This window comes from Sorex fumeus, unplaced genomic scaffold, assembly GCF_029834395.1.
Source record: "Sorex fumeus unplaced genomic scaffold, SorFum_2.1 ptg000019l, whole genome shotgun sequence".
Taxonomy (NCBI): Eukaryota; Metazoa; Chordata; class Mammalia; order Eulipotyphla; family Soricidae; genus Sorex; species Sorex fumeus.
Window position 1 is genome coordinate 41,001,611 of NW_026606076.1, and position 121,896 is coordinate 41,123,506.

The 121,896-nt window shown below is 54.4% G+C and overlaps 5 protein-coding genes across 5 annotated transcripts; 2 read left to right on the top strand and 3 right to left on the bottom strand.

Moving 5' to 3' along the window:
- Positions 1–25,793: 25,793 nt before the first annotated feature.
- TSPAN17 (tetraspanin 17) lies at positions 25,794–37,885 on the bottom strand. The gene is made up of 8 exons (XM_056113131.1): positions 37,524–37,885; positions 34,831–34,881; positions 34,395–34,541; positions 32,402–32,572; positions 30,533–30,658; positions 28,598–28,645; positions 27,575–27,753; positions 25,794–26,416 (listed from the first exon to the last, which is right to left on the bottom strand). Exons 1-8 carry the CDS (start codon positions 37,608–37,610, stop codon positions 26,380–26,382), a joined length of 846 nt encoding a protein of 281 aa, XP_055969106.1. The 5' UTR covers positions 37,611–37,885; the 3' UTR covers positions 25,794–26,379.
- A 1,794-nt stretch (positions 37,886–39,679) lies between these two features.
- Positions 39,680–42,871, bottom strand: EIF4E1B (eukaryotic translation initiation factor 4E family member 1B). Its single transcript, XM_056113043.1, has 6 exons — positions 42,606–42,871; positions 42,107–42,202; positions 41,186–41,249; positions 40,620–40,733; positions 40,385–40,524; positions 39,680–39,907 (listed from the first exon to the last, which is right to left on the bottom strand). The coding sequence occupies exons 1-6, from the start codon at positions 42,869–42,871 to the stop codon at positions 39,793–39,795; spliced, it is 795 nt and encodes a 264-aa protein (XP_055969018.1). The 3' UTR covers positions 39,680–39,792.
- Positions 42,872–46,968: 4,097 nt separating this feature from the next.
- Positions 46,969–57,913, top strand: SNCB (synuclein beta). The gene is made up of 6 exons (XM_056113140.1): positions 46,969–47,312; positions 47,957–48,086; positions 52,684–52,725; positions 52,928–53,046; positions 57,200–57,289; positions 57,757–57,913. The coding sequence occupies exons 2-6, from the start codon at positions 47,966–47,968 to the stop codon at positions 57,787–57,789; spliced, it is 405 nt and encodes a 134-aa protein (XP_055969115.1). The 5' UTR covers positions 46,969–47,312; positions 47,957–47,965; the 3' UTR covers positions 57,790–57,913.
- Positions 57,914–73,452: 15,539 nt separating this feature from the next.
- Positions 73,453–90,857, top strand: GPRIN1 (G protein regulated inducer of neurite outgrowth 1). Its single transcript, XM_056113044.1, is given in 3 exon segments — positions 73,453–73,626; positions 88,257–90,722; positions 90,724–90,857. Coding segments are annotated over 2 exon segments (2,421 nt in total). The 5' UTR covers positions 73,453–73,626; positions 88,257–88,406; the 3' UTR covers positions 90,829–90,857.
- A 1,112-nt stretch (positions 90,858–91,969) lies between these two features.
- On the bottom strand, positions 91,970–121,506 carry CDHR2 (cadherin related family member 2). Its single transcript, XM_056113045.1, has 31 exons — positions 121,470–121,506; positions 119,334–119,473; positions 119,147–119,194; positions 118,384–118,479; positions 117,207–117,296; positions 115,611–115,736; positions 115,376–115,525; positions 115,160–115,235; positions 114,943–115,061; positions 114,449–114,682; positions 112,851–113,006; positions 112,606–112,764; positions 112,371–112,432; positions 110,087–110,310; positions 108,098–108,115; positions 106,414–106,652; positions 104,746–104,815; positions 103,675–104,289; positions 101,158–101,229; positions 100,012–100,061; positions 98,813–98,964; positions 98,592–98,700; positions 98,412–98,500; positions 97,452–97,520; positions 97,270–97,347; positions 97,085–97,145; positions 96,858–96,982; positions 95,353–95,466; positions 95,180–95,260; positions 93,939–94,002; positions 91,970–92,113 (listed from the first exon to the last, which is right to left on the bottom strand). Exons 1-31 carry the CDS (start codon positions 121,504–121,506, stop codon positions 91,970–91,972), a joined length of 3,867 nt encoding a protein of 1,288 aa, XP_055969020.1.
- Positions 121,507–121,896: the final 390 nt, after the last annotated feature.

Genomic DNA, 121,896 nt, shown 5'->3' on the forward strand with positions numbered 1-121,896 from the left:
CTGTGAGCTTCGGGAGGGAGAACGAGATGCAAAAAGACGCTTGAGCTGCTGCTGAGCACAAAAGAATCGTGGAGGTGGGAGAAGGTGGCGCTAAGGACTGGAATACCCTCTTAGCTTACAGGCGCTCGAATCCCAGCAGCTGAGAGTGACCTCTAGGCTCAGGATGGAAAGGGCGCACACTTTCCTCGCGGGGCTCACTTGATCAATGGTGGGCACTCAGCAGCCTCATTGGGGCCGTGAAGCCACTTTTGCAAAGCAGGTGCTGACTCGTATATACCTTAATATATATATTGTGATTGGTATATACCATTGTGATTGTTTCCTTTTTTTTTCTTTTTGGGTCACACCCAGCGATGCTCAGGGGTTACTCCTGGCTCTGCACTCAGGAGTTACTCCTGGTGGTGCTCGGAGGACCATATGGGATGCTGGGAATCAAACCCAGGTTGGCTGTGTGCAAGGCAAGTGCCCTACCGCTGTGCATTGCTCCAGCCTCTGTGATTGGGGTTTTTTAAAGGTTTTTTTATTTGTTTGCTTGTTTGAGGGCCACACCCGGTGATGCTCAGGGATTTCTCCTGGCTCTGCACTCAGGTATCCTTCCTGGCAGTGCTTGGGAGCCCCTATAGGATGTCGGGGATCGAACCCGGCTTGGTGACATGAGAGGCAGTTGCTCCCCCCCCCCCATTGTCCCATCACTACGCCCTGGAAGAGATTGCTTTTTTTTTTTTCAGGAGATGGCTGAATAAAAGTTGGGTCATCCCTGGAGGTGCTCAGGGCTGCTCACTCCAGGCATGGGTTCAAGGACTAGATGGGATGCCGAGAATCGAATCCCAGGTCAGCCACCAGCAAGGCAAGCACCTAATCTCTCCAGTCCTGGAGGAAGCTATTGCTCAGTCTTCAAGTTTTGTGACCGGATCGGACACCCAGGGAGAAGCCTGAAAGATGTGAGGGCGAGGGGGTAGGGGGAGGATTTACATCACCACAATCAGTGAAAGTTACACGCGGATAGACCTGCCTGGGAAAATAACCAAGCACACTCTGTAAGAATCTCACCTCAGGGCTGGAGTGATAGCACAGCGGGTAGGGGGTTTGCCTTGCACGCGGCCGACCCAGGTTCGATTCCCAGCATCCCATATGGTCCCTTGAGCACCGCCAGAAGTAATTCCTGGAGTGCACAGCCAGGAGTAACCCCCGTGCATCTCCGGATGTGGCCCAAAAAGCAAAATAAATAAATAAATAAAAGGAATCTCACCTCCTCTGAGGCTCCAACCCTAGGGGAAAGTTGAAATACTGCCTGCATCCATTTCCTGGGGTGCAAGGATGACCCCACCATTGCCAACCTCCCTCTGACTAGCCCCCCATGGTTCACCTCTGCAGAGGCAGAAGAGAACGCCTCCCCCCGGGCCAGCCATCCCTCCTGTCCCTTGGCCCTATATTTGGGAAGAACACAGTGGCTGTAAGAGAGTCAGAGAAGAGGCCTTAAAAATCGAGAATGGTGGGACCAGAGTAATTGCACAGCGGGGAAGGCATTTACCTCGCACGCAGCCAACCTGGGTTCGATCTCCGGCTTCCCACAGGGTCCCCTGAACATTGCCAGGAGTGATCCCTGAGTGCAGAGCCAGGACTAAGCCCTGAGCATCGCTGAGTGTGGCCCCCCTGAACTAAAATAATAACAATAATTATTATTAAAGGCTGTGTTTGGCATATAGAATACATCACGGGGAGCTTGCCAGGCTTTGCCGTGCGGGCGAGATACTCTCAGTATGCCAAACACAGTAACAAGTCTCACAATGTTACTGGGCCCGCTCGAGCAAATCGATGAACAACAGGAGGACCGTGACTGATTATTAAAGGCGGGGATGGAGTGTTAGGACAGTGGGGAGGGTGTTTGCCTTGTATGCAGCCAATTCAAGTTTCATCACCGGCACCCCGTAGGGCCCTCCAAGCAAGGAGGTGAACTCAGAGCCAGGAGGAAAGAAACTCCGAGCATCTCTGGGTGTAGCACCCAAACTAAAATAATAATAATAATAATAATAATAATTTTAAAAGTTGGGGTTGGAACAATAGCACTTGCCTTTCATGCAGCCAATTCCGGTTCAATTCCCGTGACCCCTGAGCTCAGAGCCAGGAGGAAGCCCTGAGCATCGCCAGGTGTGGCCCCAAACACAAAACTAAACTGTGGAAGAGAAAAAAAATTGTCTTCTGAAGTCCGGTTAAAGGGTAGTGATGGAGGGGCTGGAGAGATAGCACAGAGGGTAGGGCGTTTGCCTTGCATGCGGTCGACCGGGGTTCGATTCCCAGCATCTCTTAGGGTCCCCGAGCACCGCCAGGAGTAACTCCTGAGTGCAGAGGGTGTGACTCCCCCAAAAAAAGGGTAGTGATGGAGTTGGGGGTGGTGACAAAGCCTCTTCTTTCCCCCAGAGCGATTGAGTGGGGCTGGTCACCCCCATCACGAAGAAGGTGCCCCCCCAAACGGAAGGGCTGGGCGGCAGGGGGAGGGGGGCCTCGCTCTAGCCCCTCTCACCCCCGCCCCCCGCCAGGGAGCCTCGGGAGCCGCGGCCGCTCCTGCTGTTTACACTTTTATCGTCTGCAATGAAAGAGCATGATGTGTGCTGCGCAGTATTGATTGTGCCTTTTAGATTTTTATGTCATTGTGGAAAGCGGCAATTATGCCCGCCTGCTCTGGAGGGAGCAAACGGCCCCCCGGGGAAGACAGCGCCACAGGGGGGGAGTGGGCTGCTGCAGCCTGCGAATGGGGCAGGAATCCCACCTAGTGGAGCCCGTCAACATTTATTAAGCACCTACGGTGTACGAGGTATAGGCATCATTCTCCCACTGTTGAGAACCCTTTCATGACTTTTTCTTTTATCTTTTTTTTTTTGGAGGAGGGGATCACATCCGATGGTGCTCAGGGTTCACTCCTAGCTCTGCGCTTCGGGATCACTCCTGGTGGGGCTCATAGGGGACCCTATGGGGTCCTGAGGATCGAACCCAGGTCAGCTGCATTTAAGGCCAGCAGCCAGCCTAGTGTATAATCACTTTGGCTACTTTTCCCTAAATGTTTGTTTGGGGGCCACACCCAGTGGTGCTCAGGGGCTGCTCCCAGCTGCAGCAGGGTTGGGAGGACTTAGCTCTCAGCACTGGTGAAGGAATTGGGCCCAGGGCTTCCGCCTACAAAATCTATGCTCATGGGGCCCAAGCGATAGTACAGCGGGTAGGACAAATGTCCTACCTTGCATGCGGCCAATCCGGGTGCGATCCCCGGCATCCCATATGGTCTCCCAGCACTGCCAGGAGTGACTCCTGAGTGCAGAGCCAGGAGTAACCCCTGAGCACTGCTGGGTGTGGTCCCCCCAAAAAAGCAAAAAAAAAATCTATGCTCAGGGTCCGGAGCTATAGCACAGGAAGGATGTTCGCCTTGCTTGTGGCTGACCTGGGTTCGATTGCTGGCCCTCCATAGGGTCCCCTAAGCCTGTCAGGAAGTGACCCAGAGTCAGCAGGAAGCCCTTAGCATTTCTGGGAGTGACTATAAAGCAAAACAAAAAAGAGCTTATGCTCCCAGTGGGGCCAGAGAGATAGCACAGTGGGTAGGGTGTTTGCCTCGCACATGGCTGACCCAGCTGACCCGGGGAACCGGGTTTGATTCCTCTGCCCCTCTCAGAGAGCCCGGCAAGCTACCGAAAGTATCACACCCGCACAGCAAAGCCTGGCAAGCTCACCGTGACATATTCGATATGCCAAACACAGTAGCAATGAGTCTCACAATGGAGACGTTACTGGTGCCCGCTCGAGCAAAATCGATGAACAACGGGAGGGCAGTGCTATGCTATACAGTGCTATGCTCCCAGTGGTTGAGCTGTCTCTTAGGTTCAACTCTGCCGCATGCAAGGCAAGCACCGACCCTCTGCATGATCTCTGCCCCCTACTTTGCTTTTTCCTTTGCCAAAAAAAAAAAATGCGTAAGTTCTGCAACTACTGTGCGGTGAGTCCATCTGTCCTGGCAAAACATAAAAGCAAAAAAGAGCAGGGACCATATCTCTTACTTTGCCGCCAACACCTAGGAGAACTCCTGGCACCTGACCTGAATGCCAATAAATATTATTCCTGCTCGGTACCCAGAGAGGAAACAGAGAGATAGAGAATTATTCATTAGAGCTGGGCTGGACTGTAAGGAACAGGCACCTGATCACTGCCCAGAGTGGCTGCCTGCTGGCACGATCCAGCTCACGGCTCAAAGCTCAGGTATCGCCTCATGGGCCGAGGAACCGCTGCTTTCCTGTGGGAAGAATGACTCTGAGCTCCAATCACCAGGTAGGGCTGCTATTGTACTCTTCTCCTCCTCCTTCTCCTCCTCCTCCTTCTCCTCCTCCTCCTTCTCCTCCTTCTCCTCCTCCTCCTTCTCCTCCTCCTTCTCCTCCTCCTCCTTCTCCTCCTCCTCCTTCTCCTCCTTCTCCTCCTCCTCCTCCTCCTCCTCCTCCTCCTCCTCCTCCTTCTCCTCCTCCTCCTCCTCCTTCTCCTCCTCCTCCTTCTCCTCCTCCTCCTCCTCCTCCTCCTTCTCCTCCTCCTCCTTCTCCTCCTCCTTCTCCTCCTCCTCCTTCTCCTCCTCCTCCTTCTCCTCCTCCTCCTCCTCCTCCTCCTCCTCCTCCTTCTCCTCCTCCTCCTTCTCCTCCTCCTCCTTCTCCTCCTCCTTCTCCTCCTCCTCCTCCTCCTCCTTCTCCTCCTCCTCCTTCTCCTCCTCCTCCTTCTCCTCCTCCTTCTCCTCCTCCTCCTTCTCCTCCTCCTCCTTCTCCTCCTCCTCCTCCTCCTCCTTCTCCTCCTCCTCCTTCTCCTCCTCCTCCTTCTCCTCCTCCTTCTCCTCCTTCTCCTCCTCCTCCTCCTTCTCCTTCTCCTCCTCCTCCTTCTCCTCCTTCTCCTCCTCCTTCTCCTTCTCCTTCTCCTCCTCCTCCTTCTCCTCCTTCTCCTTCTCCTCCTTCTCCTCCTTCTCCTCCTCCTCCTTCTCCTCCTCCTCCTTCTCCTCCTCCTCCTCCTCCTCCTTCTCCTCCTTCTCCTCCTCCTCCTTCTCCTCCTCCTCCTCCTCCTCCTCCTCCTTCTCCTCCTTCTCCTCCTCCTCCTCCTCCTTCTCCTCCTCCTCCTCCTCCTCCTCCTCCTTCTCCTCCTTCTCCTCCTCCTCCTTCTCCTCCTCCTCCTTCTCCTCCTCCTCCTCCTCCTCCTTCTCCTCCTCCTCCTTCTCCTCCTCCTCCTCCTCCTCCTCCTCCTTCTCCTCCTTCTCCTCCTCCTCCTTCTCTTCCTCCTCCTCCTTCTCCTCCTCCTCCTCCTTCTCCTTCTCCTCCTCCTCCTCCTCCTCCTTCTCCTCCTTCTCCTCTTCCTCCTTCTCCTCCTTCTTCTCCTTCTTCTCATTCTCCTTCTCTTCCTTCTTCTCCTTCTTCTCCTCCTTCTCCTTCTTCTCCTTCTCCTCCTCCTCCTTCTCCTTCTTCTCCTCCTTCTTCTCCTCCTTCTCCTTCTTCTCCTCCTTCTCTTACTCCTTCTCCTTCTTCTCCTTCTCTTTCTCCTTCTTCTCCTTCTCCTTCTCCTCCTTCTCTTCCTCCTTCTTCTCCTTCTCCTCCTCCTTCTCCTTCTTCTCCTTCTCATTTTCCTTCACTTTTTCCTCCTTCTTCTTCTCCTCCTCCTTCTCCTCCTCCTTCTCCTCCTTCTTCTCCTTCTCCTCCTTCTCCTTCTTCTCCTTCTCCTTCTTTTCTTCTACTCCTTCTCCTTCTCCTCCTTCTCCTTCTCTTTCTTCTCCTTTTCCTTCTCTTTCTTCCCCTTCTCCTTCTTCTCCTTCTCCTTCTTATTCTCTTCCTCCTTCTCCTTCATCTTTTTCACTCTCTTCTCCTTCTCCTCCTCCTTTTTCTCCTTCTTCTCCTTCTGCTCCTCCTTTTTCTTATGTTCTCCTCATTTATCTCATCCTCCTCCTCTTATCCTTCTTCTCTTCCTCCTCCTTCTTCCCCTTCTTCTGCTCCTCCATATCCTTCCTCTCCTTCTTTTTTTTGTCTTTCTTTTTTTTGTGCTGCTCAGGTTCAGACTCAATCTCATGCATGCCAGCCATGCACTTTCCCCTGATGAAGCTGTTCCTCTTACCTTCTTCCTCATTGTCACACAGTGGCTGCTACTGCTCCGGCCATCACTTGATAGTCAGAGCTGGAAGATGAGAAAGTAAAAATTCCCATCTGGATGTGTCTGTCTTCTTTAACCATTAGGAAACATTATGATTTGCAGAAGTGCCCCTCACCAGGATTTTATTGCCAGTGTGTGGACCACATTGGCATCGCTTGCTCTAGATCCCGGGAAACAGCTCTGAGCTAGAGGAAGGCATAAGAGAGAAGGATTGGCAGAAGGTCTTGTGAACTGGCCACAGAAATGGCCACGGGGAGGAGAGGAGAAGAAGAAGGAGCTCATGGCCATGGCTATAGACAGTAGATTTGGGGCAAGAGAGATGCTTCATGAGTCAAGCCTGGGCTTTGCATGTAGGAGACCCAATTTCCATCCCTGTCACCCATGGCCCCTGAGTACTGCCAAGAGTCACCCCCAAGCACAGAGCAGAGAGCCAGGATTAACTTGCAGAACACTACCAGGTGAGGACTCAAAACCTGATAACAAGAATCAATACGGTGGGAGCAATCGTCCAGCGGGGAGTCCTTTGTCTTCCATGTGACCAATCCGGGTTCTATCTCTAGCTTCCCACAGGATCTCCTGAGTCCTACCAGGCATTCTCTCTAAGCACAGAGCCAGGAGTAACCCCTGAGCATCGCCAGGTGTGGCAGCAAAACAAAAAAGAAAGTAAGCGGGAGAGGCCAGAGTGATGATATAGCTGTAGGGTGTTTGCCTTGCACAAGGCCAACCAGGGCTCAATCTCTGGCATCCCATAGGATCCCCTGAGCCCTGCCAGAGGAAATCCCTGAGCACAGAGCCAGGAGTCAGCCCTGCGTGCTGCGGGGCTTGATCAGGGCTCAGACATGCTCGGGTCTTTGAACTCCTGCTCTGGGCTGCTCTGGGGGAAACCCCCGCCCAGCCACTAGGAAAGGCTGAGAAATTGCTCTTGGTAAGAACTAGATCTCTGAGTCCAGAGCGACAGCACAGCGGGTAGGGCGTTTGCCTTACACTCGACCAACCCAGGTTCGATTCCCAGCATCCCATATGGTCCCCTGAGCACCACCAGGAGTCATTCCTGAGTTCAGAGCCAGGAGGAACCCCTGTGCATCGCCGGGTGTGACGATCCCCCCGCCAAAAGAATTGGATCCCTGTGGGGGCATTTGGTACGAAGATCTTTTTTTTCTTTTGAGGTCACACCTGGAGATGCTCAGGGGTTACTCCTTGCTCTGCACTCAGGAATCACTCCTGGCAGTGCTTGGAGTACCGTATGGGATGCCGGGGATCGAACCTGGGTCTGCTGCGTGCAAGGCAAATGTCCTACCTGCTGGACTATCGCTCCAGGCTCCTGGCAGGAGAATCTTGACACTTTCCAGATACCCAGATGCCATCTGGATGATACAGCTGAGGGGGGCGCGGTGGGGTGGTGTGTGGCTGGAGGCCAGGGGGATCTTCCTACAGAACAATCAGGGACTTGGGGGACAGAAATGGAAAGGGGCCCATTGTGGCCCAGGAGGCAATAGTGAGGTTCCACCTTTTTTTTGGGGGGGTGGAAGTGCTCAGGGCTGACTCCTGACTCCGTGCTCATGGATCACTCCTGGCGGGGCACAGGGACCCTACGGGATGCCGGGGATCGAACCCGGGTCTGCTGCATGCAAGACCAACCCCCTCCCCCACTGTGCTCTTACTGTGGTGCCTTTTGTTCCTTTTCAGCTCCTTTCTCCCCCCCTTGCAGTTGAGAAAAAGCCGTGAGGAGAAAAAGGGATGGAAAGGCAAGATTGATCGCGTCGTTCCGCCTTTGAGGAGACAGGGGGGAGGTGGGAAATCAAATTATTGGACAGGGGCCTCTTAAAGAGCTGCGGCTTTAATTTATTTTCTTATTTTTTGTCAATAGCTGTTGTTTTTCCCCCCTCAACAAGGGCTGTCCTTTAGAAATGCATTTGGCTGGGGTGAAAATAATCACCACGATACTCGGTACCTGGTGCTCTGCCTTTCCCCTCGGAAATGTGCTTCGAGCCAGGCGGGCGGCGGGGAGGGAATTGTGAATACAGATCACTCCCGGTTGGATAGGAGAGACAGAGACCCCCGGTCCCTACTGGGGGTGACAGGAAGGGGTGGGGCACAACCCAGACACTCTGGTCCCACTGGGAGTCTGCGTGCCCCTCTGGGGCTGGGAGAAGTGGGTATTAGTATTCATCTATTTCATTTTTTTCTTTTTGGGTCATACCCGGTGATGCACAGGGGTTACTCCTGGCTCATGCACTCAGGAATGACTCCTGGCGGTGCTCGGAGGACCATATGGGATGCTGGGATTTGAAACCGGGTCGGCCTCATGCAAGGCAAATGCCCTACCAGCTGTGCTGTCTCCAGCCCCTATTTAAATTATTTTGAATTTGGGGTCACACCAGTGATGCTCAGGGCTCACTCCTGGCTCTGCGCTCAGGGATCACTCCTGGCAAGGGACCCTACAGCGTTGCTGGGGATTGAACCTGGGTTAGCCTAGTGCTCCCGTAGTGCTCCCCATTGTCCTATCGCTCCGGCCCCAAAGCACAAATATTTCTACTTCCTGGTTCTGGAACCAGGAACTTCAGGATCCAGGTGCTGTGCCAGGTTGTTTGCTTTCAGAGGCTGCTTTTATTTATTTTTTATTTTTTTCTCACACTGGGGCTGGAGCAATAGCACAGCGGGTAGGGCGTTTGCCTTGCACGCGGCCGACCCGGGTTCGATTCCCAGCATCCCATATGATCCCCAGAGCACCACCAGGAGTATTTCCTGAGTGAAGAGCCAGGAGCAACTCCTGTGCATCGCTGGGTGTGACACCCCAAAAAAAAACAAAAAAAATTTTTTTCTCACACACCCAGTGGTGCTCATGAGTTACTCCTGCCTCTGCACTCAGGAATCACTCCTGGCGGTGCTCAGGGGACCCTATGGGATGCTGGGGATTGAACTTAGGTCAGCTGCATGCAAGGCAAATGCCCTACCCACGGTACTGTCCCTTCAGCCTGGTATCTCTTCTTCTAAGGACATAAGTCCCACAGCATCAGGACCCATAAAGACTCTGTCTCCAAAGGCTCTGAGGGCTGCAGTGCAGGTCTGGCTCTCTCCGGGTTCTGGGTTTGATCCCTGGCCCTGCAGAGCCTCCTGAGCACCACTGGTAGCTCCCAGCACCACCAAGGAAGGCTAGCGAGGTCATGTCATAGGTTGTGAGGGTTTGGAAAGTGAGGGGTGTCCTGCAGAATTTCTGGCCAGATCTGGAGGCCCAGAGCAATGAGTCTGGCTGTGGGAGGCTTCTGATGAGCTCTGCTCTCCCCAGGGGGACCCCTTAAAGCCACCCCCATGCCTTCCCCACTGTGTCCTGCAAGAAAAACCCCTGCTGTCTGCAGAAAACTAGGCTCACTGGGTAGAGAAATAGTCCAGCGGGGAGGGCATTTTCCTTGCACATGGCTGACCTGGGTTCAACCCCCAGAACCCAACAGGGTACCCAGAGCCCACACGAGTGATCCCTGAGCAGTCAGGAGTTAAGTCCTGAGCACCACTGGGTGTGGTTCAGGAAAGAAAGAAAGAAAGAAAGAAAGAAATAAAGAAAGAAAGAAAGAAAGAAAGAAAGAAAGAAAGAGAAAAATGGAGGGAGTTATGGGAGAGAAACTGGGGACACCGGTATCGGGAAAGGTACCCTGGTGGAGGGATGGGTGTTGGAACACTATGACTGAAACCGAATCATGAACAGCTTTGTAAGGGTCTATCTCACAGTGATTTGATAATAAACTCTTTAAAAAAAAAGAGGAAAGGAAAGAAGGAAGGAGAAAGAAAGAAAGAAAGAAAGAAAGAAAGAAGTTGAATAGAAAGGAGTAAAAGAAGAAAGAAGGGGAGAAAGAGAGAAAGAAAGACAGGGGCTGGAGCGATCACACAGTGGAGTGGACGTTTGTCTTGCACACGGCCAACCCGCGTTCAATTCCCAGCATCCCATATGGTCCCCTGAGCACCGCCAGGAGTTAAGTGCAGAGCCAGGAGTAACCCTTGTGCATCACCCGGGTGTGACCCAAAAAGAAAAAAAAGAAAAGCAAGCAAGCAAGAGAGAAGTGGAATAGCACAGCGGGAAGGGCGCTTGCCTGAACCCACCAGGATTGATTCCTGAGCCAGAAGTACGCCCTGAGCAACTCAGGCTGTGGCCCAAAAATTAAAAAAAAAATGTTAACAACAACCGGAGGGGCCGGAGCAGTTGGTAGGGCACTTGGTTGCACGCAGCCGAGCGGGTTCGATCCCCAGCACGGCCTATGGCGAGCGCTTAGAGACCAGCTGTCAGTCGGCCAAGGGTTTCTTCGGGGCCCCAGGATTCTTTCATTGCTTTAATTCTGGGCCCGCGGTCCACACCTGGCAGTGCTCAGGGGCTCACGGGTGGGTCCCGAGCCTCCCACATGCAGACGCTGCAGCATTGGCGCCAGTTCCCAGTCGGGAGACTGTCAAGAGGACGCCAAGTTCCCAGCAGAACCCCAGAGTGTTTCAGCTGCATCCTTGGAACGCCCCGCGACTTCTGAGAGAGCAATTGTCACTGCCAATGGCCTTTCTCAGGCCAGCTTGAACCAGCGCCCGGGTTGGCAAGAGCTTGATTAGTCACAGCCCTGCCTGAATCTTTACCCCGGGACTTAGGGGTCGGGGGTTCGAAGACGCTGGCCAGGGGCTGCAATGGAGCAGGAACCCGAAGTCCCAGCTGGTTTCCGGAGGAGAGAGCTGCTGCTCCAGGCCTGCCCAGCCGAGGCAGATGCCACGAGCCGCTGGCAGAATGTCTGGGTGAGTGGTTCGAGCCTCAGTTGCCCCCAGACTCCTCCAGAGTGATGCCTGAGTGCAGACCAAGGAGGAAGTATTGAGCACCACGGGGTGTGGAACCCTAAAGCCAACCTCTCACCACCCCAAAGAATCCTCATCCCAGGGCTGGAGCGATAGTACAGCGAGTAGGGCATTTGCCTTGCACGCGGCCGACCCGGGTTCAATTCCCAGCATCCCATATGGTCCCCTGAGCACCTCCAGGAGTAATTCCTGAGTTCATGAGCCAGGAGTAACCCCTGAGCATCGCCGGGTGTGACCCAAAAAGCAAAAAAAAAAAAGAAAAAAAAGAAATTCTCCTCCCTTCCTCCCTCCCTTCCTTCCTCCCTCCCTTCCTTCCTTCCTTCCTTCCTTCCGTGCATAGGATTGTTTGTTTTTGGATTTTGGAGACACCCAGGGCAATGCTCAGGGCTGACTCTTGGTCCTGCACTCAGGAATTACTCCCGGTCATTCTTGGGGAACCCTACGAGATGCCGGGTATTGAATCTGGGCCAGCTGTAAGAGAAAGGCCCTCCCCATTGGACTAGTGCTCCCGACCTCATTGACCTTTTGGAGAAAAAAAAAAGTAATACCTCCCCTCAGGAACCTCACCAGCACTTCCAAATCTGTTCACCCCTCATCTGCCCTCTAGCCTGACCTAAGCACCCTTGGGGTCCAAAGAACCCCAAACAACGCAAGCAAAAGTCATTGAAAGTCGGGGCTGGAGTGATAGCACAGTGGGTAGGGCGTTTGCCTTGCACACGGCTGACCCAGGTTCAATTCCCAGCATCCCATATGGTCCCCCAAACACCGTGAGGAGTAACTCCTGAGTGCATGAGCCAGGAATAACCCTTGTGCAATGCTGACCCAAAAAGCAAAAAAAAAAAAAAAAAAAAAGCATTGAAAGTCACCTAAGAACAGGCTGGGAGTGGGGCTAGGATCCTGGCAGGGGGCTAAAACACAGGCTGGCTGGTGGCAGAAGGGAGTGACAAGTGAATTTGCAGACAGCAGCGCTCATGAGCTCTGCTTGCACCTTGCAGGCAGCTGCAAGATATAGAGCTATTTAAAGGGGGGGGTGTTCTGGGGGGCAGACTAATGCCATCTCTTTTCAGGTACCTAAATGCATTCTTTAAAAAAAACAAGGTGGGGGACGGTCACCTCCATCGTGGTTTTCTCAGGGGGGAGGGGAGGTGGGGGCAGCTGCGGTTGGTCACAGTCTCTTTACCTGGAATGTTCTAATTGTTTCCAACGGAGAACAGAGCCTTGTATGACACGTGTAATTTATTATAACTGAAGCAAGACAAAGAATCACAGCGCCGGGACTCCAGGCCCCGGGAGTCAGCCTTCTCCTGGTGCCCTGCCCAACCCCTCTCTGCCTTGTCCCCCCACCCCCAAACTGGCCTGGACTCCTCCACCCACCCTCCACCCCCCACCCCACCCCCTAGGACCAAAGCATCAAGCTATTAGATCTTTTTTTTTTAGGATGCTCCATCCATACGCATGCAGCACCGGGGACTTTCTTATTCCCTTCTAGAGGTAACTGTCTGTCGCCAATAATAGTCTTTTTTCGATTTCATTTCCTCCAGCTCCTGCCCGCCCCTCCAAGCGCCCACTTACCGCCCCCTCCCTGATGCTCCCCCAACCCCCAAGTCGGTGGTGTGTGTGTGGGGGGATGGCGGGGGAGGGAAGAAGGGGGAAAAAAACTACATTTTTTGCCTTTACTATGATGTATGTGATCCCATAAAATAGTGAAACAGATATGAAAGGTTGAGAGAAGGTAGATAAATGGCCCCTATTATTCTACCAATCAAATGAAATACCTCTCCACGTCCTCATTTGAATGATAATATAACTTAGAGAGACTGGGGCTTGCCGTTGTCATTGCTGGCTGCCGTTCCAGCCCCAAGCCATGGGCCAAGGTAACCTTGGGGTGTCCTCTGCAGCCAGCAGAGGAAGCCTGCAACCCCCACACTGCCCCTCTCCCCTCCTGCTACCCCCCCACCCAGATCACTCATCAGCCTGCCCAACCCCCAGCTCCCTTTAAGTCCCCCAGACCAAAAGCAGGACCCCAGATTATTATTTTTTAAACTTTTTTTTTTTTTTGCTTTTTGGGTCACACCCAGTGATGCACAGGGGTGAGTCCTGGCTCTTCTTTCAGGAATTACTCCTGGCGGTGTTCAGGGGACCATATGGGATGCTGGGAATTGAACCCGGGTCGGCCACATGCAAGGCAAACACCTACCCTGTGTTATCACTCCAGCCTCTATATTTTTTATATTGGGTCTTTGGGGCTAGAGCATTAGTTGCTGAAGCAGAGAAGGTACTTGCTTTGCTTGTGACCAACCGGGTTTGATCCCCAGCATCCCCTGAACTCCACCAAGAGTGCTCCCTGAGTGTAGCAGAGCCAGGAATAAGCCCTGAGCACTGTCGGGTGTTATCCCCAAACAAATAAACAAACAAGCAAGCAAAAAGCCTGCCTCCTGCCCTGCATACCTGTTCTATTCAGTATTCTTTTTTTTTTTTTTTGCTTTTTTGGTCACACCCAGCAATGCTCAAGGGTTACTTCTGACTCTGCACTCAGGAATTACTCCTGGCAGTGCTCAGGGGGACCATATGGGATGCTGGGAATTGAACCCAGGTCAGCCATGTGCAAGGCAAATGCCCTCCCCGCTGTGCTATTGTTCCAGCCCCTGGTCAGCATTCTTGATCTCCTTCAGAGAAACCCCTCAATACCCCACCTGGGTATTCCCACCGGTCCTACTTTGCAAAACTCTCTGGGGACTGAGCGATAGGACAGTGGGGAGGGCGCTTGCCTTGTGTGTGGCTGACCAGGTTTCGATCCCTGGCCTCCCATAGAGTCCCCCCCAAGTGGCATCAGGAGCGAGTCCTGAGTACAGAGCCGAGAATCAGCCCTGAGCATTGCCAGGGGTGGCTCAGAAACAAACAAAAAGGCTCTCTGTCTGTCTCTGTCCTGTTTCTCTCCCCATCTCAGTCATATATGCATTGATCCACAATGAATTCTGAATTCCAGAAGGCGGAGGAAGGGGGGTAGGGCTGTGTGGGATTGTCTTGGCAGCCACTGCCTCATGGCTGCCAGAGAACTGAGTTTCATGTTTCATTTATTCCACGTGTCTGTTCCCCGCCCCCCCGCCTGGGTTCCCACGCTGGGTCGGGACCATAACAGTTGGGGCGCCCTTTCCTGAGGAAAGTCAGTGGTTAGATGTGGGGTGCAGCCCACCAGTTCCCAGGAGCCTGGCTGTACCAGAGCATCACACATGGACACTCTACTTGGGGCTGGGGTGGAGGTTGGGTCCTCTCACAAGTGCCCCGTCTGGGGCAGCGTTGAGTTCTCTGTTCCCGTAATCCTCCATCCCCCAGTCGTGAACTTCATACAATCCCCAGCATGGGCCGATGTGACAGATCATTCATCAGAGGACCTTGTGCCCAGGTGGGTACTGTTCCGCGGTCAGCAGCCTGTGACCCCTTGCAGAGATTTCGGACCCTCTACAGAATTTTTCACTCTTTGCAAACACAACCAAGGTCAATTTCTGTCCGACGATGCACTGTGGGAGGTTCAATGCCCTGAACTGGCCTCACGGGCATTGGGATTAGCTCTGGCGTCTTATTTAACTGTGACATCTGTTTGTGGTTCTCCGAATTCGGGCAGGTGCCCAGAGGAAGGAGCCCAGTTTTGCCAGAACCTTGGACAGCGTTCGTCACGGCTCTCTCCAGGACCACGGACAGCGCCTTCTCGTGGGTGCTCTTTCAGCTACGTAAGGCTGGAGAGGTACTATACCGGGTAGGGAGCTGTCCCTTAACTCTGGCTGACCTGGGTTCAAGCCCCAACACCTCGCCCCTCTGAGTATTTCCAGAGTGATTCCAGAGCACAAAGCTAGGAGTAATTAAGCCTTTGAGTCCAGCACCTAAGACACTGCCCATCTTTGGGGCTGGAGCGATAGCACAGCGAGTAGGGCGTTTGCCTGGCATGCGGCCGACCCAGGTTTGATTTCCAGCCTTCCATATGGTCCCCTGAGCACTGCCAGGAGTAATTTCTGAGTGCAGAGCCAGGAGTAACCCCTGTGCATCGCCAGGCATGACCCAAAAAGAAAAAAAAAAAGACACTGCCCATCTTTATTTACTGTGGTTTGAGGGCTGTACTTGGAGAGAATAGACTTGGAATAATCCAAAGGCTGAGCACAGGCTTTGCATGTAAGAGGCCTGGTTTAAGAGGCCCAGAACCACGTGGTCCCCTGAGCACTGCTGGGTGTGATTCCTGAGTTCTGATTCATTAGTCCCAGAGCGCTATTTGGTGTAACCCAATGCCTCTTTAAGGGGGGGGGGGCTGAACTGATAGCACTGCAGGTAGTGTGGTTTCCTTGCACCCGGCCAATCCAGGTTTGATTCCCAGCATCCCATATGGTCCCCTGAGCACCGCCAGAAGTAATTCCTGAGTGCAGAGCCAGGAGTAACCCCTGTGCATTGCTGGGTGTGATGCAAAAGAGAGAGAGAGAGAGAGAGAGAGAGAGAGAGAGAGAGAGAGAGAGAGAGAGACAGAGAGAGAGAGATGGGGGGGAGAGGAGTACAGTGAGATAGTATAAAGGGAAGGTGCTGGCCTTGCATACATCCATGCAAGTTTGATCCCTGGCATCTCAAATGACCCCTCAAATCCCATCAGAAATGATCCCTGAGTGCAGAGCCAGAAGTAAGCCCTGAGCATCACCAATTGTGCTCCAAACCCCAAAGAAAAAAAGAAGGAAGAGGGGAGGGACTGGAGAGTCAAGGGCTTGAAATGATTTTCCAGCTGAAAACACACAATGACAGATGCAAGATTCTCCCCTCTGCCTCCCAGCACGGAACTAACCCTGAATCCCACCCCACCCGCCGCTGGAGGGCTGAGTGCCACTTGGAGCAAGAGCTGGGAGCCCCCTGGCCCCTAATGTGCAAGATGATTTTGCTTTGAGGAGTGATAGTAAGGACTCCATGGACATGGAATTTGACTCGCCCTTAAGAAATTACTGGCAGGGGTTGAAGCCATAGCACAGCAGGGAGGGCGTTTACCCGGTTTCAATTCCCAGCATCCCATAGGGTCCTTCGAGCACCGCCAGGAGTAATTCCTGAGTGCAGACCAGGAGTACCCTGTGCATCACTGGGTGGACCCACAAAACAAACAAAAAATAAAATACTGGCAGTGGAAATAAAAGTGTATGTCCTCACAAAGACATATGTGGGAAAGGTCAAAGAAGCTTATTCACAATCTCACCGTAACAGGCAATCCAAACACCCCTTTAAGCAGTGAATGAATAAGAAAGCAGGTAGTAGGCTGGAATGCGGCTCCAAGGGTACAGCACATGCCTTGCATGTTCAAGGTCCTGAATTTGATCCCCAGTACTGTATGAACCCCAAGTGGAAGAGGAGGAAGAAGGAGGAGGAGGAGAAATAAGAATGAGGAGGAGGAGGAAAGAGGGAGAAGGAGAAGAAAGAGGGGACTGGAGCGATAGCACAGCAGGTAGGATTGCCTTGCACATGGCCAACCCAGGTGGCCTTGCACATGGCCAACCCAGGTTCGATTCCCAGCATCCCTGAGCACTTCTAGGAGTGCATGAGCCAGGAGTATTCCCTGTGTATCGTTGGGTGTGACCCAAAAAACAAAAGAAAAAAAGAAGTAGGAGTCAGAGGAGAGGAGGAGGGAAGAGGAAGAAGAGGGAGGAGAAGGAGGAGGAAGAGAAGGAGGAGAAAGAGGGAGAAGGAGGAGGAGGGATGAGAAGAAGGAGGAAAAGAGGAGCAGGAAAAAGAAAGAGGAGGGGGAAGAGGACGGAAGTAGAAGAAGAAGGAGGAAAAGAGAAGAGAAGAGGAGGAGGAGGATGGAGGGGGAGGGGAGAGGTAGAAGAAAAAGAATGTTTGGCAGGGAAATGGCTATATATATTGTGTGTGCACTTTGCACATGGAAATCTTGGGTACTATCCCTGGCACCACATGACCCTCCCCTCAGAATCACCAAGTATGACCCCCCAGAATATATTGGAGAATACACTGAATTTTTCTTCAATTTTTTGTTTGGTTTTGGGGCCACACCCGGCAGTGTTCAGGACTTACTGGTTCTGCCACACTCAGGGCTCACTGCCGTCAGTGCTCAGGAACTCTGCAGGTGGTGGGGCTCCTACCCAGGTAAGTGGCATGCAAGGCAGGCGCCCTCTCCACCATACTATCTCTCCAACCCTAGATTTTTTCCACTTCAATTTATTAAACTCTAGTTCAATATCTGTTTCACTGGAAACAAAGGTGGAACTGGGTCTTCTCTCTTCCTTGTTAATCTGTATTTCTTAATTATTTTCTTGTGTTATTGCACTGGTTCAAACTATACAAGGGTGCTGAAGAGTCACATGAATAGTATCTCTGTGCTGCTACTGATGTTTCAGTATAAGATCTCAAGTTTGCTCTGTGTGTCCTTAGTCTCAATGTCCTTTATCAAGTTTTGCGAACCCCTCATCTTGGGGCTGGAGCAACAGTACAATGGGTAGGGCACTTGCCTTGCATGTGACTGAACTGATTTTGATGCCTGGAATCCCATAGGTTCCCCCAAGCCTGGCAGGAGTAATAACTGAATGCAGAGCCAAGAGTAAGCCCTGAGAATTGCCGAATGTGATCCCCAAACAAAAGAAACAGGGGCTGGAGTGATAGCACAGCCAGTAGGGCATTTGCCTTTCATGTGGCCAACCCAGGCTCAATTCCCAGCATCCCATATGGTCCCTCGAGCACCACCAGGAGTAATTCCTGAGTGCATGAGCCAGGAGGAACCCCTGTGCATTGCTGGGTGTGACCCAAAAAGAAAAAAATCCTTCTTATTTCTAGTTGCTAACGTTGTGAATTTTTAAACCATTAAATGTTTTTCCTAGATTTTCTAGATCATATTTTACTAGACTCAGGTTCTGAGCAACAGTACAGCAGGTAGGGCTCTTGCCTTGTATGTGGCTGACCCTGGTTCAATCCCTACCATCCCATATGATCACACACACACACACACACACACACACACACCACCACCACCACCACCACCACCACCACCACCACCATCACCATGAGTGATTCCATAGTGCAGAGCCAGGAGTAGGCCGTGAACATCACTGGGTGTGGCCCCCAAAAAATAAGAAAAAGAAACAAATATATTTTACTAGGCACTGCCATCCAAAATTATCCTACATAGGCTTTATTTTTCAGTTTGTTGTTGGGTAGTCACACCTGGCAATCCTCAGGGCTCACTGCTGGTGCTGTGCTTAGCGATACTCCTGGTGGTGTTCAGGGTCACTATGGGGTATCAGAAATCCAAACCAGGTGGGATGCATGCAAAGCAAGTGCCTTCTTTGCTGTACCATCATTCCAGACCAGCCACTTAGAACTTTTTTGGGAGGAGGGGAATCACACCCAGTGATGCTCAGAGCTTACTCCTGACTCTGCACTCAGGGATCACTCCTGGCAGGGTTCAGGGGACCCTATGGGATGCTGGGGATCAAACCCAGGTGGGTCTTGTACAAGGCAAATGCCCTCCCTGCTTTTTGCTCCTGTTCCCCCACTTGGAACTTTATAATAGCGGCTAGATGGAAGCCCAGGAGAGGACCAGGGTAAGTTAGGAGAAAAGAAGGAACATTCCAGTAGGACCTTCAAGGACATGAAGAAACTGAGCTCGTACTATCCAGAGGTGGCACTGAGGGTTTGGGAGCAAGAGAGGAGCCCTAATCCAGCGGGGAGGACATTTGCCTTGCACCCAGCTGACCCAGCTTCAATCCCTGGCATCCCATAGGGTCCCCTGAGCACTCCAGAAGTGATCCCTGAGTGCAGAGCCAGAAGTCAGCCCTGAGCATTGCCAAAAGCAAACAATCTAAGCACGGAGACAAAGGTGCAAACCTGCCTCCAGGGACTGGGAAATACCTTAAGCAATCCTTCCAGAACCCCTCTGCTCATCTGCAAATCCTGCTCCCTAGAATCTCCATCCCCACTCCTGCGACCCCCTAAGTTGAGCATTCAACAGTGGAGCCAGCGCATAGGGCAAAAATCGAGAGAACAGTCGAGATTCTCCTTGGAAATTGCTTAAATTGCCCATAATAAACATATGTGGGTTTTATGTCTAAAACTCGAAGAATTTTTGAGTGTTGCGTTGCGACTGCGTGTTGGCGGGTTTCCAGCTGCGGTCTGTACCCAGAGCTGGGTGGTGGGTGCTCATCCGAGCAAGGGCTGACTGGGGGCGAGGGTGCCTGCTGCAAACTCCAGCCGGATGTCACGACACTTCGGCAGGGACCAGAATGACCCAGGAGACCTGTAGGACTCCTGGTAGGGTCTAGATACCCCCAAGACCTCCACCCCTCAATCCCCAAGACCCGTATGTATATGTATTGGTGGGGAGCACCCCAAAGCCAGCAGACTGGGCAGAACCTGAGTCTAGGGTCCATGTGTGGCCAAAACCACCTCAGCAAAGGGGTCCTGGCAACTGGCTTTGACCCCGATCCCCCATCCCATCCCCCCCACACCAGGGCCCTTTATTTATTGCTCTTGGTTTTGGTGTTGGTGCTCAGGGCTTCCTCATGACTGTGACCTCAGGGAACACTCCTGACTGGCTCAGGGGACCCTGCGGGGGTGCCAGGGATCGAACCCGGGTCGGTTGCGTTCAAAGCAAGCAACCTACTAGCTATTTCTCTGCTCATCACCTTCTCCAACCCCACTCGCCCATTCTCCTCCTTCACATGTCCAGCCTTTGCTAGAAGCCACTTTGAGCATCTTTCATCACTTATTACCCATTTTTAATTATTTCTGGCTGTGGGGCTGGGGTGATGGGGGGGCGGGGAGGAGCACTCAGCAGTAGTGCGCATGTGTCGCCTGTGTAGCGCGCATGCGTGTTTTGTGCATGGCTCTGTACAGAGTTCCAAGGCACCCCCCCCCTATAGCCTAACCTTGGCTCCCAGAAAGGAATCAGTGACTTTAGTATTTCTTTCCCAAATTCCTGACTATTTTCACCGAATCGTAAAAAAAAAAAAAAAACCTTAATTGTCTTGGTCATCATGCAGTGACCAGGGCTTGGCATCCAATGACAGGGGATGAAATATTATCAGTGAGATGGACCCTGGTTTCTGATTGGTCTCCGGGGGCCCATCCCTCCCTTCTTCTCCCTTTTCCTGACCAATCAGGAACTATCCCCATCTTTCCTTGGACCTCCGGTGCTCAGAGCCTTTCTGAGACTTTCCCACACCAGGAGGCTGAATCCCAGAGTTCCCCAACCCTTCCCCACGCCACCCCCCATCCCCTGCCCCAGGGCTGGAGTTTGGGTCACACCTGGCCTGCTCACTGCATCTCTCTCCCCCACCGCCTCTCCGGGCAGGGCCCTCTGAGGAGCGTCCCTCGGCGGCGCTGCCCGACCCATTCATTCCCATTAGCCGCTGTCCACGCTGGGCCGCAGAGAGATCAATTATCAGCGCTGGCCACTGAACCGTGCTAATGAGGATGTAGGTTTGCCAGCAGGTGGTGTAGGGGGAGGGACGGGGCTGAGGGGGCCATTGCCGCTGCCTCCCGAAGGCCTGCGAGGCCACGATCACCCCGCAGGAATCAAGATTTAGCTCAAGCTGGTGGAGGGAGCCCAGGAAATGGCCCGGCTGTGGATTGGGGTCTTCTGCAGGGCGGGGTGGCATTGCTGAGTCTGGCCACTAAGGCTCCCCCATCCTCGCACCCCTCCGACTTTCTCAGGCCTTCCCCTCCGCTGAGAAGGCCCTAAGACCTGAGCAACAGTATAGCGGGGAAGGTGTTTGCTCAGAGCTGACTCTTGGCTCTGCGCTCAGGGATCACTCCTGGCAGTGCTCAGGAGACCCTTTGGGTACTGAGGATTGAACCCCGGCCTGCCAGGTGTAAGGCAAGTAACCTCCTCACTGTACTATTGCTCCGATCCTGGGAGACCCAACTTTGATCTCTTGTACCAGAGGGTTCCCCCAAGTGCTGAATGATTTTCCCCCCCATGAGCACTGGGTTCAGGAGAGCACTGGACCCTGAACACTGCTGAATGTGGCCCCAGGCCCCCACTAAAAATGCTTATGTTGGAGCCAGAGCTATAGTACAACAGGTACGGCATTTGCCTGGCATATGGCCAACCCAGAGTCCATCCCCAGCATCCCAAAGGGTCCCCCAATTCCCTCCAGAACTGGTCCTTAAGCTCAGATTCAGGACTAAGCCCTGAGCATCTTGCTGGGGGTAACCCCCCCCCCAAACAGCAACAGTAAAATGTTGATGCTTTTGTTTTTCTTTTTGGGTCACACCCAGCGATGCACAAAAATTACTCCCGGCGGTGCTTGGGGGATCATATGGGATGCTGGGAATCGAACCCAGATTGGCCGCATGCAAGGCAAATGCCCTACCTGCTGTGCTATCACTCCAGCCCTGAATGTTGATGCTCTTTAACCCAACAACTCACTGGCTGTTCTTGTTTGTTTATTCTCTAGGGGTGCCACCCCAGTGGTGCAGAGGTGGGGCAGGAAGCCAGGCAATGCCAAGGATTGAACTCGCATGCACAGATTAAGCATCTGTGGGCACACGCTCCAGCCCTTCCCACCATCTCCCCAGTTCCCAGTCGCCAACCTCAATCCTTGGAGAAATGATCAGGTACATGGACTTCCTGAAAAGTTAGTTTTGGTCTTGGGGCCACACCCGACGATGCTCAGGGCTGACTCCTGAATCTGAGCTCAGGAATCACTTCTGGTGGGATTCAGGGAACCCTATGGCGTGCTGGGGATCGAACCCAGGTCAGCCACATACAAGGCCAGCTTCTTCCCTGCTGTACTATCTGTTCAACCTTGCCTGCAAGCCTGTGTTCATCTGGGAAGATCAAGAAAGCCGAGGAGACCATCTCTCTCTCTCTCTCTCTCTCTCTCTCTCTCTCTCTCTCTCACACACACACACACACTTCCCCACCCTCTCAGGTCTGCCGAGCGAGCGCCTTCTCTGAGCTGTGTGGGGGCAGCAAATTCATTTCCATAAATAAAATGCTAAGAGAAGCACTCAGCCCATATTAAGTATAAGTTCTCGCTATTAATATGGGTTTGCTGTTGTTGAAAAGACGGCATGATCGGCAAGGACTGAGATGTAATTATCTCCCGGCGACAAATACAGACAGAAGCGGGGAGGTAAAGATGCTGGCACCACCCCCCTCCCGGGCCTGCTCGCATTGTTCCTTGCCATCTCCTTGGGAGCGTACCGGCCCTCCCTGGGGGAAGAAGGGACGGAGACCAGCCCAGAGCGACAGAGATGGGGCTCTAAGGCACCCTTTCCTATGATCTGCAGGGTTGAACTGCGCACGCACACACAGGCCAATAAATCCATTGAGGCTGGAGCCTGAGCCCTAGCATAGCAGGGAGGGCATTTGCTTTGCATGCGGCTGAGCCAGGTTCGATTCCTGGCACCCCATATAAGTCCCCTGAGCCCCATCAGGAGTGATCCCTGAGTGCAGAGCCAGGAGGAAGCCCTGGGCTCAGCTAGGGTGCCCCAACACCCCCACCCCTCAAAAATTCCATCGTGGTGGCATGGGAAGATCTGTATTTCCCACCCACCAGACTTGAAGTCCCCTTAGGGATGACAGGAAGTGTGTGGGACCCCCTCCCCACCCAATCCCATTCTTTTTTTTTTTTTTTTTTTTTTTTGCTTTTAGGGTCACATCCCGCATTGCACAGAGGTTACTCCTGGCTCATGCACTCAGGAATTACTCCTGGCGATGCTCAGGGGGACCATATGGGATGCTGGGAATTGAACCCGGGTCGTCCGTGTGCAAGGCAAACTCCCTACCTGCTGTGCTATCCCTCCAGCCCCCCAAACCCCATTCTTGGAATTTCTGCAAAAGCCTTGGACACAGAGGGACCGGTACATGTGACATGTGGGTTGAATTCCACCTGTGCCTTCTGCCAGGTATGCAGATTCCCAGGGGTCTAGTGGAATACCCACCCCCGCCCCCAGGGGAGGAAGATCTGGAGAGCCCAATCCAGAGAGATGATTCCCCACTGGGAAGTAAGATGTGGCATTCAGCTGGGGTGCTGAGTAGGGCTGCATGTGCTGTTTGCGTGTGTCTGTGGAGCCGCTGTACAGACAGGGGTGGGGGGGACACATGGCCCCCACTTCGGGCTAGACAAGGAGTCTAGCTAGAGCTTTGGACGGCCTTCAGTCCTAGCCCGGCACCTCCCTGCCCAGAGCACGGCGCCAGCGCCGCACGAGTTGCACTTTGCCGCCACCTGGTGGTCACCGGGAGAGTTTCCGTCCGGAACCTGGGCCGCCTTAGCCTCATGACAAAGCCCAAAGATCAAGGGGCATAAAGCGCTGGTTTTACTCGCGGCTGACCTGGATTAGATTCCGAGCATCCCATATGGACCAGGGGTAATTCCTGAGTAATTCCGGATACTGCCACCAGAAGTAATTCCTGAGGGCAGAGCCAGGTGTGGCCCAAAAGGGAAATTAAAAAAAATTGACATCCTGAGCTCTCCAGATCTCTTTCTTTCTTTTTTTCTTTGCTCTTTGGGTCACACCCGGAGATACACAGGGGTTACTCCTGGCTTTGCACTCAGAAATTACTCCTGGCGGTGCTTGGGGTACTATATAGGAGGCTGGGAATCGAACCTGGGTCGGCCACACGGTCACGGTCATGGTCCTCCCATTGTTCATCAATTTGCTCGAGCGGGCCCAGTAACGTCTCCATTGGAGACTTTGTTGTTACTGTGTTTGGCATATCGAATACGTCGCGGGTAGCTTGCCAGGCTCTGCCGTGCGGGCGAGATACTCTCGGTAGCTTGCCGGGCTCTCCGAGAGGGGCGGGGGAATCGAACTCGGGTCGGCCATGTTGGCTGCGTGCAAGCAAACGCCCTACCCGCTGTGCTATCGCTCCAGCCCCTCCAGATCTTTCTGGTGACCCACTGGAGTAATCTTACATCACCAGAGGGCGCCCTAGGGTTTGGGGTGGAGTGCTGAGAAGCCCTGAGGCTCGGGTCAGGTGCAGAAGGAAGCTCTAAGCCAGACACTGCCCGTCCCCGTCAACACCAGTCACCACCAGTGTGCAGACTCTGTGAAGAGAAGAGAGGGTGGGTGGTTAAGTGGATGAACGTGTGGCTGGGTAAGTGGAGTAGATCTCTGAGTAAACGTGGGTGGATGATTGTTAGCATGGGTAGATGAGGAGGGGAGCGGGTGGATATATGAGTGGATGAATGAATGAATCAGGGGATAGATGGATGGGGGGTGGATAATTCATAAGATGGTATTTCGGAGGATGATTTGGTAGACTGCATGCAGGAATCACTCCTGTGGTGTTCAAGGAGGCTGGGAATCGGTCCCAGGTGAGCCGTGTGCAAGGCAAATGCATTAGCTGAGCTCTCTCCCCCGCACGTTACAGACACAGATGCTCATCTGTCTGCTGCTGGTCGCACTACAGCTGCCGGGATCCTGCCCTTTCCTCTGCTGTCCCTTGCTGGAGATCCACTCCACTGATTCACCCACCTAACCTCACCCTCCCATCTATTCACAGAGTCTGCACACTGGTGGCAGCCAACCAGGGCTCAATCCCCAGCACCCCACTGGTTGTCCCCCAAATCCCAGAAGTAGTGATCCCTAAGCACTGAGCAGGAATAAACCCTGAGCACTGCTGGGTGTGCCCACCACCCCCGGAAAAATAAAATCTAGGTGGCTCTTCTCTGCGTGTGTGCTAACCACTGAGCAACTGGGTCTTCTCCAGACTTGACAGTTGATCTGCATCCCCGCTCCACCAGCAGCCGTCGGCGAATGCCACCCACCACTGTCAGAGGGGGCTCTGCACTTTGCCACAGTTCCTACCGTGCCCTAATGCCTCCCCGGGCCAGTTGCCATTCCCTTCCAGTGTATTCCAGTGTTTCTCTCATTGCTTTTTCTCTTGGGGAAAAGGCAAAGTTGCACCCACAAAATATGAGGATTTTTATCAAGGTTCCACCTGGTTTCTGAAGGTCACTGATTTTTCTTTTGCTTCTTGAGTCACAACCAGCGATGCACAGGGGTTATTCCTGACTCATGCACTCAGGAATTACTCCTGGCGGTGCTCAGGGGACCCTATGGAATGCTGGGAATCGAACCCAGGTTGGCCACATGCAAGGCGAACGCCCTACCCGCTGTGCTATCGCTCCAGCCCGATTTTTTCTTTCTTTCTTTTTAGCTTTTTGGGTCACACCCAGAAATGCTCAAGGGTCACTCCTGGCTCTGCAACCAGGAATCACTACTGACGGTGCTTGGGAGACCCTATGGGATGTAGAGGATCGAACCCGGGTCGAATGCGTGCAAGGTAAACTCCCTACCTGCTGTGTTATCACTCCAGCCCCTGAGTTTGACGTTTTCAGGCGCAGAGGGCGACTCAAGGAGGGCAGGGCAGTGCAGGGCAGGATAGGGCAGGGCACAGCAGGACGGGGCAGTGACCCTCACCTACATACAGCCTCTCTGCCTTGCCCCCAGCAAGGACTCAGCCTCGGAGCTAACCAAGCTAATCGGCTCCTTTTGGGCTGGAGCGATAGCACAGCGGGTAGGGCATTCGCCTTACAAGCGGCCAACATGGCCGACCTGAGTTCGATTCCTCCGCCCCTCTCGGAGAGCCCGGCAAGCTACCGAGAGTATTCGATATGCCAGACACAGTAACAACAAAGGCTCCAATGGAGACGTTACTGGGCCCGCTCGAGCAAATCGACGATCAACGGGAGGGCCTTTACCTTACCTTTACCTTCTCTGTAATCAGTAAACGCCAAGGCACGCACCATTATCGTGAGCTCCACTTTATTGTAGCGAGTATAAACCAGTCCCCAGGCGGCACGTCGGGGACCCCAGGATATTGTTTGTCCTTCAGTTCCAGAGTCCCCGCCCCCCCCCCCAACCGCTAGGAAGCAGGGAAGAGGCGGAGCGAGGCGGCCAATGCTGGGCTGGCGCGCCCTCTGCCGGCCACGAGGCCGCTCTGCAGTCGACGATGCCACTTAACGAACCTGAGCCCCAGGAACCAGCTGCCCCAGGACCCCAAAACTGGGCGCAGCCCACCCCGCCTGGGGATGCCACGCCGCACAGTTCTCGCTCCCCGCTTCCCAAGCCCTTCCTGACTTTGATCCTACCCCTCAGCCACTTTCCTGGGCACTGTCAGCTCCCCCATGGGGTGAACCCCTGCTCCCAGACTAGGTGGGGGGGGGGGGGCGGGAATAACCCTGCAGAAGTGGAGGGGCGGGGGGGGAGACCAACTCCCAGCCTCGGCGGCGTCAGGCAGGGCACTTGGGTGACGGGAAGAGTTGGGTGGGGGGCCCTCAGAATTCTGACAGGAAGCACGAGTCCCTGGAGACACCGGGGTCACCAGGGTGAGGCTGTGGCCACGTGGCTGTCCTTCCGTGGCCGCTGTCACGTGGGCCATGCTCGGAGGCGGGGCTGTCCCCCGACGGTTTGCCAAAGTCAGCTTTGGTTTTATTTGAGAAGCTTGTAGCCGTCTTCCTGTTTGATCCTGCAAGGCAAGCAAGGGAGAGAAGGTTCTAGAACCCGTTTCAGAGAAAACCTCCCCCTCCACCCCACGAGTATACACACACACACACACACATACAAACACGGATTTCTCCAAGCAGGGTCAAGGTCACAGGGTCAGAGTCCAAGAACCCAGAAGCTGTGGGAGGCACCCCCGTGTCCAGGGATCTGTGACCCAGTCAGAGGGAGGGGACATGGGCAGATCCCATCCAGGAAAGCCCCGGCACCCAAGAAAGGCTGAGCTTATGGGGTCTGAGCGATAGCACAGCAGGAAGGGTGTTTGTCTTGCACTGACTGACCCAGGTTCAATCCCCGGCATCCCGTAGGGTCCCCTGAGCACCACCAGGAGTCAGCCCTGAGTGCAGAGACAGAAGTCAGCCCTGAGCATGGCTGGGTGTGACCCAACAATCAAAACAAGACAGTCAAAAGGAGGGCCAGGAGGACTGACCCATAGGCAGAAGCTTGCCACAAGGAGTGGGGGAGGGTGGTGAGGACAGAAGGGACATCAACGATGACAACGATAGTGGGAAATGATCACTCTGGACAAGAACTGAGTGCTGAGAGGAGGAAAAGGATAAGCTTTTTGCATTTGTACCTGTAATGCAAACCATAAGGTCCAAAAGGGGGGAAAGAGAGAGAGAGAGAGACAGAGAGAGAGTCTGCCATAAAGGCACACTGGTGTTTGGTGGGAGGGAAACTGAGGACATTGATACTGGAAAATGTGCACGGGTGAAGGGACAGTGTGGTGTGTTGGAACGTTTTATGACTGACACCCAGTCATGAACAAACAAGCAAAACCTGGGGCCCGAGTGATGATGCAGCGCGGAGGGCTCTCGCCTTGCACGCGGTCGACCCAGGTTCGATCCCCGGCATCCCATAGGGTCCCCCGAGCACCGCCAGGAGTGATCCCTGAGTGCAGAGCCAGGAGTCAGCCTTCAGCACTGCCAGGTGTGGCCCCCAAACCAAAACGACAACAAAAAAAACTGAAAAGGCTGAACTAGTGTTTTATTTGGGGGGGGGTGTCCATCCTGCACTGTCACCCTCCCTGAGCACCAGGAGAGACTTCTGTGGGCTCATATCCTAGGGGAGACCCCCCCCAACAATAGCCCACGTGTGTGTGTGGCAGGGGTGGGGTGCTCACCAGCTGGCCTTCACTGCCTTGATGTCGCTCACGAGGTTCTGGGCCAGGCAGATGCCGAAGATCTGGAGCAGCGCGATGCCCACGAAGACTCCGGCCACCACCACCAGGTTGTCCTGCAGCCACTTCTCGAACTGGCCCACGCAGCCTTTGGTGTGGATGGAGCCCTGCTGCTCCAGCTCCTGGGGGCCCCAGGTATGGGTGCACTGGGTGGGGGGGTGAGGGTGCAAGGGGCCCTGCCCGCCCCTCACCCCACCCTCCACTCCCAGGGCAACCCACTAGAGCTCCAGCTCCTGCTCCTGTCTCAGGCCACACGCCCCCTCCTCCAAGAAGCCCTCCCTGACCACTCTACCCTGATCCCAGCCATCACCTCCCTCTTTCCCCTTTGCATAATCGACTCCTTTCTGGGCTTAGCTGGGATGCTCTGCCCTCTTCCGAGTACTCCGGGACTTCCCGGCCCCATTCTCATATTTTCCCTTTGCATAATCAACTCTTTCCTTGGTGGTTGCGGGGGACGCACCAGGCAGTGCTCAGGGCAGATTCCTGGCTCTGCGCTCAAGGGTCACTTCTGGCCATGCTCAGGGGACACATGGGGTGCCAGGGCTGGAACCCGGGTCAGCCACGTGCAAGGCATGTGCCTTACCTGCTGTCCTATCGCTTTAGCTCTGGATAACCACGTCTTTCTGTCTCGGTCCAAAGGCCCCCTCCTCCAAGAAGCCTTCCCTAACTGCCCAACTCTGCTCCCTTCCATGACCAACACTCAGTTTATTACTCCTGCACCCTTCGCTGGACATGGAGGGAATCCCGTACTGTGAGTCACCCCACGAATGCTCCATCAAAAGTTGGATGAACAAAGGCCAGGAAAGGGAGTACCCCTACCCCCGCTTCCGGTCTGGCAGGACCAAGCCCTGCACATCTGGGAGGGCTTTCGAGGGACTCATCCTCACCGCCCCACTGTCCCCTACTGAATCTCTGGGTCCATGAGCGGGGAGTCTGTCCCATCCTGTCCCCTGCCCCCAGACTCACCAGTTTGAGCCGGATGTCGTAGCCACACTGGGTGTTGAGAACATCCTCCTGCAGACAAACGGATCCGTGAGCGACTCCCAAGGAGGGCCCCCCACAGGCTGCACCCCCACACCCCACCCAGCTCTACACCCCTCCTCCCAGCTCTATGCCCTTCGGCTCTTCATTGGAGCCAAGGGAATAGGTTGGATCAAAGATTCTGCCACGCCCACAGCAACCCAGGCCACGCCCATAGCAACCAAGGCCACACCCACAGCGACCCAGGGCTGGCTGGTGGCAGCGCGTGGGAGGCCCTAGGTTTGATCCCAAATGCAAGGTAAAGGTAAAGGCCCTCCCGTTGATCGTCGATTTGCTCGAGCGGGCCCAGTAACGTCTCCATTGGAGACTTTGTTGTTACTGTGTCTGGCATATCGAATACTCTCGGTAGCTTGCCGGGCTCTCCGAGAGGGGCGGAGGAATCGAACTCGGGTCGGCCATGTTGGCCACTTGTAAGGCGGATGCCCTACCTGCTGTGCTATCGCTCCAGCCCTTGCAAATGCAAAAACAACAAAAAAGAAAAATCAGGGGCCCGAGTTATAGGACAGCAGAGCAGGTGTGTGTCCCATATGGTCCTCGGAGCCCCGCCAGGAGTGATCCCTGGGCACAGAGCCAGGTGGGAGCCCTGGGTGGGGCCCCATAACCAAAAAACAAACAAAAGAGCCAGGAGAGAGGACCACAGGGCGGGCTCTCGGCTTGAATGTGGCCTTCTCAGGTTCGATTCCCTGCATCCCACGGGGGCTCCCGGGGGCTCTGTGCTCAGGAATCAGTATTGAGCACCGCGGGTTGTGACCCCTGAAGGAAAAAGCGAAAGAACTCTCCTTGCTCGTGTTTTAATAGGAAACTGGAGAGGTGCTCCCCAGCAGTGCTCGGGAACCCTGGGGACGATTCTGGCGGCCATCCTTGGCCTGTTCATCCAGTGACCAGAGCCTGATGCTTCAGTGAGGGGCCCTGTGACAGCGGTTCTGCTAGGGGTGGGGCGCTGGGGGACATCCCGACCACACCAATCACTAGGGATAAACTCGGGGTGCTGAGCACACATTCCAGCCCTTCCCCTGCCCTCTGCTACGTTTTTTAGGTTTTTTGGTTTTTTTTTTTTTATTTTGCAGTGGAGGAGGGAAATACCCAGCGATGCTCAGGGATTATTCCTGGCTCTGCACTCAGGAATCACTTCTGGCAGTGCTCGGGGCCCCTATGGGATGTCCGGGATCGAAGCCATGTCAGCCGCGGGCAAGGCAAGCTCCTTACCTATAGTTTATCCCAACCTGACCCCTGGGGTCCCGGATCTCAACTGCTCTATAGGAAGAATCCTCGGGAGACTAGAGTAATTGCACAGCAGGGGCGGGGCTTGCCTTGCACACGGACAACCCGGGTTTGATCCCAGAATCTCACGGGGTCCCCCAAGCACCACCAGGAGTGATTCCTTTTTTACTTTTTTTAAAAATTTTTTTTGGGGGGGTCACATCCAGCAATGCTCAGGGGTTACTCCTTGCTCTGCATTCAGGAATTACTCCTGGCGGTGCTCCGGGGACACTGTGGGATGCTGGGAATCGAACCCAGGTTGGCCGCATGCAAAGCAAACGCCCTTCCCACTGTCGGATAATCAGATCCTGAGTGACCCCTGAGTGCAGAGCCAGGAGTAAGCCCTGTGCACTGCCAGGTGTGGCCCAAAAAACAAAGAAAAATAAATCCTTCATCCTGCACCCCAAAAGCCTCTTCACGGCTCCCCAATGCCACCCCAGCAGACACACAGGCACCCAGGAGGGGCACCCCAAGTCCACGAGCCTCCCCACGACATCCCTGACCACCCTAGAGTAAGGCTGAGCCATGGAGACCAGGCTGAGCCCATGGCAAACGCTGCCCCGTCCCCCCACCCCCCGCTGATGCCAGACCCCCACTCACCGCGGGGTCCCTGACGCAGCAGGAGAAGGGCACCCCACAGCGTTCCCGGCTGGGGTTCAAGTCAGTGCAGTTGAAGTAGATGTTTAGGTTCCAGTCGTTGGGCCCTCGGGCACCACAGCAAGACCACTGGAGGCGGGGAGTGGGGAAGAGGGGCCCCAAGTGAGCCAGGCAGAGATGGCATCGGCTTCCTCACAGAAGGACCGAGTGGCAGAGGTCACAGGAGGAGGCCTCCCCCCATATCTCTACCTGTCAGGCTGAGCTGGGCCTGAATTTTTGGGGGACCTCAAGGCTTGTGATGCCTTGGTGAGAGTCCAGGGGTCAGAAGAAGGGGCCCAAGGGTGAGTCCCTCTAACCTGAGGTGGTAAAATGGGATTCAGGAGCAGATTTTAGGACAGTGCTCTGGTAAGAAGCACCAATAAACCCCACTTTTTAAAAAAAATATATAAAAATTTCAAGTTTAAATTTATTGAAAAGACAAAACAGCATCAGTTCTGTCGCAGTGACTATATACATCAAGATAAATATAGGGGCTGGAGCAATAGCACGGCAGGTAGGGCATTTGCCTTGCACACGGCCAACACAGGTTTGATTCCCAGCATCCCATATAGTCCCCCGAGCACCGCCAGGAGTGATTACTGAATGCGGAGCCAGGGGTAACCCCTGAGCATTGCTGGATGTGACCCAAAAAAAGCCTTCCCCCCAAAAAAGATAAATATAGTATTTGTGGGTGCTTTTCTTCTCTGGCTTTTTGTGTCACACCCAGCAATGCTCAGGGGTTACTCCTGGCTCTGCACTCAGGAATTACTCCTGGCGGTGTATGGGGGAAGATATGAAATGCTGGGGATTGAACCTGGGTTGGTCCCATGCAAGGTAAATGCCTTCCCCACTGTACTGCCGCTCTGGGCCCCCTGATAAATATAATATTGGAAGCCTCTTTTCTTTTCTTTTTTTCTTTCGGTGTTTGAGCCACACCTGCTCCTGGCTCTGCACTCAGGGATCACTCTGTACAGGATTCCCTCCCACCCTTAGACATCTCCTCCATCCCTTCTAAGCCCTTACCAGCCCTCACCACCATTTGTCATTTCTTCTCTTTCTGTAGTGCTAGGGATTGAGCCCTAGTTGGCCACGTTACAAGGCAAGTGCCACTATCTCTCTGATCACCCCCTTTTAATGTTGCTGTTTTGGGGTCACCCCAGGTGGTGCTCAGGGCTTACTCCTGAGGAATCACTCCTGGACTGGGGCAGAACTAGATCAGACATGTGCAGGATGAGTGCCTTATCTATCTGCTCTACTGTCTCTCTAGCTCCTTTGGGTTTTTTTGTTCGTTTGTTTCATTTTTTGTTTTGCTTTTTGGGTCACACCCGGCAAGGCACACCGGCAAGGCACAAAGTGCTGCCTTTGCACTCTGGACTTACTCCTGGAGGTGCTCAGGAGACCATATGGGATGCTGGGAATCGAATCCGGGTCGGCCCCGTGCAAGGCAAACGCCCTACCCGCTGTACTATCACTCCAGCCCTTAGCGCCTTTGGTTTTGTTTGGGGGCCACACCCAGCAATGCTCAGGGCTGACTCCTGGCTCTGCGCTCGGGAATCATTCCTGGTGGTGGGGTGCCGGGGATCGAAGCCAGGTCGGTCAGGTACAAGGCAAACTCCTTCCAGCTGGACTATCGCTCCACTGTCCCAGTGCTGTGACCCAAAGCGTCACCCAGCAGCCAGGAAGGAGTCTCTAGCCTCTGTGCGTGCAGTGGCGGGCTTCTTTCCAGCAGAGGGCGCTCCCGGCTCGCTTTCCCAGGGCCTGCTCCAGCTTCAGGGGAAAGACCCCCTGGAGGGGCTCCAGGGTCTCCAAGTGGGGCCTGCGCGTGGAACTCACGTATTCCTGAGCGAAGTCGATGAGGTTCTGGAGGTCAATGTCGTCACGGTAGGCCTTGAGGTTGTTGTTGATGAAAAGGTTCAGCTGATCGCGAATCCAGTCCTTGAAGACGAAGGCCAGAATCCCTGTGGCCAGCTCCAAGAAGAAGATGAGGCCCAGAAACACGGAAAACTGCGGGGAGAAGGGGGTCGTCAGAGGCACTAGGGAGAGGTCTACCCCCACAAAAGTCAGTCGCGGGTTCCGCCTTATTGTGCTCCCATCTTTTTTTCGGTTTGGGGGCCATACCCAGTGGTGCTCAGGGTCTACTCTTGGCTTTGCCCTCAGCAATCACTCCTGGCGGCGTTCAGGGGACCCTATGGGATGCGGGGGATCGAACCCGGGTCGGCCGCGTGCAAGGCCAGTGCCCTGCCACTATGCTCTCTCTCCTGCCCCTAGAATTGATTCTTCTTGTTTGTTTGCTACAGTTACTTGGAGAACTCGCACCTGGGGTGCTCGGCTCAAGACGGGTCACACCCGGTGATGCTCTGGGGTTACTCCTGAGTCTGCAATAAGCAATCACTCGTGGTGGTGCTCGGGGGACCCTATGGGATGCCGGGGAGTGGCCACGTGTGAGACAAGCGACCTCCTCACCGTACCATCATTCCAGTACTCTCATTCTGTTTGGTTTTGGATTTTGGACTATACCTGGTAGTGCTCAGGATTTCCGCCTGGCTCAGTGCTGAGGGATCACTCCTGGCGGGTTTCAGAGGACTGTAGGTGGTACCCGGGATCCAACCTGGGCTGGGCAAACACCCTGCCTGCTGGACTACATCTTCAGCCCCCCCTTATTTTTTCCTTTTTGGGTCACACCCGGCGATGCACAGGGGTTACTCCTGGTTCACGCACTCAGGTATTACTCCTGGCGGTGCTCAAGGGACCATATGGGATGCTAGGAATCAAACCCGGGTTGGCCGCATGCAAGGCAAACGCCCTACCCGCTGTGCTATCACATCAGTCCCTTATTTTGTTTTTAATGATGGTAAAAGGCTTTCTTACCTCCCCTTCCATTCCCTAGTAATTACCCCATCTCCTTGAGAAAGTTGCCCTGCCCGGGAACTTACAGCTGAAAACCTTTTTTAAAAAGAAGCTCACCGGAGAATGGAGAAATAGTACAGTGAGTAAAGCACTTGCTTTGCAGGAAGCCGACCCGGGTTCGATCCCCGGCATCCCATAGGGGCATGGGGTCCTGCAAGCCCCACCAGGAGTAATTCCTGAGTGTAAAGGCAGGACTCAGCCTTGAGCACAGCAGGGTTTTGGCCCCCTCAAATACTAAAAATCAAAACAGAAGTCAAAGGCTAACATCCCATGCCCCCCCATAAACTGGGCATGCGCAAGGCGCCCACCAATCAAAGCTCTACCCCCTCCTCTCTCCACCCTCCAGTCAGAAGGATTGGTCGAACAACAGCCAATCAGAATCCAGGAGATGTAATTAAAAGACTGGCAGTGGAAATGGGAGCTGGGAGCTTCTGGACCAGTAGCATGAACCGGTACTCGATTCCTGGGCATCCTTCCACGCCAGGGGCACAGGAACCAACCCCAATAAACAATCCAGGCCAAGTGGCTGGCATGACCTCTGTTCCTCAGCCCAATGGGTTTCAGTCATTTCCAAGATAAATTCATCCAGATAACAGAAGCTGGTGGGTCTTGATTTTTATTTTTTAATTTTATTTATTATTTGGAGTGGTGTCGGGGCCATGCCCGGCTGTGCTGACTCCTGGCTCTAAACTCAGGGACCACTCCTGAAGGTGCTCGGAAGACCCTGTGGGGTGCCGGGATTCAACCCGGACTGGTCAAGTGTAGGGCAAGTGCCCTTCCCGCTCTGCTATGGCTCTGGCCTCCGGTGGTTCCTGTTTTAATAGCATCCAAAATCAAACCACCCCAACACCAAGCAGGACATGGAGGGGGGTTGGGAGAGTGAAGGTGGAGGTGGTGTACCCCGACGGAGTGCACTCACAAACTTGAGCAAGAAGGTGTTTTCCCGAAGAGCCCCGATGCAGCCGGCAAAGCCCAGCACTGACATGACGCCCCCAACCACGACGAACAGCCACACGGGGTCAAGACCTCCCAAATCGGTCAGCGCTGAGATGTTTGAAAGAACGCCCTGGGGGAGGGGCGGAGAGAGAGAGAGAATTGGGGGTGGGCAATGACTTTCTCACCATCTTTTCTTTTTTTTTTGGAGCGGGTGGGGGGTGGAGGTCACACCCAGTGATGTTCAGGAATCATTCCTGGTGGTGCTCAGGGAACCCTATAGGATCCCGGAGATCAAGCCCGGGTTGGCCGCGTGCAAGGCAAGCGCCTTACCCACTGTCCTATTTCACCAGTCCCTCTCTCGCCATCCTGAAGCACAGGCAGCCCTGCCCCCGCTCCCCGGTCCTAACCCCGCGCCTTACCTTCTCGCCCCAGGCCCACAGGCCAATGGCCAGGAACAAGGCACCCAGCACCTGCAAGAGAGGCAGCAGAGGGTGAGGACTGGGGTCCCAGCATGGGCGCACACGGGAGCTCGGCTTTCCCTTCCTCTCAATGCTTTGATCTTCAGGAAACCACAAGAGAACTCAGTGGTGAAAGTTTTGCCCGCCGAAGGCCCGGGTTGCACCCCTGGCAACCTATAGCTGATACCACCCAGGAGCACAGAGCCAGGAGCAAGAGAAAGAGGGAGAGAGGGGAGCTGGAGCAATAGCACAGCGGGTAGGGCGTTTGCCTTGCACGCAGCCGATCCGGATTGGATTCCCAGCATCCCATAGGGTTCCATGAGCATTGCCAGGAGTAATTCCTGAGTGCATGAGCCAGGAGTAACCCCTGTGCAACGCCGGATGTGACTGAAAAAGAAAAAAAAATGAAGAGAGAGTGGAAGGGGAGGAAGGGGGAGAAGAAGGGAGAGGGGAGGAAAGACTCTGGTCATCAGGATTGGGGGCTACGTCCCACCTTGCCATGGAAGGGCCATCCCGCCTTCCAGGAACACGGACTTGGAAGAGACTTTTGCCAAGCAGCGCCAGCCTGACCCGTTAGCAGTCACGGCACGCACTTTGCTGGAGTGCGCGGCTTCCAGCACCTTCCCCAGCCTGGTCCTCTCTCCTAACCGTTCCTTCATCACCACCCCACCTGAGTTCCCGGGGCCCTCCCCGCCTTAGCCTGGACCTTCCTGCCTGCACTAGTATCTTACCTGAACACTCCTCCGGGTGTCAGGCCAGCTAGCCTGACCCCATGCCACCCACCGGGATGAGGATAACCCCTCCCGATTTCCTTCCAGTATGCGCGTCCTCTCCAAGCTCCTCCCACTGGGCACGGAGCCGGTCGAGGCCACACAGACCACGCCCACTTCCCAGGCCCCGCCCACTGCCCGAATCCCAGACTGGGCGGGAGGGGTGGGGTTGGTGGGGCAGGAGGGAGAGATTGTTTTTTTTTTCCCTGAAGCTGGACTTTCACCCCAAACGTCACTACTGAGGCAGAAAAGATGTAGTCTGGCAGGTAAGGCGTCTGCCTTGCGCGCACAGCACCCCACAGGGTCCCTCAAGCATTGTAAGGAGTGATTCCTGAGTTAACAGAGCCAGGAGGAAGCCCTGAACCAGGTGTGCCCCCAAAAAACAGGAAAAAGAGCAAAGGAAAGAAATCAGTCTGAAGAGATAAGTCCAGAGATTACGGAAGCCCTGAGCACAGCTGGGTGTGGCCCTAAAAGAAAAAAAAAAGGAAGGGCAGAAGGGAAGGTAGAAGAGTGGCAGGGTCAGATGATGGGGTGTCCAGGAGAGGCATGACTCAGTTCTAGGGTTCTAGTGAGAAGCCGGGGAAGGTCACCTGGGGTTTACTCCATATCCAAACAAAACCCTCTCTGGCCTCCGCGGGGGCGGGTCCTGCCCATTCAGCCTCATTTTATTTTCCCTAGAACCTTCTGGGGGTTTTGAATCTTTGTTTTTGGGTCATGCTCAGGGATCACTTCCGGTGGGCTTGGGGGACCCTGTGGGGTGGCAGAGAATGGACTCGGGTTGGCTGCGTGCAAGGCAAGCGCCCTCCCCACTGTTGGATTGCTGCAATCCCTAGAAAGAGATCTTCTATCCTGGCCCCTCCAAATTCATAGCTCAGAGCCCCGTGGAATAAGCCTGAGTCTCTCATGCCGACCCACCACCCATTTGCCTTTGGCCTCACTCCCCCCCCAACTTGCCTGGTCACCTTGACTTTGCACATCCGGACTATGCGACTCTAGGTTAAATGACTAACCTCTCTGCGCCTGTTGCATTCTCTGCCACGTACTAGAATTCGATTCCAACGTGCAGCCTTATGACCCAGAAGGGCTATCTTCATGACCCCAAGGTAGCGACACAGGCCACTCTCTATGATATTCCACCCCCCACCCTTTCTGCGTGTGTGTCAGCCCGAGACGGTCACACCCTGGGCACTGAGAGCAGTTGTCCCGGTCCTGCCTGGACAGAGTCCCGAGTTCCTGGCATTGCAGAGGATGCTCTAAAAAGAGACGGGATGGGGGAGGGAAAGATGACATAGCAGCACCCGGAGTCCAAGCGCGGTGGGAAACCAGCCCTCTGCTTCCTTTATGCGTTTCTGCATGCTGAATCCTGCTCCCCACACCAGCCCCCCACCCAGCTCCCTTTCCACCGCCCCTTCCCCACCTGCCTGCCTTAAAGCAAATGCCTTAGGAGGCTTTGACGCACCCCCTTTGGAGGAGTTGAAGGGCAAAACACCAGCACTGGGTATTGGAGCAGGAGGGAAGCCAGAGTGGAGACCCAGAAACCCTCCTTCCAAAGGGGTAAGCTTAGGGCCAGGGTATCACCGAGCAGGTGGGGGGCGAGGCACTCCAATATGACACCTCCACTTTTCCATACCGAGTCTTGGGAAGACACTGGGGGGTCTCTTTCCCCCTTTCTTCCCGAACCCCCTTGCACGCCGGGCCCCGCCCCCCTGCAGTCCCGGCCTCTCGGCAGTTCTCCCGGCGGATCCTAAGGGGCAAGCGGAAGGAGGGGACCGTTCCAAGCCCTAGTACAAAGGATTGATCTCTACATCCCCCCCACCCCAGTTACGGGGCTGGACCTCCCCGTTGCCATCCCTGAGCAGGGCCCGGAACTCTCCCCGCACTCACCCAGAAGACAATGTTGAAGCCAAACAGGAAGTATTTCCCGCAGCAGCCGACCTCGGGTTCCTGGAAATGCTGGTGCTTGCCTGGCATGATGAGTGGCCGGCGGGAGGCCGGCCCCGGGAAGCAGCCTGCAACCGGGAGCCGGGCGTGGGGGTGTAGGGGGCCGGGCCCAGCCCTTCGCGGCCCGCCCTGGGCTAGAGCCGCCGCGGGCCTAGCCCGGCGGCTGCGGCTTCATGGCCGCGGCCACACCGAGCACCGGTCGGCCCCGCCTGCCCCTGCAGGGACCGCCCCCGGCGCCTGGACCGCCCCGCGCCCGACGCCTTGCTCCAGCCGGGTCCGCACCGAACCCCCGCGCCTCCGGGCTGGGCCCCGCCCCCACGCGAGGCCCCGCCTACAAGTTGGACCACGCCCCTAACGGGCTCCGCCCCCGCGTCGTAATACCCTATGAACTACTTGGTCTTCAGCCTTTACTCCGCCCCCACCCTGAGCTCCGCCCCCACAGTCGAATCCAATAGGTTGAGTCTTTCCTCCCCAGAGCCCCGCCTCTGAGTCAGTTTTGCGTAGGCCCCGCCCCCAGCCCAGACTCCGCCTCTCGCGCAGCCGCCTTAGCGAGCTTCCCCCGCGCGTCCTTCAGTTGCACCGGGGATGCTCGCCAATGGCGCTGCTTGGTTTAGGGGCGACGTTTTCTCCCCCTCCGCCTCCAGATACCCTTCCCAGCAGCGGTACTAGCGCCATCCTAGTTCCGTCCTTGCTGCGGAAACCCACCCCTAGGGAGGGAACTGTGGCGGGCGACTGCGACGGGAGAGAACAGTCGTGTTTTTAAGATAAGTCACAAAGTGTTTTGCTACAGCGAGTGGAATCCGATGCATGATTCACCAGAGATTCAGCTCTGTTTCCTGACTCAAACCCAGAGCAGATGCTGCCGCCTGGGTCTGTGAGCGCCTTTGCTGCTGCTCCCTGCAAGATTTGCCGGGGAACATCTTAACCCATCTCTGACTCAGCCCTTTGGGTGATTGAAGCCCTGCAGTCATACTTCTCCCTCCCACACCAGCGTGGACCCTGATGGGTCCCTTGGCACCTGGAAGCCTCTTCAAGGCAGACGCGAGCCAAACAGGAGAGGTGAATTTTATCCATCCAATTTTAAAGCCCATGTATATAAAATCACTCCAGTTTCTCCAGGGATGCAGCTCAGCGGCAGTTGCTTTCTGTGTGCTAAGATAAGGGCTGGGGGCTGCAGAGACAGTATAGCAGGTAAGATGTTTGTCTTGTATGTAACCAACCCGGGTTCAACCCCCAGCACCTCCTAGGGTCCCCCTGAGCCCTGCTAGGAGTGATCCCTGAGTGCAGATCCAGGAGTGATCATAGTGATCATAGCTGGGTTTGGCCACAAATCAAAACCAGAAATCATCCCGATTGTGTTCCAACGTATTTATTTAGAACAGGATCCTAAAAGGATTCAAGCTTCCAGTTCAGCTACTCCTTAGTCCATCCTTAATTCCCTACCAGCTGCACCACCATCCTCCAATTCCTAATCCAGTGCCACAGGACTACCATCCTCCCAGCCACCCAACTTCCACTTCATCTGGGCACCTTGGCAGGTAAGACCCAAAGCCCCGAGTCACGAGGTTGTCTCAGTCCACTTCTCTGCAGGATCGTGTTCCACAACTAATCTTCCACCCCTTGGGAGGTTCAGTGATCCTCAGTTACTTAAGGGGACTGGAAATGGGGTGGACCCCAAGGCTCCAATGAGAAACAATCCACAAAGGTTTGGAAGCAAAAAGACCAGAGTGGAGAAGAAACCTCCATCCCTGTCTCCGAAGACCTGGTTCCTGTTTATGGCCTTGACCCCCATTCTTCACCCCACCCCAATATATGAAAGAATGTGAATCCCAGACCTGACCTCCTTCCCACCCAGACCCACACAGAGAAAAGTGCTGGATTCTAGAAAGATCCACTGATCCCTTATCCCCCACCACTCAAGGAACATGTGGGTTTCTGCACTCTTGCTGAGCTCTAACTCCCGTTTGTGGAGCTAGAAAGTACCCGGAGGTAAGGTGATTGCCTTACATGTGGCCAACCCTGGTTAGTTTCCCTGGCACCACCAAGTGATCCCCACCAGGGATGCTCTTGACCCTAAGTGCCAGGAATAGCCCCTGAGCTCTGCTGGGTGTAGCAAAGTCCGACAATAACAAAAGTTTGTGTCTTCATCTCAGGAGAGGAAAGAATGAATTCTGCCCAAAGATGGTGGTGCAACCAGCACCCTCCGGATCCCTCACACCATGAATTTGTTCTTGGGTAAGAAGCTGCTCTTCACAGCTGTGTCTACATGAGCCTGGTACCCAATGATGGCCGTGGAGGAGAGCCTCAGACGTTCTTTGTAGATACGCCTGCAAAATGAGAGAGTTAGCAAACAAATAACCTGATCATTTGCTCAAAGTCCTCACTTGGTACCAACTACAGTAACTGTTTCGTGTCTAACCCAGATGGAACCCAGAAGTAAGATTTTTGTTCTTGGCTGGTTTTTGATTGGGGGCCACCTAGCAGTGCTCAGGGTTTACTCCTGGCTCTGCTCTCACCCCGGGCAGGCTCAGGGACCCTCTCAGGTGCTGGGAATTGAACTTGGGTCAGCTGCATGCAAGGCAAGCATCGCCCTCCCCGCTGTACCATCTCTCCAGCCTCAGAAGTAGAGGGCTCTTTAATGCAAAGTCGTTCTAGAAATTAGGCAGCAGATTCCACATCCTCCACTTAGTAAGGAAAGAGTGGGCTTGGAGGAATTTCAGGGATGTATGCACAAACCACCATTCTCTCACCTTCACCCCTCGAAGGGACCCAGCACCCCACGTTCTCCCAGAGGTGCCCCTCACCCAATATGTAGGACACCCTCCTGGTTCTCTGCCTCCTTGGTCCACACAGCAATCTTGTCCCTCTTGGTGCGGATATTGATAACAGCCCCACACACTTCCGGTCCATGCTCTGCAAAGCTTTCTCCAATCAGACACAGCAGCTGGACAAAAATAATAATAATGCGGCGGGGGAGGGTGGCGGGGGGTGTGTGCGGTCCCTTTCCGGAGGAGCCCCCTCACCCCCCCCTACACTCACTGTCTCCAGCCACAGGCGGTCCAGATCTGTGTGCCGTTGTTGCCTGGCCAGGCAAACCAGCCAGCGTCCACCCTTCTTGTTCATGCTGTCTTCCCACATGGGTTCAATGCCATCCTGAGGGCAGAAACCACCAGCCTCCCTTTGCTTAAAGGGAGGTGGGGGCTCCAGAAATTCTCCCAGCCCTGCTTTCGCCACCGGCCTCTACGGACAAAGGGGGTTCAACCAGCTGCTCAGCACCCCACTTTCCTCTGAGTTCTGGGGTGAAGACGATCAGGGAACTTCAACATGTGTCACCTGTCAGAGTCCAGCACCAGCGGGTCTGCCTTATTAAAAGGATTTCCCCTTGACCAGATGACTAACGCGAGGCTAGTGACTGATGCACGTGGGGCGGAGCCAACGTGCCCTATGGGCGGGGCCACCACCTGATAGGCGGGGCCATCGCTCGTTGGGGAGGGGCAGCGCCCGAGCCAGGCACTCAAGACTTGCCGACACACCTAAGGGTGTTGTAGAAACTAGGAATGCACAACGTCTCCTGCGTTCTTTGGGGGCAGGGAGGCCAAGCTTACCCTGAACAGGGCGTAGTCACAGCCTGTGGACAGCCTGCTGGCCAGCTTGATGTTGCTGTATACTCTGGAGAGAACCCACAGACACATATAAACATACAAAAACCTAACGATGACCGTTTACGACTCTGTAGCCCACGCCTGCCTTACTTCCAACTGGCTTTGCTCCCTCAATGTCTTTTTTTTTGGGGGGGGGTCACACCGGGCGATGCCTAGGGGTTACTCCTGGCTCCTGCTCTCAGGAATCATTCCTGGCGGTGCTCGGGGGACCCTATGGGATGCTGGGAATCGAACCCGGGTCCGCTGCGTGTAAGGCAAATGCTCTACCTGCTGTGCTATTGCTCCAACCCCTTCCTCAATGTCTTTCCAGGCCTCACTGCCCTCCACTCACCTTCCCCCTTCCTGGGCATTCCCTCCCTTCTGAGGTCCTCAATGCCCATCTCCTTTCTAGAGCATTCCCTGAGCACCCAAACCCCTAATTGGGGGCAGGAGATGGGAGTGTGGTGTGAGGATTTGTTTCTAGAACCTGGAGGCTGTTGCAACGCTTTTCAGCCCCCACCCAACACTCACACGGCTCTTAATCACCTGCAGACATTGAAAAGACCAAGTCCTTACTTAATGGCTGAGAGTGACTCAGAGAGGGCAAGGGTTTTGCCCAAGGTCACAGAGCAGTGGAACAGTTACATCCATTATAACATTTTGCTTCCCCCTGGGCTAAGCCCTAAGAAGATTGAGGGTGAATGGGATGCCCCAAGCCCAGTGAAACCCCCTCCCATACCGAGACAGAAGGGGAGCCCCTACCCTTAGCAAATAAGGGCTGGGAAGGATGAGGAGGAAACTGACTCCTGACAAGGGCTCAGTTGTCCAGGGGTTCCCAGCACAGCTTCCCCCCACCCCCCAATCATGGGGCAAGCCAGCACTCACGCCCAGAAATCCTCCACTGTGTCAATCTTGGTGATGAGCTGCAGACTGTCACGCCAGGCTCGGCTTCTATCATTCTTGGAGAACCACAGAGCCCACCTAGGAAGGCGGTGACTGGGAGAGAATTGAGGCCCCCCCCCGGGCTTCCCCAAATCTCCCAGCAATTGGACTGGGGTGTCTCTAGGAAGTGGGGTTGCAGGGAAGACAGTGTTTAAGCATGAATTTCAGGGTTCTGGGACTGGAGCCATAGGACAGCACTGGCCTTGCATGCGACTGACCTGGGTTCGATTCCCAGCACCCTATAGGGTCCCCCAGCTACCACCAGGAGTGAGTGACCCCTGAGTGCAGAGTCGGGAGCAAGACCTGAGCACACCAGGTGTGGCCCCCAAACAATTAATTCAGGATTCTAGCTAAGAAGGCCACCAGGCTCAAGTCTTAGCCCACTCTGGCCTCTGGGGGACCGGAAGGGATTGCCCTTGCCGCTGAGTAGGGGTCACCTTACCTGGTCAGTAGTGGGTGCAATGGAACCTTGAGTCCCACAGAACTTTCCTCCCAGCCCTTCCTTCTTAGGCCCAGCGGAGCTCTGGGAGATTTGGGGGTCCCAGTCCCCTTCCCCACAGACGCTCCTGCAGTTTCCTTTGTTTTTTTTTCCTCTTTCTCCACCTCCTTCTCCCAGTCCCGGGTGGCAACATCAGCCCCTGTGGTCTGGCCAAAGGAAGTAGTCGGGGAGGAAGTGAGGATGTGGCTTGTAGGGCATTTGCCTTGCATGCAGCCGATCCGGGTTCGATTCCCAGCATCCCATAGGGTCCCCCAAGCACCGCCAGGAGTAATTCCTGAGTGCAAAGCCGGGAGTAACCCCTGTGCATAGCCGGGTGTAACCCAAAAAAGGCAAAAAAATAAATGGGGAAGAGAGACCAGAGAGAAACATACAGGGCTGGCAGCCGCCATCCTGCTGGGCTTCACAGGTCCCAAAGGCCTAAGGAGGCCCCAGCTGCAGCCTTTTAACCAGGAGTCCGCCCACTCATGAGAGAAGGAAGTCCATCTGCAGAAGCATTCAGTCAATCCTGCCTGCCCCGACCCCTGCCACCTGACTGAGGCACAATCAGCCTCTACTGCGTGTGCCTCATCTGTAAAATGGGAGGTTAAGGAGGGACCAGGTGGTACTCAGGCAATAAAGCTCTTCTGCCCCCCACGCCGTCCCCCAAACCTGAAGCCTGTCTCTAGGTTAAGAAGAATCACACCTGCTAAGTAGGACGTGGATCTTGACAGATTCCCAGGAACCGGGATCTAGCTAGCGTCTTCTGGCTGCCAGTCAGAAGGTCTGAAATTAACCAGGAGGTCTTCAAATTAACCAGTAGGTCCTTGGAAGTGAAGAGAATCTCCAAAGGATTTGGGGGTGGTGGGTGGATATCGGGGCTGGCAACTTAGTAATAGTCCAGCAATTTCGGCACATGCCTTGCAAGCAGCCAACCCGAGTTCGATCCCCAACATCTCATAGGGTCCCCTGAGCACTGCCAGGAGTAATTCTTGAGCGCAGAGCCAGAAGTGATCCATGAGCACCGCTGTATGGGGTCAAAAAAGACACTAACAAACAAACAAACAAACAAAAAATACAAAGAAGAAATGTAAATTCTCTGTGAATGGGTAACCCCTCAGAGTCGCGAGTCCCAGAGGTATGGAACTGAACCCACAATATCACTGCCTGTGCCAGCCGGCATACAACACAGGCAGAAGCCAATGATGCTCCCTGAGTCTTTGCTCCTGTCAGTCAAAAGCAATTAGTGTTAACAGGCTTCCAGGAAGTAGTTGCAGGTAGTCTGTATATTAGGGACCTCGATATGTATCCTATTGGATAAACAAGAGCGGGATTGTGCATTTTATTCGTCTGATTTCTTATGCATCATAATTCTCTAGCCTAACCCTTCTCCAGTCTTTTTTTTTTCTTTTTGGGTCACACTAAGCAATGCACAGGGGTTACTCCTGGCTTTGCACTCGGGAATTACTCCTGGCGATGCTTGGGGTACCATATGGGATGCTGATAATTGAACCCGGATTGTACCTGCTGTACTGTCGCTCCAGCCCCAACAGCCTTGTTTTTTGTTTTTGTTTTGGGGCCACACCCAGGGGTGCTCAGGGCTTACTCCTGGCAGGCTTGGGGAATCCAATGGGGTTCCAGGGATCAAACCCAGGTCGGGCACGTGCAAGGCAAATGCCCTACTCTCTTTGCTATTGCTCCTGGTCCCTGGCACCTAGCTTTTAATAGAATTAAAATGTACTGAATTTGGGAGCAGGAGAGATAGTACAGTGGATAAAAGGCCTTGCAGGTCCGTGCCCCGTGTTCGATCCCTGGGACCCCATAAGTCCCCAGACGCCAGTCAGGAGTGACCCCTGAATACTATGTCTGGGTCGAGAGGAAATCCCAAACAAATAAAAATAAAAAAGTACTTAATTTGTATCTAGTATTTATTTTTTCTTCTGTTTTTTTTTTTTTTGATGTTACAATGTCCAAGGGTTGTACATTCAGCTGTGACCGGGGATCAGGAAGAGCTTTAGGGGGGCTGGCACTCCGTTTGTGGGGCAGAATTCAATACAGGACTTCAAAGTAGCAACATTTATTTATTTATTTTTGCTTTTCGGGTCACACCCCGCAGTGCACAGGGGTTACTTCTGGCTCATGCATTCAGGAATTACTACTGGCGGTACTCAGGGGACCATATGGGATGCTAGGAATCGAACCTGAGTCGGGCGCATGCCAGGCAAACGCCCTATCCGCTGTGCTATTGCTCCAGCCCCCAAAGTAGTAACTCTTATCACTGAGTCCCATTCCCCAGGCCCTGAGCATCTAACTTAGATTCCCAGGAACCCTACTCTAACTTAGAGCCCGCCTCTTGGGCGGGCCTGAAATTAACCAGCCGGTGCTGAAATTAAACAGCGGGTCCTAAAATTAACCAGCGGGTCCTCCGCTGTGGACAAGATCAGGCTTCTTGCTGGAAAAAGTTTTCCCGCCGCCTGTTCGAGTAGAGATCCAAGGGATAAATTCCTGGAAGGGGAGCCGTTGGCTCAATGGGCGCATACATTTTGTGTTTTGTGTAAACACAGCCAACTTGCCTTCCAAAATGCAGGCGCCAATTTGTAGTTCTGCCAGTAGCCTGAGAGCGTTTTTTTCACCCCCGGGTCTCGCTCCTGCTGGCTCCTGACCCCAGCCCTCATTCATCACTTGTCAGACCTCTAGCCTGTCCAACCACAGTGCTCATGTTCTTCCCACAGCCTAGAAACACCCCTCCTGCTTGTCTGCCAGTTGAAATCCCACTGGACCCCAGAGGTCCAGCTTCCAGGTCATCCAGATGTGTTTGTTGTTGTTGTTGTTGTTGTTTGGCTGTTGGTTTTTTTGTTTTGTTTTGTTTTGTGTGGTGCTGGAGATCAAACCCAGATCACAAGAATGCAATGCCTGAGCTTTACTAATGAGCCACGTTTCTGGCCTAAAGTCATCTACTTTGCTTTGTTCTGCTTTGTGCAACATCTGGTGGTGCTCAGGGAGCACTCCTAGTGGGGCTCAGGAGACAATAGATGATGTTGGGCATCAGACCTAGCTGGCAGTGTGCCAGGCTAGCACCCTGCCAGTTGCATTATCTTTTTGGAAGGGGACACAGCTGGCAGTTGTTAGGGGCTTTCTCCTGGGTCTGGGCTCAAGGATCATTTCCAGTGGTGCTACCAGGATCATATGGGATGCTCAGGATTGAACCTGGGTTGGCAAAGGCAAGGCAAGTGTCTATCTGCTGTACAATCACTTCGGGCTCCATTGGGAGACGTTGTGATCATCCCTACCGTACAGTCACTGCACCCTCACACACCTCTTCCACGAGGATCTTGGGGGAGCCCTTTCTTCTTTTTTTTTTCTTTTTGGGTCACACCGGCGATGCTCAGGGGTTACTCCTGGCTTTGCACTCAGGAATTACTCCTGGCGGTGCTCAGGGGACCATATGGGATGCTGGGAATCGAACCCGGGTTGGCCGCGTGCAAGACAAACGCCCTACCCGCTGTGCTATCGCGCCAGCCCTTCTAACTCTCCAGTTGCCCTGCCTTTAAGTTGATCCTGAACACAGTCCTGCCCCAGGCCCTTTGCATGATAGTTTCTCCTCCACGCACCTGTCCCTCACCCCTTTGACCTTGGAGCTCTCTTGGGGGCCTGTTCTCACTCACATTCTTATAGGGTGAATTGGGTCAATCCTCATTCACTGAGGCCCTAGGCTCCGCTCCCTTCTGTAGTCTCTGGGTAACACCTCACTCGGCGGCCACTTTATTATCTTCCTATCTCCCTTCCCACAAGGCTTGTTTGCTTTATGGGTTAACCCGTTTATTCTCTGCCCTGCACCTCTTGTTGGCCAGCAGGCCCGCGCGCGCTCATGTGTGTGTGTGTGCGCGCACGCGCGCAAACACACACACACACACACACACACACACACACACACACACACCAACCTGGAAGCATAGACTTTTTCTTTTCCTCCTTTTTCTTTTCCTATTCATTTCCAGCTTCTAGCCTGCGTGTCCCGAGTCTAAGCGTTGCACAGATGTTGGCCGAGCGAACTCTCTGCGTTTGACAGTAGCGCAAACGCGAGTCCTAAGGTCCCCTCCGGTTCCTTAAAAGCACCGCCCTTCGGCCCCCCTCCCCACCCCAAAAGAACCCCAAAGCCAAGCCAGCGCCTGAGCACTCTTTCGGGCTTGGATGCACCGCGCTGCCCCCCTCCCCCAAACCGAGGCGCTGGGAGGGGGAGGGGGAGGGGAGGGCAGGACGCAAGTGTGACGCCTCGGGGTTCCCAGTGGCGCGTCCCCAGCGCGCTCCGGGAGGCTCGCGGGATCCGCGGAGATGTCACCCTCCCCGCCCCCTGTCAGTCAGGCCGAGGGGGCGGCGCGGCCGCCAGGGGGGGGCGCTGAGCTCAGAGCTGCCGCAGCGCCGGAGTCGGAGCGCGCGAGCAGGCAGGGCGCAAGGCGCGAGCTGTGTGGCTGGCGACGCACCCCAGGCCCGGGCTTTGCTGCGCCCCGGCTCAGGGCCGGCGCCCCCCCGCCTGCTGCAGACCCACCTGAGCGCCTGCATCCCCCATCGCTCCCCTGACCCCTCCCAGCCGGGCCGAGCCGAGCCCCCTGGGTGCACCCGCCGCAGCCGCTGCCGCAGCCGCTTCCTCCATCCCCAGCCCGGCCCCGAATCCAGGTGAGGTGGCCGAGCGCCGGAGCGGGGAAAGGGACCGGCGGCTGAGGGGTACGGGGAGTGTGCAAGGGACTTAGGAAAGGTGAAGGTCTGAGTGTGGTACGGAAGGGGCTGGAGCTGGGTCCGAGAAGGGGCTGGAGGAAGTGATGGGGAAAAGCTATAGAAATGGGAGAGGGGCCCCCTCCCCCGAAAGGCGCCAGGGGTGCGTGTTAGCGTGCACCCCGCGCGGTGTCTAACTGTCGTTCCGGGTCTGCCAACGCCTGAGTGTCCTGTATGTGCACCGGACCGTGTCCGTCGGGGGGTGGGGTGGGGGTCGGCGTGCGTGGCCTTGTGCCCCGCGCGGGTGTCTGGGCACTCCGGTTCGGCGCGCCGGCTAACCGAGGGGGCGGCCCCTTCGTGTCCCCGGGTTTCAAGGACGCTAGGACTCAGGCCGCGCGGCCCAGTGGCCTGGCGCACAGCGGGTGGGGGGACCTTGGGTAGAGAGAGCAGGCAGGCGGCAGCTGTGGCCCTCACGGGAGGGGGGTTGTCTCAAGAGGATGGTAAGGGGGAGTCCGTTTCCCCCCTCCGATCCCGACCCGGGTCCGCGGGACGGGGCGGAGTGAGGGTGCGGCACCAGCGGCGCCCGTGTGTTCGCATCCCTCCCGCAGACCGCCAGGATGGACGTGTTCATGAAGGGCCTGTCCATGGCCAAGGAGGGCGTCGTGGCCGCCGCGGAGAAAACCAAGCAGGGGGTCACCGAGGCGGCGGAGAAGACCAAGGAGGGCGTCCTCTACGTCGGTGGGCGAGGGGCGGGGCTGCGGGCGAGCGAGGGGCGGGGCGAGTGGTGTTATGGGCGGGGCTTGTGCGAGGGGCGGGGCTTCCACTCTCGGATCAGGCACCTTCCCTCGGGTGGGGTGCGGGCACCCAGCCGTGGGTCTCCAGAGATGCAGAGGTCGGGGGAGGTGATCAGGGCACGAGCTGTGAGTCAGCACACCAGGCGGCGTTAGACCATGGCCCTTGGGGATGAGCCAGAGAGCCTGGGTCCCCCAGATCAGCCAAGGAGATAGTAGGCAACAGGAAAGAGGGGAGAAGGGGGGCCCCATCGGTAGACCAGGGTCCACTGTTGTGATGGAAGCAGACACAGCTGTCCTTTTTCTGCGTCTCCTTCATCTCCTGGGCCCTGGTCGTGAGCATGTCCTCTGGGAGTAATGCCAGGGTCTGCCTTACCCCAATCTTTCCACACACCCGGGCAAAATGGGGTTCCCGGAGTCGGGAGAGAGTCTTCTTGGCCAAGGTCACACAGCGGGTACAACCTGAGGCTGGAGCTGGGGCCCAGTATGAGTCACTCCGAAAGGCCGCCAGCAGCCGGGAGGACTGAACCCCTCTCCCGTGTAATTATCTGGGTGCCCTCTTAGTCCTCCTCTCCGGCTGCCTCCACGTTGGAGCTGTTCTTTCTGTTTCCTGGCCTCCCAAGACCTGGGCTCCACCACTGTTCTCCCTCCTCTGGGCCCACCCCCTTAGAAGAAGCTACCAGCTGGCATCAGAAATTACCCCGGCTTTGAGAATTGCTCACTTGAAGGGGCCAGTGATAGATAGAACAGTGGCTGACCTGGTTTGATCCCCAGCATTCCATAGGGTCCCCTGAGCCCCGCCATGATCCCTGAGCAAAGAACCTGAGTACGGCAGGGTGTAGCCCCCAAACCAACAACAACAACAAAAAATGTGGTCACCCTAAGTGGAAAGGAGAGGCAGCCCAATAAATATTTGCATAAATTTGCATAAAGGAAGAAGAGCTGGGGAGAGGGAGAGAATTCAAAGGGTCGAGTGCAGGCTTTGCATGCAGGGGTCCTGGGTTCCATCCCTGAAACTCCCGAGCCCCACTGAACAATCACTACTCAAAAATAGGGGATGGGGTTGGGAAGCAATACTACAGTTGCTAAGGTGTCTGCCTTACACATGGCTGACCTGGGTTCAAAACCCAGGACCCGGGGCTGGAGAGATAGCACAGCGGGTAGGGCGTTTGCCTTGCACGAGGCCGACCCGGGTTCGATTCCTAGCATCCCATATGGTCCCTTGAGCACCGCCAGGAGTAACTCCTGAGTGCAGAGCCAGGAGTAACCCAAAAAACAAAAAAAAGAAAAAAAACCCAGTACCCATATGGTCCCACTTCCAGGAGTACAAAACCATGAGTGGCCCCTGAAAATTGCTGGCTGTGTGCCACCCCCCTCCAAAAAAGGCAGGGGAAGGTGAGGGCAGAGAGGGCAGGGAATGACCCAAGGAGTGACCCAAGACAAACAAACAAACAAAAAAAGGGAGGAAGTTGGGACTTGAGCAATAGTCTAGTGGCAGAACATTTGCCTAGCATCCAGAGACCATGCATCCCGAATGGTCCTTCATGGAGAGACAGACACCCCCTCACACCCCGGAGATCACCTCGTCAGGATTGATCCCTGAGCACAGAGCCGGGAGGAAGCCTGAGCACTGCCCAATGTGTCCCAAAAACAAAACCAAAAAAATGGGGGGATGGAGAGCAGAAAAGCTTCTCTCTGCACCCACAAACCTGGCACCTCTAAGCGATAAGTGGAAATTCAGGATCTTTATGAACACGTGGGGTTGACTTATCCCCTCTGCAGACTGAAATGGGGTGGAATATTTGAGATTTGAGTCTAGCAGATTTGTGATCATGTGAAATATATTTCTAGACCAATTAGGGGTTGCAGGAGGATGCCCCCATCCTTTTTTTAAAATTTTTTCCCCATTCTTGTTTTTTTTTTCCTTTGGGTGGTCACACTCAGTGGTGCTTAAGGCTCTGGTCTCAGGAATGACACTCCTGGCAGACTTGGGGAACCATATGGGCTGCCGGGGATCAAATCCAGATTGGCTGTGTGCAAAACAAATGCCCTCCCGCTGTATTACCACTCTAGTCCTGACCCCCCCCTTCCATCTTTGCCCTTTGAGGGTGCCTGGCATTTGATTAAAGAGCCAGGTAGGGGGTGAGGAAGGCAAAAAAGGCAGGTGCCAAGCAGGGGGAGATGACCCCTGAAAGATGTGCAGATGCTCAGATAAAGCTTTTTGTTTGTTTTGGGGGGGCCACACCCATCAGTGTTCTCTCTGCTCAGGTGGGGTCTTGGAGGTCCCTGGGATTGAACCCAGGTCTGACATCTGACACTAGCAAGTTTTGTGCTGTGTCATCTCTCCAAAAAAAAAAGCATTCTTATTTTTGTTTTATTGTGTTTTGGGGACGGGTCACACACAGCAATGCTCAGGGGTTACTCCTGGCTCTGCACTCAGGAGTTATTCCTGGCGGTACTAGGGAGATCCTGTGGGATGCCGGGAATCGAACTTGGGTCCTCCCCGTGCAAGGAGAGCACTGTATGTGCTATACTATTGCTTTGGCCCCTGAGAAGGCATTCTTTTTTTTTTTTTCTTTTTGGGTCATACCCGGCGATGCTCAGGGGTTACTGCTGGCTTTGCACTCAGGAATTACTCCTGGCGGTGCTCAGCGGACCATATGGGATGCTGGGAATCGAACCCGGGTTGGCCGCGTGCAAGGCAAACGCCCTACCCGCTGTTCTATCACTCCAGCCCCCTTTTTTTTGTTTTTTTGGGTCACACCCGGCGATGCACACGGGTTACTCCTGGCTCATGCACTCAGGAATTACTCCTGGCCGTGCTCGGAGGACCATATGGGATACCTGGGATTGAATCCGGGTCAGTTGTGTACAAGGCAAACTCCCTCCCCGCTGTACTATCGCTCCGGCCCCAAAATCTTTTTTCTGGGAGGACAGGGTGTCTCCCTCCCATTTCTTTTGCTCTGCTGACCCCTTGGCCCTACGTCTCTGCTAACAGACTGGACCCACCCTTCCCCTCTGATTGACACCTCCTGCTTCTCCACTGCAGCCCCAGTAACTTCACAGTTCCTCAATGCTTTGTTCTAGGGTAGCCATGCTCAGGGCTTCCTCCCGGCTCTGTGCTCAGGTGTCACTCCTGGCAGTGCCTGGGGGACCCTATGAGCTGTCAGAAACCGACCCCAGTTGGCGGGTTTTGGACTTATCTCTCCAACCCCAGTTCCTCAGGCTTTAACGTGCTTGTGACTTGGTCCTGTGCTTCCGCTGGGGCCTTAAAGGGGCATCTCTTTCTGTTTTGCCTGGATTTTCAATGCTCACCCCAACACCACTCTAACATACCCCCAGGTGGAACCCCTTCCTTCCTCCTGTCTGACCTAGAGACTGGAAGCCCCTCACCCTAGGATTTGAGGTTCCCAGCCTGGAACCTGCCTCTCCCTCCCCCCATCAGATGTCAAACATGGTAGCACCCAACATTTGGTATAGAGAAGGTGCAGCAAACCTGGGACGGGGGTGGGGAGGCATGAGAATGAGTGAGGGTATCTCCAGCCTCTCTTCCCCGTCTCCTGATCAGGCTGACCTTGGCCCTGAGACACCCCCCACTCCACCTTTCATGCAGCCCCACCATCTCCTCCACACCTTCTGTCTACCCAGATTCTCCATTTCCAGCTCCCTCTTCTGTGGGGTAAGTTTGTAAGATCTCAGGATCCCACTTTTTATTTTTATTTTATTTTATTTTTGCTTTTTGGGTCACACCGAGTGATGCTCAGGGGTTACTCCTGGCACTGCACTCAGGAATTACTCCTGGCCATGCTGGCGGGACCCTATGGGATGCTGGGGATCGAACCTGGGTCAGCCGCGTGCAAGGCAAACGCCCTACCCGCTGTGCTATCACTCCAGCCCCCATCCCACTTTTTTGAGCACCTCTACCACTGCCCCTCCCCCACCACCTGAGATCACCACCTGAAACCAAGTTGCAACCTCCTCCCCCGCCCCCCCAGAAATCGTAGGTGTCAGCCACTATTTCCTTTGAGGCCCAAGTGATGGGATCAGAAAACTTCAAACTTGGATGCCAGTGAAGCCACGTAAGAGCTGGGCGAGGTCTGAATGTGGTTCTGTGTCTGTCTGTCCTGCTGCACCCCACGCCCAGGATGTAACAAGCTGCAAGAGTCACAAGTACAGTGTGACTTGATGAGAGCACTGGAACCCCAAGGAAGTAGGCACAGGGTCTTTGTGCTCAGGGGATCATATGGGATGCCGGGATCCAGCTGGGGGTAGCCGCGTGCAAGGTCAAACAGCCTTACCCGGGGCTAGAGGAATAGCATAGCAGATAGGGCGTTTGCCTTGTAAGTGGCCAACCCGGGTTTGATTCCCAGCATCCCATATGGTCCACCGAGCACCGCCAGAGGTAACTCTCCTGAGTGCATGAGCCAGGAGTAACCCTTGTGCATCGCCAGGTGTGACCCTCCCCCCAAAAAAAAGAAAGAAAAAAGAGCCTTACCGCCCCTCACTTGCAGCTCCAGCCCCTCACTCGCTCCTTCTCTCCGCAGGAAGCAAGACCAGAGAGGGCGTGGTACAAGGCGTGGCCTCAGGTATTAGCCCCGCCCCTTTCCGCCCCCACCTCCCACTGGGTATCCAGAGGGGACCAGAAGAGGTGGAAGAAGGCATCCCATCATCTTCCTGGGGGGAGGGATGTGTGCTATGGGGAGAGGGGGCTCCCCGGGGAAGGTGGGACCAGCAGGGGGCACCTCTGCCTTCTTCACCCTGGTCCCCCCCACCCTCTTCCTTCCCCAGTGGCTGAGAAAACCAAGGAGCAGGCGTCACATCTGGGGGGAGCCGTGTTCTCCGGGGCGGGCAACATCGCGGCAGCCACAGGCCTGGTGAAGAAGGAGGAATTCCCGACCGATCTGAAGGTGAGCGGGTGTCTGGCTGCATGCACCCACATGCACACGCACACACGCACACGCACGTGCACGCGCAAGGACGTTTGCACACGCGCACCCACAAACTTCCTTGCTTCCTTGCCACACTCGGGTCTGTGACAGGTGCCACTGGGCCTAGGGGTCACGCTAGACTCAGCTCAGAGCAGGTGTGTATGAAGGGGTATCTGGGCTGGGAGCACCCCCAGCCTGTGACTTAGAGGCGCAACTTGACTCTTCCTTGTCATAGCTGCGTGTGTCATTGACCATCCACACCTTTCATTCAACAGTCATTCAGGCCAGAGAAGACTGGTTCCGGGTGGGGGTGGGGGGACAGGTGTGGGAATCCTGCAGCGAGCAGGGTACCCCCTTCCTGGAGCTGACAGTGCAGGCAGAAGATAGGAAAGAACCAAGCAAGCAAGATGATTGGTTGTCTTGCTGGGGTTGCTATGAAGAGGAGGAGTGGGGAGAGTGGGGTGATTTTAGCAGGGAGGGTGTCTTAGGAGGTGCCACTGGAGCTGACACCCCCAGATGAGGCTGACTAAGTGTGATGTCAGTTCCAGGCAGAAAGAGCAGCATGTGCAAAGGCCCTGAGGCAGGTGTGAACAGAGGTGGGACAGGGGAATAAGTAGGTTGTACAGGCCTGCTCCCCAAAGCGGGCAGGGGTGTCGTTTGGCCATGCTTTTGTGCCCCAAACCAGACAGCTCTATTCAGGCACACTTTGGGGTGAAGAGATGCACCCTCTGGAACTCTGCAAGGCTCGATTTGACCTTCCTGACTGGGACTGTGAGTAGGTCTCTCTCTCTCTCTCTCTCTCTCTCTCTCTCTCTCTCTCTCTCTCTCTTTTTTGGGTCACATCCGGTGATGCTCAAGGGTTACTCCTGGCTCTGCACTCAGGAATTACTCCTGGCGGTGCTCGAGGGACCATATGGGATACTGGGAGTTGATCCTGGGTCAGCCGTGTGCAAGGCAAATGCCCTACCCGCTGTGCTATGGCTCCAGCCCCCTGTGAGCAGGTCTTAGGTTGGCTCTGGTTCTGGTTTGTTTTTTCCTTTGGGCCACAACTGATGATCCTTATGTGTACCTCAGACTCAGTGCTCAGTAATTCCTCCAGGTGGTGCTCAGGGAACCATATGGGATATTGGGAGCTGAACCTGGGTCAACCGTGTGTAAGGCTAGCACCCTACCCACTGTACTATCTCTCTGGCCCCGAGCTGGAATTTTTTTTTCTTCTTGGGTCACACCCAGCGATACACAGAGGTTACTCCTGGCTCTGTACTCAGGAATCACTCCTGGCGGTGCTCAGAGGACCATATAAGATGCTGGGAATTGAACCCAGGTCAGCCATGTGCAAGGCAAATGCCCTACCCACTCTGCTATTACTCCAGTCCTGGGCTAGGATTTTTTTAATGTTTTAATTTTTGCAAATTGGTAAACAACAGAAGGACAGTGACAGTGATTTTTTTTGCTTGTTTCTTGGCAGTGCTCAGGGGCTACTCTGGGCACAGTGCTCAGAAGTTGTTCCTGGTTGTGCTCAAAGGACCATGCAGTGCCAGGGATAGAATCCAAGAGTCATGGACTGGAGAGCTAGTACAGCGGGTTAGGTGATGCTTGCTTTGCACATGTTCCACTTGGCTTCAATCCCTGGCTCTACATGGGAGTCCCCTGAGCCCGCCACGAGTGATCCCCGAGTGTAGAACCAGGAGTAAGCCCTGAGCACAGTTGGGTGTGGCCCCAAAACCAAAACCAAAAAACCGGGGTTCCTACTTGCAAAGTCTACACTCCAGCACGCTGTGCTCCCCCCTCCTTTAAAAAAAATGCACATGGAGAGGTCTAATTTGTTATTTATTTATTTTTTCTTTTGGGGGGGCACACCCAGCAATGCGTAGGGTTACTTCTTCTGACTCTGCATCCAGGAATTACTCCTGGCGGTGCTCAGGGCCCCTATGGGATGCTGGGGATCGAACCCAGGTCAGCCACGTGCAAAGGCAAACACACTACCTGCTGTACTGTCACTTTGGCCCTGATGTATTGAGCTCTTTTCCCGGTCCTGAGCTGGCATCTGGATTCTGGGCGCAAGAGCTGGACTGCTTGTCCCTAGAATGAACATCTCCCCACCTCCTGCTTTGGCCGAGCCCAGTAAGGATCTGCCAACCCTGGTGCTTCCTGCCCTGCAAAAGAGCTGAATCTGCCTGGCCAGGCTGGGGTCACCCCGGCACCAGCTGGTCTCCAGGCCAATCTTCCAGCCTCCCAAGACTCTCCTCTGTGCATTAGGGGCAGTGGATAGGGGTGGAAATGAGGGAAAGTGATGAGTCCCTTATAAGATGCAGGCATGAGAGGAGAGAGAACAGCAGGTAAAGTGTTTGCCTTTTACATGGTCACCCCAAGTTTAGTCCTCGGAATTGAACCTTAGAGCCAGGAGTCAGGCCCGAGCACAGAGCCAGGAGTCTGCTCTGAGCACAGAGCCATGAGTCAGCCCTGAGCACAGCTGGATGTGCCCTCTGCCCAAAATAGGGGGAATGAAGAAATAATACAGCAAGTAGGGCACTTTCCTTGCACACAGCTGGCCCAGGTTCAATCCCCACCACCCCAGATGGCCCCCTGAACCCCACCAGGAGTAATTCTTTTTTTTCCTCTGCCTTTTGGGTCACACCCAGCGATGCACAGGGGTTACTCCTGGTTCATGCACTCAGGAATTCCTCCTGGCGGTGCTTGGGGGACCATATGGGATGCTGGGAATCGAACCTGGGTCGGCTGCGTGCAAGGCAAACGCCCTACCCACTGTGCTACTGCTCCAGCCCCTAGGAGTGATTCTTGAGTGCAGAGCCAGGAGGAAGCCCTGAGCACCACCGCGTGTACCCCCTCCCCCTAAGAAATAATAAAAGATCCAGGCACATACCAGTTCTCCCCCCTTGACTAGGTGGGTGCCAGCTTGACCCTGGTTTGGGTACACCGCATGGGCTGGCCTGCAGGTGGCTGGCCATGTGTCCGGCAGCCCCCACCCCCACCCCCGCCTCCCTCTCATGCCGCCCCGGTAGCAGATGTAAGGGGGAGGGGAGAGTCTTAGCTCACACATCCAAGCTGCACCCCGCGCTGTTGCTTCCAGCTTAGCTGAAAATAGCAACAGCTGAAGAAACCAGGCCAGGCAGGGCCCTGGGGGAGGAATGGGTGGAAGGTGGCAGGGGAATGGTGCAGAGTCCCGGGCGAGGCACGCTGGCCCAACGCCCCACCTCTCCCCAGCCCCGAGCAGCCTCCCTGGTTGTTTCTGGGGCCCTCCTGGGTCTGCCACTAAGGAGAGAGAGAGGTGACGGCATGCTCCCTCCTGCCCCGATGACAGCAAACACCATCATCCACCACCATCACCTTGCTTCCTGTAGTGAAAGGGGGAATGTAGATTTCACCCCTCATCCTTTCTCCCCACATCAAAGCACTTCAAATTAAAAAACATTTTTTCCTTTTTTTTTTTTTTTTTGCTTTTTGGGTCACACCTAGCGATGCACAGGGGTTATTCCTCGTTCATGCACTCAGGAATTACTCCTGGCCGTGCTCGGGGGACCATATGGGATGCTGGGAATCAAACCCGGTCGGGCCGTGTGCAAGGCAAATGCCCTACCCTCTGTGCTATTGCTCCAGTCCCAAACTTTTTTTTTCTCTTTTTGAGTCACGCCCGGTGATGCACAGGGGTCACTCCTGGTTCATACACTCAGGAATTACTCCTGGCAGTGCTCAGGGGACCATATGGGATGCTGGGAATCGAACCCGGGCTGGCCGCATGCAAGGCAAACGCCCTACCCACTGAGCTATTGCTCCAGCCCCATTTTTCCCCTATTTTTTGGGTCACACTCAGTGATGCTTGGGGCTTCTGCCTGGCTCTGCACTCAGGGAACACTCCTGGTGGGGTGTGGGGAACCCTATGGGAGTGAATCTCGGTGGGCCACCTGCAAGGAAAGCATTCCACCCGCTGCACCTCTCTGGTTCCGGCCAGTAATTTAAGATTCTGGTCACACTGCCAAGAGATCTCAGCCATCTTCCCAAGTCAGCCCAAATCTTTCCAGGGTAAGGCGACAGGAAGGGGAGTTAGTGGGGTGGGGAGGAGGGTGTTTCTCCCCCTCTGACCTAACTGTCCCTGGCCTTTCTCTGCCCACAGCCTGAGGAAGTGGCCCAGGAAGCTGGTGAGGAGCCTCTGATCGAGCCGATGATGGAGCCAGAAGGGGAGAGCTATGACGAGGCGCCCCAGGTGAGAGACTTTAGAGCTGGGTGGGGCTTGCGACATCCCCCAGCATAGAGGACCACTTCTACTGATGGGAGACCACCCCCCACCCCGGCAGAATAGCTGCCCCTGGGCGCTTTACACCCCACTCCCCACTTATCTAGAATTCAGGCCCCAAGAGCTGGCATCTGGGAGAGACGATAGAGTGGACTGACTTGGCATCCCAGCCCAGGAGGATGCGGGTGGGGGGGGGGGGGAAGGGGCGGGGTCTCAGGACCAGAAGCTGTGCGATTGGGTGCTTCTGAGGTGGGGGGGGAAGGGGAGGTATCTCAGTGTCAGACGCCGTCCAATTGGGTGCTTGTGCGGTCCCTGGGAGGGAAGGGGCGGGGTCTCAGGGCCAGAAGCTATCCTGATTGGTCTACAATCCCTCCCCTGTGTTTTTTCTTTTTTTTTGCTCTTCCCCACCTCCCTGCCTCCCCATCCCTCTGATGCAGGAGGAGTATCAGGAGTATGAGCCAGAGGCGTAAGGGCCCAGGACGGCGCCCCCACCAGCAGCACAATCCTTCCCCTGTCCCCTGCCCCGCCCCCCAAAAGCCAGGGCTGTCCTTTAACCACACACACACACACACACACACACACACACACACACACACACACCACACGCACGCACACACACTTACACACACACACACACTCTCTCTCTCTCACTCACTCTCGAGATCTTCCTTTGCTCCGGGGCGGCCCCCTCGGAGCCTGTGTTTGTGTCTGTACATCCGTTTGTCCTCCCAAGCCCGTGTCCAGCCGTGGGGCGCGGCCAGGGCCGGGGCTGTAGCCGCGGCATCCCCCTCAATCCCGACGTAGCCCCCCTCCCGCCCCCTCGCGTCCAGCGTCTGCGCGGATGTAGCATGTTCTCTGTGTTTTTAAACCAAGATCGGATAAGCGACAGCACCCCAAGGTCCACCCTCGACGGAGACTCCGAGGGGCTCCCGGGGCAGCCCCAGAGCTCCTATTCCACCACCCCTCTCCTCCAATCCACTCCCACCACCACGACCCCAAGAACCCTCTTTCCTCCCCGCCCCTCCCCCCGCCCCTTTACCCCCCAAACCCGGAGACAGGCTGTGCCACGCCCCCTCCCCCAGCCGGCCGGGTCCAAGCGCGGGAGTTGTGTGTCGTGATTGTGGCATGGAGAGTCCCCCCATCCCCTTGTGTGAGCGTGTCCGGGTGGGCGGGCCCGGCCGCCCCCCGCGTGTCCATGAATAAAGCCAATCTGTCTGTAGCCGGCACTGCACGGGCAGAGTGGGGTGAGGGCCGGGTGGGGACGGATGAGCCCAGCCAGCCTCAGTCTCTTCTTTGGGACCTAGCACACTCAGCCACCCCGAAAAAGAACTAGCTCGGGTCTTCTCTGCACATCCTCTCCTCCCGATCGGATGACACGGGGGGGGGGCAAGGGTAAGCGATCCCCACCCATGAGGCCCCACCTCGCCCCGCTATGACACCCAGTTGACTTGGAGGCAGTTAGGTGGCGCCACCTGCTGGATAATAAAACACCCTGCGGGGGGGGTGCAGGGTGAAGGGAAAGCGGGGTTGCCGGGGAATGGGGGGCTAGCAGCCCGGGCACGCGGGTGGTCTTGCATGCGCAAGACCCGGCTGGCACGGCGGCGGGTACGGGCGGCGAGAGCGTGCAACGCGGGGTGTCCAAGCCGCAAGACCCGCACGCGTGCGCACAGTTTTGAGCACCGCGGAGAAATCCCCTTCAAGACCAGGTGCGGGAAGCAACCGAAAGGCGCGGGCACCCGGGCACTGAACTCTTTTCACTCCGGGACGTTTGCACACCTGCCCAGGGTAGAAAAAACCCACCCAAGGAAATGGGCAGCGGGAGGGGCCAGTGTCTAGCCACCGGGGCTCTACCTTTCCCCAAAAGGCACCTTAGATCAAAAGGTTGACGGGCTAGACAAGGGGGCTCTTCAGGCGCCGGCCGGGGGCGCTCAGCAGGTCTGGATTGGCACTAGAGGGCCCCCAACACCGCGGCGCAGCGGGGAAGAAGGGGGCGGAGTTAGAGCGGCTCGACACAGAGGCTCCACCTCCGTCCGGCGAAGGCGCTGCTCTGATTGGTTCCTAGAGTGCCGCCCTGAGGCCACGCCCCCCGCCCTATTCCTGCTGCGGCCTTTTGCCGCAGTGACCCCGCCCCTCGCCTTGCGTAAACCCTTTGCCGCAGGCGTGGGGTGGGGGTATGGGTCCCCTCCCTCCCTCCCTAATCTCGCCTGCGCAAATCGGGGCTCCTTTTCCCCTCCTGGGTCCGACCTCCGGTCCAGCTGTAGTCGGGTCTCGTCTTCCCATCTTTCCTGAGCTTTGGGCGGGAGAGAGGGAGAAAAGGGGGTGCCAGGTTCCCCCCAACTGCTGAGACCTTGAACACTGCGGTCATCGGTCTGCTCTTTCATCTTGGCCTGCAACATAGTGTCGGGGGTTGCAGGGGGGCTTTCTTTTCGGAAATAAGAGGCATCTCGCCAACGTTTGGCGCAGGGAGAGCCAACTGGTGGACTTAAATCTCTCTGACTCAAAGTACTAGGAACTTAAAGTCCCTTTGGGCTAAAAATAAGACACTGTTTATCTTATTTAAGACAATATTTGTTTTATTATCCCTGTAGGGGTTGGAGAGATAGTCCAGCGGGGAGGGCTTGCCTTACACGCCGCCGACCAGGGTTAGATCCCCTATACCCCATAGGGTTCCCCGAATCCCGCCAGAAGCATCACCAGGTGTGCCCCCCTGAAAAAAAAAGACATTATTTACAACCCACGGTCACAGTCACGGTCACAGTCCACCCGTTGTTCATCAATTTGCTCGAGCGGGCCCAGTAACATCTCCATCATGAGACTTGTTACTGTGTTTGGCATATCGAATACATCACGGGGAGCTTGCCAGGCTCTGCCGTGCTGGCGAGATACTCTCGGTAGCTTGCTGGGCTCTCCGAGAGTGGCGGAGAAATTGAGCTTGGGTCCACTTGTAAGGCAAACGCCCTACTGCTGTGCTATCGCTCCAGCTTACAACCCACAGGCATTTTAAAACTCTTGGTCTCCAGTTGAATTTGTCTCAGAGAGATGTTTCTGGTCCATGTACAAGGTTTGGGGGTGGTCTGGGTTTTCATTTGTTTCCAGCCAGAGAGTCTCTTTCCCTCCTGCTTTATCTAACCTCGCTCATTTTCATAATTTTCCATGACCTCGGAAATGTTTTCTTTGGTTGCTTCCTCTCCAGCTACCTATAGTTCATTCCTGGCTTTATGTTTTATTTTTTGGAGGGAGGCGGGGGGGGGGGTGTTATGCCAACATGTTCACCACCTGATCCATGGGAAAGTTTATTTCTCCTTCCTGACTGCCAAACAAGGCTCCTAATTTTCTTGGGGTTTTTTTTTGAGGGGTCACACCCGATGCTTGGAGGTTACTCCTGGCTCTGCACTCAGGAATTACTCCTGGCAGTGCTCGGGGGACCATATGGGATGCTGGGAATCGAACCCAAGTCTGCCGCGTGCAAGGCAAATGCCTTATCCGCTGTGCTATCCCTCCAGCCCCAGGCTCCTAGTTTTCTTCTCAGAGAAAAAAGCTTTTATGGGGGTGGGGGGTGCATGTCAGGGAGGGGTCATGCACATGACTTTCCTGAGTTCAGGTCCCCATGTGAAAAGACAATTGTGGATGCTCCTGCAGCTGAACTCTTTCTTTCTTTTCTTTTCTTTCTTTCTTTCTTTCTTTCTTTCTTTCTTTCTTTCTTTCTTTCTTTCTTTCTCTTTCTCTTTCCTTCCTTCTTCGTTCTTCCCTTCCTTCCCTCTCTTCCTTCTTTTCCTTCCTTCCTCCCCTTTTTCCTTCCTTTTCCTTCCTCCCTTCCTTATTTCCTCTTTTCCTTGTCTCCCTTCCTTCCTTCATTTCTTCCTGTGGGCCACTCCAAAGGTGCTCAAGGCTTACAATTGGCTCTGTGCTTGGGAATCAATCACTCCTGGAGGGTGTTAGGTTACCCATGCAGTGCCTGGAATCAAACCTGGAACCCACAACTGCAAGGCAAATGCCTTACCCTCTATACTCTGTCTCTGACCCCAATCCAAGACTTTCCCTTCTCCTCCAACATAGCCATACCAATTTTACCTGCAGGCTTCCATCACAGCTCCATCAATTTCACAAGAAACCACCCTCCATGGTTATTTGGGGTGCCCCCCATTTACCTGAGACATACCAATGGCCCCTTTACCCTCCCCCCTCCCTCCCTGGCCCACACACTCAGAATTTTTCAGAACAAACTTCCAGAATTCTCCACCGCTGAGGTAGTGGAGCAGAAACCCCAAGAGCTGGTGGCCCCAAGTTCACAGAGGGCAAGAGAAAGTGAGTGTGTGATTGGGGGGGGGAGGGAGCTGTGTATGATGTGGGGGTGTCACAGCGTTCATTTCAGGCCTGGACATGTTGTCACTGCTGTGTGTTGTTTGATCATTCTCTGTTCTTAGAAGCCAGGACATCGCTGGTCAGCCTCCCTCTAGAACTCACAGGAATGTACAGTGGCAAGAATACACAATGAGGAATGGTAGTACAGTGGTTCAGGCTCTTACCTGGGTTCGATCCTCGGCATCCCATATGGTCCCCTGGGAGTAAGTCTGGGGCACCGCTGAGTGTGACCCGGAATATTTTTGAAAAGAAGGAGAAAAAAAAGAAGTCTTTGGGGCCAGAGAGATAGTACAGTGAGGAGGGTGTTTGCCTAGCAATTGGCTGACCTAGGTTCAGTCAATTGTACCTGAGCGCCACCAGGAGTAATTCCTGAGTGCAGAGCCAGGAGTAAACCCTGAGCATCACTTGGGTGTGCCCAGCGAGGCTGAGCCCCGCAGGTACACCCCAGATTTCCCCAGCTGGCCCCATCCACATTCCTCAGGGGTTACTCCTGGCTCTGGACGCAGGGATCAGTCCTAATAAGGCTCAGGGGACCCTATGGAACGCCGGGGATTGAACCCAGGCCTGCCGCAAGCAAGGGAAGTGCCTTGTCCGTTGGCCCCAGAACATAGACTATCTTTGGGAGGAAGGCGGAGGACCCACAAAACTGACTCTGTGCGTGAGCGACCCCTGGTGGTCCTCCCGGCGTCCCTGTACTGTGCGAGAGATTCAAACCCGGGTTGGCCTAATGCAAGGTGAGCCCTGTCTTTTCTCTCCACTGAACCCCCGCACTGAGGTTCTTCAAGCTGGACACAGGCTTCTCACCCTCATGAAAGGCTAGGGGGCGCTCCCCGTGCCCCCACTTTCTGCCCGCCTCCCTCCTGGCCTCCCCGCCCCCAGCCCCTGGTACTGCGGTTCTACTGATCTCTCGGGAACTTTATTTTTGTTTTCTTCCTCCCCTATTTATAGCTCTCTCCCCTCCGAACCATCCCTGCATCCATCCCGTTGCCTAGAAACCAGCTCCGGGCTGAGGATGGATGAAGGCCAGGCCCAGCCGTGGCTGGGAGAGAAACAGCTGTCGCCCCCTCCCCCGCTCCCAGACGCCCACCGCCAGCCTGTGCCCAGTGCTCACTGGGGATCTTTACAAGACAAAACAACAGCCTGAGCTGAAAGCCGTCCCCCTCAGCGTCGAAAACGACCTGGTTTGGGGCCCATAGCGATAGTACAGCGGGGAAGGCGCTTGCTTTGCGGTCCGGCTGACCCGGGTTCGATGCCCGGCTTCCCGTAGACACTAACAGGAGTGATTCCTGAATGTAGAGCCAGGAGTAACCCCTGAGCATCGCTGGGTGTGACCTCTAAACAAAGAAAAATAAATAAATAAAAGGACCTCTCTCACTCCTGCCAGATTAGCCCAATCTTTCTGCACCCCTAAACTAGATTAGAGCCCTATTTATTTATTTATTTGCTTTTTGGGTCACACCCGGCGATGATCAGGGGTTACTCCTGGCTCATGTACTCAGGAATTACTCCTGGCAGTGCTCGGGGGACTATATGGGATGCTGGGAATCGAACCCGGGTCGGCCATGTTGGCTGCGTGCAAGGCAAATGCCCTACCTGCTGTGCTATCTTTCCAGCCCCTGGAGCCCTATTTATTCAGGGGAGGAAACTGGGGTTTCAGAAGTTAAGGGTGATAGCCTGAAAAGCTCGTTTAACCTTTTTTTCCCCCCTCATTTGTTTTTTGTTTTGGTTTGGAAGAGATGCACCCAGCAGTGCTCAGGGATCACTCTTGGTGGGGCTTATGGAAACACCCCAGAGGGGGTGTTGGGGTTTTACCACCTGAAGGACAAGTGCTTGCTTGCTTTCTTTCTTTCTTTCTTTCTTTCTTTCTTTCTTTCTTTTTTTGCTTTTTGGGTCACACTGGCAATGCCCAGGAGTTACTCCTGGCTCTACACTCAGGAATTACCCCTAGCTGTGCTCAGGGGACCATATGGGATGTCGGGAATTGAACCCAGGTCGGCCGCGTACAAGGCAAATGCCCTACCCACTGTACTATTGCTCCAGCCCCAGGACAAGTGCTTTTACCCTGTGCTATCTCACCAACCCCTGCCCCAGACACATCCCTGGCCCCTGACATTCCTGGGCCCTGAAAAGTTCATTTTTCTCTTTATGAATTGATTGGTAGGGGGGCTACACCTGGGTGTATTCAGGGCTTGCTCCTGGCTCTGTGCTCAGGGAAACATTCCCGTTGGGGTCCGGGGACTCTGTGTGGTGCTAAGAATCAAACTGGGATTGGCTGTGTGCAAGGCCAGCTCCTTATCCCCCGGACTATCTCTCTGAGCTCTGAAAAGCTCATTTAAGGGGTTTCACAAGCCCAGGGGAAAGAGAAATGTCTCTGCAAGATCTTGCTAGCAACCCACCCCAGGTCATGTTTCTCCTACACCCTCTGCCATGCCAAAGGGTTTGGATAGTCCAATCATCGCCCCATAAGGGTGGGAGAGAGATAGTATGGCAGGGAAAACATTTGCCTTGTATGTGTTCAATGCCCTGCATCTCATACAGTCCCTCATGCACCACCAGGAATGATTCCTGAGTGCAGAGCCAGGAGTAACTCCTGAGCCGGGTGTGCTCCCCCCATACACAAAAAGTCATCATGGTCCCACAAAGCCACAATCAGCCACAATCACACTCCACCCCATACCACACTCATTCTCTTTATTCCTCCACGCCCAAAGATGGTTCAACTCTGCCCCCCTGGCCTTATCTTCTCAGACTGGACCCAAAACTGAAGTTGCTTCCTGGTTCTGTCATTTTGCCAACTCTGGGACTTTATTTATTTTGTTTTTATTTTATTTTATTTTATTTTATTTTTGCTTTTTGGGTCACACTCAGTGATGCAAAGGGGTTACTCCTGGCTCTGCACTCAGGAATTACTCCTGGTGGTGCTCGGGGAACCATATGGGATGCTGGGGATCGAACCCAGGTCGGCCACGTGCAAGGCAAACGCCCTACCTGCTGGACTATCACTCCAGCCCCCTTTTTTTCATTTTTGGGATCTTGTTCTTTTTTTCCTTAACGATTCTTGAGGTCCCAAGGCACGCCAAAGGGCCATGGGACTAGAGACACCCCGATCTGGACTCTAGCACTCCTTTCCCTGACAGAACGAAAGTCCCAACCTATTCTGACTCCTCCTTCTGCAAGCACACCCCGCTCCAGCCTTGGGGCTCCCCTACCCCCACCCCAGGGTCCACCTCTGCCTTCCAAATAGGCTCTCTGGGAAGAGAGGGGGTGCAGGCTAAGGAGCAGCTGGGCGCTGATTCAGCCTGACTCACCCATCTAACTCCCAGACCGCCCCCAGCTGGGCTGGGGGCCTGCAGATGCTGGGGAGATCTGGGGAGGGGGGGCAGCGGGGGTTTGTGTGGGCTGCAGGCTCCGTGCCTGAACACCCAGGTCACGGGCTCTTGTGAATCTCAGGGCTGCCCCGGGAGGGCCCTGGAGCCAGTGAGTAAGTGGGGGAGTCAGGTATGGGGGCTGAGGAAGGTGATTATTGATTTATTGATTTGTTTGGTTTGGGTGTCTCCACACACAGCAGCTAAGTGCTTACTCCTGACTCTGTGATCTGTCCTCCGGGATCACTCCTAGAGGGCCCAGGGGAACCCTATGGAGTGCCTGGGATTGAACGTGGGGTGATTGTGGGCCAGGCAACCGCCTTCTGAGTGCTACTATCACTCTGGATCCAGAAGGTGGCCCTCTAAATATCAGTTACAGAAGCAAGATTGTGTATTCCTCTGTGTGTGTGTGTGTGTGTGTGTGTGTGTGTGTGTGTGTTTAAAAAGCATCCATCTGAGAAGTGAAGAAGGGCTAGAGTTGCCTCCCAGCTTTCATTAGGTTGGTTTTAAAGGCTTGTATGTTTGTGCCAGGGATCAACCCTGACACCTAATACATAAGAGGCATTTTTTTTCTTCTTTTTTATTTTGCTTTTTTGGGTCACACCCAGCAATACTCAGGGGTTACACTCCTAGTTCTGCACTCTTGGCGGTGCTTAGGGGACCATATGGGATCAAACCGTGTCAGCCACGTGCAAGGCAAATGCCCTCCCAGCTGTACTATCACTAATATTACCTATTATTCTATGTGTGTGTGTGTGTGTGTGTGTGTGTGTGTGTGTGTGTTTTAATCAGGGGATCATACCTGGTGGAGGTCAGGGTCTAATCCCAGAAACCACGTGGTGTCAGGGATGGAAATTCAGGGTCCTGCCAGGCAGAGCGTGTGCCCCAAGCCCTCTGAAGTACCTTCCTTGGCTCAGATGTTCCTTGCAGACGCAGGCAATTATGCACACCTCTGGAGCAAACAAAAGAACTCTCCAGAAAATGAAGTGTATATGGTACTGCCTGACAAATTATCCCACTCTCCCTTCTCCCTCTCCTTCTCACAGACGCAGACAGACAGACAGACAGACAGACAGACACACACACACAGACACACACACACACACACACACACACACACACACACACACAGAGCACCATCTCCAGAGGCTGAGATTTGCAGAAAAAATTTGTTCGCAACAAAAGAGGCTGGAAATCAGCCCTTTTCAAAAGGCTTGACCCTCCAGCAAAGCTAGAATGTGGGTCACCGGCTTGACCCCAAGGGTCGCGGTGCCTGGGCGTGCAGGCGGCTTCCTATTGGTTGGAGCGGAAATGAACATGAAATCAACCAGAGCGCGCCCAGGCGGCGCCCGTGCGCATGCGTGAACCGGAGCGCGCGGTCGGTGTGCGCAGGCGTCAGCCCAGGTTGGCCGCTGTCACAGCTCCAGCCCGTGGACCGTCAGCTTGTCTCCATGGTGCCAGTTGCCACACACACTTGCTTAACAGAAAGTCACTGGGCTTGTTTATTCCACCCCCGGCCTGGGCGCCAGCCAAGGAAACGCAGGCGCTTGTTTATCTTCTGGTGCGTACGAGTGTGTAAGGCTGGACCCGGGCGCCGCAGCTCGGCTCTGCCTGCGTGCGCGCACGCAGACGGATGCTGGTGGCCCTGCCGGTCCCCAGAGACGCCTCAACCCCAGGGTGAGCCCCCAAGCGCTAGCCCAGACAGACCTTTCCTCCTGAGATGAAGCTCCAGCAGCTGCGGAGGTGGTGGGGAAGAAAGAGGGTCACGAATTCAGCCATCCACTCCACTCCAGGAAAAAAAAAGAAATCTGGGAAAGCTCCGGACTTGACCTCCAGAAACTCATCCTTGTGCTGTGCTGGGCCCTTTGGGGGATACTGCTCATCCCTAAAGCCAGCAGCGGGGCTCAGGGCGTCCTACCCCCTGGAATGGAGAGAGGGAGTTATTCCCCAAGGCAAACAGAGGTGCTGCGGTCAGTGAGGGGTATATAGAGCCAGAGGGACAGGACAGGACCACACAGCCGACCTACATTTGATCCCTGATCGCGCTGATCGTGTTACCGGATCACCGCTGGGAGCGAAGTCCTGGGTGCACTGCGCCCAGGATATGACCCTAAATAGGGGTGTACAGGGGCTGGAGCAATAATACAGCGGGGAGGGCCCTTGCTTTGTTCGTGTCCGATTAATCCCTGGCACCCCATCTGGTCTCCTGAGCACTGCCAAGAGTGATTCCTAAGCGCAGAGTCAGGAGTAAACCCTGAGCACTTCCGGCTGTGGCCCCTGGACCAAAAATATAATTTTTTTAAAGGATGTGTTACAAAACTGGGCTGGCAGGTCCTTATTGGGTCTCTCATGCGTGTGGCACTATGACAAGTGCTTGCTGTGTGTTTCCAGGCCCCCTAACATACACACACCCTTTCTTCTGGCCCTGCCTGCTGAGTGACAACAGATGAAACTCAGGGGGTCCCCTGTCCAGGATCCACAGCTATGAACCAACACAACTAGGATCAGAAGCCACAGTGACCAACCCAGGCCCTGTGCCCTGACTCCCCCCTCCCCCCCCCAGCCAGCATCTTAGCCTCCTTGTCTGGTCCTTTTCATGTTTAAGAGTGTTTCATTGGGGGTTTGTCAGTCATGCAGCAGGTAGGATGTTAGCCCTGCATCCCATAGGGGTCCCTCAAGCCCACCAGGGGTGATCCCTGAGCCCAAAGCTGAGAGCCTGCGCACTGCTGAACTGTCACTGTCACTGTCACTGTCCTCCCGTTGGTCATCGATTTGCTCGGGCGGGCCTAGTAACATTGTGAGACTTGTTACTGTGTTTGGCATATCAAATCCGTCATGGGGAGCTTGTCAGGCTTTGCCATGCGGGCAAGATACTCTCGGTAGCTTGCCGGGCTCTCTGAGAGGGGCAGAGGAATCAAACCCGGGTCAGCTGCGTGCAAGGCAAATGCCCTACCCGCTGTGCTATGGCTCCAGCCCACACTGCTGAACATAATCCCAAAATCAAACAATAAAATTCACTGAAAATGGAGTAAAATAAAGAATACCTTTCAGAAGGGCTTAAGAGAGAAGACAGCAGTAAAAACACTTACTTTGCACACAGTCACCCAGATTCTATCCCCTGCAACCCACAGGGTTCCCCAGGCATCACCAAGAATGATTTCTGAGCACAGAGCCAAGAAAAACCAAACAATAAATAAGTTCAAATAAATATCTTTCTGGTTGTCTTCCTCTCCTGGATCACCTCCCATTCACTGCGAGACCCCCAGAACTCCTGAAAGCACCCCATCTTCACCTCAGGGTCTGCGATGCCCCAAGACCTCTCCCCATGCAGACCTCTGCCTTCCCCTCCCCCTTTCATCACCAGAGGTAGGAGATAGGTACTACTTCTGGTTTGGTGCTTCTGGTTTCATGATGTGTATGTGTGTGTGTGTTGCATGTATTTAGGGGATCTTGCAGTGATGGGGATGGTACCCAGGCTTCCCATATACAAACCCTGCCCTCTAGCCCTTTGAGCAACCTCCCCAAATACCCCCTTTTCTAAAGTTCCCTCCCTCCATTTTGCTGATGTTGCCAGGGAGCTTTGGCACAAGCTTCGCTGTGGTGCTTAATGCTGGGGTCAGACATGTTAGCTGCAGTTACTCATACTCCCGGGAATGTGCACACTGCTCCCAGATGGCAGAGACCCCCCAGAAATGAACTCAGGGGTTCAATTCTTGACCTGCTTGCAAGAAAGAAGGTGCTTCTTTTCTTTTTTCCCCTGATTTTTGGTTCACACAATGCTGAGGGGTTATTCCTGGCTCTGCACTCAGGAATTACTCCTGGCTGTGTGTGAGGGACCTTATGGGATGTCAGGATCGAACCTGGGTCAGCCACATGCAAGGCAGATGCCCTACCTGCTGTACCACCGTCTGGTCCCTTTTTTTTTGGTTGTTTATAGGCTATACCCAATGATGCTCAGGGGTTACTCTTGGCTCTGTGCTCCTGGATCACTCCTGACAGGGATCAGGGGGATCTTATGGGATGCCGGGGATTGAACTCAGGTGAGCCACATGCAAGGCAAATGCTGTACCATATGTACCTGTTGTGCAATCTTTCTGGCCCCAGAAGAAGGTGTTTCTAGTCAATTGTAGAGTCCCCAGAGGTATCTGAATCTTCTACCTGCGGCAGAGACAATCAGACCTCTCTTCCCCCAAGTCCCAACTGGACAGCTTCCTGTGTCCTCATTCTGATCGACTCACACCCACATTCAGCTTTCACCTCTCTCCATTAATCACACTTTCATCAACTCCCCATCACCTCCTTTTTAAGTCCAGAGGACACCTCTAAATCAGACCCTATCTGTTCTTCCTTCTGCACCTTGCCCTCCTTCTGGAAAATTCTCTCACTGGGCCTTCTGAGAAATCACACTCTTCTTGGTTCTTCTGGTACCTCAGATGTTACTGCCTACTTTCCTCCAGTGCCCCAGGGTGGACCTGGGACCCCCATCTCACCATATTCGGTCTCTACCTGCCTCCAGATGCAGATACCCCCTGTATGATACCCAGCCCTGGTCTGTCCTCAGCCTTGTCCACTCCGGCACTCAGTTTGGGACTCAGAGATTTAAGGTTCCATCTGTCCCCAGCATATCAGATATCTGACCTTAATTCATCCAATAGGCACCGGGATGGAAAGAACTCTGGGAGGAAGTTGAGTCTTTGCTCCAAATCTACATTCACCCCATGATCAAGACCTTTTTTGGGGGAGGCACACCCAGCATTGCTCAGGGAATACTCCTGGATCTGAGTTCAGGAATTACTCCTGGTGCTATTTGGGGAACCACATAGGATGCCAAGGATCAAACCTGGGTTGGTCGCGTGCAAGGCAAATGTTAAACCTACTGTACTATTGCTCCAGCCTACCTGTTTTTGTTAAAATTTTTGAGCCACACCTGGAGATGCTCAGGGGTTACTCCTGGCTCTGCACTCAGAAATTGCTCCTGGAGAGCTTTGGGGACCATATTGGGGCTGCAGATTGAACCCAGTTCAGCTGCAAATAAGGCAAGTGCCCTACCCACTGTACTATAGCTCCAGTCTCTCAAAGCCTTTTTACCCTCCTCCCTCTTCTCCTTCCTTTTTCTTGTCTCCCTCCATCTCAATCTCTCTCTTGGGTGGGGGGCAAACCCAGCAGTTCTCAGAGCTCACTCCTGTGTGGGGTGTCTGTATGGGGTATCAGGGATTGAACTGGGGTCAGCTTTGAGTAAGGCAAGCACCCTATCTACTATACTATCTCTTCAGCTCTTGAACTTTGCTTTCTTAACCTATATTATCGAGGCTCTCCATGTTATCCTTGAAGAACTACAAGGGAAAATTCCATAAAATGAGAAAGCGAGCAGGACTGGAGTGATAGAACAGCCGGTAAGGTGCTTGCCATGCATGCAGCCAACCTGGATTCAATCTCTGGCACCCTGGATGGTCCCCCAAGCCCTCCAGGAGTGATCCCTGAACTCAGAGCCAGGAGTTAGTCCTGAGCACAGCAGGGTGTGGCCTAAAAAATACTTCCCCCCCCACAGAAACAAAAGATAGCTCAGTGGGCTGGAGCCCAGGCTTTGCATTCAAGAGCCTTAGACTTGCTTCCTGGTACTGTGATCCGACAAGCCTACCCTAAGCACCGAGCCTGGTGTAGTCCCCAAGCATCTCCAGATGTATCCCCCACGCAAAACCAAGACAAGCAAAAGAAAAGGCAGATGTAGAGAAGTGTTTGTGCACTGGGCGCTGAAGCACCCTTGTGGGTGGTGAAGGAATAATTCTCAGTCCCGGAAACCGGATGCGCGGGTGTGCTGTCCGCGGTGCTGAAAATAGGTCCAGTGCCCTGCCTGGCTTCTCTTTCCTTGGGACATTAAAGACCCCTGTGTGATTGAATTTCACTTGTCATCTCGTTTTTTTTATTTCCCCCTCCTCCTTACCTTATTATTGTCATTGTGATGATCGTGGCTTGGACACACGTTGATACTTGTGCACGGTACTGGGTTATATGTCACAGCAGATCACAAATCCAACTCAGGAACTCAGGCCTGTGCTCTGACTCTGGATTATCATGGATTTTCCATAGCTTATTTTATTTAATTTTAAAAATATTTTTTGTTTTGTTTTTTGGGTCACACCCAGCGAAGCTCAGGGGTTACTCCTGGCTCTGCACTCAGGAGTTACTCCTGGCGGTGCTCAGGGGACCCTATGGGATGCTGGGAATCAACCTGGGTCGGCCACGTGCAAGGCAAACGCCCTACCCGCTGTGCTATCTCTCCAACCCCACTTAAGCCCCGCTTATTTTATTTTATTGTTTGGGTCCCACTCAGCTGTGCTTGGGGTTTACTCCTGACTTCACTCAGGGACCACTATTGTAGATGCTCAGGGGACCACAAGAAGCATCAGGCATCAAACCTGGGTCAGCCATATGCAAGGCAAGCGTCTTACCCATTGTACTATCTCTCCATACCACTGTTTTTATTTTATTTTATTTTTTGCTTTTTTTTGGTCACACCCGGTGATGCACAGGGATTACACCTGCCTCTGCACTCAAGAACCACTCTGGTGGTGCTCAGGGGACCATTTGGGATGCTGGGATTTGAACCCAGGTTGACCACGTACAAGGCAAACATCCTACCCGCTGTGCTATCACTCCAGCCCCTGTTTTTATTTTAAAGAGTTAAAAAGGAGTGAGGCCTAGGAGATGGTTCAGAGAACTGGAAACGCCCCATTTGAGGTTCAAGTCTTGCATTTACCTGGAGTGACCTCTGAGCACTGCACCAGGACTAGCCACCAGCACCAGTGGGGGTTAAAATCCAAACAAACAATTTCACAAAGGTAAGGATTGAAGCCCGGACTTTCAGGACTTAGCTCCACCACTAACCATGACTGCAGATCTGTGATGTGATTTCTGTAGCTCAGATTCCTTATTTGAACAAGGAAAATGTAATAGAATGCTATTAATTTGCTCCTGAGTGATTGGAAATAAAAAATCAGATGAAACCTTGTGAACACCTACTGAGCATGATGTTTGCCTCAAAATATACGCTTCGTTCCCAGTTTTAGTCTGTGCTTTCACAAGTACAGGTGAGAATTTAAAGCCTCTCACAAGGTGAGTTTTTATTTTCTATTCTGGAAATTCAAAGGGGAGGGAACTCCATTTTTTCCTTTCAGTTTTTGGGTCACACCCAGTGATGCTCAGGGATTACTCCAGGACACATTCAGGAATCACCCCTGGCAGTGCTTGGGGAAGCATATGGGATGTTGGGGATTGAACTCGCGTCAGGTATACTCAAGACAAGAGTCCTACTTGCTCTTGACTCCACCCTGGGGAGGGCACTCTAGGTCTACTGTGGGGCAAAAGCAGCGATTCCTTTAGTCTGGGCAATTCCAATACCACTGGGGGCCCCTGGACACCTCCTATGTTTACCCTCCAAGACCACAATGGGGGTGGTGTTTGTATGTGTGTGATTCATGCTACTCCAATTTCATTTATGTATTTATTGCTTTGGGAGCCACCCGGGTGTACTCAGGATTTTCTCCTGCCTCTGGACTCAAGAGATCTATCCTGGAAGGGCTCACATGCGGTGTCAGGAGCCTGACAGCCTGCAAGGCAAACGCCCTCCACGCTATACTACCGCCCTGGCCCCTGTTAGTCCCATTTTACAGATACCAAAATGAGGGTCAAAAAGAAGACCCGTCTGGGGAGAGGATGTAGCACCTACAGTGATGAGACTAGGCAGGGATGGAGACTAGGCAGTGAGGAGAGCGGGATGGACCGGAGGGACAGGGCCTAATAGAGGGGCGGGGCTGCCGAGGGGTGGGATCTGCAGGTGTGGGGCGGGGCCTATAGATGATATGGGGTGAGGCCTGTGGGCGGGGGGCGGGGTCTGAGGGAGAGGTCAGACTGAAGGCCAGAAGTTTCCTCTCTGGGGCTGTCGCCAGTGGGGACAGAGCTCAGAGTCCACGTCCCCTGCTGGGTGTCCAGCCTGTGTCACCGGTGCTCGCACAGGTTGCTTCTGTCCTGGAGTCACGGTTTCCTCCCTGGGAGAAGCAGAGGAAGGGCCAGAGCCCTTGTACAATGGATACATCGTCGACTCTGGATAGGTACCCGGCCCCCCATAGGATCCCTCGAGCCCCGCCAGGAGTGATCCTTGAGCGCAGAGCAAAAGTAAGCCCTGAGCATCGCTGGGTGCGATCCAAAAGCAAAAAAAAGTAATAATAATAATAATAAATAATAATAACAATAAAGGGAATGCGGTGGAGACAGTCTGAGGGTTCAGCAATCCGGGGCTGGGGGGGGAGGCCTGAGGGGCGTGGCCAAAATGGGCGGAGTCGTAAGGGGCGTGGTCGTGGGGAGCCCCGCCCCCTCCGCGCTGGGAACTGGGGATCGCGCCAGAGCGCATGCCCGGGGCGGGGCGCGGGGCGGGAGCGCGGAGCCGGCGCGGGGGACGGCGGAGCCGAGTCGCGGGTGCGCCCGCCAGCCCGGCCGGAGGCAGCCGAGGCCGTTTGGGTGGCGGCGGCGACCGGAGCCAGAGCGCAACGCTCCCCGGAGGAGCCGGAGCGGCGGCCGCGCGAGGTAAGAGCTTTGCGCCCGCGATCCCCGCCCCCGACCCCGGGGACCGACCGTGTCCACCCCCTTTTTGCTGCCTGCCCGAGCCGCTGTCCAGGGTCCTGAACCGCGCGGCTGGCCGAGCTCGGGCACTGCGCGCGGGGGGCGCCTAGCGTGCGCCCGCGCTGTGTGTGTGTGTGCGCTCGCGGCCCTGGAGGGGATCGGGGGTCCCTGTCCAGGCTCCTTCCTGGAGTGGGCTGGGGGCGGGTCCCGAGAGCCCCGGGAGGGGGCTGTGCTGGTCGGGTCGCCCGCGCTGGAAGCCCCGCGCCCCGCGCCCCGCCTCGCCGCTGGCGCTCGCTTTGTTCCGCGCGGCCGTGAGGGAGGGGGCTCTTCCCGCCAGCGCCGGGTAGAGGGGTCCACCCGCGCCGATTTCTTTCCCCGCCCACCCCACCCTCTCATTCACCGGCCATCACATCCACGCCGTGGGGGGCCACACTCGGGGGTAGGGTCGCACACCCTCCCTCCCTTCCCGTGCCAGGCCACGATTCTTCTGCCCGCACGCCGGCCCGTGGTCATTCCAGCAGAGCCAGCCACACGGCCACCTGTGCACCCACCCAGCCGACGGAGTGGGGGAACCTTGGCTACGCACTCAGCTCAGCAAATGCCCCCCACCCCCCACTCCCCGCCAGCCGGCTGGGGCCCTCCGATCACCATCACACCCATCCAGGGTGGTCCTCGTGGATTCCCCCCAGACCACTGTGTTGACTGTCACACACCGGCCCAGCTAACATCGTCCCTCTGGTAGCCTGGCCAACCGTACCCGCTGCCCACACTGTACACACCCCTGACCCCCAAAGCTCGGTATGATCACTCTGTCCCTGGCCAAGGTTTGGGGTGAGGGTGGGAGTTACCTTTGAAAGAAGCTCCCAGCCGATGACCCTTTGCTGGACGCAACGCCTACAGATGCTCAGCAAATGGGAATCGTCACACACATGCACACACCCACACATACACACACACACATGCACACACACACTCACACTCACAGGTACGCACACCTGTCGAAGTCCCGACGTTTTGGTGGATTATTGTCACCAGGAACATTGGCATATGCTGGGAAGCCCACAGAGGGAAGAAATCCTGTAATGGGTCATGGGGCAGCTGTCATGCTTGTGAGGGCAGAAGGGGCTGGACCCTAGCCCCAGGATGTGGCTTTCCTTTGGGATGGCCCATGTCACTCAGACATTTAGTCCTTTCTGCGTAGCTCAGAGCCTGCCCACCAGATTGGTGTTTTTTTTTGGGGGGGGGGAAGATACACCAGACAATGCTTCGTCCTGACTTTACATTCAGGGATCGCTCCCGGAGGGGTTCAGGGAACCTGCGGGGGTGCTGGGAATCGAACCCAGGCCGACCGCATGCGTGGCCAGTGCCCTCCCCACTGGGCTATCGCTCCGGCTCTAGCATATCAGATTCTAACTGAGCACAACCACCAAGCGGCTGGGGCTGATGCAGATGGACCCTGGCAGTCCACACATCCAGAGATCTTAACAGCGTTTCTGCATAAGTCTGGCAGTACACGGGGGTACAGACGCCCCTGCCCATGATGCACCTGTTTCCACAAGTGGTTGTGTGCATGTCTGTGGGGGAGGGGAGCGGGGGGAGGGAACCTTTGATTTCTCTCCTGGATCCTGGACCAAGCATTTTTATCTGCAGGGAAGATGCTTTGTTTTGGTTTGATTTGGTTTGGTTTGGGGGTCACACCTGGTGGTACTCAGGGCTTACTCCTGCCTCTGTGCTCAGGGGCTCGGGGGACCCTATGGGATGCTGGGATTGAGCCTGGGTCAGCCCTGTGCAAGGCAGATGCCCTACCTGCTGTATGATCACCCCAGTCCGGACAGACGCATTCTTTGGCATTCGACCCAGCGGGTGTGGGACCCCAGATCCCCGGTTGGGAGGTCTCAGTGTTGTGTTCTCATCTCGGAAGTAGGCTGGGAATGCCCCCAGCAGAGCGCAAAGATGGAGGGAGGGGACTCAAGGGGGAAGATGGGGGTGAGGAGAGGCCTACAAAGGCCCCTCCAGAGCCGGGCAAGTCTGGCAGAACCTGTGAAACGTCCAGATAGGATCTTTTTCTTTTTGGAGGGAAAGGGAAATTAGGCCACATTCAGCAGTGCTCAGGAATCCATCCTGGTGGAGAACCATATGGGATGCCGGAGATCAAACCAGGGTTACCTGCTTGTCCTATCTCTCTGACCCACCTTCTTTTTGTGAGGAAGTTTGGCCTGATGGTGCTCAGGGCTCACTTCTTTCTCTCTCTAATCCCTGTATTCAGGAATTACTCCTGGCAGGGCTCTAGGAATAATTCGGGGTGCCAGGGATTGAACCCGGGTTGGCTTCATGCAAGGCAAACACCTTATCCACTGTTGTATCCCTCTGGCCCGTCGCACTGGGCCCCCCTCTCTGGACCCCTTCTCTGCTCCCCCCCATCCCCAGCCTCTTCTTTGCACATCTTAAGCTCAGGGCTGGACCAGCAGTTTGAGCGAGAATGACAGTTCTATGCTCCCTTTTGCAGAACAAGAAACTGAGTCACAGAGGATGGAAAGACTCATTTGACATGAAACAAGCTCCTGGCTTGAGAGGGGGCTGAACTCCACATTTTTGTTGTTGTTGTTTTGTTTTGGGGGCCATATGTGAGTTCAGGGATTGAACACAGGTATGCAAGGGATACCTGCTGTACTATTATTCTAGCCCCTTTTTAGAGGGGGAGGTTCCCCACCCCCCCATTGTAGTGGGGAGGTCATCCAGGCTCTGCACTGCTCAGCAATTCTTGGGAGGCCAGTGGGGTGCAGGGCATTGAACCCAGGACCCTGTGACCACCAAGAATGAATTCCAGCCCTCTGAACCATCTTCCTGGCCTCTTCCCCCCCCCCGCCCCCTACTGGTGGTGCTCAGGGTTCACTCCCAGCTCTGTGCTGAGGAATCACTCCTGGCCTGGCGGGCCTTAGGGGGGTCCTATAGGGTGCCAGAAATTGAATCCGAATTGGCCATATGCAAGGCAAGCCTCCTCTCCACGGCACTATCACCCTGGCCCTCTCCTCAACCTCATGATCCCACAATTTTTATTTCTCTTTATTTGCAGGTAGGGTGTTTGCCTTGTGCGCGGCCAACCTGGGTTTGATTCTTCCATCCCTCTCGGAGAGCCCGGCAAGCTCCTGAGAGTATCTCGCCCGCACAGCAGAGCCTGGCAAGCTCCCCATGGTGTATTTGATATGCCAAACACAGTAACAGCAAGTCTCACAATGGAGACGTTACTGGTGCCCGCTCGAGCAAATCGATGAGCCACAGGAGGAGAGTGCTACCGTGCTATTTGGGGGGGCACCCGAGCAGGGTTCAGGAAGCCCAGGGGCAACTCTCAATGACCAGTCCAGAAATTAGGTACTAGAGCCCAAAAGATGGGGTGCTGCTTCATCGAGGTCACCCTAGCGATGCCCAGGGATCCATGAGGTACTGAGGATCAGTCTGGGGGCGCGCACATTAACCCCTACACTGTCTCTCGAGCCCCTGATCTCACAGCTGCGACCACCCAGACCAGCCTGCCCTGGACCAAACCCAGGGGGACATGCCTGAATCAGGGATACCTTGAGGACTAAGCAAAGAGACAGAACGAGTGGAGCGATAGTATAGTGGGGAGGGCGTTTGCCTTGCACATGGCTGACCCAGGTTCAGGTTCGATCCCTGGCATTCCATAGGGTTCCCTGAGCACCGTCAGGAGTAATTCCTGAGTGAAGAGCCAGGAGTAGCCCCTGAGCATCGCCAGGTGTGATTCCCCCCATATATACATACATACATATATATGTAAAGACAGAAATAAGAATAAAAAAAGCATGGGGTCAGTGGTCTCACAGTCTCATGGATTGAGAGCCCTGACTGATTCAGGTGCATTTATTGCTTAGAGCCAATAATCATGGGCTGGAGCTATAGCACAGCAGGGAGGGTGTTTGCCTTGCACGTGGCTGACCCGAGTTCAATCCCCAGCATCACATAGGGTCCCCTGAGCACTGCCAGGAGTAATTCCTGAGCGCAGATCCAGGAGTAACTCCTGTGCGTCACCCCCCAAAAAAGTAAAAAAAACAACAACAAAAGAACCAATAATCATTAAAAGAAGAACACCATTCTTTGGTCAGGCTTCTAACAGTCTTGATCTCTCCAGGTTAGACTATTACATATCCTCAGGGGTTAGTGTATGGGGATAAATGAAAAGTCTTTTTTTTTTTTTTTTTTGCTTTTAGGATCACATCCGGCATTGCACAGGGGTTACTCCCAACTCTGCACTCAGGAATTACTCCTGGCGGTGCTCGGTGCTCGGGGGACCCTATGGGATGCTGGGAATTGAACCCGGGTCAGCCGCATGCAAGGCAAACGCCCTACCTGCTGTGCTATCTGAAAGGCTTTCTTGAAGGGAAGTTCTTCCAAGAGCACGCCAGGGCAGCATTCCACCTCCCGGCTTCAGCATTCTGGATTCTGGTTCCCAGCCCTCATCTCTCTGGCTCGCCCCACACCTTAGAGTGCAGGCTGAGAGGAGACGCTAGCAGGCAGGGGGCTTGAGAAGGAGCCGAGCTGTGTCTGGTACTCAGAGCCCCACTGGTCCCCGCCCCCCTCCACAGAAGTTAAGAGCATAGACCAGTCTCGCTCTTCAAGCCCGGATTCCTCTTGAGCTAGTGTCTGGCTTGTCTCTCTGTTTCTCTGCTGCTTTATCCACTCGGGAGAAGCCTGTGTTCTCTCTCAAGCATGTACTTCTCCTTTTCTCTCCTCTCACATCTTTCTAAATAAGTTTCAATAAAAACTATCTTGCTTCAAAAAAAAAAAAACTGGGGCTGGAGTGATACCACAGCGGGGAGGTCATTTGCCTTGCACGCAGCTGATCTGGGTTTGATTCCCAGCATCCCATATGGTCCCCTGAGCACCACCAGGGGTAATTCCTGAATGAAGAACCAGGAGTAACTCCTGTGCATCACTGGGTATGACCCAAAAAGCGAAAAAAAAAAAAACCTAAAATCCAGGGGCTGAAGCAATTGGGACAGTAGGGAGGGTATTTGCCTTGCACGTGGCCGACAAGGATTCAATCCCTGGCATCCTGTAGGGTTCCCTGAGCACCACCAGGGTCATCCCTGAGCACGGAGCCAGGAGTCATCTCTGAGCATCACCTGGTGTGACTCCACCTCTTTCCCCCCAAAAAAAACCCTAAAACCATAGACCGCCCTGGCAGAGGAAAGGTGACTGTGTGCATATAAGCATTGTAAGAGTTTATGACCCCCCCAACCCCCTGCCAGGAGTGATCCCTGACTGCAGAGCCAGGAGTAAATCCTGAGAACAGCTGTATGTGACCAAAACAAAACAAAACAAACAAAAACACCCAAAAGGAGCTGGAGCGACGGTACAGCCGGTAGAACACACGCAGCCCAGATTCATTCCCGGGCGTCCCATATGGATTCCCGAGCACATTGCCCGGTGTGGCCCAATGCAAACAACCCCCCAAAGAAGAGCTTAATACAGGGGAGTCACCCCCTCCTACCACTCTCTTGGCATCTGGATCAAAGGTCAAACTCATTTGCTGGGGAGAGAGATCATACAGCAGGTAGGATATTGGCTTTGCACAATGAATTCCATCCTCAGCACCCCATAGGGTCTTTTGAGCACTGCCAGGAGTAATTCCTGAGACAGAAGCAGGAGTAACCCCTGAGCACTGCCAGGTGTGACCCAAAAAGCAAGAGAAAGAGAGAGAGGGGAGGGAGAGGGTGGGCAGAGCCATAGTATAGCAGGGAGCGCTTTTGCCTTGCACATGGCTGACCCAGGTTCAATCCCCATCACCCCATAGGTCCCCCAGACCCCTGAGCACAGAGCCAGGAGTCAGCCCTGAGCACCACCGAGTGTGGCCCCAAAACACATACGAAACAGAAAAAGCCAATTCCAGTGGCCACAGGTTGCTAGTGGAGCCTCCAGGTGAGAGTTCAGGAAGGGGAAAAGTCATGATGGAAATGTTGACAGTTACTAGCGGTGGGTAGTGGGGCACTGTAAGGATGAGGGGGAGTGTGGTTCACTAGAGTGGCCACCCCAGCCAAGGAGGCTGTCACTGTCTGGCTCCAGCAGCCTGTTCCCAGGCAGGAAATACGCCAGATCACATTTTCATTTCTCCAAGAGGAGCCAGAAGTTCAATTTCTGCGTGAAATCTCTCTCTCTCTCTCTCTCTCTCTCTCTCTCTCTCTCTCTCTCTGTCTGTCTGTTTTGGGTCACACCCAGCAGTACTCAGGAATTACTCCTGGCCATGCTCAGGGGACCTATGAAATGCCAGGGATAAAACCCAGGTCGTTTTGCATCCAAGATGAACGCCCTCCCCTCTGGACTATTGCTCAGGCCCCGTAATCTCATGTTTCAGTGGTGATCAGTTGGTTCCTTAAAAACCTGTATGTGGAGCCAGAGAGCTGTTACAGCAGGCAGGATGCTTGCCTTGCACCCACGCCAGGCCATGTTCAATCCTTGGCATCCTGCGTGGTTCCCGAGCCCTCCGGGAGAGATTCCTGAGCACCAAGCCAGGAGTAAGCCCTGGAGCACAAAAATATCTTGATGTAGGGGCCAGAGATACAGGGAAGGGGTTAAGGTACCAAGCCTCCCTTGGTAGAGATTGAGATTCCCCAGTACCAGTAGGGTCTCCTAAGCCCTGTCAGGGGTGACCCTGGAGCACAAAGCTAGGAGTAAGCCCTGAACTGCACTCAGGCTCCAAAATGAGGGTGGGGGGAGGGGGAATCTGTCTTTAGGCGTCTAGGACACATCTCTGGCACTGAGTATCAACCTTGACACTGCAATCCCCCGAACACCACTGGGGGTGTACCTAGTGGCCTCCAGTGTCACAGGGCCTTTGCATTGAACCACCTGGCCCAGAAATAGCTGTGGGACTCCTGAGATGACCCTCTTAGAAGACCCTCCCCGAAAGAATGTGTATGTTTTTCTTTTTATGTCTGTTTTTCTTTCTTTGGGCTGGAGCGATAGCACAGTGAGTAAGGCGTTTGCCTTGCACGCAGCCAACATGGCTGACCCGAGTTCGATTCCTCCGCCCCTCTCGGAGAGCCCGGCAAGCTACCGAGAGTATCTCGCCCGCACGGCAGAGCCTGGCAAGGTACCCGTGATGTATTCGATATGCCAAACACAGTAACAAGTCTCATGATGGGGATGTTACTGGGCCCGCTCGAGCAAATCGATGAATAAAACGGGAGGACCGTGACCGTGACCATTTCTTTCTTTGGGGGGAGTTCCCACACCCGAGTAGGCTGACTCCTGGCTCTGCACTCAGAAATGACTCCTGGCAGAGCTCTGGAAACCCTCTACGATGCTGGAGATTGAACCCAGGTTAGCTGCATGCAAGGCAAGTGCCCTTCCTGCTCTGTGCTCGCTCTCTCTTTCTCTCTTGCGCTCTCTCTCTCTCTCTCTCTCTCTTGCTCTCTCTTTCTGGCCCCTCCACTGCATCTTTAAAGCTTAAAAAATTGCCGCTGGAGTGGTAGTACAGTGTGGGCAGGGTGTTTGCCTTGCACACGTCCGACCCGGATTCAACCCCCGGCATCCCATAGGGTCCCCTAAGCACTGCCAGGAGTATTTCCTGAGTGCAGAGCCAGGAGTAACCCCTGAGCATCGCTTGGTGTGATCCAAAAAGCAAAAAACGGGGCTGGAGAGATAGCACAGCAGGTAGGGCGTTTGCCTTGCACATGGCTGACCCGGGTTCGACTCCCAGCATCCCATATGGTCCCCTGAGCACCTCCAGGAGTAACTTCTGAGTGCAGAGCCAGGAGTAACCCCTGAGCATCGCCAGGTGTGACCGGAAAAGCAAAAAAAAAAAAAAAAAAGTGTGCGCACTCCTAGCAATGCTCAGCGCTGACTTCTGGCTCTGTGCTCAGGGGTCACTCCTGGCATTGCTCAGGGGGCCCTCTGGGGTGCTGGGCATCGAACCCAGGTCTGCTGCGTGCAAGGCGAGCATCCTCCCCGCTGTACCCTCGCCCTCCACTTTCCTACATCTCAGCACTCTGGGGCCGCGCTGCTCCCGTCTTGTCAGCAAGCTTCTCCCTGCGATCCGCCCTCCGCTGCCCCCTTTGGGGAACGCAGCTGAGCGCTGACAGGCTGAGGAGATAAAAACAGGCCGTCAGTGTACACAGCGCGGCCCCCAAGTGCGCAGAGCAGCGTGCCCCCCTCAGCTTTAATTCTTAACCGCCCCGTGGGAGCGGGAGGGGGCGGGCCGTTGTCAGAGTCCCCGCGCGCGAAAAAAGGGACTTGCTGAGGAGCCCCAGCTGCCGGGTGAGGAGCGAGTGGGCTGCCTGCAGGGCTTGGCCCAGGGGAGAAGCAGCCCCTCCGAGGTCTGCAGGAGAGGGTGAGATTTGCGGGGGAGGGCACCCCAGCAGTGCTCAGACAGACCCCAGGGTCCACTCCTGGCAGTCCTTGGCAGTGGTGACCCTGAGAGTTCAGTGTTGGGAGGAACTATGATCAAGTGATTCTGAGGGTCCCCAGAGCCACCCTGGGGGGTGTGTGGAGAGCCCCCAGGTCTCGGAGTTAACCCAAAACATTGGAAGATTGAGTTCTGTCAAAGCCACGTTTATCTGCCTCTGGGGGCGGGGGGCGGGTGTCTGGGGCTGGAGCCGTAGGACAGTGAGGAGGATGCTTGCCTTGCACATGGTCGAACCCGTTCGATCCCCGGCATCCCATAGGGTCCTCCGAGCACTGCCAGGAGTGCAGAACCAGGAGTGACCCCTGAGCATCACCAGTGTGACGAACCCCCCCCCCAAAAAAAAAACCCTCAATGGGGCAGAGGGTTACTGAAGAGTCAGCAAAGCAGGAAGGGCGCTTGCCTCGCACATGGTCAATCTAGTTTTGATTCCAGTACCCCATAGGGCCCCCCGAGCACCACCAGGACTGGTCCCTGAGCATCACCAGTTGTAGCCCAAAAGCCAAAAATAAAACAGAACACTTAGAAAAGGTTGGGGACCGCAGAACTCACTCAGCAGGGAGGGCATTTGCCTTGCAAGTGGCCAAGCTGGATTCCATCCCCAGCATCCTATAGGGTCCCCTGAGCCCCACCAGGAGTGATCTCTGAGCACAGAGCCAGGCATCAGCCCCGAGCACTGCGGAGGTGACCCCCCCAACAAAAATCAGTGCAGAGGGACTGGAGCAATAGCACAGCGGGTTGGGCATTTGCCTCGCATGCGGCCAACCCGGGTTCGATCCCCATACAGTCCCCCAAGCACCATCAGGAGTAATTCCTGAAAGCAGAGCTAGGAGTAACCCCTGAGCATCGTTGGGTGTGACCCAGAAAGAAAAAAAGAATCGGTACAGAGGATTCCCAAGCTTCCCCTCCCCAATTGCTGGATCATCTCTGCTTGTCCCTCTCTCCTTCTGATCCTGGCCCTGCTCCGGCCACCCAGAGCCTTTTCTGGCCTGCACTGCTGTCCCTCCTCCAACTTCTCCCAGGGGTCTTCCTCACCGGCGTGTCTGAACCAGCTGCCCACTTCTTTGTCTTCACGGATCAACTCGTGAATTTACATACTTTTTTTTTCTAGTCTTTTTTTTTTTTTTTGGAAGAGCCTGCAGTTTCCCAAGCAATGGTCAGGGACCACACTCAGCAGTGCCTGGGGGCTAGACGGTGCTGGGGATGGAACTCAGGCCTCTGCTTGCCCTTTGAGCTGTCTCCTCGGTCCCTTGCTTGCTTCTCTATTCATTTCCCCCACTATTCGTCCATACCAGGAAGGCAGGATTTTCTCTCAGACCACATGTTCTTGGGGAAATTCATTGCCCCCGAACCAAGAGCATTGGCAGAACTTTGCATACATGCTCGGTAAAGACCCACGCAGGGGTCAAACGCTTAGTCGGCCAGGCAGCAAGGACGAACTCAATTGCCCCTTTCAAAGGGCCACTTTGCCACACTCCCTGGCACTCCTTAATGTCTTCCTTTCTCTTGCTTGTTCTTGTTTTTCTCATGGGAGAATGATTATCTCCCTGTCTTCGGAATCACCATCCAAACAGCACAAAATGGGATTGGAGCAATAATACCGTGTAACAGGCACTTGCCTAGCTTGTAGCCAACCTCAGTTTGGTCTGTGGCACCCAGGAGGGTCCCTAGAGCACCACCAGGAGTAATGCTTAAATGCAAAGCCAGGACTAAGCCCAGAGCACTGCTGAGTGTGGTCCAGGAGGCCTATTGTCAGGCGAGAGAAGGTTGTAACCCATTGTAGCTGCTGAGGCTCTGTCTCAGAGACGGGCTGGGTGGATGAAGGAAACATTGGCCGAGTGAGAGACTGAATAAATAATTGACTCAAACTCCTCGAAGGACTTGGCTGGCCCTACTCCTCCAGCCTGGCCTCCACATGATACCAGGAAATTATTGAAAACACATCTAGGGGCCAGAGAGATAGTATAATGGGCAGTGTTATTATTATATATATATATTTTTTTGCTTTTTGTGTCACACCCAGCGATGCACAGGGGTTACTCCTGGCTCTGCACTCAGGAATCACTCCTGGTGGTGCTCAGGGTACCATATGGGATGCTGGGGATTGAATCTGGGTAGGCCACGTGCAAGGCAAACGCCCTACCCGCTGTGCTATCCCTCCAGCCCCCGAGCATCGCTGGGTGTGACCCAGAAAGAAAAAAATGAATCAGTACAGAGGATTCCCAAGCCTCCCCTCCCCAATTGCTGGATCATCTCTGCTTGTCCCTCTCTCTCCTTCTGATCCCGGACCTGCTCCAGCCACCCAGAGCCTTTTCTGGCCAGCACTGCTGTCATTGAGTGTGACCTTGAATGTGGGCCACCCAGGTTCAATTCCTGGCACCTCATATAGTTCCCTTGAGCACAGCCAGAGGTGGTCCCTGAACACAGGGCCAGGAGTAAACCCTGCGCACAGATAGATGTGGTCCAAAACCAAAAAAAAAAAAAAAAAAAGAAGAAGAAGAAGAAGAAGGATTTAGGGATTAGAGGACTAGTACAGCCAGTAGAGTGCTTGTCTTACACCCAAGGGCAGACTCAGTTCAATCCCCAGCACCCCATATGGTCCCCCAAGCCCCACCAAGAGTGCAGAGCAGGAGTGAGCCCTGAGCATCTCCAGGTGTGGTCCTAAACCAAGAAAGAAAGAGAGAGAAAAGGAGAGAGGGAAGGAGAGAGGGAAGGAGAGAGAGAGAGGGAAAGAGGAAGGGAGAGAAGGAGTGAGGGAAGAAGGGAAGGAGGAGCCGGAGCAATAGTACACCGGGGAGGGCATTTGCCTTGCATGCGGCAGACCTGGGTTCAATCCCCGACATCCCCTAGGGTCTTCCAAGCATTTCCAGGAATAATTTTTTTTTCTTTTTGGGTCACACCCAGCGATGCTCAGGGGTTACTCCTGGTTCTGCACTCAGGAATTACTCCTGGCGGTGCTTGGAGGACCATATGGGATGCTGGGGATCGAACCAGGGTCGGCCACATGCATGGCAAACGCCCTACCCACTGTGCTATCACTCCAGCCCCTCCAGGAGTAATTTCTGAGAGCAGAACCAGCAATAACCCCTGAGCATCGCTGGCTATGACTTTAAATTAAATTAAATGATTCCTTTGAAAAATAAAAAAAAAGAGAAAGAAAGGAAGGATGGAAAGAAGGGAAGAAGGAAAGAAGGAAAGAGCACATCTATCAAGCTTGTATTCCTTCCTTTTTTAGGGGGCTCATTCAGTGGTGCTCAGGAGCTACTCAGACCTCTGTGTTTAGGAACAGCTTCAAGTGCGGACCCTGTAGTGCTAGAACCTGGGCTGCAGTGGATGCTGGACCTCCCGTGTGCAGAGCCTGCACTTGGCCCTTTGAGCTCTCCCTGGCCTCGGTGGCCTTTCCTTGCCTTTAACCTAACAGCCCCCAGGGCCAAGTGACAGCCTCAGACATACTCAGACATACTTTGACCCCTTCCTTTTCAGATTGCGAGTTAATGATTAACTCACAATTACTATATATATACATATATAGATAGATAGATCTCTCTCTATATATACATATATATATATATAGAGAGAGATAGTACAGCCCTACCTGCTGTATTATCGTTCCAGCCCCTGACTCTCCTCATTTTAACTGCCCACCTGGCCTCTGGACTATCCCAGTCTGTGCCCCGCCACATCCAAACAAAAGTTCTGGGGAAGCAGGTGGTATAATGGAAGGTGAACGCTGATGGTGGAGGGAATTTGACCTCTGTTGAAAGTGTGGCCACACTGTGAATAGACTTTTTAAATTTTTTTGAGTTATCTTCATTTTTATTTTTTATTTTTTTATTTTTTTTATTTATTTTTTTTGTAGGAGTACTGCTATTTATTCAGCCACTGATTAGCTGATTGAATTGTGCCTGAACTCCACCTTACTTTTTTTTCTTTTTCCATTTTTTTATAATTTTATTTATTGAATCACCGTGAGAGCAGTTACAAAGCTTTTGGGTCTAAGTCTCAGTCATACAATGAAACATCCGTACCTTCACCAGTGCCCATTCTCCACCACCAAAAATCCCAGTATACCCCCATCCCACACCCTCCCCCTGCCTGTGGGGCAGATGATTTCCACATTACTCTCTCTCTACTTTGATCACATTCACTATTTCGACACCAGACCCACCATTATTTAAGATTTTACCCCAACACTCAGATCTGCTGAAAAGGCAACAATAGACAATTTGTGTTCTATTGCTGGTTATGAATAACATATGATGTCGTGTGGCTGCAGTAGGGCCATGTGGTTTTGAAGTTCTGAAATTTTAACACTTAAATCTGGAGGGATTTCTGCCAAAAGCCACTGGGTTTTGAGATCTGCTCCTGAGTCTCTGGGATGATGGCCGTTGAGCAGCTTGATGAGGAGCCAAAGAGGCCATTCGTGGGCGATGACTTGGGGTCTCATTGGGGTGGGGAAGACAGGCCCGGCTCTACCTCCCCCCCCATCCCGTGAGACCCAACAAGTTTCATCACTGCGGGCCCAAGCCTGACTGTCCAATGGCCTCTGGAGGATGACATCCACCAAGTCGCCAAGAGGGAGCAGGCGGAGGGACAGAACCCTTTCCTCCCTGGGGTGGCCCCGTGACAGTAACCTACTGCAGGGTCCGGACACATTTCTGACAAAAGCCACTGGGTTTCAAGATCTGTTTCTGAGTCTCTGGGATCAAGGCCGTTGATCAGCTTGATGAGGAGCCAGAGAGGCCGTTTGTGGGCGATGATTTGGGGGTCTCGTTAGGGTGGGGAGGACAGGCCCGGTTCCACCTCCCTCCCCCATCCCATGAGAGCCAATAAGTTTCATCACTGCGGGCCCAAGCCTGACTGTCCAATGACCTCTGGAGGATGACAGCCACCAAGTCGCCAAGAGGGAGCAGGCGGAGGGACAGCACCCATTCCCCCCTGGGGTGGCCCGGTGACAGTAACCTACTGCAGGGTCCGGACACATTTCTGACAAAAGCTGCTGGGCTTCGAGATTTGTTTCTGAGTCTCTGGGATCAAGGCCGTTGAGTAGCTTGATGAGGAGCCAGAGAGGCCGTTTGTGGGCGATGACTTGGGGTCTCCTTAGGGTGGGGAGGACAGGCCCGGTTCCACCTCCCCCCCCATCCCGTGAGACCCAACAAGTTTTGTCACTGCGGACCCAAGCCTGACTGTCCAATGGCCTCTGGAGGATGACAGCCACCAAGTCACCAAGAGGGAGCAGGTGGAGGGACAACACCCTTTCCTCCCTGGGGTGGCCAGGCGACAGTAACGTACTGTGGAGTCCAGATGCATTTCTGCCAAACGTCACTGGGTTTTGAGATTTGTTTCTGAGTCTCTGGGATCATGGCCGTTAAGCAGCTTGATGAGGAGCCAGAGAGGCTGTTCGTGGGCGATGACTTGGGGTCTCGTTGGGGTGGAGAGGACAAGCCCAGCTCCACCCCCATCCCGTGAGGGCCTGTGTGTCTCGTCACTGGGGACCCAAACCTGACTATCCAGTGGCCTCTGAAGGATGGTGGCCACTGGGCCGCCAGGGGGAACAGGCCAAGGCACAAAACGTATTTCCACCTGGGTTGGCCCAGCACTGGTAGCCTACTGCAGAGACCAGACGCATTTCTACCTAAAGCCACTGGGTTCTGAGATTCGTTTCTGAGTCTCTGGGATCATGTCCATTAAGCAGTTCAATCAGGAACCAAAGAGGCCTTGCCTCCTATTATATAGCTGAGCCGGAGGTGGTTTGTGGGTGTGTTTCCCACATACCTAACTTTTGGCCGTTTACTTTCTTGGTAAACTTTGCCCCAAGTTTTTGGGGTCTGGCCAAAGGCACAGCAGCAATTTTGGGGTATCTGGAAGTCTGAAGGCGCCATGAGGCTGCTGATGCACTCGCCTCACAGGTACAGATTGACCTGCTGGCGGCACCATACCCCCATCATTTTTATTTTTTAAATTTTTTTAGTGAATCACTATGAGGTACAGTTACAGAATTACAAACTTCCGTGCCTGCGTTTCAGGCATACAGTGATGGTGGAGGGATGCATGAATGGGCTTTGAATGGGGAAATGGTCTGGGTTCCAGTGGTCAGGCCAGCAGGAGGGGGATTCAACAGGGACACGGGGCTCAGTGAGGACCTCCTGAATCTGAGTGTGCTTTCTCTCCCTTTCAGAACCCTGGGGTCCAATTGTGAAAGAGGCAGGCAGTACTGAAGCACCCAGCCTGGCTCTAGCAGCTACGAAAGAACTCCAGCCCCCCGGGACCCCAACTCACAGACCTCTGCTGCCCACAGGATGGGAGCCTGGGGACAGGAGGACTGGCCATGAGGGATTTCCGCGACTCCTCCAGGCAGACCGCCAGTCCTGCACTTTCCAGACGCACCCCTGCTCCGAGCCCCGCCATGGACTCCAGACACGGCAGCCCCTGCTCTGAAGGCCCTGGGGGAAGCTCGGCTTGCTCTGCCTTGCCCTGCACCCCTACCCAAGAGGCAGCCCCCAAGGCGACCTCTGGGCTCCATGAAACCTCAATCTCAGGAACAACCGGAATCAGCCCGTCTGGGAAACCAACCGAGTTCTCATCCCCGGAGCACAGGAATGCCGAGAAGGATGCCAGGAACCCAGCAGGTTCTGCTTCCGCTGGGAAGGAAGACGCCGACGCCTCAAGAAAGGCGGATGCTGTGCTTGCAGGCCAGCCTGATTCTGCCATCTCCGGCCAAGGGGAGACTGAGGCTGGGGGGAGCCTCAATCCTGGGACCCCAAGGAAGGAGGGGCCGGGACCCCAGGTAAAAACGGAGCTGGGGAGCTCCAGTAAGGAGGAGACAAGATCCCCAAGGAAGGAGGAGCCCAGGAATACAGAAAAAGGGCTTCGGGCTTCCTCCCAAGGGGCGGGTTCTGCTTCTGCACCAAAGCTAGATCCTAGGTCCCCCGCCAAGTCAGAGCCAGGAGCCTCAACGGCAGCACCCCAGCCCGGACCCGCGGACACCGCGCCTCTGGGGTCCACAACAAAGGCAGCTTCTAGCCCCTCGGGGCTGACTGAGGCTGGTTCCACGGGAAAAGGCGCCCTCGGGTCTTCCACAAAAGATCCAGAGCTCCCGGGAGCGCGGGACCCCACGTCCTCTGCAAAGAGCGAGGTGGTGGCGGAGAGGATGAGCAAAACCCCGTGTGACCGACAGGGGGCGCCCGCGCCCTCGGCAAAATCGGAGCCCGCCCGCGTGCAGAATGGGTCCCCCGCGTCCTCGGGCCCCCCGGCTGCAGCGGGGAGGGCGGAGACTGTACCCCCAGCCAAGGAGCCCCCCGGAAAGGTGAGCCCCACTTCTCTGGGCAGCTCCACGACCTCTCCTCCGGGAAGAACGAATCCGGAGTCTTCAGCAAAAAGAGAACCTGTGTCTTCTGATCTGGGGGAGCCCAGAGGCTTGGGGTCCGCGGGAGCCTCCCCTGCTGGCCGCTCCCCCTCCTCAGAGAAGGCAGATCCCGACCTCCCGGGAAGAGGGGAGCCGGGGAGCAAGGGGAAGGAAGCAGTGGCCGTGCCCCTTGCGGCGGCGAACCCAGCCTCTACTGCAAAGGGGGTCCCCACGGCTCTCGGGAACACCCTCGCGGGGTCCTCGGGGAAAGCACCGGGGGTCCCCGAGGGAAACGGGGCACAGGTGGAGCCCCGAGCCTCAGGGAACGCAGAACCCACCACCGAGGGTCAACCAGGAACAAAGCCCCCCAGCCAGGGGCCTCCCCCGCTCTGCGCAGGGGAGGCGCCAGGCGCCTTGGAGAAGGAGGACCCCGGAGCCTCGCGCCAGCAGCTTCCCCGCGACCCTGAGAAGGTGGGGGTGGCACCTCCCGGGAAGACCGACGCGGGCCAGGTGGCTCCCCTGACTCTGGAGAAGACGGAGACCCCCGCCGTCGGGCAGGCGAATGGCAAAGCTGGCGCTTCGTCGTCGTCATCTCCCCGCGCGGCGGCGGCGACGAGTGGCCAGGGGCGCGCGGAGCCAGCGCCAGCGCCCCTTACCCCGACCCCCAAAATCCCGCCGGGTCCGTTGAAGAGCCCGGGAGCCCCGGCCGCAGCCCCCCGGACTCGCGACAATTTCACCAAAGCGCCGTCGTGGGACGCGAGCGCCCCGCCCCCGCGCGAGGACGCGGGCACCCAGGCGGGCGCGCAGGCGTGCGTGTCGGTGGCGCTGAGCCCCATGTCCCCGCAGGACGGCGCGGGCGGCCCGGCCTTCAGCTTCCAGGCGGCCCCGCGCGTCCCCAGCCCCGCGCCCGGGCCGCCGTCGCGCCGGGACGCGGGGCTGCAGGTGTCGCTGGGCGCCGCGGAGACGCGCTCGGTGGCCACGGGGCCCATGACCCCGCAGGCCGCGGCGCCCTCAGCCGCGCCCCCCGTCTTCCCCGAAGTGCGGGTGCGGCCCGGCTCGGCGCTGGCGGCCGCCGTGGCGCCCCCGGAGGCGGCCGAGCCGGTGCGCGACGTGAGCTGGGACGAGAAAGGCATGACGTGGGAGGTCTACGGCGCGGCCATGGAGGTCGAGGTGCTGGGCATGGCCATCCAGAAGCATCTCGAGCGGCAGATCGAGGAGCACGGCCGCCAGGGGGGCCCCGCGCCGCCCCCCGCAGCCCGGACCTCCGGCCCGGGGCGCGCCGGCTCCGTGCGCGCCGCGCCCCCCCGACGGCGCCGCCAAGCGCCCGCCCGGCCTCTTCCGCGCGCTGCTGCAGAGCGTGCGGCGGCCGCGGTGCTGCTCGCGGGCCGGACCCACGGCCGAGTGATCAACTCCCCCCCCCCCCCCGACAACCCCCTCGAACCCCGTTTTCTACGCCCGGTTTCCGACCTTCTCAGGCCTCCCTTCTTAGCCCCTAGGAGGGTTCCCCTCGAAGACGTGCCATAGACCCAAGGCGGCTTCCAGCGCCCCCTCTGCCCCTCCCGCCCCAAGCCCTCCCCCTCGGGTCCCCGCTCCCCTTGTGGTCACGAGCTTACAAACCCAGCCCTGATTCCCTCCCCCCGCCCCCAATGTCTCCTCACCTCCCTCCCTCCGCTCACCCTGAGCCATCCTGGGAGCCTGTCCAGAGTACCCAATCCGGAGAGCCGAGGCAGGCGCTGGGACAGGAACTGCTCAGGTCCCCAGCACGGAAGAAACTGTCCCTAAAACTCCTAAGAGTGCAAGGACTGGTGTGTGAGAACCCCACCCCCACCCCCACCCCAGTGTACCCATGACTCTGAACATAGGGTCCTGGGTGTGTGTGTGTGTGTGTCCACGCGGCGGGCTGGCCCCCATAGCCTGGGCATTTCTTGCATGCTGATGGAAATCTCCCCAACTCCTGTCTCAACCCCCACCTCCCCTGCCCCACCCCCCACCGCTGAATCTGACTTCACCCTTCCCTGACCCTGGTTCACACATAAGCCCCAGACAGGATGAAGAGAGCAGCAGGAGTGCCCCGGGGGTGCAGAGGGAAGGGGGGGTCCCAGAGGGGCTCCGATGGGGCTGGAGATCTTGACAGATCACAGGCAGCCCAGGTGGTAAAGCCGACCTCAAGAATCCAGACATGAGTATCGGGACATGCTGGCAAGCTCATTGGACCACTAAGATTCTTCTTTAAAAGCTGCCCTCTCCAACCGCTCATTCCCCCTCCACACATGTGCTGTGAGCCCCCGCAAAGTCCCTGTGACTTCCTAGTATCTGCCCCCCTCCCCGCCCCGCCCTCCCCCACTCCCGTGGCGATCTTTGGCTACAAATGGTCTCCGTCTACATTGGTAATAAAATGTCCCCACGATTCTTTGTTAGCATCCTTTGTTCCAGGGAGAAGGGGGACAGGACACCTGACATATTATGTTGGAGGCCGGAGGGGAGTGGGGGGGGTGATGACGCTGCTTCTGAGGTGCAGGCTAGAAAACAGGGCTGGGGGGTGGAGTTCATATATCCGAGACTTGGGTGTCTTCAAAGGTAGGGTTGGAGAAAACCACTTTCTGCTGTTCTCTCGTGCTATCCTTTCTGTCAGACAGCACTACGCCCAGAAACCCGTTGTCGTCCTCCATCTCACTCCTCTGGCGCTGCTTCTGTGGAAAGAGGGAAAAGGGGTGAAGGGGAAGGCAAGACGGGGTGATCTCCTCCAGAGAGGGGTGTGCCTGTAAGTCCACCGAGAGAAGCAAGGTGAGTTGACGGAGGTCCTACCTGCTCCCCCAGGCACCCCAGTTTCCTGTCTGTGTCCTAGCGGATACTTTGGAGTGGTACTGGTGGAGAGGTGGCCCAGGAGGGGCTCAGCCTTCTGCCCAAGCTCCCCTTAACCCTCCACAGACCCCTGACATGAGACATTGCCGCCGCCCAAGGTCATATGACCTGCTCGGAAGCCAGGAGAGCTGGTTCCGGTTCGACAACGCCTGGTAAACTTTCCTATACTTGGGCAGTTGCTGGGAAAAGTAGGATTGTGTGACCTCACACCGAGTTTTAGGGAGATCATGAGTGAGTCTGGGCACCAAGGAGGTACCGGAAATGGCCCCGCTGTGTTCCCCACCTTGTCAGGAGAGGAGAGACAGCTAGTTTGACTTCTGGGGTCCTCCTGGGAGACCCCAGGCTCACTGGCTAACAACGCAAGAGGGGATGGAGCGTCCAGCAGCTGCTGGAAATCCACAAGTTGTTCTGGGCTCTTTAATTCTTTCCTGATTGGGTAGTTGAACCGTTTCTGATTGGGCAGTTTTGGCTCTCTCCTGATTGGATAGTTTTGGGTCCCTCCTGAGTGGGCTGTCTGAGTTCCTTCCTGATTGGAGGGCTTCTGGGGGTTCTCAGGCACAGTGTTCCCAGGCTACAGATCGGCTCCATCCTGGAATCTCCAAACTTCACTACTCACTGGGGGTTCGGCTTTGGCTTCCACCGGAACCATCTGCCTAGCGCAAGCTCGGATCTGCTAAGATGGTTTCCTTTGGTCTAGGTACCTCTCTCACCCACTCACCCCCTAAGTTTTCATCCCCCAAAGCATCCTTTGCTTTTTGCTTTTTTCTTTTCCCTCCCTCCCTCCCTCCCTCCCTCCCTCCCTTCCTTCCTTCCTTCCTTCCTTCCTTCCTTCCTTCCTTCCTTGTCTGTTTAGGGCCACACCTGGCTATATTCCTGGCAGGCTCGGGGGACCATATGAGATGCCAGAGATTGAATCTGGGTCGGTCCCTTACCTGCTGTACCATCTCTCCAGTTCCACACCCCCTGTTTATTTTTTTGTTTTTGTTTTGTTTTGGGGTTACATTCGGCTATGTTCAGGGGTTACTCCTGGCTCTGCACTCAGGAATTACTCCTGGCTCTGCACTCAGGAATTACTCCTGGCAGTGCTCGGAGGACCCTATGGAGTACCAGCTAGGCTGCATGCAAAGAAAACGCCCTAACCACTGTACTATCTCCAGCCCCATAAATTTTATTTTAATTTGGGGACCACACCCAGTCTTGCCCAGTGCCCAGCCTCCTGCATGTAAAGTTTTAGCCCTTTGAGCCATCTTCCTAGCACCCCCTCCTCATCTTTTACAAATACACATAAAGGGAAAGCACATGATTTCTGTCTGAGTCCTTGCTCTGCACCACGTGACTTTCATGTGCTCGATCCTCACTAAAATTCTCCATGGCTGATGATCCAAAATCCAAATAAGTGGGGGAAAATGAGGAAAAAAGTGAAAAAAACCATAAATGAAAAAAATGACAGGAAAAAATCATTTTCCAGGGTGGGGGGATAGGGAAAGAGGAGTACAGAATGAACCCCGTTCCAAAATCAAGGGGGTTTCCACAGCCAGATACAGAGATGTGGCCAGGTTAGCTGCAGGCCTTAGAAGCTCTCTTGTGAAACTCTCCCCTCAGAGAAAGACCCCACGTCGGAAACCCCAGACACCAGCTCATCCTTCATCCTACCTTCTTTTCCAACTTGTCCTTCTCTTTTCCCAGGTCCACAGAGTTTTCATCCAGTGAGTTGAGACTGGGGAAGCATAAGGAGCTCAGGTCATTCACGAACTCAGCCTTGACTCGGGTCAAGGACCACCAGAATCTTCACTTCCATCATCATTAGCACTGTCCTCCCCTTGCTTATCAATTTGCTCGAGCGGGCCCAGTAACGTCTCCATTGTGAGACTTGTTGCTACTGTGTTTGGCATATCGAATATACCACAGGGAACATGCCAGGCTTTGCCATGCGGGCAAGATACTCTCGGTAGCTTGCTGGGCTCTCTGAGAGTATATTATTATCATAATGATATTATCATTATTAAAATTATTATTTTGGGGGTCATACCTGGCGATGCTGAGGGATTACTCCTGGCTCTGCGCTCAGGAATTATTCCTGGCAGTGCTCAGGGGACCCTATGGGATGCTGGGAATCGAACCTGGGTCAGCTGTGTGCAAGGCAAAAGCCCTCCCCGCTGTGCTATTGCTCCAGCCTCTTCCATCATTATTTTTTACCACTTCAACTGCGTCATTTTATCACTGCTGTCATCACTTCTAACACCATCATAATTATCACCATCAAAATCAACATTATCACTATCATCAGGACCCCCTTCACTGCTGGCCACTCCCACTTCACTACCACCACATGATCTTTTTTTTTTTGGTTGGTTGGTTTGGCTTTGGCTTTAGGAGGCCACACCTAGTGACACTCAGGGGTTACTTCTGGCTCTGCACTCAGGAATTTCTCCTGGCAGTGTGTGGGGATCACACCTGGGGTGTCGGGAATCAAACCCAGGTCAGCCCTGTGCAAGGCCAATACCCTCCCCTCTGTGCTATCGCCCTGACTGCCCCATGACCACCACACTTGTATCATCATGACCACTCGTTTCATAACCATCACTTTCATCATCACCTTGATAGCACACACACTTCCACTGTCTTCATCACTGTCACTTCTGCTGGCCATCACCAACCGCCGACTCCATCCCCACCACCTTCACGCTCACCCCTGCCATGATCCTCGCCACCAAGCCCACAATCGCCATCACCCTCATGGCACTTTCCCTCCCATCAGCACCATCACCACTATCAGCGTCTCTCCATCACCGCCCCACCTCTATCCCTACCACTGCCTTACCACCCTCTGCTGGCACCACTCCATACACCCACTTAGGCAGCCTGCCCGTGGGCGGGGGGCGGTACTCGATTACCTGGTGCGGTCCGGGTCACTACAGGAGGATTGAGACTCGAAGCCCAGGTCCTTGGTGGCCAGATTCATAATGGGATTGGCCCTGGAGGAAAGATGCAAAGACGTGATCACGCCCTTGTAAATTCCCACTTCCGAGAGAGGGCTTCTTGCACCACCCTTCTCCTCTCAACTCACCGATCAGAGTTGTACACGTTAGTCCCGGGGATGGCTGAGGACGTGGTTGTCACTCCGGTCGTAGTCTGGCGGGCCTCCTTGGCAGCCTTTACAGCCCGAAGTTCCCGTTTGTAGCTGTGGAAACCGGGAGGGAAGGGGGTCTCTACCTGGAAGTCAGAGCCTGCCACCCGCACCTCTGGCCAGATGCCCTGGGCAGTATCCGGGAGTGTGGCATCGGCAGAACCCTGGCGGGGACGGCTGTGAGCACCACCTCTTAGGGCACATGGGACAAGCCAGAGGAAGGAAAGAGTTAACCAAATGCCACATATCTGGCCAGTGGCCAGGCTGTGAACCCAGCCCAGAGGGGGCTGATGATTGCAAACTCCTTGAAATGGGGGAGAGAACAAGCATTTCTTCTTTTTTGGGTTTTGTTTGGGGGCCTTGAGAAGGACTCAGAAGCAATGCCTTTCTCCGTGCACAGAGGGTCAATGCTGGTGGTGCCAGGAATTGAACCCAGGGCTCTCCATGGAAAGCAATCTGCTCTTTGAATTATCTTTCTCCGGTCCTAAAACAGCCCCCCACTTTCTTTTTTTTTTGGTTTTGGGACCATGGGCTGAAGCGATAGCACAGTGGGTAGGGCGTTTGCCTTGCACGCGGCCAACCTGGGTTCGATTTCTTCATCCCTCTCAGAGAGCCCAGCAAGCTACCCAGAGTATCCCACCCGCACGGCAGAGCCTGGCAAGCTCTCCATGGTCTATTCGATATGCCAGAAACAGTAACAACAAGTCTCACATTGGAGACCTTACTGATGCCCGCTTGAGCAAATCGATGAACTATGGGAGAACAGCGCTACAGTGCGACAGTGGTTTAGCACCATACCCGGTTGTATCCAGGTCTTACTGTGACTCTGCTGTGTCTCTCACCCACCCCCAGTGCTAATGATGTGTCCTACTGGGTGTCCCTGGCCTAGCGCCCAGGGCTACTGTGTTGAGTCTCTGGACCCGCCCCCAGCACTATTGGGTGAGTCCTGGCCCCGCCCCCAGCGCTACTTGGTGCGCTCTTGGCCCCGCCCCCAGAGCTACTGTATGAGTCTCTGGCCCCGCCCCCAGCTCTGCTGGGTGCATCCCTGGCCCCGCCCCCTACAACTACTTGGGTATATCCCCTACAAACAAAATCCTCAGTCCCTAAGTCTAAATCTTGCCCCATGTGTGAGAGGTAACCTGCCCCTGGGAATCTAGAACGGAGGAAACTACGGCTAAGGGCAGGAAGGCGCCCCACCCAGGATGACCGCGGGTCACTGGGGATGGGCTGGCTATAGCCCTCCAGGGCCCAAACCCCAGCTCTTCCTTTTTGGCAGTGGGGAGGTTGGGGGTGGGACACGCTCAGCAGTGCTGGTGAGACCCTGTGGTTGCCAGGGATGGAACTCGGGGTTCCCACGTGCAAAGCCCAGGCTCCGGCCCTCCGAGACATCACCCCGGTCTCCCAGGTTGGGAGCCGCGAGGGAAGGGGGGCGGGGGCAGACATACTTCCTCCGCACACACACGAGTGCCGTGGTCATGATGGCGATGAGCAGAGCCAGGGCGACCCCCAGGCCTATGATGACCCCGCTGAGCCTCTGCGTCAGGTCGGAGTTCTGTTTGTCTTCGGCACCCTGGAGAAGCAAGAGTCGGGGTGAAGGGGTTCTGCTGCCCACATCCACCACCAGCCACCCACCCACCCATCCCCCCATGACCTCTGTCCTGCCCCCACTCACCAGCACCACTAGTCCCAGATCCAGTAACTCCATCAGTGAGCTCTGGTCGCTTCGAATCATCCTGGTCGGAGAACCCCCACTCAGCCTGATAATGAAGGCACGGACACCCCCTCCCTCGCCCCCTGCGTGCGCACACACACACACACACACACACACATACACACACACAGGGCAGTGCTACTCACACACTCAGCTGGTCAAGGTTCAGGGCTGTGCCATTGGGATAGACAAAGTAGGCGTCCAGGTAGGTGTGGCCTTGGGCCCTGAGGTGGGCAGGAGGGAGAAGGGTCAGCCCCCAAGGGTTGCTCTGGGTTTTTCCCAACCGTGGCCCTGTCTTCCCGCAGCCACAAGGTCTGTGGACACTCACCGCACAGTTGAGTCTTTGTCCTTGATGTCCACGACGTAGACGGTGGTCCTGGTGGCCAGGCCCAGAGCCCTGCCAAGGACAGAATTGGCAAAGGCTTAGGGGGAGGGGCTGAACCCAAGCCCGCAGCCAGGTCTCTGCCCATGGAAGCAGGAGTTGGAGAGAGGTACGCCTCTGGGCCGACTCACTGGGAAAGTAGGGAGCACCTCGGGGCAGAGGAGACCAAGAGCCCCTTTCTCTGGGGTTGGGTTTGTTTTCGATTTGGGGGCTCTGTTTTTTGGGGGTATTTTGCCTTTTGGGTCACTCCCGGCGATGCACAGGGGTTACTCCTGGTTCATGCACTCAGGAATTCCTCCTGGCTGTGCCGGGGGGACCATACGGGATGCTGGGAATCGAGCCCGGGTCGGGCTGCACGCAAGGCAAATGCCCTAACCGCTGTGCTATCACTCCAGCCCCCAATTTGGGGACTCTAGGTTCAGGGATCACTCCTGGTGGTGCTCGGGGGACCCTATGCTACACTGGGAGTCAAATCCGGGTCAGCCACATACGAGGCAAATGCTCTACCTGCTGTACTATCACTCTGGTCTCCCGTTCTTACTTTGTTTTGTTTTGGGGGACACACCCAGCAGTGCTCAGAGGTTACTGCTGGTTCTGTGTTCAGGAATGTGGGGCTGGGTTTGTAGCTTCAGGAGCTCAGAGCTTTTGTGCAGTGCACAACATTTGCAACCATCCCCGGCAGTCCCTTTCAGGCCTCTCTGCTGCTCCGGTCATAGTCAAAGAGAGCAAAAAGGTTGAGCGTGTGTGTGTGTGTGTGTGTGTGTGTGAGTGAGTGTGTGTGTGTGTGTGTGTGTGTGTGTGTGTGTGTAAGGGGAGGGACTTGAGAGAGATTTCATAAAGGCGTGGCTAGGCTCTTAGGTTCTGTCCATCCCCTGCCCAGGATCTTCCCAAGACCCCCAGACGTACTTCTTAATCTTCTCCACGTTAGCGCCCACCTCATCCTTGCTAGAGGAGAATTCCAAGGTTAGGCGGTAACTCTGATCCACGGTGAAGATCTGCGGAGGCACCCGGGGGGCAGTTAGGGTACACAGGCTGCAGAGGCCAGTAGAGGAGGCCCGCAAAGTCAGAGGCAGGACCCACACTCACATTCAGGGTAGTTTGCGTTTGGAGGGGAGGACCGGAGGAAGGAATGTCCTGAGCCTGAACTGTCAGTTCGTAGGTGCCTTGGAGTTTGGCGTCAAGGCTGGTCACCAGTCTAGAGAAGGAAAATAGATGTGGAATGGTGGCCACTTGATGACCTCCTAGGATGGTTGACTCACTACCTGGAGCCCTCCCTCTCCCCTCTTCCAGGGACTGGCCCTAGTTACTCAATGCTGCCGGTGAACAATCTGGCCTCGGAGGAGGTGGTGATCCGGAAGTCCTGGGAGAAAGAGGTCATGGTTCCTTCCTTCGGGACAAATTCCACTTTCACAATGGAGAACTGGATGTTCCCATTTTTCACTGAGTCATTGTCTTTGGCCTGGAAGGAAGAGGGGATGACATTTGGATGTTAGACTGGCGACCAGTCTACAACTGCAGGTAACAGAGGAGAGGAGACCCCAGGAGCTTCCAGGAACCAAGGCCTCTATTTAATGTCCTCGGTGGCTCCTGGTGGGAGACATTTTCCTGCCCCGGTCTCAGTGAAGGTGAGCCATTTATCCATTGAAACACACCACGCACAGAGAGTCGGGCTTGTATAAAAACACTTGTCTTGCATGTGTGAGATCCTGGTTTCAATCCTGACACTGTCATTATACACACACACACACACACACACACACACACACACACACACACCAAAAAGGCAGAGGACCAGGGGTCAGAAAAATAGTGCAGAGGGTAGGGTGCTGAACTTGCACCCAGGTTTGGTCCCCAGCACTTTGGTCCCCTGAGTACCACCTGGAGTAATTCCTGAGTACAGAGTCAGGAATAACCCCTGAGCATTGCCAGTGCTCCCTGCTCAAAAAAAAAAAGTGTTGAGGACTGAGTGGTAGTCCAGCGGGGAGGGTGTTTGCCTTTTATAAAGCTGACCCAGGTTTGATCCCCAGCATCCCACAGGGTCACCTGAGCACCACCGGGAGTGATCCCTGAGCACAGAGCCAGGAGTAAAGCCAGAGCACCAGTGGGTGTGGCCCAAAAAACTGCACTGCACTGTCCTCCCGTTGTTCACCGATTTGCTCGAGCGGGCCCAGTAACGTCTCCATCGTGAGACTTGTTGTTACTGTGTTTGGCATATCGAATACGTCACAGGTAGCTTGCCAGCCTTTGCTGAGCGGGCGCGATACTCTCAGTAGCTTGCCGGGCTCTCCAAGAGGGGCGGAGAAATCGAACGGGGCTGGCTGCATGCAAGGCAAACACCCTACCACTGTGCTATCACTCCAGCCCGCCCCAAAAAAAAGAGGGAAAAAATGAAAGAAACAATAAAAAACCATTTGGGGGAGTGATGGTGGTAGAACTCTTTCCAATAGCTTCCCAAGACACATACCCAGGCTGAGGCCATTGACAAAGGGCAGAGTCAGACACTTACCTGGATATATGCCAACTGCTTTCCTGGGCTGGTCAGTTCCCAGATGATCACTAGGAGCAAGGACCAGAAGTGGGTGAGTGGGCCGGGAAACAGTACTCACCCCCCACCTCTGCCAAAGGGTTGCCCAGAAAAACCAGCTTAGGACTCCTCCCTTCAACCCTCTTTTCAAGTTCCCTACCCTCCAGACCCTATGACAACTATCCCCAAGTCTGTTTGTTTGTTTGTTTTGGGGGGGTTGCTTTTTGGGTCACACCCAAATGCTCAGGGTTTACTGCTGGCTCTGCCCTCAGGAATTACTCCTGGTGGCGCTCAAGGGGACCCCCAAGTTTTTAGTTGGGTTCGTCCACCTTCCATGTGCAAGATGGGCAAACTGAGGCTCAGAGAGAGTGTCAGAGGGGGAAGGTGCTCAGGGTTAGATAGGTTTGTTTTGTTTCTGGACCACACCCGGTGGTGCTCAGGACTGACTCCTGGCTCTGTGCTCAGGAATCACTCCTAACGGGCTCAGGGGACCGTATGGGATGCTGGGGATTGAACCCGGGTTGGCTGCCTGCAAGGTAAGCGCATTCCCTGCTGTACTATCCAGCAGGGTTGAATGTGATTTAGGGAAAAGTCTGGGAGCAAACTTTTGTTTTATTTGGGGTTTGGGGGGGGGTTGTTGATTTTCGTTATGTGTTGTTTTGTTTTGAGGTCACACCTGGCTGTGCTCAGGATTTACTCCTGGAGGGCTCAGGGGATTGAACCGGGTCGGCCGCATATAAGGCCAGTGCCCTCCCCGCCGTCAAAGGTCTCTCTATACCCCCTTTCCTCCTGTTTAACGGGAGGGAGCGGCAGAATGAAGAACTTCCTCTTCTTCTAAGGGTTCATCTGGGATTCAGGGAGGTGTATTTATTTATTTATTTATGTTTTTTGGGTCACACCAGGTGATGCACAGGGGTTCCTCCTGGCTCATGCACTCAGGAATTACTCCTGACAGTGCTCAGGGGACCATATAGGACGCTGGGAATCAAACCCAGGTCAGCCGGTGCAAGGCAAATGCCCTACCCGCTGTGTCATCGCTCCAGCCCCACAGGGAGGTTAATTAGATGCCCAAGGTTGTCCTGGACCCATGTGAAGAGGAAGAGGGAAGACAGGGATGTGTCTGCTTACCGAAGGTTTGATCAACGGGCAGAAAATAGGGTGCGTTGTCATTCACATCCTCGATGGAGATGATGAGGCTTCCTAAGGGATGATATTGGTGGGTGCTGGGCTCCAGGCCAAGCTCTGACCCAGAACAGGAGCCTCTATCCTGTTCCTAGCATCCGCCAACCCCTTCCCCCAAAGCAGCTCAGAGAGGGCATGCAACTTATTCAAGGTCACATGGCAAGAGCCCAGCCCAGGAAGGTCTCATCAGACCACTCCACTGGCAGCTGTTTTTTTTTGGGTTTTTTTGTTTGTTTTTGCTTTTTGGGTCACACCTGGCAATGCACAGGGATTACTCCTGACTCATGCACTCAGGAATTACTCCTGGAGGAACTCGGGGGACCCTATGGGATGCTGGGAATCGAACCCGGGTTGGCTGCGTGCAAGGCAAACGCCCTCCCTGCTGTGCTATCACTCCAGCCCCTGAAAGACCCCTCTGTGCACCTCAAATTCCTCCTATGTAAATGAAATAGGGAGTGCCTGGCTTGTATGGTCTGTGAGTGCAAGAGGGAATAAAAGCCCAGGCTGGCGATATGGTTCAGAGGGCTGGCTCATAGGCCGAGTTGGATCCTGGCTTTGCATGGGGCCCCCTCATTCTGCACACACGACAGTGCAAACCCTGGTCACACCCAGCTCTCTGCCAGGCTGGAACAGCGCTCCGCAACCCATAGGAACGCCAGCATCGTACCATCAAGCCTGCATCACCAGACCGAGCCTGACCCAGGGCATCGCCAGTCTCTGCTGGGGAGTTCTTCCCCCTCAAAATGAATCAGGGGTGGAGCATTAGCACAGCGGGTAGGGTGTTTGCCTTGCACGCGGCCAACCCGGGTTCGATTCCCAGCATCTCACAGGGTCCCCCGAGCACCGCCAAGAGTAATTCCCTGAGTGCAGAGCCAGGAGGAACCCCTGAGCATCGCCGGGTGTGACCAAAGAGCAAAAATAAAAAATTCTTTAAAAATGAATTCAAGGGGACCTGGAGCGACAGTACAGTGGGTAGGACATTTGCCTTGCACTCAGCCGACCCGGGTTCGATTTCCAGCATCCCATATGAGCACTGCCAGGAGTAATTCCTGAGTGCAGAGCCAGGATTAACACCTGTGCATCTTCGGGTGTGACCCAAAAAGAAAAAAAAAAAAGAAAAAGAAAAGAATCAAGGCCTCTGAGGTGTCTGGCAGAGCTCCTGGTCGGGAGGAGGATTCCATAATCATGGTGAACGTTCTTCTATTTTTGGGTCACACCGACAGTGCTCGGGGATTGACTACTGGCTCTGTGCTCAGGGACCACTCCTGGTGGGGTTCGAGGGACCATGTGGGATGCTGGGAATCGAACCCGGGTCGGCCGTGTGCAAGGCAAACGCCCTACCCGCTGTGCTATCACTCCAGCCCCCGAATGTTCTTTTTTTTATTAAAAAAATTTTTTTTTTAAACTTTAGACCTACACCCAGTAGTACTCAAGACTGGCTTGAGGGGACTACTCCCAGCAGGGCCTGGGGGACCACCCCATGCCAAGGATAGAATCTGGGGCTCCTCCGTGTAAAGCATGTGCTCCCCCATTTTGAGTCCTCTCCCCCAAGTGCCTAGACTCCAAGTTGAAATCGTGTGGGGCATAGGCCGGAGCAATAGTACAATGGGAAGGATATTTGCCTTGTACACAGCTGACCTGGGTTCGATCCCCAGCATCCCACAGGGTCTCGTGAGCACCACCAGGAATGATTCCTGAGCACAGACCCAGGGTAACCCCTGAGTATAGCCAATTGCAGCCCCAAATTATTTAAAAAAATTTTTTTAATTCCCCCAAACACTTCCAGGAGTAATTCTGAAGTGCAGAGCCAGGAGTAACCCCTGAGCATCACTGGGTGTGACCCAAAAAAGCAAAAGAATAATAAAATAAAATAAAATAATTTTTTTAAAATTAAGAGTGATAGCACAGCAAGGAGGGCATTTGCCTTGCATGCGGCCCACTCAGGTTCGATTCCCAGCATCCCATATGGTCCCCCGAGTTCCTCCAGGAGTAATTCCTGAGTGCATGAGCCAGGAGTAACTCCTGTGCATTGCCAGGTGTGACCCAAAAAGAAAAAAAAAATTAATTAAATTAAAAAAATTAATTAAAAAAATAACAAAATTAAAAAACAAAAAACAAAAGAGAAGAAAAAAAAAGATTATGGACCGGAGCAATAGCACAGCGGGAAGAGCACTTGCCTTGCACATGGTTGACCTGGGTTTGATCCCCAGTATCCCATATAGTCACGTGTGGCCCCCAAACAAAGAAATGAAAAGATGATATGGGGCAGGGAATGGCAGCCCAGGGCGCTTTTGCATATATTTTACATGTATTTTACATGTAAATTGCGGAGTCCAGTGGGGAGGGCTCTTGCCTTACGCAGAGCAGACCCGTGTGTGTGTGTGTGTGTGTGTGTGTAGTGACCCCAACAAAATGGAAAAAAAAACCAGTAATTACTGAGTCCCCCACACCAGGCCCCCTCACCATTGTTGCTGTAAGCCATGAAGCCTTCCTCTGTGTTCTTATCATAGGCCCTCACGATCAGGGTCACCTGGTCGCAGGTCTCGTAATCAATGGCCATGCTGTCACTGATGACCACAGAGCCGTTGGGCTTCACAGAGAACCAGTTGCTGCAGAGGCTGCTGTCCACGACTACTCCGTCCTTGGCGCAGGAGACGTTCACCTGCTGGATCTCCAGCTGGGCCGTGGTGTCGGGGTCCTTGGCCTTCACCTGAGTCACCTCCCAGACCTGCGACCCGTTCTCGTTCACGGACACGCGCTGCAGCGAGGCAGCCTCCAGCACGGGCGGCTCGTCGTTCACGTCCAGCACCCACACAGTGACGCTGGCCGTGGCTGAAGGGTCGCCAGGATCGGGGTTCTCCGCTGTCACGTTGAAGCTGTAGATTTTCTGGGTCTCGTAGTCGAGCCTCACATCGGGGGGCAGCCAGAGGAGACCCTGGGCCTGCCCCCAGGGCAGATCGGAGGAGGACGCTTTCACAATGAAGTTACTGGATCCGCTGCCCTCGAGGCGGAAGCTGATGCGGTTGTTGGCGGTCGTCTGGTCTGCATCCTCGGCGGCGACCACGCCCACCTGGACATCTGGGGACCGAAAAACAACGCCTTCTGGGACCAGAGCCATAGGACAGCGGGGAGGGCACTTGCCTTGCACACTGCCGACGCAGGTTCGATCCCTGGTATCCCACAGGGTCCCCTGAGCACCGCCAGGAGTGATCTCTGAGTTCAGAGTCCTGAGCACAACTGGGTGTGGCCCCAAAATCAAACAAAAATTAAAAATAAAATGCCGGGGGCTGGAGAGATAGCACAGCGGGTAGGGCGTTTGCCTTACACGCAGCCGACCAGGGTTCGATTCCCAGCATTCCATATGGCATTCCATGTTCCTGAGCACTGCCAGGAGTAACTCCTGAGTGCAGAGCCAGGTGTGACCCAAAAAAGCAAAAATAAATAAATAAATAAATAAAATGCCTTCTGCACTCATGTCTGAACATCAGACTCCCCCCAGTTTCAGACCCTGCCCTGCCCAAGGTGGGGACTTACCAGAAACTCTCTCCGCCACGGAGAAATTGTAGCTGGAGGAGTTGAAGAAGGGGATGTTATCATTGATGTCCTGTGGGCAGACACAGAATTGAGCCCAGAGACCTTGGGAGCTCCCCCCACACACATTTACACACAAGAGTCAACCTCTGGGGGTGGAGCGAGAGCACAGCGGGGAGGGCGTTTGCCTTGCACGCTGCCAACCCGGGCTCGATTCCCAGCATCCCATATGGTCCCCTGAGCACCACCAGGGGTAATTCCTGAGTGCAGAGCCAGGAGTAACCCCTGAGCATTGCCGGGTGTGACCCCAAAACAAAAATTAAAAAAAGAAAAGAGTCAACCTCCCCAGAGCCTGGCTCAAAAGCCAACCCTTTCTACTGGCCATCTGAACTCACTCCTTAGGTCACACACTTGGGGTTCTGAAGTCTTGGGGGAGGCAGTTGGGGAGATGGCTTGAAGGGTTGGAGCATGGAGGAAGCCTGGGCTTCATCCCCAGCACCCGTGGTTCCCAGAGCACTCACTTCAGAATCTCTCTCTCTCTCTCTCTCTCTCTCTCTCTCTCTCTCTCTCTCTCTCTTAGTGCAGGGGAGAAAGTGCTTGCCTTGCTGGTTATGGTTCTATAGGGACTGTGTATGTTTCACCAAGCACCGCCAGGTTCTGTGGGATGTGGCCCCAATCCCTCCTCCCAAAACAAAACAAAGACCCTTTGCTCCATATGTGACCTCACTCTTGGTCCGTGGGATGGTGGAGCAGGGACGAGTACCGGCCCTGCAGGATACTGTGTACCCCACTGTGTCTCTTTATCACTGGTGTGGTAAGGACCTGTTCTTTCTCCCTAGCACCAAAGGATGGAAATACTAATAGCTGGGGCCAGAGAGCTAACATCACAGGGAAGGCGCTTGCCTTGCACGCGACGAACCTGGGGTTCCATCCTGGGCACCGCATAGTATCCCCCCTGGGCTCTGTTAGGAGGGATTCCTGGGCACAGAGCCAGGAGCCAGGTGGGATCTCCAAACCAAAATAAAGAAATAAATCATGGATGGGGCTGGAGCAATAGCACAGCGGGTAGGGCGTTTGCCTTGCACGCGGCCGACCCGGGTTCAATTCCCAGCATCCCCGAGCACCGCCAGGAGTGATTCCTGAGTGCAAAGCCAGGAGTAACCCCTGAGCATCGCCAGGTGTGACCCCCCCAAAAAAAAAGAAATCACGGTTGTCTCTTCTCTTCGCCGCAAGCGTTCAGCTAGGACTGCTGAAGGGTGACTCAAGAGGTCCCCAGTCCTGGGCCTATCCTGCCCCAGATCAGACCATGCCCAGGCCACACCCAGATTCAGACCACGCCCACTCCCACACCCCATCCCATTCCGGACAAGGCCAGTTCCCAGACCACGCCCACCCCACACTACGCCCCTCCCTGGACACGCCCAGCCCCAGACACGCCCCGGACACGCCCAGTCCTGGACCACTTAAGGACCGAGTCCAGCTCCAGATCACCCTCAGGATACACCCAACTCCCAGATCAATGCCCAGGACAACCCCCTGGACACACCCATATCCCCTCCAGGGTTCCCCGAGACCACGCCCTGTGTCCCTTCGGGCTGTGTCCACCCCCCACCCATCCCTGGGCAGGCCCCCAACCCTCTCTAGCCCCGTCCCGCCTGAGCCAGGCTTTACCTCCACAGTGATGGTGACATTGACCAAGGTACTCAAGACTGGGTCGCCACAGTCACTGACTTTCACTGTCAGCACAATGCGACCATTCTGGTCAAGGTCGATGCTTTCTCGGTCCAGGGGCTCCAAATTGAAGATGCAACCTGAGGCGTTCACTGAGAAGTTCTGGCTGTAACTCGAGTCTTCTATTTCGAACTGCAGGCGACTGTTGTCGGTTCCTGGCTGGTCGTCATCAAAGGCCTGTGAAGAGACACGGGGGCAAGCAAGCATGAGCCATTGGGTATCCCCCCAGAAACCCCCGGATCAGCCATTGCCTTTGTGTTTGCGTTTATTTGAGGGCCACACCCAGCGATGCTCAAGTCTTACTCCTGTCTCTGCACTCAGAAATTACTCCCGGAGGGGCTCAGGGACCATGTGGGGTTCCAGAGATTGAACCCGGGTCTGCCACGTGCAAGGCAAACACCCTACCCGCTGTGCTATCATCCTGGCTCCTAAGATCTTTTTTTTTTCTTTTTTTGCAGAGTTGGGGATCAAAACCCAAGGCTTCCCATCTGCGATGAGATGATTCAAAGTAAGCAGAAAAGCAAGTGGCTGAGAAAAGATAGCTGGTACTGACATCTCCCCCTCCCCCAAGCATATGATCATCTAATCTTTGATAAGGGGGCAAGAAAAGTGAAGTGGAGCAAGGAAAGCCTCTTTAACAAATTGTGCTGGCAAAACTTGATGGCTACATGCAAAAAAGTGGGCTCAGATCTCTGCCTAACGCCATGTACAAAAGTAAGATCAAAATGGATTAAAGACCTCAACATCAGACTGTAATCCATAAGGAACATTGAAAACAAAGTTGGCAAAACCCTCCATGATAGTGAAGCTAATGGTATCTTCAAAGATGTCACGCCGCCACTGGCCAAGCAAGTGAAAACAGAGATAGACAAATGGAACTATCTTAAATTAAGAAGCTTCTGCACCTCAAAAGAAATTCATTTCATTTCATTTCATCATCCTGTTAATCGTCGATTGCCTCGAGCAGGCCCCAGTAACGTCTCTTTCATCCTAGCCCTGAGATTATATTCACGGCTCTTTAGGAGAATGAGACCCATCATTGTTACTGGTATTTGGCATATTTGGTAGGCCACGGGGAGTTTGCCAGACTCTGCCCTGTGGGCAGGCTACATTCGATAGCCTGCAAGTTTGTCCAAAAGAAACAGTGACCAAAATACAAAGACAGTCTACAGAATGGGAAAGGATATTCTCCAAATACACATCCGACAAGGGGTTGATATCAAGGATACACAAAGTACTGGTTGAACTCCACAAGAAGAAAACATCCAACCCCATCAAAAAATGGGGCGACGAAATTAACAGAAACTTTCTCAAAGAAGAAATCCGAATGGTAAAAAGGCACATGAGAAAATATTCTACATCATTAATCATCAGGGAGATGCAGATCAAAACAACAATGAGATATCATTTCATACCAGAGACTGGCCCACATCCAAAAGAACAAAAGCAACCTGTGTTGGCGCAGATGTGGTGAGAAAGGGACCCTCCTTCACTGCTGGTGGGAATGCTGACTGGTTCAGCCCTTTTGGAAAACAGTATGGACGATTCTCCAAAAATTAGAAATTGAGCTCCCATTTGACCCAGCAATACCACTCCTGGGAATATATCCCAGAGAGGCAAAAATGTATAGTCGAAGTGACATCTGCACTTGTTTATTCATTGCAGCACTCTTTACAATAGCCAGAATCTGGAAAAAATCTGAATGCCCAAGAACAGATGACTGGTTAAAGAAACTTTGGTATATCTACACAGTTGAGTACTACGTAGCTGTTAGAAATGATGAAGTCATGAAATTTACATACAAGCGGTACTACACGGATAGTATCATGTTAAGCGAAATGATTGATGTGGTCAAACATTCATCTGGGGAACATAAAGTAACAAAATAGGAGACTAACACCCAAGAGTGGCTGAGATTAGTACCAGGAGGTCTGCTCCATGGCTTGGAGGTCAGCTGCACATGCTAGAGGAAAAGGGAGCTCAGATAGAGAAGGGAGCACCAAATAAAGGGTGTTGGGATGATCCTCCCAGGATGGGAGAAGCATGCTGAAAGTTAGACTATAGACCGAACATGATTGCCACTCAATGCCTCTTTTGCAAACCACAACACGCAAAAGGAGAGAGAGAACAAAAGGGAATGCCCTGCCACAAAGGCAGGGTGGGATGGTGGGATGGGGGGTGGGAGGGATACTGGGATCCGTGGTGGTGGAAAATGGGCACTGGTGGAGGGATGGGTGTTTGATCATTGTATAATTGAAACCCAAGCACAAAAATTTGTAAGTCTACAACTGTACCTCATGGTGTTTCACTAATAAAAATTAAAAAATATATATAGCTGGGAAGCGGGAGGAAGGTAGAGGAGGTGCTCCGAGGCCAGGATGCTTTGGACATAGACGTCATCCTTTGCTCCCTCCTCTGCTAGAAAGAGGAACAATGTATACCCCCATGAACCGATCAAAGCTCACCACTTAACACCGGGTTTCCGGGCTGAAATTGTGCTTGTTTGCTTTAACTAAAGTGATAGTTAATTGATGTGGTCAAGCAGAATGTGATAAGGAATGGTTAAAAACTTTTTTTTCTTTTTGGGTCACACCCAGCGATGCTCAGGGGTTACTCCTGGTTCTGCACTCAGGAATGACTCCTGTTCATGCTCAGGGGACTTTGGGATGCTGGGGAAGAACCTGGGTCGGTCGCGTGCAAGGCAAACGCCCTACCTGCTGTAATATTGCTTGCTCCAGACCCAGGAATGGTAAGAAACTTTGCCTGGACGCAGATTCGGGGCTGGTTGGGACACACAGAGACCCCTGCTCTCAGGTCGGGCAGCCCCTGTGCGCTAGGAAAGGCTCTTCGATTCAGCAAACAAGCCTGTTTGAGACTTCTTGGAAAATTCTTACCCCAAAACACATATGCAGGGTACGTGTTAGGCCCTTTGAATCATATCCTTGGTTTCTCGTTGGTTTTCTGTGTTCTGGATTTTTCTTTCTTTGGGGGAGTTTTAAAACCTGGAGGTGCTCGGGGCTTGCTCCTGACAGTGATCAGAACACCCTCTGGGATGTCAGGGATCGAAGCTGGGTCAGCTGCATGCAAAGCAAGCATCTTACCCACTGAATTATCACTCTGGCCCCTTATCTTGCTTCATAATAAATATGTCAGCAAATTATCTTTTTGGTGTAAATCAAAGACATAAATCATAGAAGAATAATATGCAAAGGGCTAGAGAACATGCACGGCATGTTAGGAGCCCTGGGTTCCAACCCCAGAACCTTATGATCCCTTATGTACTGCTGAGTGCTCCCTGAGCACTGAGCCGGAAGTAGCCCCTGAGCACCGCCAGGTGTGACCCCCCAAAAGAACTAAATACCATAAAGCACCCTGCTTTTTGGAATTTGCTCTAGGCTAAACCTTGTGCTAAGCACACTCTGTAGCCATTTTGCTCATGATTCCCCGCAAGGACTAGAATTGGCTGCATTTTTCCCCGCAAAAGGAACGGGAGGATCAGAGAGGCCAAGTGATTTTTCTAAATGCCACACAGCAGAGCTCAGATTCCAACCCTTGTCCCACACCCACCACCAAGTGTATACCACTCCCACCTGGAGACACTCAGTGAATTTACTGTTCTGTCCCTCCTGGATGAAGATGTTGTAGGTGCCAGTGACTCTGGGCGCATTGTCGTTGATGTCCTCCAGATCGATCTGCAGGTTGGTGGTGGTAGACAGGCCACCACTGTCTGTGGCCTGCAGCGTGAGGTAGTACACGGCCTGCTTCTCCCGGTCCAGCAACGAACAGTTTTTCACGGTCAGTTTTCCTGTATTAGGATCCACTTCAAAGTTGTCAGTCCTGTGCCAGAAAGCCAGACTTAGCCCACTCCAAAAAAAGGAAAGAAAGAAAGAAAGAAAGAAAGAAAGAAAAAAGCACACATTCCTTACAAGACGAGGCCATGAGTTCGAACCCTGGTGCTTCCCACATGCACACAGCATAGTTCCAATGACTCCGGGACTCCCACAGTGTAATTAAGAAGAATGGGGGCTGGAGCGATAGTCCAGCGAATAGGTGTTTGCCTTGCACGCGGCCGACCCATGTTCAACCCCCGGCATCCCATATGGTTGCCCAAGAACTGCCAGGAGTAATTCCTGAGTGCAAAGCCAGGAGTAACCTCTGAGCATTGCTGGGTGTCACGAGGAGGAGGAGGAGGAGGAGGAGGAGGAGGAGGAGGAGGAGAAGGAGGAAGAAGGAGGAGGAGGAAGAGGAGGAAGAGGAGGAAGAAGAAGAAAAGAAGAAGGAGGAGGAGGAGGAGGAGGAGGAGGAGAAGGAGAAGGAGAAGGAGAAGAAGAAGAAGAAGAAGAAGCAGCGCTCCCCCCCCCCCCCCCCCCCGCGCCACGGCCACGCGCATGCACCTGAGCAGAGCCCAGCGAGGTGGGCTGGAGAGGTGGAGTCCGAAAATAGGAAACAAACTCTCAGAAAAACAAACCGAGAGCTGGAGAGATAGTAAAGTGGGTCGGGCACTTGCATTGTGCATAGCTTGCGGGGGTTTGGGCCCCGGAATTCTTGAAGGTTCCCCCCCATCCCAGTCCACCAGAGTCAGGAGTAAGTCCTGAGCACAGCCAGGTGTGGCCCCAAATCCCAAAATCAAATAAAAATGCAATTTGGGGCCAAAGAGACAGTGCAGCAGGTAATGCCTTGCACACACAGCCAGGTTCGATCCTCAGTACCCCATAGGGTACTGAGGATCAAAACTGCCAAGAGCCAATGTTGCTGCACCAGCAAAGGAGAAGAAAGTGGAAGCAAAGAAAGAAGAATCTGAGGAATCCAATGATGACCTGGGTTTTGGTCTTTTTGGGGTTTTTTTGGTATTTTTTTTGGGAGGGCCAAACTCGGCAATGCACAGAGGTTACTCCTGGCTCTGCACTCAGGAATCACTCCTGCTGGTGCTCGGGGGACCCTATGGGATGCTGGGAATCAAACCTGGGTTGGCCGCATACAAGGCAAACGCCCTACCCGCTATACTATAGCTCCAAGTCCCGGTTTTGGTCTTTTGACTAGGCCTTTTGTAACATGTTCAGTAAAAAGTTTAACTCTTAAAAATTAATTGATGGAGCTGGAACAATAGCACAGTGGGGAGGGCGTTTGCCTTGCACGCAGCAGACCCGGGTTCAATTCTCAGCATCCCATATGGTCCCCTGAGCACTGCCAGGGGTAATTCCTGAGTGCAGAACCAGGAGTAACCCCTGTGCATTGCTGGGTGTGACCCAAAAAAAAGCAAAAAAAAAAATTCATTGATGAGGGGGCTGGAGCAATAGCACAGCGGGTAGGGTGTTTGCCTTGCACTCAGCCAACCCGGGTTCGATTGCCAGCATCCCATATGGTCCCCTGAGCACCGCCAGGAGTAACTCCTGAGTGCAGAGCCAGGAGTAACCCCTGTGTATCGCCAGGTGTGACCCAAAAAGCAAAAAAAAAAAATTAATTGATGGAGCTGGAGCAATAGCACAGCAGGGAGGGCGTTTGCCTTGCACGCAGCCGACCCGGGTTCGATTCCCAGCATCCCATATGGTCCCCTGAGCACCACCAGGGGTAATTCCTGGGTGCAGAACCAGGAGTAACCCCTGTGCTTCGCTGGGTGTGACCCAAAAAGCAAAAAAAAAATTAATTGATGAGGGGGGTGGGAGGGATACTGGGATCCGTGGTGGTGGGAAATGGGCACTGGTGGAGGGATGGGTATTTGATCATTGTATAATTGAAACCCAAGCACAAAAATTTGTAAGTCTACAACTATACCTCATGGTGTCTCACTAATAAAAATTTTTTAAAAATTAATTGATGAATTAAATTAAAAGGGAAATTGGGGACCCATTCACCTGCCAACCCCCCTTGATCCTGCCCACAAGTAATGCCTTCCTTACCCACTTCCTGGTAGCAGACTGTAGGTGATCGTGCCCCATTTGTCCTTGTCTTCGTCATACGCCTGCAAATTAGACACACAACAACGGGCTGCTTGCAGGTCACACTCACTAGAGGGGACAAGGCCACCTTGCCGTGGCCCCAGTACAGAAGCACCTCCACTCCCGGGGGAGCCCCCTGCACACGGGCCTCCACCGTCAGACAGGTGGGGCAGGGCCATCTGTCCTGTATACTCACAGTGATGTTATTGGCGATGACATTCTCTGTACAGTTTTCCGGGAACATGAATTCATACGGGGGATGGGGGAAGGAGGGTCTGTGGTCATTGATGTTTCTAAGATAGATGGTCACATAAGCTTCAGAGGTGTTCCCACTTTCCGTGTCCGTGGCCACGACCTGGGGGCAAGGGAAAGCAACTTGAGGCGCCCGAGTCCGAGGGCCCCAGGACTCAGGCTCCTCGGCACGCCCAGAGCATTCCTCACCGTCACCAACATTTTTTCAGTTTTCTCATAGTCCACCAGTGTTGAATTTTTCACCAGCACTTGCACGTCGGCTGAGCCTGAGGCACGCTCTGGAGAGACGCTGAAGGTATCGAAATAGGGATCCACCACGGTCAGCGTGAAGGTGCCATTATTGCCCTGTGGAGGTTGGGGTGAGTACCAGGCACCCCAGGCCTGACCCCCATGACCTGGATGAGGCATTTGCCAGTGGAAGTGTAGCCAGCTGATGTCCAAGAAGACACTGGGGGCAGGAGGATGTTGGTAATTCTGGACAAACTGTGCATCAGTCCCTGAATCTGGGGTGCAGGGGTCCACAAAGGTAGGAGAGACGAAGTCTGGGCACCACTCACTGCCAATAGGCACTACTCTGACGCCTCTCAGCAACCCACACTCATGTACCAACACACACAGCAGCATCCAACACTACCTATACAATGCCCAAAGCAGTGCCCAACACCACCAACACAACACCAAACCAGCACTCAACAACACCAATATAACACACAAACAAGCACTCAACAGCACTAACACACCAAACCAGCACCCAAAACCACCAATACAACACCCAAAGTGGGACCCAACACCCTCAATACAAAACACAAGCCAGTGCCCAATACCACTGATATAACACTCAAAGCAGCACCCAACACCATCAATACAACACTCAAACACCCAGCACCATCAACATCCGTAACAATCCTCTAACACCACCAAGGCCCAAAACCCATATGAACACCAATAGTGCTCAACCCCTCTACCAACACCTAAACCCCAAACCAATATGCCAACACCTCTAGCAGCACCCAACACCAACACCAAACATGCATACCAACACCCAACACCTAAAACCCATAGCAATACTGCCAGCACCCATACCGCCACCCAGTGCCAACACCAAACATGGATCTCAAAACTTCCAATAACCAACACTCATACCAACAACCAACGCTACAAACACTCAGTCCAATATCCAATGCCAAAACTCATAACAATACTAAAACCTATCCCAATCTTCAAAACCATCAGCACCCAATACCAATACCAGTCCATACCTCCACCACTCAGCGCCTATACCAGTTTCCAACACCCAAACCAACAGTAGCCAACATCAGCAGTACCCAAATACCCACCCATGACCCACAGTGCCCCCAACTCCTCCACTCGATGATATCCACAAACTCAACATAGCACCTACTTCCCTCCACCCAATGCCATCCTCCACTCACTATCACGTGCCAACTTGGTGTCACCTAGTACTACCAAGCACCACCCAGGAGTCACCAGGCTATGTCACCCACGTGGCACATCACTCAGTACCTTAGGGACCTTCCAACTGAATGTTCCCGCCCAGTGATGAATGATGACCCCCACACCATTGGTTACCTCTTGGCTTCACCAACTACCTGTCATCACCAAAAACTCAACAGCACCAAAAATCATACCCGACCGACATGACCCCGTGGCGAATCCGAATCTCTGATCCACTGCTCCCCAACCCAAGCTCAAGACCACCCACACCCCGCTTATCCCCCCAGCCCTCTCCTTGATCCTCTGCCCTCCCCATGTTGGGGTGCACCTGCCTTGTCGGGGTCATAGACCACCATGGTGAGGTTGTCGATGGGGATGCGGGTGGATGCGTGCTCGTCCACGGAGCCAGAGAAGTAATTTTGTCGTTCTTCAGGAGTGAAACGACAGTTCGACAAGCTGCAGTTGAAAAACTCAGGATTGTTGTCATTGACATCTGTCACCCTCAGTGTCACCCATATGCTCGCCTGGGCCTCCCCTCCATAGATGTTCTGTTGTGTCTCCGTGGCCTAAAGGTAGAAAAGAGGACAGAGGACTGAAGTGAGAAAACAAAACAAGCCAGCACTCACAGAGCTGGAGGGATACGGTACAGTGTGTGTGTGTGTGTGTGTGTGTGTGTGTGTGTGTGTGTGTCTTGGCCCTGTATGTGGCTGACCCTGAGCACAGAGCCAGGAGTTAGCTCTGAGTACTACTGGGTTTGCCCCCCACCGAAGAAGCAGAGCTAAGGGTGAGAGAATGGAGAGTGGGGGGAGGGGAACCCCACACTTACCGTCACCTGCAGTCGCACCTCCTCACTCTCACTTAGAAGCTTCTCACGGTCCAGGGGACTGTTAACTTGGATCTCCCCACTTGAAGGATCAATGCAGAACCAGTCAGGCATGGTAGAGTCTGGTGAAAGGAATATCCGGTGGCTCCTACTGACGGGTGGGGGGGGGGCTCTCCCTCCCCCTGCCCCCAGACCAGCCAGGGTCTCCGTCACTTCTCACTCGTGATGTTGTATTTCAATTTCCAGTTGAGACCTTTGTCGCCGTCCACAGCCTCCACCGTCAGCACTGATGTCCCCTAGAAGGGCACAAGGTGGCGGAGTCCGGGGGGGGGGGGGGGGGGCGGGGGAGGGGGAGGTGAGTGCAACCCTTTCCCATCTCTCACCCGCCCCCCACACCATCTCCCCCTCCCGACCCCCCTCCCGGTCCTCTGCATACTACGGGTGCATCCTCCTCCACCGAGGCCGAGTAGAACTCTCTGAGAAACTGGGGGTCCAGGTCGGCCTCATCCAACACAGTGATGGACAGGTAGAAGGGGTCGGAGCATTGGATGAAATTTTTGTTGCCTTCATACTCGCCCCCCAAGTCCTGTGGGGAGACCCGTCCGCCATGAGCCCAGAGTCAGGCCCCCAAACAACCATGCCCACCTCTCCGCCTGCGCCCCCCCACTCACACAGGATTTAAGTTTCAACTGGTAGAAGGGACTTTTGCTGTTATAGTTCAGTTTGCCTCGGAGAATGATGGAACCATTTCTCTCGATGGTGAAGAGATTCCTGCTCTCGGTGTTGTTGGGGATGACCTAAGGAAGAGCATCACGTCAGCGCATCTCCCATCCAGTTTCCTCGTTCCCAGGGAGCCCTCCAGGAAGTGGGGGCAGGGAGGGGAAGGCTGTGGGTGGAACACTGTTCTAGCTAGCAGAATTTTTGAAAACTTTTTTTTTTTAATTAAACCGCCGGGGCTGGAAGCTATAGTACAGCGGGTAGGGTGTTTGCCTTGCACACGGCCAACCCCGGTTCTATCCCTAGCATCCCATAGGGTCCCCTGAGCACCACCAGGGGTAATCCTTGGGAGCAGAGCCAGGAGTAACCCCTGAGAACCACTGAGTGTGACCCAAAAAGAAAAAAATATTAAACCACCGGGGCTGGAAACTAGTACAGCAGGAAGGGTGTTTGCCTTGCATGTGGCTGACCTGGGTTCTATCCCCAGCATCCCATATGATCCCCTGAGCATCACCAGGAGTAATTCCTGAGTGCAGAGCCAGGAGTCACCCCTGTGCATTGGCTGCGTGTGATCCAAAAAGAAAGAAAAACTTAAACCACCATGGATACAAAGTTATCCATGATTGGGTTTCAGTTATACAATGTTCTAATGTCTGTTCACCCATGTCCCACCAGCAGATTTTTTTTTTATCATGAGACCTTGCATCACTTCCACACAAACATTGCTGTTTTGTGGTTTGGGGGTTTGGATTTGAATTCGACTTGAGGGGCCACCCTCAGTGATCCTCGAGGCTTCTGGCTTTGCAACTTTGTACTCAAGGAGGTTCAGGGGAAACTTTGGGGTACTGGCGCTCAAACCCGGGTTAGCTGTCTGCGAGACAAATGCTTTCCCGGCTGTTCTATCTCTCGGGCTCAAGTCTGTGTGATTTGGGGTTATTTGTTTAGTTTGGGGGCCACCTCCAACAATCGTGATGGTCAGGGGTTATTCCTGGCTCTGCACTCAGGAATCACTCCTGGCATTGCTGGGGGGACCCTATGAGATGCCGGGGTTGATCCCAGGTCGACAACATGCAAGGCAAATGCCCTGCCCGCCTCCCTCAGGCCCCTCAAGGATCAATCCTGGTGAGCTTTTGGGACTGTGTTGGATAGACTATGGGTCAGCCGCGTGCAAGGCAAGGCACCCTGCTCGCTAGATTATTGTTCCGACCATTTGTTTCGCTTTGAAACCGGACATAAAAGGTCATCAAACTTGAAAGCATCCCCCTCACACACAAACCCTGAGCATCTCCGGGTGAGGCTCCAAAACAAACAAAAACAAAAACAACAACAAAAAAGAAAGTGCCCCCTCCCCAAAAAGGGTTTGATGCCCTCCTGGGGATGATGTGATGTTAACAGGGGTGGTGGGGGACGTGGAAGACTTGGGGACCAAGCGGGGCCAATCCCCCACCCCCACACCAGCCCTCACAGTCCCACGGAGGGGGTCTCTGAGGGCTGGGGTGGGAGGTGCTGCCCCCTGATGGAGAGAGGGGCTGGACATTCCAGTCACTCACCCCTTCGATGGAGTAGTTCACTGGCCCTGATAGGTCTACATCTGCATCTGTAGCATTCGCGATGTATATCACAGAGCCCACCGGCAGGGTCTGTAAGAAGAGAAGACACATCACGTCTGAAAAGGAGAACGAGGAGGAGGAGGAGGAGGAGGAGGAGGAGGAGGAGGAGGAGGAGGAGGAGGAGGAGGAGGAGGAGAGAGGGAAGAGACCCCAGAACCCCCTGGGATAAAATCAGCAACCGGGCGGGGTTGGAGCGATAGCACAGCGGGTAGGGCGTTTGCCTTGCACGCAGCCGACCCAGGTTCGATCCCCAGCATCCCACAGGGTCCCCAAGCACTGTCAGGAGTGATCCCTGAATGCAGGGCCAGGAGTAACCCCTGAGCATCACTGGTGTGACCAAAAAAGAAAAAAAAAAGATCTCTGAGTGCAGAGCCAGGAGTCCACCACGAGCACTGCTGTCCGAAAAAAACAAACCAAAATGAAAAGACAGCCTGGATAAGCAGCAAAGTGGTGCCATCGGGCCCCTGCAGACTCAGGGGGTCCCGCTCTGTCCTGCTCTCGCTCCCCCTGCCCCTGCTGTGTGCTGGATAGTGAGCGACCTTCGCCACTGAGCCTTTGTGTCTGTCCCCTTGAACATCTCTTCTTCCTTCCTTCCTTCCTTCCAACCTTCCTTCCTTCCTTCCTTCTTCTCTTCCTTCCTTTCCTTTCTCTTTTCTTCCTTTCTCTCCCTCTCTCTCCCTTCCTTCTTTTCTTTCTTTCTTTTCTTTCCCTCCCTCCCTCCCTTTCTTTTATTTCTGTCTTTTTTTTTAATCACACCCAGAGATGTTCAGGGGTTCCTCCTGGCTTTGCACTCAATAATTATTCCTAGGTACTGAGGGACCCTATGGGATGCCAGGGGTTGAACGTAGGTCCGCTGCGTGCAAGGCAAACGTCCTCCCCGCGGTACTATCCCTTCGGCCCCTTCGGCCCCTTCTTTCCTTCCTTCCTTCCTTCCTTCCTTCCTTCCTTCCTTTCTTTTCTTTCTTCTTTCCTTCTTTCTTTCCCACCTAGCAGTGCTCAAGAACTTACTCCTTGTTCTCTGCTCACTTATGGTGGGGTCTGGGGGCTGTCTTTAATCCTTCCAGATCTCCTGGGATGGCTGCACCCTATCCAGACTCCCCCTTAAGTCAGACATTACCTCATTGATGACGATGGAGGAGACATCATTCATGAAAATAGGCCTATTGTCATTCCGATCTTCTACATACACGGTCATGGTCGTTTTCGCCTCAATCTGTAGTAAGAAAGCCCAGGTGAGCGTGGGAACTGAGAGCTGGAGACCAACCACGAAGGCTGAGAGGGGAGCAGCTTCTGTGCTCCCAGAACCTCCAGGGATGGTCAAAAAGGGGAGAAAGAAAGAAAAAAAACAGAGAGACAGGGAGAGAAAGAAAATGAGAGAGGGAAGGAGGCAGAGAGGAAAGGAGAGAGAGAGGGAAGGAAAGAGAGGGAGGAAGGGAGGGAGGGAGGGAGGCAGAGAAGAAGTTAGAGGAGGGAGGGAGGAAGAGGGAAGGAGGGTGGGAGGGAGAGAGGGAGGGAGGCAAAGGGGGAGGGAGGGAGAGAGGAAGGGAGTGATGGAGGGAGGGAGGGAGGCAGAGAGAGTGGAGGAGGGACTGGGAAGGGAGGGAAGGAGGGAGGGAGGGAGATAGGGAGAGAGAGGGAGGGAGGGACTGAGGAGGAAGGCAAGGAGGGAGAGAGGGAAGGAAGAAGGGACAGAGGAAGGGAGTGATGGAAGGAAGGAGGGGGAGGCAGAGAGAGGGAAAAAGGGAGGGAGAGAAGGAGAGAGAGGAAGGAAGTGACAGAGGGAGTGAGGGAGAGAGGGAGGGAGGGAGGGAGGGAGGGAGGGAGGAATGGAAGGAGACACAAGCAGTCACACCTCCACATCCTTCTATCTTCCAACTTACTCCATTGGGTTGGCCCGCAAAGATCTGGATGGTGAAATACTTCACTGACTGCAAGGGTGGAGAAAAGGGTCCCCCCGTGAGTGATGCTCCAGGTGGGAAGACAGGAAGGGGCCCCCATAGAACCCTAGTTCCCAAGGGTGCCCCTATCTCCCAGCCCTTCCCAGAGCCTTTCTGGGTGCTGCTTTACCTCATAATCCAGATGGACCCGGAGTTTCACCTCTCCGGTAATACTGTTGACACTGAAGTAACTGGAATTTTGCCCGCTGATGCCAAAAGTCAGACCACCCAGATTCGGGTTGTTGACCGTTATCCAGAAAACCGTCTCACCTGTGGAGATGGGATAGAACTAAGACTTCCAGGCTCTGCAGCCAACTGAAAACTGGGGAACCCCCACCACAGCCCTCCTGATACAATCCATGAGACCACAAGTCTCGTAGTTGGTTGTTTTTTTTTTCTGTTTTATGTGGTTTTAGTTTTGGGGTCACACCCAGCGAAACTCAGGATCTGCACATAGAAATTACTCCTGGTAATGCTTGGGGGAATCACATGGGCTGTCGGGAATCGAACCGAATCTGACGTGATGCAAGGCAAGCCCTCCCCGCTGTACTGTCTTTCCTTGTATAATCATACCTTGAGGGGCTTAAGGGACCTTTGGGGTGCTGGGGCTTGACTCCAGGTTGGTTGTGTGTAAGACAAGGCAAGTGCCCCTCACCGTATTATTCATTTTACCCCTAGGGTTGATCCCTGAACACAGAGCCAGGAATAAGCCCTGAGCACCATTAGGTATGGCTCCCCCCAAAAATATATAAATACATAAATGAAGACATAAACAAAATGACAAATACCAACAAGCTAAAGACCTCAAAATTCATAAATATTTACATAAATAAAACTGGAGAAATAATTTTGCCTGGGGTCTTTTGTTTGTTTGTTTTTTGCTTTTTGGGTCACACCCAGCGATGCACAGAGGTTACTCCTGGCTCTACTCTCAGGAATTACTCCTGGTGGTGCTCAGGGGACCAAATGGGATGCTGGGAATCGAACCTGGGTCAGCCGTGTGCAAAGCAAAGCCCTAGCCACTGTGCTATTGCTCCAGCCCTGGGTTTGTTTTGTTTTATTTTTGCTTTTGAGCCACATCTGGTGATGCTCAGGGGTTACTCCCAACTCTGTGCTCAGGAATTGCTTGGGGATCCTATGGGATGCCAGGGATCGAACCCAGATCAGCAGTGTGCAAGGCAAACATCCTCCGTGCTGGACTATCGCTCCCTGCCCTGGAGAAATAGTCTAAGTGGGCTAAGAGCATGGTTTACATGCAGGAGATTTGTACTCCACCCCAGGTCCTGTCATGGTCCCCCAATCCCATTGAATCTGCTCCCCCCAAAATAAAGCAAATTAGTTTAGTACTTAAGGAGGAGGCCAGGGAGATAGTATGGAGAGTGCTCACCAGCAGAGTTCATGCTGATGAGCACGAGACCCCAAGATCCATCCCTGAAACCCAGGCTCCACTCTAGCCTCACCCAGCCTGAACATTGAACCTTCAGATCTGCTGGTGAGAGTCTCCAAGACTGGCCCTTGAGCATTGCTTGGAATGTCCCCCACAAAATGAATCAACTCCATCAGATCGAAAGGCAAGGATGAGGGGCTGGAGCGATAGCACAGTGGGGAGGGCGTTTGCCTTGCACATGGTCGACCTGGGTTCGATCCCCAGCATCCCCTATGGTCCCCCGAGCACCGCCAGGAGTAATTCCTGAGTGCAGAGCCAGGAGTAACCCCTGAGCATAGCTGGGTGTGACCCAAAAAGAAAAAAAAAAGGCAAAGATGAAAAGACAGACTGTGGATTTGTCCATTTTGACAGTGATTTTAAAGAAAAATGCAGGGACTGGAGCAATAGTACAGCAGCTAAGGCACTTGCCCTGCATGTGGCCAACCCGGGTTTGATGCCCATCATCTCACAGGGTTCCCTGAGTCCTGCCAGGAGGGATCCCCGTGTGTAGAGCCGGGAGTCAGCTCTGAGCACTGCCTCCTGTGACCTCAAAACAAAAACAAAAGGAAATCACTTTTGTAGCAATTTTGTTCCTGGACCAAGGGCCTCCCTCAGGAGAAAATGTCCCCCACGAACACAGAGGGCCAGCAGGAACCCATCAAACCCCAAGCCAGGAGTACTCCCTGAGCACTGTTGGGCAAGACCTCAAAAACCCAGCCAAGCAAGAAAGGTTCTGGAACAAACTTCCTGGAGTGAAGCCTTCTGGCTAGCATCGATGCTGTGGGAATGGGGAACCGCCACCCCACGTTGGGCAAGCCTGGACCCACTCAGGGAACTCACCAACAGGTTTATCCTCTGGAATTTTCACATTCGTCATGTTGGGTGTAAACGATAGAGAGGTGTCGGCAGCGACTGTAGAGACACAACACGCTAGGACCCAGGGACACCAGCCCCCCAAAATAACAAGCTTTCTGGGAGACCCCATATCAACCCCCAGAACCAACTTCACCCGCCTGGGATTTCTCCCCAAGGGTCTCCCCTCCCTGGCAACCAAGCATGGGAGGGGCTCAGAGACCCCCGTCCCCCCACCCCCATTGCTTCTGAGGCACATCCTCAAGAGGTAGCACTGTTCTGCCAAAGGGGGGTGGCACCCACCAGACACGAGAAGAGCAGAAAGCAGGAGGGAGATCAGGCAGGGCCACGCCATCGCTGGGAGGGACCTGGGACAGAGATAGGTAAGAGATGATGAGCTGAGAGATAATCCGGG

What these genes read in the sequence shown, in the direction of transcription:
- TSPAN17 (XM_056113131.1), bottom strand. Translation starts at nt 37,610, where the DNA reads ATGCCAGGCAAGCACCAGCATTTCCAGGAACCCGAGGTCGGCTGCTGC. An exon ending in TGTGGGCCTGGGGCGAGAAG is followed by an intron (nt 34,542 to 34,830) that starts GTAAGGCGCGGG and finishes CCCCTCCCCCAG; the next exon opens with GGCGTTCTTTCAAACATCTC. An exon ending in GCTGCGTCAGGGACCCCGCG is followed by an intron (nt 28,646 to 30,532) that starts GTGAGTGGGGGT and finishes GTTTGTCTGCAG; the next exon opens with GAGGATGTTCTCAACACCCA.
- EIF4E1B (XM_056113043.1), bottom strand. Translation starts at nt 42,871, where the DNA reads ATGCAAGGCAAATGCCCTACAAGCCACATCCTCACTTCCTCCCCGACT. An exon ending in TTGCACCCACTACTGACCAG is followed by an intron (nt 42,203 to 42,605) that starts GTAAGGTGACCC and finishes CCGCCTTCCTAG; the next exon opens with GTGGGCTCTGTGGTTCTCCA. An exon ending in GTGACTACGCCCTGTTCAGG is followed by an intron (nt 40,734 to 41,185) that starts GTAAGCTTGGCC and finishes TTCTGCCCTCAG; the next exon opens with GATGGCATTGAACCCATGTG.
- SNCB (XM_056113140.1), top strand. Translation starts at nt 47,966, where the DNA reads ATGGACGTGTTCATGAAGGGCCTGTCCATGGCCAAGGAGGGCGTCGTG. An exon ending in GGTACAAGGCGTGGCCTCAG is followed by an intron (nt 52,726 to 52,927) that starts GTATTAGCCCCG and finishes TTCCTTCCCCAG; the next exon opens with TGGCTGAGAAAACCAAGGAG. An exon ending in GCTATGACGAGGCGCCCCAG is followed by an intron (nt 57,290 to 57,756) that starts GTGAGAGACTTT and finishes CCTCTGATGCAG; the next exon opens with GAGGAGTATCAGGAGTATGA.
- CDHR2 (XM_056113045.1), bottom strand. Translation starts at nt 121,506, where the DNA reads ATGACGAATGTGAAAATTCCAGAGGATAAACCTGTTG. An exon ending in TCCAGAGGATAAACCTGTTG is followed by an intron (nt 119,474 to 121,469) that starts GTGAGTTCCCTG and finishes CCATCTCCACAG; the next exon opens with GTGAGACGGTTTTCTGGATA. An exon ending in CCTCCATCGTCATCAATGAG is followed by an intron (nt 117,297 to 118,383) that starts GTAATGTCTGAC and finishes CTCTTCTTACAG; the next exon opens with ACCCTGCCGGTGGGCTCTGT.